Below are 139,216 nucleotides of genomic sequence, written 5' to 3'. Positions count from 1 at the left end.
TCTTTCTACTGATCTGTCTTTTCCAACAAGCATAACATGACGTGGGCATGAGGTGGGTGAGACTGGCGGAGGTGCTGAGGAGAGAATAAACACTGTGACAGTGCCACACACAACCAGGAGAGGAAGAGGGCGAGAGCCTTGCAGCGAGACTTGTGAAGGTGCCAGGAGAGCTGAGCGGGAGAGGTAGCAGCAGACGGGTGGCAGAAACGGAGCTGGGTCAGTCAGTCCATAATCAGAGAACACGCCGCATCTGACAAGGTGCTTGAGGAAAGAGCTGAGATGTGGTCAGGATCATGCCAAGGTCAAAACCGTAGCAGGGGTCGAAAGTAAGAATGCACACAAAGCATGAATCTGGGGGCAAGAGTTGCTTCCAGCGGTGGATGGCACTCCCCGCACGCTGCCCAGCAGCAACAGGCCAGCCCTGAGGCCCAAGGTTAGAACAGGAGGCTCCAGATCACAGAAAACACATCAACGGCAGGCTTCTTCTAGGGGGACAAGCCAAAACAAGCCACGTCCAAAGGTCTTTGCCTCTGGATACGAGAAACCAGTAGGTCTGCCTAGGATTGGGCCCAGGCTTTGTGGTAGGATCTGGGGATGCCAATCCAGGGGTGCGATGGAAGGGTCCCGGACCACCAGCCAAACCTGGGACAACCTGGACATGCCACAGCTCAAAAGGCTGATGCACCTGAGAGCCGCACAAGGTATCATGTGTCTGCGTCAATTTGGCTGAACCTGAGTCCTGGGTCCAGTTCTGGACACCCCGAAGCTGGAACAGGTTTGTCCTCACCCTAACCTTGTCACTCCGCAGCCCCTTTTGGGCCACTTTCTGACCCTCGGTCCCTGCAGCCAGTTCAGCCACAGCACCCTCACCTGGAGCCATGGCGGGTCCCTGAGGGTCCCCACCTGCCTCCACCTGCCCCCAACCCAGGTGGACGATGGAAGCCTGCAGCAGCCGAGTCTGTTCCTCAGCATCCCAGAAGGATGAAGTGGTCTCTGGGAGGCCAGCAACAGCCACACTGGACCCTTCCTGTTCAACGGCTCACCCCCAGCTGCTCCTTGTCCTCCAGATTTTGGAGGCAGTATGGCGTGGCCTTCGCCTCTGTCCAGGGGTCTCCCTCCGGCCGAGGTCTGATGCCCAGAAAGAATGCCTGGGAACCAGAACTGCCTCCCCGGTCACGGAGGGTTTACAGACTTTGCTGTCTGGAGAAGTGATCCAGGACTGGACACCCTCAGCATAGGGCGCTCCATCTTGCAGCTTGTAATCTGGAGATTTGGAGACTCTGAGAAAAGTGTTCAGTTTTGTGTTTGGTTTTGCATGGACTTTTGTGAGGGCCGTATGGGGAGGGACAAGGAGTGGGTTAGGCTACATTTTGTAGGTGGTCTCTGTGTTTTTTACTAGCGTGCCTGTCTCCACTTTTTAGGCAGTGGATGGTGCACATGGAGAAGGGTTTTCATTTGCGCTCAGAACATAGAATCCTAGAGTTGGAAGGGACCTTTGAGGTCTTTAATCCAACTCAGGGCAGAAGGCCTTGTACAATCTTGGTCTAAAGGTTGTCCACTCTGTTTTCTTGAAAACCTCCAGCGGTGGAGCACCCACAACTCCAGGAGCTGAGCTGTCCCATTGATAAGTAGTTCTCGCTGTCAGAAAATTTCTTCTTCTAGGTTGGATTTCTCTTGAGCAAGCTTCCACCCATGGCTTCTTGTCTTGCCCTCTGGTGCTTTGGAGAATAGATCAACTCCCTCTTCTTGACGAGAGCCTCTCACGTTACCGCGGGACAGTTCTCCTGTGTTCCCCCCTCCATTCTTCTATTGATAGGTTAGACAGACCTTGTTCCCTCAACTGTTCTATTGAGCCCCCAGACCCCTTATTATCTCCGTTCCTCTCCTCTGCACACTTTTTAGGGTCTCATATTTTTTTTGTATCATGGTGACCAAAACGGGACACAGCTTTTCAAGTGTGGTCTTACTACTGCAGTATAAAGGAGTACTAATTCTTTGGGTGATCTGGATGCTATCCCTCTCTTAATGCAGCCTGGGATTGCATTGGCCTTTTTGGTAGCTGCAACACACTGCTGGCTCATATTTAAGTGAGTGTCTGTCAGTCAGTGCTCCATTCAAAATCCAAGAAAGAAATACTTAGACTCCATAAATTAGAGAAAAGAATTCTTTTACTGAAAAATGAAGTGATAGCATCGGTAGGATTCTGAATCTAAGAAATTAGGCACACAGATCGCATATACAAAGTGCTGGAATTGTTCCCACCCCCCATAGTTCAAAAGATTCTTCCAATTAAAAGTTCTGAATGTGATCATGTGGACATCTTCAGGTGGTGATGAGGCCTCTGTTCGTTGACCTTGGCATAATTTGATAAAGGTTTGCAGCTGCACAGAGAAAAGAAAGCTAAGCGAGAAATAGAAACCTAAAAGCAGGAATTTATGCTCCCCCCCACTCCTCATTTACACAATACAAGAATGTAACACCTCCAGCTCTCTTCCCAGACAATATCCCCCCTCCTCCCCCCCGTTACTTATGGCAGCCGAAAGATGCAAAGCAGTAGTAGAAGATCTTGAAGGCTGACAGTGTCACTAGGATACCTAAATCCCTCTCAAAGTTACTGGAGTTAAACCAGGTAAATAGATGTTTTCTAAGGAATGTCTTGTGCCCCAACCCTAATCTGCCATGTGGGTAGGGGGAAGAGAGGTATGGATTAAGGGGACGGGTACTTAATGAGGGTTTGGCACATCTGTCTCCAATTTTAGGGAGTGGGTATTTATTTTCCAATAAAAATGTGTAATTTCCTCCTAACAGTACCAGGATAATAGAAGCACACCAGCTTGCTTCGGGATTATAAACCCCCTAGAACATATATAAAAGAAAAAAAAAAGGAATGATATGGCCATTGGTGTATACTACAGGCCACCCAACCAAGCAGAAAAAATAGGTGTCCTTTTTGCTAACCAACTAACAAATATATGTAGGAAACACACTACAATAGCAATGGGGGACTTCAATTACCCTGATATCAATTGGAAGACTAATTCTTCACCAAGTGAGAAATCAAATAGGTTCTTAACCAACCTAGCTGATAACTTTGTTGTCCAAAAGGTAGAGGAGGAAACTAGAGGGACAGCCATACTGGACTTCATTCTCACAAACAGAGAAGAAGTGATAGGGGGAGTTGAAACTTCAGGAACCTTGCGTGAGAGTGACCATGTCCTACTAGAATTCAACATAACACAAACACAACCAATAGAACACAATGATACCAGAGTCCTAGATTTTAAAAGAGCTGATTTTAACAATCTCAGAGAGAACTTGGGAAAAATTCTGTGGATGAAAATCCTTAAGGTGAAAACAACTCAAGAAGCTTGGGAAACTGAAAAGTATGATCATAAAAGCCGAGACCAGCATATTACCACTGAGAAAGAAAAACAAGAAATTCAAAAAGAAACCAGCATGGCTGCACAAAGATCTCTGTGACAAACTGAAAGACAAAAAGGACAAGTACAAAAAAATGAAAAGAAGGATATATAAATAAAGCAGAATATCAGCAGATTATATCAACCCTAACCTTAACCCTAACCCTGCAAAGACCAAGTCAGGAAAGCAAAAGCTCAGAATGTCAAAAGTCAACATAGTGACTAAATCAGTAGACCAGCGAAATACTGTGGACATAATATACTTAGACTTCAGCAAGGCATTCGACAAAGTAGACCACAACCTACTTCTTGGTAAACTAGAGAAAACCATCACCATCAGATGGATTCGTAACTGGCTGAGAAATAAGAGAATAAGTTACAAGAATATAAAGACATTGAAGATATAGTAACAATATGTACTATGAACCAAATAGATAATTTTTTTAAGAGCGTACAATAGAGCAGGCAGAAAAAAGAAAGATCTCCCCAAAACAATGAAAGGATTATAGATGGGTATTAAAATGACTCAGCAGAAGGAGATAAGGGGTAAGACAGAGAGAATATTCAGTTTGTAAAAGTGTTAGAAAGAGATAAAAGATCCCAAGAGATAAATATGAGTTACCAAAAAAAACAATAAATGAAATTTTTAAAAAGACCAAGAGATGATAGATAGAGATAAAATACTTTTCAAAATGGTTGTGCTGTCCAGACAGTTTAGAGTTAATGGGATTTGGGATAGTTAGTTAGGAATTGTGAGCTGTCCCATTAAGGGAATGCATCATGGTAAATGTAGTTAAGGTATCCTGGGAAATGTAGTCCATGTCATGTGGTCACATCTGTAAACCTGATTGGTCACTGAATTGACCCTTGGGTTGGGGGAGGTTTCTTCACTCTTGCTCGGACCCTAGCATCGTGCTAGCGTCTCTCCTTTGTCTCTACTACTATGGGATGAAATGGGGAAAGATTACTATCATTTTACACTACGATTTCAACTATGCGAAGAATTGGACATTAGATGCATCTCGACATAACTGAGTTACCTTGAGGATACCTAATATAATCCAATAAAAGAAACTTTGTATGAAAGAATTTGTAGAGTTATCTATCTGTCTTTATATTCAACAATCGAATCAAAGGCGAATAGCAGTTGTTTTTGAAGTGCTAAAGCACCCACAACTTCTTTCAACACACACACTTCTTCAAAAGATGCTCCCAGCATTTATCTATCAGGTTTATAAGGCTGCCAAATTCCATGTCAAATCTGAGCAAGACACACACTAAGGAGACCTGCCCAGCCAACCGTAGAAGAAAGAACAGGGATGCCAGAGCCGTATACCTGCCACCTAAGGTTACACTTGTAAGGGGTCCATGCCTCCTCCTGGTCAAAACTGGGGAGGAAAACTTGTTTAAGGACTCCTTGAAGAAGGGCAGGCGAGGGGCTGTATGTATCGGGGGGGGGGGCGACAGCTGTGCCAGAGGGCCAGAGTTGGTGGGCGCCTGGCTTCTTCTGCAGAGTCAGTAGGCCAAGTAAGTAAACCCTCCTTTCGGGGGCGGGGGGCGGGGGGAGGAATCTCCGGTCCACCTCCAGTTTCTCCCTCCTTGGAATTGGTGGCAAGGGCCGCCTTCTCCCCTCTCCCCACCCCTGCTGGCAAATTAAGGAAACACCATTCAGAATCCCTTGGGGATGTGGGGGGTGTATGTGAAGCCTGGTCAGGCCTTGGGGCAAACTGTGCATTATCACAAGTTTTGTGCAAATGCCACAATTGACCCATGTTCTTTAGGTGTGTACCCACGCCTGCGCACACGCCACCTCCCCCACAGCAGACCCGTGTTGGTGCAAACACCTTCAATTCATGGGCAGCTTTCCCGCCTCTGCATTCTCTTAACTGTGCCCTGCCTGGTTTCCCCTCTTGACCAGCGGCCAAGAAGCCCCTCCCCCTCCAGGATCTTTAAAAGACCCAGGGAAGAAGTTGGAGGCATTATGTTATGGAGCCCTTGGTGCAGCCCTGAGGCCCTTTTCTAATAAAAAAAAAATCAATAAAAATAAATAATATATTAATTTATAATAGACAGTAATAAAGATGGGATAAAAATCTAATCAATAAGGTAGCAGTGGGTTGATACTTGGGTAGCCAACCAGCCTCCTAACGTCTGGGTGTTCCAATGTCCTGTATTGGCCGCTCATTTCCAGCCCCTCGTGTTGAGTGGCCTTTTCCTTGCACTTTGCTCAGCCCTTCAGAGGGAGGGACGGGCATCACGTCCTCCAAGCGCCTCGGAGTTGGGGGCAGCTGAAGCCTTGGAGAAAAGAGGAACATTGGACGGCCTGCGGGTCTGATCCCCACGAGGGCCGCTTTGGGGCTCAGGATGAAAGGGTCGGGCCTGAAGATGGAGCTGTGGGGGGAAGAGAAGCCTTCCCCACCTCCTCCCCGCCATCATCGGGGTGATGCCCTGCCTGCCGGAGGGGGCAGCTTCCCAGGAAGAAAAGGAAGGCCAGCCGGGTGGCGCCTCGATGAGTTTTTCCCTGCAATGAGGAGTCAAGACATTTTAGGCACAGGGAGAAAACGCGTTTATTCTTCGGTGGATGCTATTCAGGCAAAACGGCGCTTTGTTGCACCAGAAGGCTCTCCCTTGGCCCCACAGCCGCCTCCGCCTCCTCCTTCCCGCTCACAGGTCAGTTGGGGGCCACTGTGACGGTCTCAAAGGCCTTGACGTCCTGGAACTTGTTGCAGGAGAAGTTGATGAGCAGCTGCTTCATCCCGCTCTTGCTGGGAATGACCTCAAAGTACATCTGGGAGCTCTGCTTGGCCTTCAAGGGGGGCACCCTGCAGAGGAGGAGAAAGAGGAGGAGGAGGAGCAAGGGGACCCGTCACTTCTGGCCTGGGCCGAGCGCTGGACTCGAGGCGCATCCAAGGGCTGGGAGGACCCGGCGGGGCTGCGCTGGCCCTGCCTGCAAGGGGACTCCCCCCTCCGCTGGGCAACCCGCGGCCCCCCTGGGAGCTGGTTACCCTCCGGATCACAAGTGCCACTGCTTGAGGAAGGGCCAGGAGGCCCCACAGAAGGGGGCAGGGGTGGCCGAGGGTCGGGCGTGGGCTGAGCAGCCTGGATCCACACACAGATGCGAGGAGGATGGAGGGGAGGGGGAGAGCCACCTGAAGGCCAGGCCCAGGTCTTCACGAGCCTCAACCCTGCAGCCACAGCGGTGGGTCTTGGCTGGGAGGCTCCCTCTTGGGGGCCTCCTGAAGGAAGGGCTCCAAGGAACCCCTGTTAAGGCACCTCCAGCAAAGAAGAGGCCCCTCCCAGTGGTCTGTTCCACACGAGGAGGAGGGGAAGCCTCAGACTGGGGAAGGGAGACCGGGAAGGGAGGGGGGCACATCGATGGGTGCCACACAGAAGCTGCCCAGGGACTCCTGCTCATCGCCATCTGAACCAGCGCCAGAAACAGTGGGCGAGCGAAGCCAAACCTCTAAAGCCCTGGGCCCAGCTTGGGCGCTCTGGAACGTTCCCCTGGACGAGTCGGACCCCCTTCCATGCGTGTGGGTCAGAGAAGCCCTCGACCCAAAGGCAGGCCTCGAGCAGCAAAGGTCAATCCCCTTGCAGATGTAGCCCCCCCCCCGGGGTGGGTGGGTGGGTGGAAGTGTCAGCTCCTCTTTGGCAGGGCAGAGCAGCCACCCCTCCCCTCCCCTCCCGGCACTTACTCTAGCCTGAGCTTCTCTGCCAGCAGGTCGCTGCCCTCCACCTGCAGCAGGCATTCCTTCAGCTCCTCATCCAGGGGGTTGGTGAAGTTGGCTTCCACTTTCGTTGCCTGCCCCACCTTGGCCTCGCCCAGCACCTGCCCCAGAGCAGAGACCCCGGTGAGCCCAGGCTTCCTGAAGGCCTGGCAGGAGCCACAGAGGCGCTGCCAGCCCAGCCCCCAGCCCCCAACCCCACCCCCGGCCGAGGCCTGCTTTGGCCCTCGCCCAGCCAGCCCACCTTTATGGCAATGGAGGGGTTGTCCAAAGTAATGTCTCTCTCCACCACGGTGTCCTGCCCCTCTTCCATCTGGCACAAGGCAGTGGCCCGGAGCATGTTGTCTGTGGTGAGGTGCTCCTGGTACTCGGTGTAGGAAATCTTGATGGGAAAGGATTTCTCTGAAAGGAAAAGTCCAGCTGCGTCTGATTCTGGGCTGGACCGGCTCCCCCCCTCCGCCCCCCTCCACCAGAGTACCCCTCTGCCAGTGACTGAGCCCAGGTGCAGGGAGCCCCAGAGCTGCCTTGGAAAGGACCGCAGGGGGGGTGGGGGGGGCTGGGCTCTGTGTGTGTGCGTGCGCCTGTGTGCCGCCTCTGCTGATTAAAGCCGCCACCAGGTGGCTGCTGGGATCCGTGAAGCCCCCCTCGGAGGGTTTAGCCATTCAGGGATAAGGTCCTTTTCCTCTTCTGGCTGCCATTCTTGAAGCCCCAGAGGTCACACAAGGTTTCCTTCTGGGTCAGGCCTGGTGCCTTTCTCCTTCAGGGCAGAAGGGGATGCTTGGCTGCCCACCTACAGCAAAGGGGCCTCGCCCGCAAAGGAGCACCGAGGGCAGCCCTGAATCTCAAGCCCAGCAGCCACCAACCTCCCAGACGATGCGGCCTAAGATCCTGCCCGCCCCCGGGCAGTCTTGGAGCCTTGGTGTGCCAAGGGCAGCCACTTGTTGAGAGGAGGACTGCCGGGCCCAGCAAGGTTCACGCTGACCCGTGCAGCTCTAAAGCAGGCGGTGGACAAGCGCTCGCAGCCGAGAGACAAAGGAAGAGGCAAAGAGCACCATGCCTGCCCCAGTCCCGCCTGGATGCTGCTTCCCTTCTGGTCGTGGGCTGGATGCCAGCCAAGCCACCTGCTGCCACCCGGGCACAAGTGCCGGCCCTTGAAGGCCTTGGCAGAGGATTGGATGCCTCTGGCCACCTTCCTCACCAACATAGTTTGGGCCCCTCTCTTTGCTCCGTGCACTATGGGGGGTGTGTGTGTGAGGGGGAGGGAAGGGGTCAGGTAGGGCTCAGCCCGGCTGCTCTCCCTGGGGCGGGCAAGGCTCACCTTCTTTGGGGCCAAGGTCCACCTTGAGGCTGTTCTTCCAGACCTCGTGGATGGGCTTCCCGGTGTAGATGATGGACCAGGCGGTCAAGTTGGCGGTCAGCTTCCTCTTCTCCGGAGCCAGGTTGGTCAGCTGCAAGACCAAGCTGACGTCCTTGCCGACCTCTGGCAGGCCCTCCAGCTTGAACTTCCCCGAGATGGGCTTCTCTGCTTCGGGCAGCTTGGCGGAGGTGGCCGAGAGGATGTCGAGGTTCAGCTTGCCACGGGCCTTCCTGAAGACCTCTCGCTCCTTGGCCGAGCCTGCGAGGGAACCACAGTGGGGGCTCTGTGTGTGAGTGTGTGCGTGCCAGGGGAGGCCGCCTTGTGCCAAGAGGCCTCTGTTTCTGGGGGACACGGGGGGAGAGCGGGGGGCGAAGATCACTTGTTCCTGGGTGAGACAAGGTGGATCTGGCTTCTGCAGCTGCCCAAGGAGGCCCTCCTGCCCTGGCAGCTCTGGGCAGCTTCTCGGGAGCAGGAGCCAGCGTGACTGGGGAGGGTTTTGCTCTGCGGTTGCTTCTGCCACCGCTGGCTGGGGTTTGGCTTGGCCATCGGCCCTTCATCAGCTTCAGGGGCAAAATCCACAATGCAAAGATTTGGTGATTCACCAAGAACATTAATCACTCTTTTAATTACTCACTCTTCATTAATTCCTCCGTGTAAGCCACCTGGAGTGGCCTTGTCAATGAAGGGTGCAGCATATAAGTGTAACAAGTGAATGAATAGGCTGTAGCAGGTGTGAGGTCAATGGCCAGCATTAATCGGGAAGCGTTCAGTCCCCCAGATTCATCGAAGCTGGGAGGGTCGCGCCCACTTCACCGGCCTTACCTTCTGGGTACTTGTAGTTGCCCGTGACATCCTGGCGGGAGTAGCTACCCATAGCCTTCGTGCTGGTGTTCTGGCCGATGGATTTGGTCTCTGAGTAAATCAACTTTTTTTCTCCGGTCCTGGTGTCGTAGAGCCAGGTGATACGGTCAGCATTGACCTCTCCAAAGACGAACGGGCTGTCGTACACCAGGTCCACGTCTCCCTCCTTGATGGCCGTCAAGGAAGCTGGGCCGCACTGGAAGATGCCTGGGGAAGGGGGCGGTCAGGATTAGGGGGGGGGAGGGACGCCCAAGGGGCAGCCGGGCAGCAGAGAACCCCATGGCAGCTCCGGGAGGGGGGGGGTGCTGCTGGCTACCCCTTAGGCGGCTTGGAGTAGCCTCTCCTTACAGGAATGGGAAGGAGCGACTCCCTGCGGCCGCTCAGCTCCTAGCCCTGCATGAAAGCCTGAAGGCACCCCAGTCCTGGCTTTGCAGGAAGCCCTGGGTCAGCAGCGGAGGTTCCCTTGGCTTTGGCTGCTGCAATGGGTACCCAGAGGCTACGGTGCCTGAACTGGAGGGTTTTAAAAGTTGTTCGCTGTGCAGCGTCACCAGGGGGAGCTAAGCAGGCGCCTAAGCAGAACCGAGGAATCATCGTCTAAAAGTTGCTCTGTGTGTGGCACCGGAGAAGACAGGGCCGCCACCAAAGGAAGCCTTCTGCAGCTTTACAGAGTCAGAAAGTACCAAAGGGTTACAGAAAAGGGGGCTTAGGGGACCCCCACCAACTGAGGAGAACTTGTGCCATGGCATGTGGGCTGGTTATTTGGGGAGACTAGGAAACCAGTGGGGAGGGGTGTCCCTCAGACTGACCTGTTGGCCCATCCCGCCTTGGCCAGACCAGCTGCCCCAGGCCCTCTTCTAGGACATTACGAAGTCTTGCGGGGGGGGGCAGTGGGTCCTGCTCCCACCTAGGCCTCCCCTCGGCTAACCTGCCGCTCTCTCCCCTTGCTGCCACCTTGAGCGAGGGGTTGGACTAGAAGACCTCCAAAGTCCCCTCCTGCCCTCGGGATCCTTGCTGGTGACCATTCCCCCCGCAAGGACAAGCCAGGTGGGGGCAATTCTCCCACCCCCCTCATACCTGAGCTCCTCTCCTGGGGAGTGGCGTCCAGGATTTGCCAGCCATTGTAGGAGGCCCCGAGGTCAGAGCGGGCAAACCAGCCTTCGTTCCACACGTGGAAGTTCCTGCCGGCAGAGAGGAGGGAGAGGGGAGGTGAGCGCAGGCGCCCCCTCCCCTCCAGCCCCCTTTTCCCGGGGGGCAGGATGGGCTTCCTGAGAGGGTCACTCTGGGCTGCCTCCCCCGATAAGAGACTGCCAGCCCGCAACAGGAACCTTCTTTGCCAGGCGCCCACCAGGTGCAGAAAACAGGAAAACAAGTTTGTAAGGGGCAGTACCTGTGGGGGGAGAAGTGAGGAAAGGGGGGGGCATGCCCAGGCTGTTTCCACACAGACTGAAGACCCCTGGGCAAAGCACGGGGGGGGGTGAGGTCTCCTTCTCTCTCCCTCCCTGTCTCCTTTTCCTGCCCCCTAGTGGTCATTCTTTTTGAAGTGGGTGCCTTGCCTCTTTCCCACGGTTGTCGGAGGAGGACGAGGGGGAGGGGGAGGGGGGAGGGGAGGTGCTCTCTGGGGATACAGTGATGGTGGGGGGGAGGCCTCAGCCTGCTTTTGATCAGGGAGGAAGTCTCAGGAGGAACCGCAGCGAGTGAGACTTGCCAGGAGGGGGGGAGGCCCTTGAAAGACCCCAAGGCCCCAAGTCGCTCGGCTGGGTTTGTCCCCAATGCTGGCTGCAGGATACCCTGCCTTCACCCATCGCAGACCCCTGCCACATCACGGGACCACGGCTTACGGCCAGCAAATGTACCCTTGCTTTCTTTTGGGAAAGGGCTTGCTGCCACCCTGTGCCCACCACACTCCTGGGAAGCGGGGTGCCAACCTTCGCAGAGAGCACCAGGCGCCCCTCCTCCAGTGCTGCCCCGCAGGTGGGAAGGAAGCCGTGGGAGGAGGTGGGTGGCTGGCAGATGGGGCCGAGAGGGCGCCTCCCTTGCTGGCTGTGGGGAGGGGGAGGGGGGAAGCCCACAGGCGGGGCAGGGGCTCTTTACCAGACGCTGTCAGAGGCGATGTTGAGAGGGTTCCCCTGAGCATCGTAGTAGACGTCCACCGTCAGGGTCATATCCGTGTCATGGGCAGAGTTGAAATTGGAGATGGGTCGGCTGGGGATTCCCAGGCATCGGAGGACTGTGGACAGTGGGAGACAAGAGGGAGACTGTCTCCACGGCAGGCACATCTCTTGGGCAGCCTCTGCTCCCCTGGAGCCAAGGCCGGGCGGAGGACGTGCTCCTTGCTACGGCCTCTCAGCTTCCACCTTTGGGGGCTCCCGAGGTGGACCTGCCGATGGACTGGCAAGGGCTAAAGGGTTTGGCTCTGGAGGGGGTGGACCAAGAAGGAAGGAAGGCCCAGTATTCCCATCGTTCACCCATCGCCCTCACCCAGCTCCTGCCTGGGCATCAGAAGACGTGAACAGGGCACCCGCGTGGCTGGCTGGAGGCAGCCTTCCCCCAGTCCCTCCGCAGCTCCTCTTCATGCCCTCTCTGGACGTGGCTTCCTGCCTGTCTCCTTTGCCCCGCTTTGCCCGTCAGGCTAGGCCAAGCCAGGGGAGGCCCTGCCCTGCCCGCTTCCCTTTTGCGCCTTCTCTCCACGAGGGACGGGTTTTCCACAGCAGGGCCCACCAGCCGTACATCCCAAAGGGGGAACCACAGAGGCGGAACCCGCAGCTTTCTCCCCGAGCTCCCCCACAAGGACAGCTGGTGGGAAAAGGCTCTACTCCCCCCAAGGCAGACCAGCGGGGCCTGCAGGGTCATGGGGCTGATTCAGCCCTTCAGACCACCCCTGGGTCTGAGGGCAGCACACGTGGCTTTTCTGCCGCCCCAGATCCAGGCTCTGCCAGGAGAGACTCCCCGAGTCTCCCCACTTCTCAGGAGGCCTACCTGTGTTCAGCACCCCTGCAAAGACCCAGCACTGCCCATAGCGGACGGGCCTGAAGCCAGAGTTCTTCCACTTGCGCAAGATGTCCACGCTGCCCGTCCAGCTGCTGGGGTTCTCCCCACCACTGTAGTTTCCACTCCAATTTCCCTGCAAGACGCCGTTGTCATCATTGCTGTTCACCTGTGGGGGGGGGGGGAGGAAACCAAGAGAAGTTGCTGTGGGGAAGCCGCTCCGCCCCACCAGCCGCATCGGTGGTCCATCTGCCTCCGGGCGCAGCTCCGGGCTGCCCTTCGTGGACCTGAGCCGTTTGGGGGACTGCCTCTGCCCAGCTATGTCCGATCGCCTGCGCGATCCGGCAGAGGAGGCAAATCCTGGGTTCTGTCTGGCAGGGCCCTGGGTATTTATTTCACTTATTAATGACATCTACACGCTGCCATCTTGTTATCCAAAGCGAGGAGTCGTCCAAGGAGATTCACCCTGATCTTGCTTGTCCTCCGTCAGGCTTCCCAGCTCTGCTGGTCCTTTAAGGCCTGGTCACTGGGCCTGGCGGTCAGAGAGGGTGGTTGACCCCTTCCGTTGGCTACTCCATTGGGGGTTTTACCCAGCTGCTATTTTATGCGCAAGGCCTTTTGGGGGGAGGGAGGAGGGTTGGGGTTTCCTCCTTTCTGCTTTTCCTATATTTCTCAAACATTCCTTGCTACCCAAAGCCATTCCCTCCGGATGGGCAGCCGTACGAATGGCACAGACAGGGAAACGGGCTCTTTCCTGGCACTACCAGGCGGGAGTCACGCTGTGGAAACCTGACAGCTGATCCACCAGAACGACCTGAAGCTTGAAGCCCCACCGGACTCTTTCCAGCTTTCCTTGGCTGGCATTGGGGGTTGGAGGGGGGTCTCAAAGGAGCCCCCACCCCACCCCGAGGGAGTGTGAGAGACTGACTTCCTCCTCTCTGGGTTCCCTAGGGATGTCCCAGGGGGCAGATTCAGAAGTCGGCCCTTTGGTCCCAATGTGGACATCCAAACGGACTCAGAGGAAGCCCACGGCAAGCAGGGCCTCAATAGGGGGCTCCAAAGTGCTGGGTTGGCAGGCGGCCTGTTTTCAGGGGGGCAAATGGAGGGAGGAGGAGTTGCAGTTCAGCGCCAAGCAAGGCCGCCTGGATCTGAAAATGGGATCTGAGCCGAAAGGGATCTTGGCATCCAGCTGGCTCATCCCCAGTTCAGCATGTGGAGATGCCAGGAACGGCTTTGCACGCTACTGCCAGAGGCCCTGCGGGTCAGACGTTCCCCTCTTCGCTTTGGGGGGAAAGGGTATCTTAAGTCGGCCCGGCGTACCCACGGTATTCTGCTAAAATCCCAGCTGGAGAAATTGGGAGATGAGGAGGGAGAGAATGCCCCCCCCCAAGCATCCAGTTTGCCCCCCCCCTCTGCAAGGAGGCGTCGTTTTTGCCCTGTCCCCTGGGCTGCAGGGGAGGGGGGATGAAGGGGCTTCCTTACGATCCTACCATGGCGCTGAGCACCCGCCCAATGTATTTGGGGTCATTCCGGCGACGAAGATCAGCCGTGGGATCCTTGCGGTAGCTCAAGCTCCGGTCCAGCACCAAGAGGGAAATGTCCAGGATCTGATCTTGGAACTGTTGGCAGAGGAGGCGATCAGGCGGGCAACCCCCCCATCCCCCGTACACACAGACATGATTAGTGGCTGCAGTGGCTGCAGTGGCTCCGGTGCCACGGGCTGATTCCTGAGGTGGGGAAGGTCACCTGGAACCTCCTTCAGGTGCCACCAGGAAGGAAGGAGTTCCAGTCTCCTGAGGCTTTGATGGGCAGGGTCCTCATCGCAGCTTGGCCTTCCTTTTGGTGCCGGGGGGGGGCATCTTGTCAGAAATTCCTGTCACCCAAGCCTGCATCTCTCCCCCCCCGCCAGCTCCCTGAATGGAGACCTTAGGATGGTGTGGCTTGGGGTGGGGTTCCCCTTTTCCTAGTCCGTGGGGGAGGGGAGCAGGATGAGGCCTGTTTTTCCACAGTGCTTCTCAGCTGCTGTAAGATTCCCTCCAGCCTAGACTGGGGAGCTGGGGGGGGGGGCTATGGGGAGGGCAGCCAGTGCAGAAGAGCTGCTGATGACCAACCAAGCCAGGGGAAATAACCGAATGGCACCACTCAGGAAAGGATGCCAGGATCCCAGTTGAATTTACAGCCGAATGGCGCATCATTTCTCTTTACCTGGCCATAGTTCCACCCGAACTGAGAGATGCGATTTGCGCTGCCTGCAAAGAGAACCCCGAACTCCGAGAGGACGTATTCCTGACGATGCGCGTTGTCTGGCATGAACACTTCATCCTCTGAAAACAAAGCACCAGGCAGACACAGTGAGGGGGGGCTTTCTCCCCCAGGGAGCAGCTTCAGATAGCACCCCGACACCCGAGGTCAAACCCTCCCCCAAATGGCACAGAAGCATCGAGAGACACCCCACTGATGATAGAGAGGCAGGACTGGGGGCATTCGGGGGTGCCTGAGGGGACAGCCGCCCTTCTCTTCTAAAGGGGGAGGGTTTGAGAAAGGGCGCAGGGGGATTTTCCACCTTTGCTGTGCCCATTGGAAAAGAGGCGGCCCCCTGGCCAGGCCCCCAGGCTGCTAGCGCTTTGGGCTTGGCCCTCTCTGCCCCGCGCCAGGCTGCTCGGGTACCTGGCAGCCAAGGGTTGAACAGCAGCACAAAAGTGCCCAGGACGGAGACGCCGGAGCTGCTCTTGATGCCCAGCCGGTAGCGCCCGATGGCGGCATTCGCAGGGCTGGTGATGGAGAAGGAAGACGAGCCGGAGGTCTGCACCGCGCTCCACGAGCCTCTGTTGGGGGCGCCGGAGAGCGCGAAGTCCACGCGGGTCTTGGCCTGCAGGGCAGCGGTCGAGCCTGGGAGGGAAAGCGGCCACTGGTCAGGGGAGGCGGCCGCTGCTGGGGAGCGCGATCCCGCGGAAGGCGGCGGCGGCGGCAGTTGCTGGGGAGGGGCCGCCGCGGGCGTCTGGGGGCCCCGCAGAGCCCGAGAGGGAGTCGCCTGGCCGGGCAGGCATTCTCCGGGAGCCCCGTCGGGCTGGTGAGGGGGCGCCACGGAGGATGAAGCGCGTCTCTGGGCAGAGCCGGGGAAAGAGGAGGCTCCCTACCTCTGTCCACGGTGAAGGTGACGCCGGTGGCGCCTGGAGAGAAAGTCAGCGACAACGAGAAGCTCTGGCCCCGCCGCACCACCAGCTCGGTGCCAGAGTAGGAGTTGGTGCGATGCTCGCGGCCGTTCTCGCTCCGCCTCCAGTCGATGTTGCTTGGTGCTGCCAAGAAGGAGAGAGATGGCCGGGACTGCGGCTCCCCTGCGGCTCCTTGAGGGAGCAAGAGCGGCGGCGGCAGCGCCTCCTCCCCGAGGGACCACCGATGGGGCTGGGGCGGGGGGGGGGCAGTTGGGGGGTGAGCTGGCTCCTGCTCTGGTCCCGCCTGACGCTTCTGCACAGAAAGCTGCAGCTCCCCAGCCAGAGGACTTGATGTCAAGCGCCCCCCCCCCATCTCTCTGGAAGAATCGGAGCCTGGGTTGCTCAGGGGCTTGTGTGAACCCTGAGGATCCTGGCTGCCCGAGCCTTGGGGTGGGGTGGGGGTGGGGGGGTCACAGGAGCCCCATGGACCTTGCTCTGGGCACTGCTGGTTACCAGATCTGGGTCACCTCCAGAGTTGTGGTGATGCTCAGGATGGTTGTGAAGAAATCCTAGCTAGAGAAAGGCAGGCAGTGGCCCCAAACCAAACCTGGGGAAGGGGGTGGTGACCAGCATCGCAGGAGCCCGGAAGGGCCACCCAGGAGCCCAGGGACATTCCTGGGTCAGCCCTGGAAGAGAAACACCTTTCCAGGCAGGAGGGGGAGGAGGGGGAGGAGATCCACAGACAAACACCAGCACGCACACACACACACACACCTGGTGACGGGACTCGTCTGTCATTTCCCTCTGCACTGGCTGCTGCTGATGCCGGGAGCCAAACCTAGGAGCCCCCCCCGCCCCCCCCGCCCCCCCAGTCTCTCTCCAGCACCGTCAGTCACATATCCCCAGGCCTCATTAAGGCTCCGGAGAATCCTTAGGTCCTCGTTGAGCTTCCTCTGGACCCGCCCACTAAAAGCTGGAAATAAATCCAAGCGGGGGAGGGGGCGGCAGGGCCCCAGGGCCCCCAAGCGCTGCCGAGGCAGGAGGCTTCACCACCCCGTTGCAGGCTCCTTGAGGGCGTGTTCTGGGCCAGGAAGGCGCCTTCAAGGAGGGAGTCTTGAGAGCCAAGCCCAACCCATCCTGCAAGCGCTGGCTTGCTTGCGGGTGCTTTGCCCTGCTGCCACTGCCTCCCCTCCCAGTTGTGGGTCTTTCACAGGTGTCCCCTTCTTCCCAGCTCGGTGAGCATCTCCCTCTGCACCTGCACACAGGAGCAGCCCCGGGTCAAAGCCCTGCAGGAAGGGTGGCTCGGGGCTCCCTTCCTTCGGAGCTGACTTGCACTGCCTGTGAGCGCTTAGGCTGGCTGGCAGCCCTGGCACAGCAGGGCTCAGGGGATACTGGTAGATGCCGAAACCGCTCCTTCTGCCATGCTCTGCCACCTGCTGCCCTCCTTCCATGGTGGGCTGGGCTTCCCCAAAGGGCCCCCGCTGCCCCTTTGCCTTCTGCGCCGGCAGTGCAGAGGCAATAGGAAAGGGCCCCCAGGCCCCCGGGTGGGAAACGGCCGGGGGAGGGAGGTGCCAGGGATGGGGTGGATGACCCTGGCATCGGGTCTGCTGGGTGAGGGGCCCTCCAGTCCTCAGAGCTCCCCGGAAGGAGGCCTTGCCTCCCAGGAGCCCTGAGCCCGCCTGCTCCTCACCTGCCATGGTCTCTGCGCTCCCCCAGCTGCTCTCAGGACCTCTCTGGACACCGTTCTGGGCTCAGATAAAGCTCTAGGGACCTGAGAAGAAGCTTATATAGGGCCAACCGGCAGCTCCTCCCCCTCCCCCAGGGGGGTGAGGCTCCTGGGTCACCTCCGTGGTGCCGCAATGTTCCCCGGCTGTCTTGCCCTGATGCAAGAGGAGGGCAGGGGAGACACGGGCGGCTCTTCTCACTGATGAGTGAGAGGCTGAGAAAGGGTGCAAGCAGGGAGTCACTTGCCAAGGAGAAATGGGGAGGGTGACTCAGCCAGCTGCACTGATCGCCCTGGCCTGCCTCCCTGGAGGAGGCTCCGGGCAGCCTTACTGGCCCCTGAGGCAGAAGGGGCCACCCAGGCTCCCAGAGGGTGCTGCACGGCCAGCCTGACCCGGGGGAGTCCTGCTCTCCCCCTGGCAGCAGCTACTGCTGCTGCTGCTGCTGCGCAGGGCAGGCGAGGTGTCCACGAGGGGCCCCTTCCGAATCGGAGGTCCCAGCTTCTGGGAAAGGGCCCCTGCCTAGTTCCTGGCCCCATGACCCTTCCGGCCCCAGGGCGGTGCCTCTGCAGTCCCCCAGCAAGCCAGGCAAGCCAGCAGGGGCAGCAGCCGTTTGCAGGCCAAGCAACAGAGCCACCCAACAGTCTTGTGAGGTGGATCAGCCAGCGGCCAACCACGACCGTAGGCCCAGCTGGGAGAGGAATCCGCCCTCGGATTTGGCTGTATCACAACCCCCCACCCCAGTATCATTTGGTTTCCTCCGGGGGATGAAGAAATCCCTTTAATATTTCAGCCAGTTACGGGCGTGTGCTGTGTGTGTGTGTGTGTGTGTGTGTGTGTGTGTGTGTGTGTGTGTCAACTCCTGGTGACTGCCTGGACAAGTCTCCGCATCTTCTGGGCAAGGTTTTTCCAAAGTGGTTGGCCATTGCCCCCTGCCCAGGGCTGGGAGAGAGAGACTGGCCCACGGTCGCCCAGCTGGCTTAGTTCCTAAGTTGGACTAGAATGGATGGCCTGCCAGTTTCCATGCCAGCCCCTTGACCATGACGACACCCCACGGACTCCCAGTCCAAACTCTTCCCAAGAGCAGAAGCCGAACTGGGTGCAAGCGGGCGAGATTCAGCACAGCTTCACGTCTGCCAGGGAGGGTTCCTTGCGCTCCGTTGTGGCTTTTCTGCGGTCAGACGGACAGACGGAATCCCAGCTGCAATTCGGGGGTGGGGGGATCCCCTAAGGGAGACTTTCGGTTTCACTCGTGGCTCTCCATTTCCCTCCGCCAGAAGTCAAGCACTTTTCTAAGGTGGGGGGTGGGGGGGGGCTCAGGCGAAGAAATGCAAAAGGCGCGCAGGTGCCGTTCCCCACCATCACCCACCCAGGTGAGTGTCTCTCCTCCGTTTCCTTCCTTTCCACCTGCTTCGGCATTTGGGGAAGCGGCCTCTGTTTTCAGGCGGCCAGATTTCCCAGAGTGGGAGACATCACACACACACCTCCCACACACACACACATATTACCTGATCTGCCCAACCCTCTGCTGGTCTAACATCCCCCAGAACCGGGTTCGGTCCAGCGTGCCATTGGCCGCCAAGGGGGGGCCAAGGCCGCCTTTAGCCACTGAGTCAGGGAGCCCCTCCCGAGCCAGGAGGCCGAGGCTGAGCCTCGGGGGTCAGAGTGGGTGCTGGGGGAGGGGGCTTCTTTCCCTGCCTCCCCTCCCTCTGGCTATCCCCTCCTGCAAAGGTGTCCCCCAGATGCCTCCTGTGTCTCGTGTCTCTCGGCTTCTTGGCCACACGGTGAAACAGCCCGGAGCCACGGTGGCTTTTAGGTAGCCTAAGCTTGTGAGGAATTCAGGCAGGCAATTGCAACACCGCTTGCTGGGGCCCTGTGGGGCAGAGTTAGGTGGTGAGCTCCTTTGGATCACAATTTCCGCAAGCTCTTGCCAGCGGCATAACTTATTGGGCTGGTAGCTCTCGGAGGATGGCTCCTCTGGAAAGGTGCCCCAGTGGCATCGCTCCCAATTTGGGGGTGGTTCCCCCACCCCTCAGCCTGCAAGCCGTCCTTAATGCCATCTCTTTCTCATTCTCTCTCTCTCTCGTCCACTGGCTTCTGGGGGTGGGGGGGGGCTGAGTCTTCCTGGCAGGTCTCCCTCAGCCACGGAATGTGGGGGCTCAGCCGAAGGTCCCACCCTGGTCTGGTGGCTCTCTTGCCCAGGAGGGAACCACCGCCAGGCCCTGCATGTCCCCCAGCTGGTCAGGGCTGCCTGGGGAAGGGGATCACCCCCCCCACCCCCCTCAGTGTGGCTGAGGGGTGGGGAGGGCAAGGGCTCTCCTTGGACTGCCAGCCTCGCCCGCCATGCCTCTGGCACCTCGGAGGAAGCTGCTTTCCTGGGCCACCCGCCCGGCCTTGGCTTCCCACCTTGCAAGAGCGCCCCCACCCCCACCCCCACCCTGCCTGCCTGCCTGCTGAGTGGCTGGCCTGAACCGCCTCCACTGCCCTGGACTCGAAGCAGGAACCGGGGGAAGTCTCTTAGCTATTGCTTCCCTGATGGCTCCTCTCCTGATCCACCCCCCCTTCCCCAGCCAAGGAAGAGCAGCTTGGGGTCTGCCGGGAGACGAAGGACCCAGCCTTGCTGCACGTTGGGTGCCCTGTGACCGTGACACAAGAGTTGGGAAAGTCGGGGAAGTGCTGGAGCAATCCGGCCCACAAAGTGAGCAAGAGCCAGGCAGGAAGGGCTGGGTCAGCGGGGGTATTTGCCAACCTGCTGGTTCCTGGTTCAGCCAGCCAGCCGTATGCACACCCCCCTCAGGAGAGCCTCCTTGGCCCAGGATTCCCCCACCCAGTGATCTGTAGGAGCCTCTGCCGTAACCACCACCGCTGCTTTGATGCAATCTTCAACCACAAGGGAGCTTCAGTTGCAAAACAGCTGACGGAGCGCGTGCCTGGCTGGAGCCCCCCCAGGGGTGGGTCTCCCCAGAGCTGCTGCCCACCATGCACCTTCCTTGGTCTCTGGGGCACGTGGCCCTAAAAGAGGGAGACAGGGGAGGCTTGCCCTGTGTGTGTGTGTGTGTGTGTGTGTGTGTGTGTGTGTGTGTGTGTGTGTGTGTGTGAAGGGAGCGGATGCTTCCCTTCCTGCCTTACCTGGGGATTTCCAGGGCCCTCACCCTGGTTGGAGAGCCAGTTCTAACAGGCCAGGAGCCAGGAGGCGAGTTCTGCCTTGGGCATGAATGCCAGCTGGGTGTCCTTGGGGCAGCGCCTCTCTCTCAGCCCGAGGGAGAGGGAGGCAACTCGCCTCCAGAAACCCTGGACAAGAGAACGGCTGGGAATTGCCCAGGCACTCAACATAGTTTTTGTGGCTATTGCCCAGAAAGAGGGCTTATTGTACAAACTGCAGGCGATTTTCCCATGCCAAAAGGCCGTCCATCTTATTAATCTTACGCTGAATGGCAGGACCGGCCAAACAAGGTGAGAAGGTTAAATAATGGCCTGGCTCAGGGCTCTGTGCTGGCTCCCACATGGCCAATACCTGGCGTGCCAGATGCCAAAGGATGGAGGTTTGCCCAGGCTTAAGGCCACCTGGCCTGGCAGCCCCAGAGAGACGTAGGGAGGGTGCTGAGTGCTCCCCCCTCTGGCCAACGCTGACCAGAGGCTCATGTCAAGCAGGAGCAGAGCAGAGCAGAAGCCAGGCGCTGTTGGTCCTGCTGTCTTACAGCCCTTTTCCAAAAGGTCTCACTGGAAACACACTGGCAGAAACTCATAGGAGAAGCACAGAGAATCCATGAATGATATGGGGCCGTTGCTCCGCAGCTGAAGACTGGGCCCTGCCCGGGGAAGCAGCTGCCCCCCATAAAAGCCATGCAGGGCAGGGCATGAGCCCACCTGTCCGGGTCTGATTGTCCCACTGGGCTTACCACAACGAAGTGCGCTTCTCAGAGTGTACAAAATAATTGTCAACAATCTGCAGCTGCCGGTGCACTCCGGCATGCCATACCTATCAACTGGAAGTCCCCAAGGCTTTTCCAGGAGGCTTTCTGGCTTTTCTTTGAAGACGTTTCGCTTCTCATCCAAGAAGCTTCTTCAGCTCTGACTGGATGGAATCCTTTCCTTCCTCCCCATTCAATCAGAGCTGAAGAAGCTTCTTGGATGAGAAACGAAACGTCTTCAAAAAAAGAAAAACCAGAAAGTTCAGTTGCCTCTTGGAAAAAAGGCACCTTTGGGACAACCATGACCCGGAGGACGGAGAGTCTCCACAGACATCAACTGGAAGGGTTGAATCCAGGAAACACCCCCCCTCCCCACCCCCCGATGTCTGCACAGCAGCTGCATAACAGTAGAAATCCAGGGAAAGAAAACTGGATCATCGAACAACCAAACTCTGGGGAAAATATAACTGACTCGAAACCAGTGCTGGAAAACTTTGAATGGGGTTCACACCTTACATGGCATCTGCCAAGGCTCTCGGTAGAGATGGGGCAGAGGATCCCCCCCAAAGGACACTGGGGGGGGGAAGACACCGGATCACGTAGGGGCCGGCTGCCACTGAGAGTTCTTGGAGGAGGAAAAGCAGACAGCCCCCAGATAACAAATAAACCGTTTAAGATATTAACGTTTATTTTCATGAACCAACCTATTTTAAAATGTAATATAATTTAACATGGAACTTCTTGAATTTCTTATACCTGACAAACCTGACCACAGGTCTCCATCGTATGGGTATCCTATCACTCTGTGTTCTCCCCGTGTATATATCCTCACTGCTGCCATATGCGAAAGAAAGAAAGAAAGAAAGAAAGAAAGAAAGAAAGAAAGAAAGAAAGAAAGAAAGAAAGAAAGAAAGAAAATATGACTTGGAGGTGCATGGACATAGGCACCTGCCCACCCCGAGACAGAACTTCCCAGCCACTTGAAGACTCGGGAGCGGCTGCCCTCGGTTGCCTCCCTCCTGGCTGGACAGGAGGGAGCACGGGCCTCCTCGGGTTCAGCAAGGAAGGGGGCCGGGGGGCCCTCCAGTGGGGAGCCACTGCCTTCCGCTCCAGGGAGGCTCTTTGGCAGCACAACCCGAGCACTCTGGGCTGGGAGACCCCCGCGACGGTGGACTCCCTTCTCCAGAAGCAGGGAGAAGCCGGGGGGCTGCCCTTCACCACATCAGGTTCCAAGATTTGCTAGCACTCCAGGCTGAGGGAGCCCATCCTGGGGCCACCCCCCTCCCACGCTGGCAGCCCAGTCCCCCAGGCTCTGGTCTTGCTTCAGAGCAGACTATTTTGTGGCCGCAGTGGGAAGGGGGAGCCAAGGGCGCCTCCTGCAGGGGTGGGCTTTGAGTCTCGCTGCTGCTGCTGCTGCTGCTGCTGCTGGCTCTGCTGCCGCCCAGCCCCCCCCCCGACTTCCCCCTCGGGGCTCCTCCGTGGGGCTTTCCAGAACTGCTGCTGAGGGCTGGGAGCCGAGAGGCATTTGGGCAGCTGTTAAAGGCCCGCGTGGGTCACAGGCCTCTGTAGGACATCACACCAATGTAGAGAAACATAGACATCCATGTAGAGAAAAGTAAAGTCCTAGGCAAGAAAAACCCAAGGGACACCTATAGACTGGGTGAAACCAGGCTCAATAGCAGGAACTGGGAGAGGGATCTTGGAGTCTGAGTGGACAACCAGCTAAACAGGAGCCAGCATTGTGCAGCAGCCGCCAAAAAAGCCAATGCAATCCTAAATCCCTCCTAAACAGAGGGATACAATCAAGATCAAGGGAGGTACTAATACCACTCTACAAAGCCTTAGTAGGGCCACACCTAGAGTCCTGCATCCCGTTTTGTTCACCACATTACCAAAAAGATGTTGAGACTCTAGAAAAAGTGCAGAGAACAGCAACCAGGATGATGAGGGGACTGGAGACTAAAACATATGATGAACGGTTGCAGGAACTGGGCCTGGCTAGTTTACTGCAGAGAAGGACCAGGGGAGACAGGAGGGCATCTTCCAATATTTGAGGGGCTGCCCCGGAGAAGAGGAAGGGGTCAAGCTATTCTCCAAGGCACCCGAAGGCCAGAGAAGGAACAATGGATGGAAACTGAACAAGGAGAGATTCAACCTGGAAACAAGGAGAAACTTTCTGATGGGGAGAGCAATGGAACAAAAGTTGCCTTCAGAAGTTGTGGGAGCTTCATCATTGGAGGCTTTCAAGAAGAGACTGGACTGCCATTTGTCAGAAATGGTGCAGGGTCTCCCGCTTGGGCGGGGGGACGGGTTGGACAAGATGACCTACAAGGTCCCTTCCAATTCTGATTATCTGTTATCTGTTACACCCAGGCAGTGTAGTCGGCTGGATGGAGCCGAGCGAACTCTGCAGGGGGGAAGAAGAGAGCAAAGCCACAATCACAGGCCACTGACCTGTCCAGGAGGATTGATGGGCTGCCTCTTCGAGCCTCTTTCTGAAATGGCAACGCCAACAAACCAACTATGGGTGCCAACTATCTTGTAAACGCCAAACTTAAAGACTCAAAAACCATGCTACCCTAAAAGGGCCTAACGGGAAAGACTGTAATGATGAAGCCGTTAAGGCCAATATTTTCAACACCTTCTTCTCTTCAGTCTTTGTCAACAGCCATGGCTCATGCCCCACATTTCCTAATCGTACCACAACTAGTTGCAATGATCTACTACATATTGATTTTACAGAAGATAATGTTGAAAGGGCACTAGGCAAACTAAAACCACCTCCATCTATTGGCTCTGATGGATTATGTGCCTTCTTCTTAAAAAAGCTTTCCACTGCCATAGCTGAACCACTAAGTACAATCTACGAGATATCTTTTAGATCCAGCACTTTGCCTGACCTAGAAAAAGTGCAGAGAAGAGCAACCAGGATGATGAGGGGACTGGAGACTAAAACCTTAGTAGGGCCACACCTAGAGTACAGCATCCAGTTTTGGTCACCACAATTGCAAAAAAGACGTTGAGACTCTAGAAAGAGTGCAGAGAAGAGCAACCAGGATGATGAGGGGACTGGAGGCTAAAACATACAACAAACGGTTGCAGAAACTGGGCTTGGCTAGTCTAGTAAAGAGAAGGACCAGGGGAGACATGATAGCAGTCTTCCAATATCTGAGGGGCTGCCAGAGAGAGGAGGAAGGGGTCAGGCTATTTTCTAAAGCTCCTGTAGGCCAGACAAGGAATAATGGATGGAAACTGAACAGGTAGAAATTTAACCTGGAAATAAGGAGAAACTTTCTGACAGTGAGAACAATCAACCAATGGAACAGAAGTTGCCCTCGGAAGTTGTGGGAGCTCCTTCACTTGTCTCTTTCAAGAAGAGATCAGACTGCCATTTGTCAGAAATGGTGTAGGGTCTCCCGCTTGGGTGGGGGGGTTGGACTAGATGACCTACAAGGTCCCTTCCAACTCTGATTATCTGTTCTCTATTATCTATGTTATCTAGCCACGTTCATTTCTATCTTCAAAAAGGTAGACCCCAGCCTAGTTGAAAATTACAGACCAATCTCATTATGTTGTATCACCTGCAAAGTCTTGGAATCAATCATCAACCAATCCACTACCCTCCACTTAGAGACAAACAACCTACTCTCTAACGAACAGTTTGGTTTCAGAAAAAAAATTGTCCTGTAATCTACAACTCCTACACTGCAAAAACATTTGGACTATACAACTCGACCAGGATAAAGCAATAGATTCTATTTACATAGACTTCTGCAAAGCCTTTGATTCAGTGGTACACGACAAGCTACTGTTAAAACTATGCTCTTACGGCATTTCTGGATCACTGCACAAATGGAAAGCTGCATTCCTGTCAAACAGGCAACAAGTAGTCAAAATAAGGGGTGCCCTGCACTGGTTAACAACAGCGGTGTCCCCCAAGGCAGCGTTCTAGGACCCACTCTCTTTCTAATTTACATAAATGATCTTTGCAATCATGCTAATTTGCTGATGACATAAAACTCTTTAACACCACTGACAATACGGCTGTCAGCTTTGGAAGCCATGTTGAGATCCGATGTTCCCACACTGCCACAGTTGAGCCTGGGAAAGTGGGAGGGGGGAATTCATTGGAGTAGATCTAGTTAGACATAATAACATTCTTTTTCTGATTCAAGGTCAGGTGGTGTTCTGCATAGTGAAAGGAAGTCTTAACTTGGGACGGATAGTGATTGGGCCATGTGATGTGGTGATGGGTGCAGGGATGGATTTGTAGTTTTTACTTATTGTAAGGAAGCCCGGAACTTTCAGATTTGGGATTCCACAGTTGTGCCAGTTACTATCCAAATAAAAGGAACTTTTGAGAGACAACTGTCTTGGAGTTATTGGCTGGAATGGAGGTTTGCTGGAACGCTGACAACTGCTGCCCTACAAAGAGTGCTTGACTGTTTGTCAGAATGGTTGAACAATTGGCAACTTCAAATCTCAATCAACAAATGCTCTGTCTTACATATCGGCAAACAAAAATCAGGACACCAAATACAAACTGGGAGGATATGACCTTGTAGATGACCCTCACTCTGTCAAGGACTTAGGGGTACTCATTTCAAAGGATCTAAGCCCCAGAGCCCACTGTAACAGCATTGCCAAAAAGGCATTAAGAGTTGTTAACCTAATTTTGTTTCTTCTCCGGTAACATTGAACTGCGAACCAGGACAGACAAAACCTTCGCCAGACCAATTCTCGAATACAGCTCATCTACCTGGAATCTACACTGTATAATGGACATTAATACAATCAGATGAATCCAGAGGTATTTCACGAGAAGAGGACTCCACTCCTCTGCTCACAATAGAAGGCCGCCTTATGCCGCCAGATGTGAAATATTGGACCTAGACAACCTAGAACTACACCGCCTACGATTAGTACACAAAATTGTCTACTACAACATCCTACCTGTCAATGACCACTTCAGCTTCAACCACAATTACACATGGGCAAACAATAGATACAAACTCAAAGTAAACTGCTCCAAACTCTACTGCAGAAAATACAACTTCAGCAACAGAGCGGTCAATGCCTGGAACTCACTACCTGACTCTGTCGTTACATTCTCAAACCCCTAAAGCTTTAACCTTACGCTGTCTACCGTGGACCTCACTCTGTTCCTAAGAGGCCTGTAAGGGGACGTGCATAAGCGCAGCAGTGTGCCTACCGTCCCTGTCCTACTCTTCCCATTTATTCGTACTCAGTTATTATGTATATACTTATACCTGTTTATATGTTTATATGTTATTCCATACTTATTTTTGTCATACATGCTTTACAAACTAACTAACTAAACAAGCAAGCAAGCAAACAAACAAACAAGCTGTCTATTAACCTGGGGCTGAACCTCTCTGGGTAGATGCTGCCCATGTCTCCTTGGGGGCAAGTCCCCCTGACAGAAGGGCCACAGCACAGAGTGGGGGGAGTCAGCCTCTGAGGCCCCACTGACAGTGAGGGGTTCCCAGCTCCAAGGAACATCCCCGAGGGTGCTGCCCACCATGTCCCAGAGACAGGAAAGCCCGGCTGCTCACACAGCACTGCAGATGCCCAGCCTGGACATGGAAGACCCGGCATGAGGCTCCTGACCCAAAGCCCTTCTCTGCCCAACAGGGAGTGGTAGAGCTTGAAGGGGCCCATCGAGTGGAATCTCCTGCCACCCGCATTGGCCAAATAAAGGTGTTGCTGAGACACCCCACCTGGGCCGGCAGCCCCACTGCTGTCCTGCTCGAACTGCTGTTTGGGGTATCTCATGACCCTCAGCTCAAACCTGCCTTCTTCACAGATCTGGTGTCTTTGCTCTCATAGAGCAACCGAGAAAGCTGTCGGCAGGACAGCCCAGAGATTTTCCGGAAGGATGCTCGGCATAGCTCGCTGCCCAATAGATGCCTTGACAATTGCAATAGCCTTCCTGTGCTTTGAAAGGGATGCAGTTACTTTTTGAATAAGTATATCACATTTCGGTTCTTACTATGTTACAGAGCCCCTGATTATGACATCGCACATGTAAACAAGCTAAATACACTACTCACATGGGCAGCATCCTGCCCACACCCTTTTATCTTTCTTGGTGACTTCAATTTACCTCATATTAACTGGACCCTTAACAAATGCACAACTGAACCCACACATGCAACCTTCTACAATGCAGTAACAAATCTGGGACTGGAACAACTAGTAACCAACAACACTAGACTCAACAACTGCCTTGATCTCATCTTCTACAATAGTTTGAATTCAATTTACGGAATACAAATTAAAGAACCCTTTTCCAACAGTGACCACAACATGATAGACTTTTGTCTCAACATATGTCCACACAAAAATCATCACAACAACAAAGTCCTCAATTATAACTTCAAAAAAGGCAACTATGATCTTATAATCAACAATCTCTCTTCCCTTGATTGGAAATTTCTATTCACTGGATACAATACTGTTGAAGACCATTACAACATATTCTTACTAGAAATCAAAAGAGCCATCAAACTATACGTGCCAGTAACAACTCCCAAAACCAGGAAAAACAGATTACCCATAACAATGAGGAAGCTTCAATCCAAAAAGAGATCACTTTGGCGAAAAAACAAATCTGGTCACGTTGCCAACTTCAAAAGCTGATACAAAAATCTATGCCACCAGATAAAAACTGAATGTACTAATTATCACATTAAACAAGAGGAAAACCTTCTACGCACAAATTCCACCCGTACTTTCTACAATTTTGTAAACAACAAACTAAAAGCCTCAAGGTCCATCCTACCCCTGAAAGGACCTAATGGCAAAGACTGCAATGACCACACCATCAAAGCAAACCTCTTTAACACATTCTTTGGATCAGTATTTGTAAACAGCAATGGATCAAGCCCAGTACTTCCTAGTTGAACCACAGACAACTGCAACAATCAAATACATATCGATTTTACAGAATACATTGTTGAAAAAGCACTGCGCAATCTAAAACCATCCCTATCTATTGGATAGTATGGAATATGTGCCTACTTCTTTAAAAAGCTATCCACTGCCATAGCAGAACCTCTAAGCATAATCTTTGAAAAATCTTTCAGGACCAGTTCTTTTCCAAAACTATGGTCACAAGCCACGGTCATCCCCAGCTTCAAAAAGGGAGACCCCAGCCTAGTTGAAAATTACAGACCAATCTCCTTATGCTGCGTCACCTGTAAAGTCATGGAATCAATTATTAACCAATCCATCATCCTCCACTTAGAGACAAACAACCTACTCTCTAATAAACAATTTGGTTTCAGAGAAAAACTATCCTACAATCTGCAACTCTTACACTGCAAAAACATATGGACTGTACAACTCGATCAGGGCAAAGCAATAGATGCAATCTACATAGACTTCTGTAAAGCCTTTGATTGAGTGGTACATGACAAACTACTCCTAAAACTAAAATCTTATGGTATCTCTGGACACCTGCATAAATGGATAGAAGCATTCCTGTCAAACAGACAACAAATGTTCAAAATTGGGAGCATCCTATCAAATTCTGTACCTGTCAACAGTGGTGTCCCCCAAGGCAGTATTTTAGGACCAATTCTCTTCATACTCTACATAAATGACCTCTGATCATATCAAGAGCAACTGTGTTCTCTTCGCTGATGATGTAAAGCAATTCAACACCACAGACAATACTACTACCCTCCAAAAAGACCTCGACTATGTATCAGAATGGTCAAACAAATGGCAACTTCAAGTCTCAACAAATAAATGCTCTGTCCTACATATTGGCAAAAAAATATATATCAGAAAATAAAATACAGGCTGAATAGTCAAGACCTTGTTGATGATCCAAACTCTGTCATGGATCTTGGAGTACTCATCTCAAATGATCTAAGTGCTACAGCCCACTGCAACTACATCGCCAAAAAGGCATTAAGAGTTGTTAATCTAATCCTACGTAGTTTTTTTCTCTGGTAATATCACACAACTAACTAGAGCATACAAAACATTTGCTAGACCAATACTTGAATACAGCTCATCAGTCTGGAACCCACATTATGTATCTGATATTAACACAACTGAAAAAGTCCAGAAATATTTCACAAGAAGAGTTCTCCATATCTCTCCTCGTTGTAGAATACCTTATGCCACCAGACTTGAAACTCTAGACCTAGACAACCTAGAACTACGCCGCCTCTGGTCCGATCTAATTAGAGTATATAAAATCATATATTGCAATGTCCTACCTGTTAATGAATACTTCAGCTTAAATCATAACAATACAAGAGCACTCAATAGATACAAACTCAAGGTTAACCACACCAAACTTGATTTCAGGAAATACGACTTCAGCAACAGAGTGGTCAATGTCTGGAATTCTCTCTCCGATTCTGTGGTTTCTTCCCCAAACCCCCAAAACTTTAACCTTAGACTGTCTACTATTGACCTCCCCCCTTCCTAAGAGGCCTGTAGGGGGTGTGCATAAGTGCACCAATCGTGCCTACCGTCCCTGTCCTATTGTTTCTTTTCATTTTTCTTATAAGTATCTATCTCGTGTATTCAAAACTATGTTTATTTTTATACCTTGTAAGCGATTGACAAATCAAAATAAATACTAAAAAATAAAAATACTGAAATACCTTCTGTTACTCCGGAAGTGGCCGAGGCACATCCCATCTTGGTTATATCTGGGGGGAGGTTGAGCCTGCCGCCCTGAAGAAGAGGTGCTGTGAGCTGAGCCTCTGGGCCCAGGCTCCTCCTGCTCCATCAAGCCCCGCCCCCCACCCACCCCGCCCTGAGAAGTGGCCCAGGGTGGGGTGCAAGCAGGGGCTAATGCCTCTGGGTGGAAGGCGATGGTAACATGGGTCTCGAGGGAGGCAGCAGAGCAGCCCTGCTGAATCACTTGTCTCCAGTCTCCGGCCTTCCTCTTCTAAAGAAGGTTTCGGGGGAGACACAGGTTGGCAAGAACCAGCTTCAACTCAATCCTAGCAAGACAAGAGTGGCTCTGGGCTTTTGCCCCCCGCCTCCCCCCTCCGAGCCAGGAGAGTTGACATCTTTGACTCTGAATAGGGACTCTCAGAACCACCTGGAGGTCCTTGAGGCTCGCGGCTTCTTCTGGAAGAGTAGCTGGCACCTGTTTCCAGGGGTTCCCTTGCCCAAATTCATGCCTGGGCCAGGAGGCCCGAGGGCTGGTTACTCATCCTTAGTCTTTTCCTGTTTGGACTTCTGTGATGTGCTCTGCATGCGATTTCCTCCTGCGAGACACCCCCACCCCCACCCCCGGGAAGCTGCAGCTTGCACCTGTGCCGTTCACTGAGTTGTGCCACCACGGTGTGAGCTGCACTGAAGGTTCTGAGTGGCTTAGAATCGCTCTGTGAGGAAGGTAGCCACAAGAGCTCTGTCAATAAGCAAACAGTCTATCTATAGGGTGGGCAACAGTTAACCCCCAAAACAATGCTGTTTTTCCAACTTATTTTAGCTCCTGTGTTCAATACCGCATTGCCAAGCACATTCCCTTACGACTGGCATGGATAACCCCCTCTTGCCCTCTGTTCCTCCGTGGCTGGTTCTGCAAGCGGCTTCCATCAGGAACGCTCCCTTGTGGCTCACGGGCGCCAGGCCACCTGGTCGGTGCCAAAGGTTCGTTTCCTGGCCGCTCTTTTGAAATTGCCTGACGGACACACAAGCGCTGCTCTCTGTCGGAAACTGACGTTCCCCCATGCTTACACCTCCCAGTTCGCGCCCAGGGACCCAGCATAAGTTTTCATCCAGGCAGACTGTTTTCTAGGCGAGCCCCCGTGTCACAGCCACACGCACTCACAATTGCTCCCACAATTAGATTGTCCAGACTGGAACACCCGTCACATCATCAGGGGCCCTCCGGCTTTCAGGAATAGGCATGAGGGAAAAGGGGAGAAAATGGCGCCGGAAAGTCAGAAGGCAACACAAGAACCTGACTCGTCACCTGCAGCTCCCATCTCCCATCCCTGCAAGGACACCCTTCAGAAGTGGCCTCAGCCCCTGTCCTTCCCACCGGTCTCGGTCAGGAGCCCATCTCAGCCGACGTCCCTGAGGCAGGAAGAGGCCCAAAGTCAAGAACTGACCTGCCTTTGGTGACTTTACTCAGGCAACCTAACAACCACACATTTCCTCCTTCCCAAAGGGCAGGTTGTCATCAGCCACCAGCCCACTGCACTTCGCTTGGGTACACAAGCACAGAGCTAGCGAGTGTGCAATCTCTCAACCGAAACAGCCGTACCCAGAGGGGGTTCAGGAACGTTCCCTCTTCCGCCACAGGTCTGGGCTTGAAAGCTAGAAGGCCAGCCGCTGTGCCAATATTTAATTCGCGATTCGGAACTGATGATTTTTACTCCTTCCCCCATCACCTTTTACTTCTTTGCCCTTTTACAGCTCAACCTCAATACCTGGGAAATCCTAGAAAATTTGGCAAAGGGTGGGGGGGGTTAGAAAGGCGCAAGGGGTTTTCTGCAAAGCCACCCGGATGCGGAATTACAAAGAGGTCATGCGGCCAATTGCATTCCTTGACACAACGAGGTGATTGGCGGAGCAAGGGAATGGGGTGGAAGTAGGTCCTTTACTCTCCAGTAACAGTAGTCCTTGATTTATGACCATACCTGGGGCCAGCAGCTCTGTTGCTAAGCAGCATAGTTGCTAAACGAAAGATCCAAAGCCCGTGGCTCATGATCTGACTTGAGCATTTCCCATTCACTCTGCTTGCCAGAAGCCAGTTGTGAAGCCGCCTACGGCAACTTTGTGACCCTGGGACTCTGCATCGGTTGCAAACGCAGGAATTGGTCATAGAGCCTTTTTTTCACACTGCCGTAACTTTGAACGGTCACTAAAGAAGGTAGTTGGTAAATGAGAACCACCTGCAAGGCATTTGATAAAACAGATACACCCCGCCCCCTTCCTGATAAACTGGAGGAGTGTGGAATGGAAGGTCTCATTTCTCGATGCAGTGGCCATTGCTGAAGAAGAGCCGCCAGCCAACGCCTGGAGAGCCCGCAAGGGAGCTCTGCGGTGGGGTTCCTCAGAGTTCTGCCCTGGGCTCACCGCCCTTCCTCCAGCATCTTCACAAGGGACTCAGGGAATAGGAGGCATGCTTACACAATTCACGGGCAACACAAAGCTGGGAGGAACTGCCGGCGCCTCAGGAAATGGGCTCAAGGCTCGAAAGAATCTGGTCAGGTTAGGTCTCAGCCACCAAATTCTGTTTGTCATTGGGAAACGTAAGTTCTGCTCTTAATGGGGACGGGACAAGGAAATGCACCAGGTGGAAGACAACAACAACAAATGGTTTAGCGGCAGCACCTGTGAGAAGGATCTGGATGTCTGGATAGGCCACAAATTAAGCATGAGCCAGCCATCAGCTGCAACGGCCAAAAAGCCAGTGTCACCTTGGGTTGTGTCAAGGGACATCATAATGCCAGGTTCAGAGGAAGTGGTTGTTTTGCTCTCTGTTGCCGAAATACGGTGTCCAGGTCTGGTCTCCACAATCCAAAAAGGGGAATGAGAACCAGAAAGAGCCCAGAGAAGAGGATGGCCAGGAGTTCTGAGTTTTAATCCCACGAAGGACCGGGACACAGTTCCCAGTAACGATCCCAATCAATTCAGGACTTTAAGGCTGTAGCTTTTCTCAAAGGTCTCATTTATTGGGTACATCACGTCAGGACGTTCAGATGCGACACCAACTCTGAATAATTCCCACACTCTAGTATGATTAATGGGCCCCAGGCATCTTCCAACCCTTAGGGATTCCCCCCTCCCTCCCCAAGGTGCGTTTCCTAAAGAGGGCAGCCCGGGATTCCACTCTGGACAGCTGCCCCACAGACCGAAGGCTGCCCTGGGAAGAGGACACTGGTCTCCCCTTCCCTCTGTCAGGCCCCACTCCAGTCTTAATACAGGCAACGACTTTAGGGATTCGCTTGACAACTGTGGCGAAAAAAGGGCGTAAAATGGGGCAGAATTCACTTAACCCTGCCTTGCTTGGCCACGACAGTTCTGGGCCTCCGTTGGGGTCCTAACTAGCATCATGTGCTGGGGTGGTTTATACAGTGGCGTCAGAAGGATGGAGGCACCCTGTAAACATTGCCTTCCTCACAATGGAATATATATTGGCTTCCTTCCTTCGGTGTAATTGTATCTCCTATTCACTTCTTTCGTTTGTTGACTTTTATTGCAGCTGGACCCGGCGCGAGGCATTTTGCTCTGCTCCGTGGCTGACCTGATCTTGTCATCCTTGCTGTGACCCTTGCCGGCCAGGCCACTTCCCTGGCCCCCCTTCCCAGAGCGCTTTGCCGGTTGCCGCTGCCATCTTCCGGGGAGGCTTTGGCTTCCCATCAGGGAGAGAGGGAGAGAGGGAGAGAAGGAGAGTGTGTGGGTGGGAGAGGGAGAGGGAGGGGGGGTAGAGGGAGGCAGACGGATCCCAGTGACTCTCCTGGCCCAGCGCCTTTAACCATAGCCCTGAGCTGCCTCTTCCTTAGTGCCCCCACCTCCAGGTAGGTCTCCCACCTGGGGCGATGAGGAGCCCCCACCCCTCCCCTCCCCTCCCCTGCTGGTAGCAAGGTCCTTTCTTGGAGGCATTGAGGTTGGCAAAACAAAGGCCAGCCCTTCGGGACAGCCCTCCCCGCCCTCCCCTTTCTCCTCCCGCATGGCTTCCCCTCGCCTGTAGCAAGACCTCCGGTGAGGAAAGCAGTCAGCCGGTGAGGACGTGCCCCCTCCTCAGCCGCCCCTCCCTGCCTCGCTTTTCTTCCCTGCCCCAGGGCCACGGAGCAGCCACGCCGAGCGCCTGCCAGATGCTCCTGTGCTGCTGCTGCTGCTGCTGCTGCTGCTTGTGGCTTCCTGATGGGTTGTGCAAGGAGGCCTGACCCCTTCCCCTCCTTCGGCAGCTCACAAGACTTCTGGGAAGACCGGGCCTCTCCTTCAGCCTGGCCTTTCTGAAGAATCGGCAGGAAAGAAAGAAAGAAAGAAAGAAAGAAAGAAAGAAAGAAAGAAAGAAAGAAAGAAAGAAAGAAAGAAAGAAAGAAAGAAAGAAAGAGGAAGAGAGAAATAAAAGAAAGAAAGAAAGAAAGAAAGAAAGAAAGAAAAAAGAAAGAAAGAAAGAGAAAGAAAGAAAGAGGAAAGAAAGAAAGAGGGAAGAGAAAGAGAAAGAAAGAGGAAAGAAAGAGGAAGAAAAAAAGAAAGAAAGAAAGAAAGAAAGAGGGAAAGAAAGAAAGAAAGAAAGAAAGAAAGAGGAAAGAGAAAATAAAAGAAAGAAAGAAAGAAAGAAAGAAAGAAAGAAAGAAAGAAAGAAAGAAAGAAAGAAAGGAAAGAAAGAAAGAAAGAAAGAAAGAAAGAAGAAGGAAAAAAAGAAAGAGGGAAAGAGAAAGAGAAAGAAAGAGGGAAAGAAAGAGGGAAAGAGAAAGAAAAAGAAAGAAAGAAAGAAAGAAAGAGGGAAAGAAAGAAAGAAAAAGAAAGGAAGGAAGGGGGAAGGGGAAGCCCCAGGGGATATGTGTGGCCTTCCTTGACCCTCAGCCTGAGGGCCGCTGCAGAAACGCAAAAACCTGAACATCCAATAGCTACAAACCACATCTCTACTCAACAACCACAACCCAATCCACAACCCAATCCACAAAAAAACATAACCCAGACAAATATTGATATCCCAATCCTCATCAGAGAAGCTGTTGAGCGTGAACGGAAACGTCCAAACGCCATCTTATTTGGTCTAGAGGGCATCAATGATAATGATGACATCACAACTGTCCGAAACATCATCAGTGATTATCAAGCATCAACCATCTCCCCTGATGAAATACTTGACATTTCCCGCATTGGCCGAGAGCTCAAAAACAGTGACGGCTCTGTGACCCCACGCTTCTGCAGGGTCATTTGCAAAAATGAATCAAGCAAACGCAAATTCATTTACACTATAAATTCACTCGCCAAAACCAACACCAACCATAAGAACCTCCGTTGTCGCCCTGACCTAACCATACAGCAACGTGCCCGCTCCCGTGTACTCCGCACTGAACTCAAAAAACGTCTCGACAATGGAGAGAAGGACCTGTACATTGACTACCATGCTGACTGTATCAAAAGTAAGTCACACATCCCGCAACTCAGCTTTAACCTTCAACCACAACCCTACCTCAACCAATCCACCATCACCCAAGACTAGGCACGCATGCCCCTAACTACCTCAATTCCAACTACTGCTGGCCTTAAATGCAAGCTACTCAATGCAAGAAGCCTTGTAAATAAAATACCTGAATTTTTCCTCCTACTAAATATGGCTAAATTCGACATTATATTTGTCTGTGAAACATGGCTCAATGCATCTCTCCCCGACTCCATTACCACAGTAAGAGACTATAATGTTTACCGATCAGATCGTGAAATTCGTAGAGGAGGTGGTGTTGTTATCTTCTACAAAAAGTCCTTACATCTAAAAAATATCCAAGTTACCCAGGAGCTTGCTCTTCCTGAGACCATTATCTGTGAACTATCCTTAAATATCACAATTCGATTCTTACTATGTTACAGAGCACCTGATTATGACATCGAACATGTAAACAAGCTAAATACACTACTAACATGGGCAGCATCCTGCCCATACCCTTTTATCTTTCTTGGTGATTTCAATCTGCCTCATATTGACTGGACCCTAAATGAATGTACAACTGAAACCATACATGCAACCTTTTACAATGCTGTTACAAATCTGGGACTGGAACAACTAGTAACCAACAACACTAGACTAAACAACTGCCTCGATCTCATCTTGTGCAATAGTTTGAATTTAATTTACGGAATACAAACTAAAGAACCCTTCTCCAGCAGTAACCACAATATGATTGACTTTTGTCTCAACATACGTCCACACAAAAACCACCACAATGATGTGATCCCCAATTATAATTTCAAAAAAGGCAACTATGATCTTATAAACAACGATCTCTCATCCCTTGATTGGCAATCTCTATTCACTGGATGCAATACTGTTGAAGACCATTACAACATATTTTTACTTGAAGTCAAAAGAGTCATCAAACTATATGTACCAACAACTACTCCCAAAACAATCCAAAAAAAGATCACTCTGGCGGAAAAACAAATCTGGTCACGTTGCCAATTTCAAAAGCAGATACAAAAATTTATGCCACCAAATAAAGACCGAATGCACCAATTATCACATTAAACAAGAGGAAAACCTCCTAAGCACCAATTCCACCAATGCTTTTTACAATTTTGTAAACAACAAACTAAAAGATTCAAGGTCCATCCCACCCTGATAGGACCTAATGGTAAAGACTGCAACGACGACACCATTAAAGCCAACATCTTTAACACATTTTTGGCTCAGTATTTGTAAACAGCAATGGATCATGCCCAGTATTTCCTAGCCGAACCACAGATAACTACAGTGATCTAATACATATCGATTTTACAGAAGACAATGTTGAAAAAGCACTACGCAATCTAAAACCATCTCTATCTATTGGACCGGATGGAATATGTGCCTATTTCTTAAAAAAGTTATCCACTGCCATAGCCAAACCTCTAAGCATAATCTTTGAAAAATCTTTCAGGACCAGTTCCTTGCCTAACCTATGGTCACAAGCCACAGTCATCCCCATCTTCAAAAGGGAGACCCTTGCCTAGTTGAAAATTACAGACCAATCTCCTTATGCTGCGTCACCTGTAAAGTCATGGAATCAATTATTAACCAATCCATCATCCTCCACTTAGAGACAAACAACCTACTCTCCAATAAACAATTTGGTTTCAGAAAAAACTATCCTGTAATCTGCAACTCTTACACTGCAAAAACATATGGACTAAACAACTTGATCAGGGCAAAACAATAGATGCAATCTACATAGACTTCTGTAAAGCCTTTGATTCAGTGGTACATGACAAACTACTACTAAAAATAAAATCCTATGGTATCTCTGGACAACTGCATAACTGGATAGAAGCATTCCTGTCAAACAGACAACAAATGGTCAAAATTGGGAGTGTCCTATCAAATTCTGTACCTGTCAATAGTGGTGTCCCCCAAGGCAGTGTTCTAGGACCAACTCTCTTCATACTCTACACAAATGACCTCTGTGATCATATTAAGAGCAACTGCGTTCTTTTTGCTGATGATGTAAAGCTATTCAATACCACAGACAATACTGCTACCCTTCAAAAAGATCTTGACTGTGTATCAGAATGGTCAAACAAATGGCAACTTCAAATCTCAACAAATAAATGCTCTGTCTTACATATTGGCAAAAAAAATCCAAAAATAAAATACAAGCTGAATAGTCAAGATCTTGTTGATGATCCAAGCTCTGTAAAGGACCTTGGAATACTCACCTCTAATGATCTAAGTGCTAGAGCCCACTGCAACTACATAGCCAAAAAGGCATTAAGAGTTGTTAACCTAATCTTACGTAGCTTTTTCTCTGGTAATATCACACTACTAACTAGAGCATACAAAACATTTGCTAGACCAATACTCGAATACAGCTCATCAGTCTGGAACCCACATTACGTATCTGATATTAACACAACTGAAAAAGTCCAGAAATATTTCACAAGAAGAGTTCTCCACTCCTCTACTCGTTGTAGAATACCTTATGCCACCAGACTTGAAATTCTAGAACTAGAAAACCTTGAATTATGCCGACTTTGGTCTGATCTAAGTATGGTATATAAAATCATACATTGCAATGTCCTACCTGTCAATGAATACTTCAGCTTCAACCATAACAACACAAGAGCACACAACAGATACAAACTCAAAGTTAACCGCACCAAGCTTGATTGCAGGAAATACGACTTCAGCAACAGAGTGGTCAATGTCTGGAATACTCTACCCGACTTAGTAGTTTCTTCCCCAAACCCCAAAAACTTTAACCTCAGACTGTCTACTATTGACCTCACCCCTTTCCTAAGAGGTCTGTAGGGGGCGTGCATAAGCGCACCAACGTGCCTACCGTCCCTGTCCTATTGTTTCTTTTATTTTTCTTTTATTTTTCTTATATGTACCCATATCATGTATTCATAATTATGTATACACTTATACTTATTATCTTGTAAACAATTGACAAATAAAATAAATAAATAAATAAAATAAATAAAAAAAACCCTGGCTCAAGGGCTGCTCCAAGATGGGCTCAAGGCTTCAAGGCAAAGCTGGGGCTGCCTGGCTGGGGATGATGGAGGAGGACACTATGGGGGACCAGTGACCCACCTAGGCAGCCAGCCTGGGGAGCCGTAAGGGCCGCTGGCCCTGCTTTCCCCTCGGGGGAGCCGGAATTGCTCTGGCAGCCCCATCCCTGGATCACTGCAATGCCAGACACACCTCAACCAGCCCCTCCCCCCAAACAAAAACGGATCTTCTCCCTCTCTCCCCTTCCCCCAACCCCCATGTTGGACAAGGGGCGCTTGCCTCCTCTGGAGCAAGGGGGCCTTGGGGGGGGCTGGCTTTTCCCCTGGAATAGCCTTGCTGAAGCAGCAAGGCACGTGTCTGCCCCTCCCCACAATCAGGTCAGGCCTCAGCTCCTCCAGCCAGGCAGATTTTGAGGCCACCAAGGGGAAGGTGGGCAGGGAGGAAGGGCAGCGTCTGTGTGTGTGTGTGGGGGGCGCTCAGTCAAGGGGGCGGTGGGAGAGGCGTCAGCATCGCGGGCCAGGAGACTCCCCCCTCCCCTTCTCAGGCTGCCCTTTCGGACCATGCCCACTTCCCCCCAACCCCCCCCCACCTGGCTCAGCTGGCCGGCCATGGAGGCTGAGCTGGGGGTGGGGTGTGGGGTGGGGGCTGGGGAGGCCGTAGGAAAGGCCCTGCTCTCAGCCTCGACTCTTGGGTCTGGGCCTGGACCTGTGTGGGAAGCTGCTGGCCGGAGGGGCCCTCAACGCGTTGCTCTGAAACCTCCGCCAAGCTTTGGTCAGGCTGCAACTCTGTGCATGCTCAAGGGCCATGCAGGAAGTCTGGCGGAGGGTTCTTTTTGTGTGATTTTCAATCTTTTCTTTCTCGGGAAGGCTGCATGGTGGGATGACCTTTGGGGGGGCTGGTGACTGAAGGAGAGGAGGTGAACTGCCTCCTGGGGCCACTGAGGGAGGAGCCAAGGAAGGAGGGAACCCCCCCCACCCCCCCACCCCCGGTGGGAAAGTGCCTGGCGAGGGGCTGGGCTCGTCTTCCCTTCAAGGGAAGCTCTTCCCAGCCTCCTGGGCCAGGTTCTCCCCATGGAAGGTTCTGGCTTCAGGGGCTGTTCGGATTCCAGGGCCAGCCAGGCATGGAAGAGCAGCCCAGCCCCCAGCAGGAGTGGAGCGGAACCAGGAGAAACACCTGCGGGAAGGCCCAGTCCTCTCTCCAGGTGGGCATGAGGAGCGGCTGTCTCCCACCTGCCCCACAAAGGGGTTGCGGGGCTCACTAGGATTCTGAGATTCTCTCCTTGGTTAAGGGCCGCCAGCTAAAATCCACCGATAATATACGTGGATCTTGGGTGTTTTTGTGTGCCTGTGCATTTAACCCAACTCCGCCAGATGCCCCCTCAGCCAGCGGGGGAGCCCCCACCAAGCTCTGCAGAAGGAGGGGCCGCTCTCTGCGGGTGACCTGCTAAGCGCCTCTCCAGGACCTTTGCTCCCCTGCGTGTGGTGGCCCCAGGAGCGCCAGCCTTCTCTTTGTCCTTCGGGGGCTGAGCTGGCTCACCTGCCTCTGTGGAGGGAATTGAAGGTGCGCCCCGGCCTACTCCAATGGCCCCGTCCTACCCCCTAGGTTGCCATGACCCGTGAACGAAAGGCTAAGATGCGCTGCGGCCCCAGGGATGAAAGCCCCGGGGTTCTTGGGAGGCTCTCCTGGAGAGATGGCAGAGAGACCAGGTGGGGGTCACCCCAACCACAGCCTGGGTCTGGAGATCTGAGCCTGCCAGCCACGTCCCCCCTTCCCCGCCTTCTCCATCGAGGGACCCTTCTGGGCTGGCCATACTACGCCGGCCACCTCCTGTGGGGGGCATTACCCTCCTCCCCAGTCCTGCTCCGTGGAGCTTCCCAGGCCAGCGGGCTCAGGCAGCAGATGGGGAGGGGTGGGGTCGGGTGGGGGCACCAGGTGCTGCTTCAGCCAAGCTGACTCCGAGTAGGGCTGCGTTGCAGGCCGGGGGGGGGGGGGGGAGGCCTGCAGGGCTGCTGCTGGTTGGAATGCTGCCCAGCGATTGTGGCCGGTGGCCTCGGGTCACTCAGCTGACCTCTCTCCTGGCAGGCACATCACACATTCCTTCAGCTTGTCCAGGACTGGCACCTGGGGGGCCATGGGCCTCAGGCAGACTTTGCAGAGCTGACGCCCCACTGCCAGTGCTGGCAAGATTACCTGTAGGTCTTGGGTCAAGACAACCGGGGCCCAAGTGAACAACAACTTGCAAGAGGGAAGGAAGAGGCTCCCTTCCAGCTAGTGGCAATCATGTCGAAAACACCCCGGGCAAGAAGTTTGCAGGGAGGCCGACTGTCCCCATGCCTCGGAGCCTCCACACAAGTCATCATTAAGGAGAAGAACATGAAGGAAATGTGGTTTCACCTGAATATCTTGCAGGCAAAGCCTTGTGTTGCAGCAACCAAAAGGTTTTGCCAGCACCAGGGATTTCCTCTTTCCCAAGGACTTCTCAAAAGTGACCAGACCAGTGTGGCTACAGCTCTGCTCTGCCTGGCTCAACACAACTGCCTAACATTGGAGGGGGTGCCTCTGCCTGGCGCCCCCGCAACAAGCTCCCCTCCTTCCAGAGCTCTCTGGTGCCCTAGATGGAGGATGTTGTTTAGTCGGATCCCGCCTTGGGTTTGTTCCGATCCTCCGGCTTTGCTCACAGGGCCCCTGTGCGTTTTGGCAGCCTTCCCGGAAGTGCCGACTCTGCCGAACATTTAGCTGCTTATAAACTAGCTCTGGCTCTGCCAGAGAAAGAGCCGGCAAGGCATTGTGAAGAGAAGGGATGGCGGCTGGGGAGAGGTCCCAGGTCCTCCTCACGCTCCCTGCACCCTGGAGACTCACCCGTCTACCCATCCAACAAGACCGGGCATGGACAGAACGCTAATTAGACTAAAACGAGTTAGGCACCTCGCTTTATATTATGGCTTTCTGAAACACGGGCAAGCTGCCACAACAGAAAGCGGTTCTTAGTGGCTGCGGCAGAGACCTTGCGGACCGAGAGGCGGGGAGCTGACTTATAGCCAAGAGCAAACCCCGGACTCTCCAAAGAGGTAGAAGATCTGCTGAAGTCGTTTATTCTGCTACCCGTTGAGCATCCGGGGCAGGGAGTGATGACGGCCAAAAGAGACTTCTTGGTGCTTCAGCAGACCAAGCCAAGAACTCCGCCTAGAGGGAGCTGGCCCTGGGAGTCCCGTCCTCCTGCCCTCCCTCCCCCCCCCACAAAGCCTCCATAAGCCTCAGCTGTGCGCACGTGCCCCGCCCACTCGGGCCAGCTCTGCCCTCTTCCTCGGGCTCTGCCTAAGACTTCCCAGGGTGGGGAACCAGCCCTCTTCTCTGCCGGGGCAGTGGGATTATTCCTGCAGGAGGGTGCGGGCAGTTTAGACAGTCCGATTAGGTAATCCAGGGAAATCCAGCCCAGGTTTTTCTTGGGAAGGCTCTCCTCCCTCCTCAGCCCTCTTCCCCAGCCCCCACCCCTGCCCCTTCTTCAGAGCAGCCCTTATGCTTAGTAAGCGCTGAGTCTGCAGGTGCTAATCCTCCGGCTCTTACTCATAAGAAGTGCTGGTCTTCCAACCCTTCAAAACCAGTGGCTCATACAGAACAATAACACCTCACCCGTCCATCAAAACACATGGTTCCCAGGAGAGAAAGAGAAAAGGGGACCACGACCGGTGTGTGGTCCAGCGTGTTGTGCAAACCCAGCCTTTTGACAACCCAAGCTGAGGACGAAGGATTTTTTGTATTTGCAACTCACAGAGATTTAAAGCCAATAAGAAAAGCTGAGAAGTAGACTTCAGTCATGATAAAACCTTTGGTCGACATGTTATTAAAAAAAAAAAAAAAACCACTGGAAAAAGCACAGAGAAGAACAACAAAGATGACTAGGGGGCTGGAGACTAGAAGATATGAAGAACAGTTGCAAGAATTGGGTGTGTCTCATCTAGAGAAGGACTAGGGGTGACACGATAGCCGCCTTCCAATATTTGAGGGGCTGCCCCAAAGAAGACGGGGGGGGGGGTCCACCTACTCTCCAAAGCCCCTGAAGGCAGGACAGGAAGCAATGGATCGAAACCAGTCAAGGAGAGAAGCAACCTGGAACTACCGAAAAATTTCCTAACAGTTAGAACAATTAATCAGTGGAATGAATTGCCCCCAAATTGTGGGTGATCCATCACTGGAGGCTTTTAAGAACAGCCTGGACAACCTTTATTGAGATTGATATAGAGTCTCTTGCTGGAGCTGCGGGGTGGACTAGAACAGCGGTCGCCAACCGGTGGACTGCGGCCCACTGGTGGTCCATGAGAAAATTTTGGTGGTCTGCAGAGAAATGCCACCCCAAAGCATCCCCCCAAAGCAATTAATCCAGGCTGCGGGGGAAAACAAGGCTGTGCCGCCCACATGGGAACACAAGGCTGGCATCGCTTGTATTAGGAACAACACGAGGTAGTGAGGGGAGCGGGGAAAGGGACGAGGGGGGAACTTGCCTGGCCATCGGTTTGCTTCTTTCGTCTTCTGCTTTTGGCTGCACACCAGGAAAGCAGCAGAAGTCTTTCTTTCTCGCCCCCAAACTCTGCCAGAAATGAGTCTTTGCAGCCTCTTGGAGCAGGAGGCCTTGCAGGGTCCCAAAGACTCATTTCTGGCAGAGTTTGGGGGCGAGAAAGAAACACTTTGGCTGCTTTCCTTGCGTGCAGCCTGAGAACCAAACTCAAAGCAGGCTAGGAATGGGGCTGCCTGGGAGGGGGTGGCGGGGTGTGTGAAGGAGAGAGAGAAAGAAAATTACCAGCCTTCAGGTTAGATCAATCTCCCTCCCTCCTCCCTCTAGGAATGGAGCTCAAAGCAGGCTAGGGATGGGGCTGCCTTGGAGGGTGTGTGTGTGTGTGTGTGAGAGAGAGAGAGAGAGAGAGAGAGAGGGGTGTGTGTGTGTGTGTGTGAGAAGAGAGGGTGTGTGTGTGTGTGGAGAGAGAGAGAGAGAGAGAGAGAGAGAGAGATCCATTGCTGCTGGGGAATTAAATTCGGGGGAATTTGCATGGCTTGACTGCTACAGAGTGACCTATATCAGGAAAATGTCAGATAGTACTGTGCATTCAAATGTTTGTCCTGTAATGACTGGAATGAAAATGGAGTGGAAATGGGTATTTCGTGCTTGCTGACAAACTCTCGTAAGTGTGAAAGCATAGGGGGGAAAAATACTAGTTACACATTACTCTTAACAAAGACAAAACACCAGGACTTTGGAACCCCCCCAAACTCAAAGGATGAGAGAAGCCCTTCCTTTCCCTTTACTCTGCCCCACAATTCCCATTTATGTTTATGTTTAATATAAAAAATAAAATTTTTATATTAAATATATTATCTTTTTGTGAAAATTCATAGTAGTGGGTCTCAGGATTTAAAAGTATGAGTTTGGTGGTCCCCGAGGTCCAAAAGGGTGGCGACCCCTGGACTACAAGATCTTCAAGGTCCCTTCCAGCTGTTATTCTGTTAAACTAATTTTTTAAAAAAAACTGTGTACAAATGATGAACACCTTATGTGTAAAATATATAAACTCTTGTTAAAATTGAAAATGGAGACTAATTTGTTAAAAATTGTATAATAAGCTGGGCAATTTTAAAAAATATATAACACATCAATTGATCAAGAGGAAAATACCCCTCTACTAATGCAAAATTAAATATTAATGTATAATTAGAAGCTCTTTTTGTAAGAAGATGACAAAAAATCCAATTTTGACATATGGATTTGATTATTATTAAAATTTAAAAAGGGGAAAAAGAACTTTGTTTCCCCTGGGGGGGAGGGGAATGGACTTTTTATTATAGTCTTAAACAAATAGTTGAAATTAAGTATTCTTTGTACCCTTGGAAAAAGAAGTCTTGTCATTCTTTATATACATTTCTGTTTTCTTTTTTGTTACACCTTTTCATGCTTCTTTTACTATCTTCTTTTTACTCTTTGTGCTACGTTCCTTCCTGCTTCAAACGTTCTACCATCATCCCAGTGCCAAAGAAGCCCCCCATCAAGGAACTGAATGACTACAGACCAGTTGCTCTAACATCTGTAGTTATGAAAATCTTCGAAAGGCTTGTGCTGTCCCACCTGAAAACCATCACGGATCCGCTGTTAGATCCCATGCAGTTTGCATACCGAGCAAATAGATCGACAGATGATGCTGTTAACATGGCTCTGCATTACATCCTACAACACCTTGAATCTCCAAATACCTATGCAAGGATCCTCTTTGTAGACTTCAGTTCAACGTTCAATACCATCATTCCAGACATTCTTCTAAGTAAATTAAACCAACTAGCGGTACCTGAACACACTTGTAAGTGGATCATTAGCTTCCTAACAGACAGGAAGCAGCAGGTGAAGCTAGGCGGAATCACATCCGGCACCTGTACAATCAGCACGGCCCCCCCCAAGGCTGTGTGCTATCTCCACTTCTCTTCTCCCTATATACCAATGACTGCATCTCAAACGATCCATCCGTTAAAATACTGAAGTTTGCTGATGACACAACAGTGATTGGTCTCATTCGAGACAATGATGAACCTGCATTACAGACAGGAGGTTATACAACTTGCCTCGTGGTGTAACCAGAACAATCTGGAACTGAACACACTGAAAACTGTAGAAATGGTGGTAGACTTTAGAAGAAACCCTCCTATACTACCACCTCTTACAATACTAGACAACACAGTATCAACAGTAGAGACCTTCAAATTTCTAGGTTCTAATATATCACATGACCTAAAATGGACACCTAACATCAAAAACGTCATCAAAAAAGCACCACAAAGAATGTTCTTTCTGCGCCAACTCAGGAAGCTCAAACTGGCCAAGGAGCTGGTGATACAGTTCTACAGAGGAATGATTGAGTCTGTCATCCGCGCCTCTACAACTGTCTGGTTTGGTTCTGCAACCCAACAGGACAGACACAGACTTCAGAGGATAATTAGGACTGCAGAAAAAACAATTACTATCCACCTGCCTTCAGTCAAGGACTTGTCTACTGCATGAGTCAGAAAGAGGGCTGTGAAAATATTTACAGACCCCTCACATCCTGGACATAAACTGTTTCAACTCCTTCCCTCAAAACGATGCTACAGAGCATTGTGCACCAGAACAATGAGAAACAAGAACAGTTTTTTCCCGAAAACCATCACTGCTAAACAAATAATTCCCTCAACACTGTTCAACTATTTACAAAGTGTACACTACTATTACTGTTAATCTTCTCACCACTCCTAATTACCCATCCCCTCCCACTTGTGATTGTAGGAATATAAATTTGTTGCTTATATTCGTATGATTTATATTGACTGTTTCCTAGTATGATTTGATTGTTGATTGTACCCTATGACTATCATTAAGTGTTGTATGTTATGATCCTTGATTCTTAACTAATGTAGCTTTTCCTTATGTATACTGAGAGTATTTACACCAAGACAAATTCCTTGTGTGTAAAATCACACTTGGCCAATAAAGTATTCTATTCTATTCTATTCTATTCTATTCTATTCTATTGTTTCTCTTGTGTGCTGTCCAGCCAGTGGATGTGGTCACGTGACATGGACTACATTTCCCAGGATACCTTAACTACATTTACCATGATGCATTCCCTTAAGGGGACAGCTCACAATTGCTAACTATCCAATTCCCATTCACTGGCTGTACAGCACCTTGATTTATGTTTGTGTGTATGCTTCACAAAATGTAATAAAATAATTTGATGCAGCAACATGACGTCCCAGGGATTCCCAAATAAAATTCCCAAGTAATTATTTTCTCCCCAAACTCAGGAGTTCCCTAAGGAGTTTCCCTCACAAAATCTCAGGGAAAAAACAAAGCTTTTTTAAAAGACCGGAAGCTTTTTTAAAAAGTTTTTTTTATTAAAAGAAGAAATGACTCAATTGATGATTTAAGAATTTGGGGATTAAAAAGAATTAAAGGGGAAGGGGTAAATAAAATGGCAATTAGCTGGTGGAAAGAGGAGCGGAAGTCATAATTTTCTTTCTCTCTCCCCCCCCCCCCGCTTCTTTTCCTTTTCCCGGTCTTTTCATTTCTTATTTTTATGTTTCCCATCCGGTCAGAAGGAAGCCACCTGCTCGCACCCCGAAGGGGCTTTTTCAAAAGGCAGCTCCAGGCGCCTTTTATTCTTCACAAGGCAAAAAGCACCGCCCGCTCAGGAGCCGAACAAGCGGCTTCCTGCATGAGAGGCGAGGCACACACACACACGCCGCCTCCCAAGAGGAAAAAACGCACCCCTCCCCCCCCCCAAGGAAGCCCCCTTTTTCCGTCGGGAGGGCCGGGAGTCTCCGTGACCGTCTTGCCGGCCGGTTCCGGGGACGGCTGCGTCGTTCGCCTTTTGTTCCATGGATTTGCCGGGCCGGCTGCCCTCGCAGGGCTCCAGCCGAGCAGAGGCTTTCTCGGCAGGGAAGCCGCCCCTCTGGCGGCCGCTCCTTCAGAGCAGCCCCCCACCCCACCCCACCCCACCCAAGGAAAGAGGCGGCGGGGAGGGTGGAGGCGGCTTCCCTGTGGCGGGGCTGCCCTCCGAAGGAAGCCTCTCCCCTCGCCTTTGGAGCCCTTCCCACCTGGCGCATCCCCCCACCTCCCCACGCGCTCCTTCGCCGGCGCTCGAGGAAAGCCTCGTCCCGCCCCCTCCAGCCCCAGGCAGCGCATGCGCAAGTCGGGCGGGGCCCGCGTGCCGGGCAGGTGGCGCGGAGTCACGTGACGCGGCCGTCGGGTTGGCGCTTTCCTCAGGCGGTTTCCCGCCATGTCGCCGCCGTCGATGGTGCTGAGGCACCGGCAAGCCCCACCTCGCTCCCCGGCCGCCTCCTTGTCGTCCTCTGCTGGGAGCGCGGCGGAGGCTGCGGCGGAGTCGGGCGAGCCGGGGCGAGGCGCGGGCTGGGACTCGGGCAGCGACGTCGAGGCGGAGTCGGCGGTCGGACGGCGCGCCAAGCGGCCGGCCCGCCGCCGCGGCTCCCCGGTAGGCAGGCTGGTGGCAGGGCGAGGGCGGCGGTGACCACCCGGGGTGACTGACGGCGGCTCTGCTTCCTCTCGCTCGGCGCAGGTGCCGAAGCGGGCGAGGCCGCGAGCGTCGGGCGAGGCCGGATCTGCCGGCGGCCAGGGCCTCTTCGAGGCGGTGAAGGCGGGCAGGAGCGCCCTGGAGGTGAGACGAGGCCCCGCCCGCCCCCTCTCCCCCTTTCCCCCCACCCGGCGGGTGGCTGGGGCGGTGGTGGTTCCGCGACCCCCACCCCGGCCTCCCGTCGCCCCTTCCCCCGCAGCCCGTGGTGGACGAGTGGCTGGAAGGCTACCTGCAGGACCAGGCCGGGGGCTTCGTGGAGCTGATGAACTTCGTGGTGCGCGCCTGCGGCTGCAGAGGTAGGAGGGAACCGGGCCTGCGATGGGGGGTGGGGGTGTGTGGGGGGGCTGGATCGGCTTCCTCCTCCTCCTCTTCCCCCTCTGCTTTTGTCTGGGCAGGCACCGTGACTCTGGAGATGCTCGGCCGCCTGCAGAACTCGGAGATCATTGAAAGCCTGACCGAAGCCTTTGAGGAGGTGAGAGAGCGCCCCGGGGATCTGGGTGCGTGTGTGTGTGTGTAGGACATGAATGCGGGGCTCCCCGTGGCAGACACATACTCCAGTTGACTCTAATGGATCTTCCTCTCCTCCCCGCTAACCCCAGGATTCAGCTGAGTACCCGTTGATGCTGAACACTCCCACGTGGCTACGTTTCCGTACAGGATTCTGTGAGTTCATAGCGGTGCTTGTGCGCCGTGCCCAGCATAATGTTGTTTATGATGAATACTTGATGGACGGTCTCATTGCCTTCCTGACTGGCCTGTCTGATTCTCAAGTGCGTGCCTTCCGTCATACCAGCACTCTGGCAGGTAGGAGAGTAATTGGGGCAAAAGAGAGGCCACTTTGGCTTTCCTGGAGCTTGGGAGTAGTGCCTGTGATGTGTGGTCCTTTCTTCCATTCCAGCTATGAAGCTGATGACGGCCTTGGTGCACGTGGCACTGAGTGTAAGCTTGCAGAAAGACAATGCTCAGCGACAATATGAGACTGAGCGGGCCAAAGATCTGGGCTGCTGGGCCCCAGGGAAGCTGGAAGGGCTGTTGGAGAAACATAAGGAGGTGAGTATCTGACAGGGTGCCTGATAAAAAGGCAACTTTTTAGCTGTACCTTGTTTGGTCACAGAATCATAAAGTTAAGGAATGCCTCAAAGACCATCCAGTCTAACCCCTTTTCAGTACAGTATCCACTGTAGCCTTTCTGATAGATAAACATATAACCAATGCCCATGTTTGATGATTTTTGGCAAAGGAAAAATGCTGTCATGTGGCAGTCTGGTTAGTTATACCTAATGTTTAATTTGGAACCTGCAATTTTTAATTCCTGGGTTTTAATCCTACCCCCTCAGGAAAAAGTGTGTGTACTGCCTCTTTTGAATATCAACTTTTCATGTATTTGAAGACTGCTCTTATTTTTTCTTTTATGCAAGATAAAATGCCCAGTTCCTTTAACAATTTGTTAAATAACTTGTTCAGCTACATCTTGTTGCTTAGCCTCAAAAGATCCCTGGGGCCATTAATCCCTAATTTTTGTGCAGGATCCCCTAAATTCTCTCAGATAGATGACCATCCAGCATCTCATTGCTACATATGGCAGCCTGTTCTGATATTTAACTTATTCTTCATAGTGTTAACTCATTGGTCCTGGTCCTGCCTTCCAGGCCAGTAAAGAACATGTCAGTTCCATCATCTCTGAAACTTTTCAGGTGTTTGAAGACTGCTGTCAGATGGCTCTCTTCAATAAGCTATACATACCCTCAAAAGACTTGGCTCCTGGTTCATTCACAATCTTGGTAACTCTACTTTTTTAAACATTGGCGCCTAGAACTGGACACAGGCCTGCATACAGGGTGTGACTATTTGGGGCAAGATAGAGTAGAAGAGTTCTTCCCATTGTCTCAGCTTTGTGTACCTATTAACGTGTCCCAAGGTAGATTTACCTGTTTAGAAGTTACATTACACTGCCATCTCATGTTTGATATGCATTAGACAAGGACTCTAAATCCCTTTCCCATGTTCTACTGCCAAGCCACAATCCCCCCCACCTCCATTAAATAACTACACCTCCATTTTTCCTACTTAGATGCAGAATATTTCTCCATGTTCAGTGCTGTTGCTCAAGTCTGTGGTGCTTTTTTCAATCTTCCATCTAAATTAGCCATATTTCCCAGCTTTGTGTTGGCTACAGACTCCATAAATCAGATTCCTCCACCAAATTAATAATTAGTATTCAATACCACAGAGCCAAGGATAAAGGTTCTGCAAAAATGATCTTCATACATCAAGGGGACATTAAGAAGAGTTCATCTTATCAACATTATCACAAAAAGACCAAAAATGTATTACCAGCAATCAACACCCAGATGAGCAGAGATCAACACCGAGGTTAACATTAGACCAGAATCAAGAAGCAAACAATACTCCAAGCAAGTGAATAGTAAAGGTCCCAACCCAGGAACCACCAAGGCCACTCCCACTCCCACTGACTGAGCAAGCCACCAGGATACAAATTGAGAGCAAAACCCACTCTACTAGCACTGATGATGTTACATAGTTCAGTAATGAGACATTTGCAAGAAAACCACCAGATTCAGAGCACTAAGGAGTCCTCTTTTCAACCCTGAGCTATAAGTATTGTCCATCGGTACCATGTATTGGCGTCAGGTGCTTCAGAATGTACGCAGATGGGAGAAATCTGCAGGTAGGCGCTATGTACTTCACAAAGGAGCAACTGTTCTTCCTGCATGAATGTCAACAGCAGCATACTCTTCCCACCAGTGTCAAACACAAACCTCCAATAAGCTGCACAGCTGGATGGAAAATAGCCCAAGAGAAAGGGTGAAAAATGATGCGACTTATGATCAGAGATGCAAACCTTAAGACTAAACAAATACCAGCATACCATGGCAAACCTCAAGGAACAGCTGGAACAGACCTTCACATGGAAAGGCTGGCCGCCACCACCAAGACTATTTCTCAGAGGCATGCCGGAAAAAAGGAAAATGAAAATATAAATCAGACTACTCAAACCTTAGAATCAAAGAGGCAGCAAAAGCAGAACCCGAATGGTTGGTCATATCCACTGCAGTACACAATATCCCACAGAAAGCCTCAACTATAACATAGATCAGGGTATCAAACTCGAGGCCCGGGGCCTGGATCCAGCCTATGGGGTGCTTAGATCTGGCCGGGGGCCCACTCTGGAAACAGCAAAGGACCGGACTGCGGTGCCTCTGCCAGCAAAAAGGGAGGTTGTGGGGGGGCGTCTGCGACCTCCCCAAACTCTTGTTTTTGCTGGCAGAGGGCTGCAGGAGGTTGTTGTGGCCAAACTTGGAACCCGGGAGGGCTGATGTGGCCAAAAATAAAGCCTTGATGAGTGACATCGAGCTGGCCACTTTCACCCTGGCATCCTCCTACCCGCTCCCCCCAAAGTCAAACACAACCCTGATGCGGCCCTCAATGAAATCAAGTTTGACCCCCCTGACATAGATGATGCTATTCAGCTAGAATTCTTTGCATCCTTAGACGGAGCATTTAGAACCACAGGATTTCCCACAGAGACCCGAAAGCAGATGACAAACTATCATCCCAAAGGCCAGAAGAAGATAAGAACAAAAGCAGCAGAGGCAGAGCAGCCCTCAAAAACCTAAAAAAGGACCAGAGTATCATCCTACCAATCGACAAAGGCCAAATTATGGTTATGGACAGATCACAATATATGCAAAAATGAAAGAATTACCAGAAGATGCACTGAATACCCCAGTGAACACCAATCCAATACAGAAACAGGACAACCGAATCAAGAGAACTCTTAAGTGACCTCATCTTGAAAGGTCAAATTATCAAAGAGGAGCAGAGGCAGCTGAAAAGCAGCGGGCCCATCCTTCCACCCTTTCGTGGATGTCCCCAAACACACAAACTGGGCAGATCTCTCTGTTCAATTGTATCATTAATGGGGCTCTCAACAGTATCACAAAATAATTAACAACAAATGGCGGGGGGCACTGCACAGGGAAGTGTCCTACCACTGCACCATAGAGAGCATCTTAACTTACTGCACTTCTGTATGGTTTGCCAATTGCACAGGGGCAGATAGGACAGCGCTCCAGAGGGTTAACATCATTGCCCAGAGGATCCTGGGTTGCCCTCTCCCCTCTTTGGAAAAGCTTTATAGCTCCCGCTGCCTTAAGAAAGCTCAAAACATTCTCAAAGATCCATCTCATCCTGGGCACCCCCTTTTTTTGAACTACTACCATCTGGCAGATGGTACAGGATAATAAAAACAAGGATAAATAGGCTGGAAAACAGCTTCTATCCCAGAGCAGTAGCTCTGTTGAATTCCACTGTATAGTGCAGTGTTGTTGCAGTGTCGGGAGCTTTCAATTCAATGTGTGGAGTGTTTGTGTTTATTTTTATGGTCATGATGTGCACTGAAGGTGTTGTTTGATTTCGTTGTACAAGGTGCAGTGACAATAAAGTAAATAAACCATCTGAAGGGAAGCAAATACTCAGTCAGCTTCCCACTCAATGTCTCCAAAGAATCAAAGATGAGACAGTAGATGGGGATGAACTTGTGGTTTCATTTGATGTCACAGCCCTTTTAATATCCACCAACCCACAGTGAGCAAAGGAATCCATGAAAGTTCTGCTCCGCAGCACCCCCAGCCTAACGAAATGCACCAAGATTGAAGCACCCAGAATCATGAATCTTGCCAACCTCTGCTCAACCACTCACATTTTCGATGGGTAAATATCATCAAGTAAAAGGAACTCCTGTGGGATCCTCACTTTCAGGACTATACTATCAGGCAGTGGTACTTACTTGGGTGAAAGAATGGATTGTATTGAGAAACAAGACTATTGACTTTGGAGGGACATGATTTGCAACTTGGCTGCCACGCCTTCTTGTATGGGAAAAACAAGATATAGGTTACTTTCAAAGGCACTATATTAGGGATGTATTATTGTTAGTATGGAAGAAAATCAGAGAACATCACTATTTGAGGATACCAGTCTGGCTCTCGATAATGGAAGCACTGGTTCATCCAAATGTTAACATAGAAAATATTGTTAGATATAAAGATATATTAAATGAGAAGGGGGAACTTAAACATAAGCTGAGTGATCAAGGGATTGACAATAGAATAGAATAGAATAGAATAGAATAGAATAGAATAGAATAGAATAGAATAGAATAGACCTTGGAGGTCTTCTAGTCCAACCCTTTGGTTAGGCAGGAAACCCTACATCACTTCAGACAAATGGTTATCCAACGTCTTTTTAAAAACTTCCAGTGTTGGAGCATTCACAACTTCTGGAGGCAAGCTGTTCCACTGGTTAATTGCTCTGTCAGGAAATTTCTCCTTAGTTCTAAGTTGTTTTTGTCCTTGATTAGTTTCCACACATTGCTTCTTGTCCTGCCCCCAGGTGCTTTGGAGAATAGCTTGACTCTCTCTTCTTTATGGCAACCCCTGAGATATTGAAACACTGCTATCATGTCTCCCCTAGTCCTTCTTTTCATTAAACTAGACATACCCAGTTCCTGCAACCATTCTTCATATGTTTTAGCCTCCAGTCCCCTAATATTTGTTGCTCTTCTCTGCACTCTTTCTAGAATCTCAGCATCTTTTTTACATCATAGTGACCAAAACTGAATGCAGTATTCAAAGTGTGGCCTTACCAAGGCATTAAAACATCACGTGATCTTTTTTTTTTTTTAATAAATTTTTATTGGTTTTTAAAACAAACAAAACATAAAAACATCAAACCATTTTCCATATATGTACATACAGTGTGCCGGTTGGTTTACAAATTGTTTTGTGCTTCCATTTCAGTCTTCAATTATAATTACATTGTATATAATCTCGTATTTTCAATCAATATATTAAATACATTAATATCATTATTAATCATTTGACTATACTTTTATTCATTCATGTTTTCCAAAATGATCATATTTTACTTAGTAAGTTTTATGACAATTCGTATTATCCCAGATCTATTCTAGAATCATTTTGTAGATATAATAAAAGAATACATCTTTATAGATTTATTATTTTCTAAAAGTCTACATATTTCATTACTATATTTTATTGTCTAACCATTGATAGAATAGATCCCAAATTTTATAAAATGGTTTATCATCTTGTTCTCTAATTTCAAATGTCAATCTACTCATCTCAGCACATTCCAATATTTTCTTAATGATTTCCTCCTGTGATGGTATTTTCTCATTTTTCCAGTTTTAGCAAATACAATCCTAGTCGCTGTTAATACATTTACAATCAGGTATTTCAAGTCTTTACTATGTATTTCAGGTAAAATTCCCAATAAAAATATTTCTGGTTTCAAACCTATATGCTTTTTTGTCATTTTTTCCAACCACGTGTAGATTTTAGTCCAGTATTTTTTAGCATCCGCACAAGTCCACCACATATGGTAATATGAGCCAGGTATCTGATGACATTTCCAACATTTTTCAGATTTATTCTTGAACATTCTTGCTATTCTTGTCGGGGGAAAGTGCCACCTGTAAAACATCTTATACAAATTTTCTTTATATGCTGTTGACATTGTCATTTTATAATTTTGAGCCCACAATTTTTGCCATTTCTCTAGATCAATCCCATATCCAAAATTCTTCCCCCAAGCAATCATAGTTTCTTTAACTTGTTCTTCTAGTTTAATTTCTAATAAATATCCATACAATTTTTTAATCACCTTTTCATCAGTACCTGTCAAAATCTTATCTAAGTCCGTCAGTTTATCATAGAAACCTTCTGTTTTAGAATCTTTATCATACCTTGAATGTATTTGTGCATATGAAAACCAATTCATCTTTATACCTTGTTCCTCTAGTTTTTGTATAGATTTAAGTTCACCCTTTTCATTCAATATTTCACCATATCTAACTGTTTGTCCCTTTTTGTATATTATAGGATAAGAAAATGCTTCAATAGTCGATAGCCAGACTGGAATTTTCAAATAACATTGTCTTTTAGTCTTCTCCCAATTTAACCACAGAGACTCCCTTATATAATGTCTTCTAAAGTACCCCTGTGTTTTAGTTCCTTTATACCATAAAAAAGCACGCCACCCCAGCAACAGGTCATGTCCTTGTAATGTCAACAGTCTAGTATTTCTTAATGTTATCCATTCCTTAACCCACATCAAATTTGTAGCTTGGTAATACAACTCCCAATTAGGCAAACCAAATTCTCTTATTCTAGCATCTTGCAAAAGTTTTAACTTTATTCTCACTTTCTTACCTTGCCATATATATTTCAACACAATTTTATTTAAATCTTCAAAGTAGTCTTTTCCAAGCCTAATTGGAATTGTTTGAAACAAATATAAAATTCTGGGTAATATATTCATCTTGATTGTTGATGTTCTCCCTATTAATGACAGTTGTAAATTTTCCCATTTCACCAAATCTAGCGCTATCTGCTGTTTAAGTTTGATATAGTTATTCTCTTTTAGTGTACTGCATCTTGCTGTCAAGTATATCCCCAAGTACTTTTTTAAAAAAAAAGTTTTTTATTTTAACAACAAACAAAACCACATAGAACATACAACATAAAACATAAAAACATCATCCTTCTTCATAAATTTACAAACAGTGTATCACTCTTCTGGGCACTTGTTTTAAAACCACAATCTCTTTGTCTTTATATTTCAACGCCTTACCTTTTGCCACCTGTAGTATTTGTGTTTTAATAGTCTTTTTAGTAAATCTGACATGGACCTCTCTTGGTAGCTTATTTCTCATCGCATATCTTGTGAAGACACGGTATATTTCATCTACTCCATCATCTTTTCCTCTGTTATCCCCAAAGCTCCAGCCAAGATTTCTATCATTACAGCCACCAAATCTTGTCCTTTTTCTTCCTCTATATTTTGAAATCTGAGATAAAATTCTGACCTATCCATCTCCCACTTCAACATCCCAGTTTTGTCTTGTTCAACCATTGTTAATTTGCTAACGATATTTCCAATTGTCTCATCTCTTTGTTTGTCTTTCTCTTCAATTTTTTGGAGTCTCTTCTCATATTTCGCCATCATTTGTTGAAAATTTTCAATTTTTTCATCAGTCTTTGCAATTCTTTGTTCAATACTCTCTGTTCTTTGGTCAATACTCGTTTTAAGTTCTTGTATTCCTTGTATAATCGTCGCTAGGTCCATTTGTACTTTATCTTGCTTCACCATTATTGATAGTCGTCCTCCAGTTGATGGAGAAGCAGGAGCAGAAGTTGAACTGCCAGAAGGTAAAGTTTTCTTACTCATTTGAATAACTCAGGATCTTTAAGCTTCTTTAATCCAATTAATAAGATAGCCAATTATAATCCAATTGGGAAGAAGAAAAAATAGATATACAAATATTACAAGATACTGTGGGATTGAAGAGGAGGGATGGAACAGCTAAAAGAAGGTGAAAAAGAAAGCACACTGCATCTTATTTAGTTATCCAAGGCTCTTATTATGGCTTCTCCACAAATTCCAAAGCCAAGCTTCAAGTACTCAATTAATAATAGAAGTTCCAAAGAACACCTGTTAAAACATTCTCCAGTGTTCTTCCCTCTATCTTATCAAGTTCCAGTGTCCTTGAGAAAGGATTTTTTCACAGTCCTCTCAACTTCCAATAAAGTATTTTCAAGCCTCTAGTTGGCAGTGTTACAAAGTTTCTTTAATCCACTCCCCCTTCTTTCCCAGAAAAAGCCTAATAAAAAAAGAAAATATACATGTATATATATATATATATATATATTTAAGGAAAAAAAAATACTAAAGGGAGCCTCTGTCCTAAAAAAAAACTATTAACACTCAAAAGGGAGAAAAAAAGAAAAAAAAATTAGATAAATATAAGGGAAAAAACCAGTCTAGTTACAGTTATTAGATTGCAATAGAAGTTTAGTGAAAACAAAAGTAAAAGTAAAAAGCCAAGCCTCAGTTTGACATTCTCTTTAAAAAATCGCCGCTAAGTCAGTTTTATCAGTTTTTGTCAAAAGTCTTACAGGATTCTTCTCATTTTAGAGAGTCCTTAAGTCCCGAATAAAATAAAATAAAAAGAAAATTCTCACCAGCCGATACACTTTCTGTCTCTTCCTTCCGGAGCTGTCACAGCTTCATCAGCTTAATGGCTGCCTCTCCGCCGATGGTAAAAGGGCTTCTTCTGGATCAACCAGGGACTTTGCGATGTCCCTGGGATCAGCAGAACGCACCCCTTACTGTCACCGTCTCTACGGGACGGTTTAGGTCCGTTAGGACCGACCAGGGGCGAAGATATCAGCTGCAATCTCACCATTGCCCTTTACCATTTCAGTGGTTTCTCCTCTCAGATGGATTTGCACTCCGTGGCTTTCTTCTGATTTCCAACCTATCCAAAGAACCCCCTTTGGATTATTGCTTAGCATCTGCTGTAAGCCTTGTGTCTTTATGAGCTTCAATTTTTGTGACAAGAATTCCTGCACAGGTAGTTACTATGACAAAAGGGACCAGAATTGTCCTTGTTAAGCAACATGGTTTTACAGTGAATGCGATGGCAATTCTGGCAGTCTGCATTGCCATGGTTAAAAGCAAGGACCATGCAGGTCATTAAGTGAGGATCTCACATGACTAAATTCTGACTTAGCCAGCTTCCTCATTGACTTTGCTTTGAGGAAGTTGGCAGGGAATCTTGGAAGTCAGGACCATGTGATTGTGGCTCATTGCAACTTTGTAATTGTGAGCTAACCCCAACAACCTGGATCACAGCCATGGGACTGTGACAGCCAGAACTTTGGGGACCGATCGCAACTTCTATTTCAGTGGAGTCGCAAGTTTGAATGGTCCCTGAAGTGTTGTCACCTGAGGGCCGCCTGTAATCCCTAGAGGTTGTCTTGTATTCTTTGGTTACATTCCTCTCCTTCCATTTTCTGCACGTGATTTTTTTTTTCCTTTGGTATTTTAATCGACTCTGTAATATTTGTCGTCTCCCTGCCAAATTTTTGTTTCATCACTGAAGTCATTCTCTGGAAACTGGATTTTTAAAACTATCTTTGAGCTACCCACAAGTAGGCCAGCAAAAACAGTGCTCTGATCAGAGGTCCTGGGCAAACTGTCAGTGCAATTGCCAGTTGTAGGAATTAAAATGACTCACTTCTCCTGTCTGTTTTGAAAATCTCATGTGAGATTTGAAGGATAAGATGTTAGAAAAGTGTATTTCTTTTTGTGTGCATAGACTATTACTCCTTGGTGTCTAGCTCCCCAAATTATTGCCAGTTCCGGGTTCACAAGTTTCTTCCCAGTTGGGGCAGTTATGTGAATTTTTAAAAATAAAATCCTTGGGAGACAGGTAGCATAATATAGTCCTAATATGGGCAACATAGTCTCTAACGTCGGAATGGGGAAAGGATGTTCCCTTAAAGGTTGGTTTCTTTTCCCCTGGGAATCAGTGATGGCCAGGAAACTTGTTTTGGAAGGTGGGCAGTTTTAAATGAAGAGAAAGTAGAAACTGAAGCAGGGAAAAAAAGAGTTTCTGTGGAAATGAGTGGGCGTGAAAGAATACGAGAAAGGAAGGGAAATGCTGTAACTGAAGGAGAACGTTGGGGCAAAGAAAACGGAATAGAATGGTAGGATACAGTAGGGCTGGAGAAAGTAAGTCGTCAGGTGCAAAGAAGATTTGAGAGGATGGAGGAATAGGAGGAGATGGTTACTGAAGGTGTGGAGAGTATAAACTGCACAAGTGTGAAGGGAGGGAAATCCCCCGCATACTATGAATGTCAGGGAAGAAAGGGGTTTCGGAGAAGAAGGAAGCCTCAGTGGAGAAGCAGTTAATGGGACGGATTAGGAGCAGCAGGAGCAGCAGCAGCTCCTGCTATGCAGTGGCTGCTTGGGATCCGGACTCGCTGTTGGCAACTGATGGCTCCCTCAAATGGAGATGCCAAGTGGTGGCCTGTTGCCTCTGACCAGCCCTGACCTATCCCTTGGGGATCTGCACTCCAGATGCACAGGTGGCGAGGGGCCCTGGCCTCGGGGGTAGGGATCTTCCAGGGCAGTTCGACTGTCTGCAGTGGCTGCGGTGAAGGTGCCTGGATGTGTTTCTCCTAAGCTCCTCCTCAAATTACAGATTCTACTGTTGGGGCACCCATCCAGCTGCCTAGCAGCATCACCTATTAAGAGGGTTGGTGCTGGGGTCCTCCGGGCAATTAATGCTAGGGAGATTTCGTTCTCTGTGCCCTTGGGATGTGATTGGTTACTCAGAAGACTACAATCTGAGGTGTCAGGTTGTGGTGAAAGAGAAATAACTGTAAATAAGCACTTAAACTATCAGATTCCAGATGGATAAGCAGTGACCAATCTGGATGGTGTTGGAACAGATTATTCAGCAGTAGGTTTGCAAGCATGTAGAAAAGAACGAATTACTTGACAGGAACTTGTGTATGTTCGTAAACAGGTGCAAAAGCAATTTGATTTCCTCTTTTGAGGGAGAGAATATGAGTGACTATTTTAATTGAAGTGAATGAGTTCAACACTGTATCAAGAGCTTAGCAAAGCATTTGATAAAAGTTTTCCCTGAGATCCAAACAGAGAAGATTTGTCTTGGGAAAGAAAGTTATAATCTCTTTAATCAGAATTTTGTAGCTGGGAGCATAACCCTTCACTTTTTATTATATAATATTTTTAAAGGGGAGATAAAAAATACAATAATAAATAGAGAGGAAAAAATTAAAAAGAAAGCTAAAAATGCAAAAAAAAGGAAAAGGAAATAAAAAGAAACAAAGAGGTAGCTTCTAATATTCTTTACAGTAGCTTTAAATTGTATTTAAATACAATTCTAAATTTACTTCTTTCCGTAAAGTTACATGATTCCCTTTCACTAAACTACTTTGTCTAATCATCAAAAACATCATGAATCTGCTTTTTTCTCATAAAGCTCATAAAGAGTTTCCAGACAGCAATAAATACAGATATTGCCTTCTTCGATCAAAAAAAGTCAATTTTAGCTACCTTAGCAAATTCCATAGTTTTCACCCAATCATCATTCCTCCATTGTGGATTATGCCACATTGTTCCATATAATAATCTCGTTGCAGTTATGTACAGAAACAGTTCCGTGACTTTTTTGCATGTGTTTGTCCAATCTCCAGATAAAAACCTTTGGTCTCAATTGTATATAAATCTTTAACATCCTATAAATCAGTGTCTGCATTCGCAATAAAATTTTTCTAGTTTTTTTATACATCCAGCAAACAAAATGTCTCTTGTTCACATTTCCAACCTAAATTTGAAGTGCCTTGATACATTCTAGATAATTTATCTGGTGACATATATCAACAATACATCATTTTATAAAAATTATTTTTAAGATTATAGCGCAAATTTCAACTGAGCAGCGTGGTGACCTTGTGAAGACGCTCGCCCTCCCACTCGGAAGGTTGAAAGTTCAATCCTAGGTAGCGGCAGATGTTTCTCCTAGGGCTCAGAGGAAAAAAAAAATCTGTTAACTCTACATAGGCTACAGGAAGGGCATCCAGTCAGTAAACGCTCACTTCCATCCAGTTGACCCGACTCTACCCTGAATTAAAGGATTATAGGGTCATAAAAAGGGAGGTTTTAGTATAAATTTCAATTATTTTAGCCACATATTTCCCATTGTTTCATCTGTATATTAGAAGCAAAATGTTCAGTGCATTTTATCCTACATTTTTTCACTTGTTCCTTTTCTGTTTCAAATCCCAATATGTTTATGTTTTAGCAATTGTATGTTCAGCGTTGATACCCAATTCTATTTATTTATTTTGTCAAGCATGTATTAGATAACATATATCTAATTTTAACTTATACAAGTATAAACATGATTATGAATACATGAAATGGATACGAATAAAAAGGAACATTAGGACAGGGATGGTAGGTATGTTGGTGCTTATACACGCCCCTTACAGACCTCTTAGGAATGGGGTGAGGCCAACAGGAGACAGGCTAAGATTAAAGTTTGGGGGTTTGGGGAAGAAACCGGAGTCAGGTAGTGTATTCCAGACATTGACCGCGGTTGTTGAAATCATATTTTCTGCAATTGAGTCTCTCTTGAACTCAGTCTTACAGCGTTCATACGTTATTTTATCTGAATCTTTCTAATAATTATAAGCAAGACAACCGTTGATGGCTATTCTCTCTCTGCCAGCAGTTCACCTGTTTTTAGTTCCAGGAGAAGCAGGAAGAGCTGGAGACCTTGATGAACGCTCTCTTCAAGGGAGTCTTCGTTCACCGCTATCGGTGAGTGACATCAGGGCACGCGTGAAAAGAGCCAGCTCAAGGTCAGGAGACTCTGATCGCTGTCCCGGTTGTTTGCTTTCCAAGGGACCTTTTACCTGAAATCCGCGCTATTTGCATTGGAGAGATGGGTCAGTGGATACAACATTACACCACTTCCTTCCTAACGGATGGTTACCTCAAGTACATTGGCTGGACTCTGCATGACAAGGTGGGTTGCCAGGGCAGAAAACGTATTGGTAGGGCGTTCAGGAATTAAAAGTTTATGCGAGATATTTAAAGCACCCTTGTTACTTAATTCGTGTTTCCAGAATCATGAGCCCATCTGAATAAAACTATGCAAAACATTTGAACAAGATGCTTTGTAACATAAGAGCATGTCCATAGCAGTTTTTATTTATTTTGATTTGTCAATCGCTTACAAGATAATAGCTATAAGTATATACATAGTTATGAATACATGAAATGTGTACATATAAGAAAAATAAAAGAAACAATAGGACAATCAAGTTTGGTGCGGTTAACCTTGAGTTTGTATCTATTGTGTGCTCTTGTGTTATAATGGTTGAAGCTGAAGTATTCATTGACAGGTAGGACATTGCAATGTATGATTTTATATACCATACTTAGACCGAAGACGGCCTAATTCAAGGTTTTCTAGGTCTAGAATTTCAAGTCTGGTGGCATAAGGTATTCTGCAACGAGTAGAGGAGTGGAGAACTCTTCTTGTGAAATATTTCTGGACTTTCTCAACTGTGCTAATATCAGATACGTAATGTGGGTTCCAGACTGATCAGCTGTATTCGAGTATTGGTCTAGCAAATGTTTTGTATGCTCTAGTTAGTAGTGTGATATTACCAGAGAAAAAGCTACATTGGATTAGGTTAACAACTCTTAATGCCTTTTTGGCTATATAGTTACAGTGGGCTCTAGCACTTAGATCATTAGAGATGAGTATTCCAAGATCCTTGACAGAGCTTGGATCATCAACAAGATCTTGACTATTCAGCTTGTATTTTATTGTTGTGCTGCCCAACCAGTATATGGGAATTGGAATAGTTAATTAGGAATTGGGAGCTGTCCCCTTAAGGGAATGCATCATGGTAAATGTAGTTAAGATATCCTGGGAAATGTAGTCCATGTCATGTGGTCACACCTGTAATCCTGATTGGTCACTGAATTGACCCTTGGGTTGGGGGAGGTTTCTTCACTCTTGCTCGGACCCTAGCATCGTGCTAGCGTCTCTCCTTTGTCTCTACTGCTATGGGATGAAATGGGGAAAGATTATGCAAAGAATTGGACATTAGATGCATCTCGACATAACTGAGTTACCTTGAGGATACCTAATGTAATCCAATAAAAGAAACTTTGTATGAAAGAATTTGTAGAGTTATCTGTCTTTATATTCAACAATTGAATCAAAGGTGAATAGCAGTTGCTTTTGAAGTGTTAAAGCACCCACAACTTCTTTCAATACACACGCTTCTTCAAAAAAGCTGTCTCCCAGCTGATGCTCCCAGCTGTCTCTGCTTTGCAAAAGACATAGCTGCTTTAATCTTTTGAAAGGGTGTTGTGCATGTGCTCTTTGCACATCGTGAAGGGTCTTTTTCAGATGGTCTGCACAGCTACAGGGTCGCCATCCTATTTAAGATTGTTGGTGCTAATTCAATACAGCGGGATGTGTCATAGTGGCATTGATGCCAACTCCTTTTTACACCGACTGGAAGAAATTCTTGTAATTGGCAGCAGCAGTTATTCTTCCTTGCCCGTTTTCCCGGACACCCGTGCAGCTCTTCAACAGGAGCGGCTATGCCTTCTGCACATGGAGGGAAGTGATGCCACCAAGTATCCTAGTTGTATTAATAACTGATGTAGGAAGGATGAGTTAGCATTGTTGTTACCTTAACGGCCCATGTGGTCTTTAATGACCATGTGGGAGATCTGAGATTGCAGTCACTGAGCAAAGCGATTACATGACATCTCACTTTAATAACCACTTTGCTCAGCAACAGATTCTGGGCCTGATCATGGTCATAAGTGGAGGACTACCTGTACAGCACAATTCTGTTCTCTTTCTCATTCTGAAGCTGTTCGTGTCTTGGTCCTGGTGGCCTTAAAGCTGTCTTCCTCACCTTTGAGTCCGCAAGGAACGCTTTGTATCCCATTCCCCCCATCTAGAAGTGATACGGGTAGGGTCTTAGAAGTACATCTTTCCTGCTGCAGTCTCATTCTTAAGGAACGGTGTATCCCATAGATTAGAGTAAGGGTGACCTGCTTCCTATTCGTACTTAGAAGAAAACACAATTCTATTTACCAGGATTCTGGATCATAACATTATTGGGTGTGTTTGGGAAAAGGCCAGGTATCCAATTGTGTGAGGGGCTTTAATTTGAATCTCTGTACTAAGCAGAGGACCAGGCTTGATGGCCTATATAGGTTGTTCCAGTTCTGTGGGTCTTTTTACTGTATATTGATTTGTGTATTGGGCTTGTTATACAACAAAACCCTTCCACTAACGCACCCATTTTATCTATTGATTATGGTGATTAAGAGAAGAATGAAGTTCAAACAGATGAGGACTTTTCCTAAAATTAAAACCCCTGAGTTCCAATTTCCTTCAGGATTGAATGTAGGGATCCAAATTTCATTGCCCCTGGTGGAGAACTGTCTTATCGTCACCTGCCCGTTATTCTCCCTTTTCCTGGTCTTGCAGTAACAGGGCTGTTATTCTGTGTTGTGCATTGTATGGTAGTAAAGAACAACATGCCCATTTAGGTTATCATGTTGTCTCAATCTTTGCTGTTTAAGGGTCAAATGTCTCTCGATTGGTCTGTTCCCAATTTGTGACCATTTTTGTTGCCATTTTCTGAACCTGATACCGGTTGGGTTATTTGTCAGAGCTGACAAATGCAAATTCAGTACAAAGGAAAAGACTTGGGGTTACTCATCACTCTTTGCAGTTTTTAGACATTATTTGATTTTGGGCTTTGAGAAATCAAATAGCCTGATGATGGGCTTTGTCTTGCAGCAGTGGGAGGTCCGACTCAGGTGCCTACTTGTACTGCAAGGCTTGTATTGCAGCCCAGAAACTGCCTCGCAGATGGAGCTTTTCACCAGTCGCTTTAAGGTAAACAGCCGTAATATTTCCCACTGGCTTTGACCAGCAGATCCACCTTGAAAAGGTGGCAAGAGTTTTATTAATGGGATAGGTCACTCTGTCCTCGGTCTCTCTTGCATACTCTGGAAATGTCCAGTTTTCTCTTTGCTGCTATCTCATCCTGAGTTCATGAACGAAAATCCTCAAAAAGCTGCTGGGAGTTGGGCAACATGTATATGAAGTAACTAACAAAAGCTTTCAGAAATAAACCAGACAACCTATAACCTCCTGGGTCACCATTTCAGAGATATTTCCTTACTTAAACAGAATCAGAATGGCCACAGGTGGGGCTGAGGAGCTACTTCTGATCTTCCTTCCAGCTTCTTATTGGGTTTCCTTATGGGAAGCTGGCACAGAAGAACTTCAGAAAATTTTCTTTCTTTCCTCCCCACCCTCCTTCCTTCCTTCCTTCCTTGCCTTCTTCCTTCTCTCCCTCCATTCTGTCCTTATTTCCCCTCTCTCCCTCATCCTTCCTTCCCCATCCTCCCTTTCCTTCGCTCCTCAAATTCCTGCCAACATCCCTATTTACTTTGCTTGTGGGAAGCTTGCAGGGAGGGTCAGTGGGGAAGCTGGCCGGAAGTCCAAGACCAACAGGCAGGTAAGTGGCTGCAGCTGAGTGGGAGGGAGAGAAGGGCTGTGCTGCGGTTCAAGTCAGGAAAGATATTTGGAGGTGCACAAGGGATGCCGTGGGGGGAGAATGCCTTGGGAGGTGTGAGGGATGCTATGCAGGACAGGTTGGGGAGCAGCTGGGGGGCAGCATAGGGCAAGAAGAATGCACGGGGGAGGGACTGCGTAGGCTGTAAAAGGTCCCCCAAATGGGGTGCTTAGTAGGGTGCAAGAGGTGCCATGAAGAGGTGCCAGGGATGGTGTGGATTGGGAAGGGTGTGTGTGTGTGTGCGCGCGCACTCTGGAGGTGCTGCATGGGTCAGGAAAGGCATGGATTGGGGAGGGTGTGGTGTGGTGTGTGCAAGAGATGGATTGGGGAAGGCATGCAAGGGGAGAAGATATGTGGGGGAGCAGCACAGGTGGGGAGAGTGTGTGTGTGGGGGGATTGGCATGGGCTGGGAAGGGTATGGGGGGGTTCGTCCCGTCTCCCCCCCCTTTCTAGCAGACAGGCAAGTGACCATAGCTGAGTGAGAGAGAGAAAAAAAGAAGTTTTAATTGGGTTGGAGCCAACCTAATCTTGAATGAAACAGTTCTGTGATAGGCACACTCCCATTATCTACCACCCAGGTCTAAAGCGTGGATCGGGTTGCAAAAACTGTCAGACATACACAATTACAGGTGTAATTTAAGTATAGCACTTGGGCCAGTGAGGCATTTGACAAAATAAACCCCAATCTACTTCTGGGTAAGTTAGAGAAATGTGGGATAGACAGCATCAGCCACACCAGATAGATTCGTAACTGGCTGACCAGCTGCACTCTACATGTGAGGGACGGATAAAGTCATAGAGGAAACGATGACTTCGAGGTATGGCTGCTAAAGGCAGATCATAAGGCGAATCACCTCGTGAATCATAAGGTGTACTTAGTTTTCCTCACATGGCCTCTCGGTAACCCTCCTAGAATCACTGCAGGAGGTAGGTAGCCACACAGTTTTTGAAAGAAAAATAAGCCTGTATGTAGTGTAATCCCTCCTTCGTGTGCTTATTTTATTACAACTAACCGCTCCATATAAATAGCTTTCCTTGTAGGTGTATCTTTTAAAATAACACAGGTGTGCTCAGTCGGCTGCACCGTCATTTCAAAGCAGCCTTGTGGTTGGTCAGAGTGTCAGCACTTAGAGCCAGGCTTCTTAAGGCTTTTGAAAAAGTTGTAGCCAGAGATCGGGTTGAGGATCACTTCCACCGTACGTTAGTGTGGTCCTAAAACAAGTCACCACGTGGCAATCCGATTTTACGACGATTTTTACTGTAGTAAATGCAGCAAATCGGCACAATGGATCGCTCGGCTTACCCAATTGCGATTCGTTGTCGGAAACCAGTTGTCGGAAGGTCACAAATGCTCCTGTGGCCTCAAGAGGTTGCAACTGGTTGTGAAGTTGAGCAAGTTGCCAAATGCCCAAATTGCCATCATGTGATTGCAGGGTTGCTATGGTGGTTGTAACTGCAAGGACAGGCCGTCATAACTTTGAGCCATTGTTAAAAACAAACCAGCCCTGAGGACTGCCTGTATCTTGGAGGCGCCTGTAACCGTGGCATAGAGCACAGCCATGCGCAACAGGTAATGGTAAAACAGAGCACACTCTGATGCAAGCAGTCTGGAGTACAGGTAGTCCTTATTACAGTTCGTTTAGTGACTGTTCAACGTTACATCGGTACTGAAACAAGTGACTTTTGACTGTATTTCAGTTATGACCCTTGCAGCACCCCCAGAAACATGATCAAAATCCAGACGCAACTGGCTCATATTTATGACGGTTGCAGTGTCCGGGGGGGGGGGGTGTCATGTGATCCCCTTTTGCAACGTTCTGAGGAGCAGAGTCAATGGGGAAGCCAGATTCACTTAACCAGGTTACTAACTAATCAACTGCAGTGATTCACTTCACAATTGTGGCAAGAAAGAGTGTAAATCTCAACAAAAGTCTCATGTAACAACAGAAATGTTGGGCTCAATTGTGGTTCTAAGCCGAGGACTACTTGTATAGTATAAACATTGTGGTAATAGTAACTGAGTAGTACCATTATGGTAGCAAGCGTATAGGGATCGCATGGGAGGGGAACAATAAGACTTTGCATGGGTTGGCTTTTACAGCACAGAACTTCTCTCCCAGCTCTTCCAGGGTGCCGTCCTCTTAATGTGTCTCCGGGGTCGGTTCTCGTTTGGGTGCAGTTTTAAGAGGAGAAGCCTCACCTCGGCCGCCTGTCTCGGTCAGAGATAGGAATTGTTGGGGTGACAGGTTACACCTGCTGAACTTTTATGACCCTTATCTGGAAGTTTTCTAAGCTTCCTCTTTTTTCATTGCACAAGTGTCACTTAGCAACTTTAATTTTTGTAACTTGCATGTTGCGATCACCAAACACAATTACTGTATGCTGCTACAGCAATATAGAGTTAGTCGGGTTGTCTTTGAAGACAATGGGCACAGAGCACTGTGGCTAAATTATTTGTGGGGAAATCCATTCTTGTAGTTTAATTATTTTGAAGTTGGTATAGTGGCTGCAGAAGACTTCCAGAAATGCTCAGGAGAGCCCTGTTTTTGAGATACCAAAAGCAAGTACACTTTACACCCTCAAAGCTGCCAAAAAGTAATGCTCAAGCACAACTACGGTGGTCACTGGGCTCTTCCCCAGAAGAACACCAGAGCCTCAAAGCCCACAAAGTGGTTACAGGTCATGTCCCTTCTGAAATGGTACGCAAGAATTTCAGTTGAAATGTAGCATTTGAGAAAGAGCAAGACCTGACCTTACTACCAGCAGGCCTGGTGTGTCTCCGTTCTGTATTTCTGAAGAGGCTCCAAGCCTGCCTTTCCACCCGTATTAGCCTCTTTCAACAAAAGCATCCTTTTATTACACCTTCACACTGAGGAAAGGATAGCAACCCGATTCTTGTCCTCTAGCTCCTCCCCCTCCAGCAGTTTCAGGGTTGCCAGCTCTTTCAAGGCTCAGGGCCCCTGATAGCAATCAAATATGTACAAGTGAAAGAAGTTTATTCTGCAATCAAATACGTACAAGTGAAATGTATTATTTGTCGCCCTCCATGTCCTAGCAGAGGAGCGGAGAGGAGGCTTGACTCGGAGGCAGGTTCCCAGAGTCATATATGTACCTAGTGGAGGTTCAGTGCCCCTGTGGCAGCTTTCATAAATTACAAAATGTTAACCACAAAGACGTGGAATGATCATATAAAAGAATAAGCCAGGAAGCTGAAACATATTTGTCTGTTAAGTACTGAAAAATACATTGGATGCATTTTCAGGGAGATCGGGAACCCTTTCTAAAAAGTGGGTGGTCCCCGCTCCCTCCAGCACCTCCTGTTTTCCTGCAGGAACGGATTGTGGCCATGGTTCTGGATAAGGAGCCCCAGGTGGCAACGGAAGCTGTGAGGCTGCTTACTCTCATCCTTCAGTAAGTGATGCCGGAGTAATCCGAAGGCACTGCTAGCATTCGACTTGCTCGTCAAAGTCCATGTTCTCTGGCCAGGCTGCCAGAGGGTCTCCTGTGTTTTCAGTCTGTCCTATCTACCCCTCACTTAGGGGGGGTTGGGGGTTGGCATTTTTCACGTGCACTGAAGATTGGTCTCTGCAGGAATGCGGACGGCGCCCTCACGGGTGCTGACTGTGAAAGGGTCTTCCCACTGGTTTATGCTTCCAGTCGTCCTGTAGCTGCTGCTGCAGGTGGATTTTTATACAGAAAGTGAGTATGGTCCTCACGCCCCCCCGGCGCACCTCAGCATTCTGAGCAAGCACTCCGTTGTGCGTAGGAATGCAATATCCTGTTTCTTCCCAAAGATTTCTGACTTGGGCTCTGTTTCCTAATGTTGGTGGCTTGGCTTGTAGGTTGTTGGCACCCAGGGTAGATGCCGGTGGGAAATCAGGCGACCTCCATGAGGGCACTCGTGGCTTCCTCCAGTTGCTTTTGGTGTTCTTTATTGAAAGTGAGGTGAGTGAAACGTTTGAGCCACAAGGAGAAGGTGAGGAGTCCTGGCGGCCCTTAGCCAGGCTGGTTTTAGTGCAGTGCTTTGTTCTCCACCCACAGTTCCATGACCATGCCGCTTACTTGGTCGATAGCCTGTGGGACTGTGCATCTGCCCTGCTGAAGGACTGGCCGGTGCTGACAGGCCTCCTGCTGGAGGAATCCTCCATAGAAGGTGAGCGGAAGTGGGTGGGCTTTGGCTCATGTCAGCCTTTGGCTGCTAAACGGATGGGGGAGATGTGCCCTCCGACTTCCTTAAAACCCCTTCGGAATACTGTGGATCCCTCCCTGAGGATATCTGCCCATGGACGTAGCCGGAGGTCGACTGTGACGTGCACAAGTGGCTGTTCTGCTGCCGTGGGATGCCATGACGATTATAAACACCCAAATTTTGGTCACATTATTGTGGGGCTACTGTGACAGGTGTGACTATGAGGACTGGTTGTAAAGTCTTGTTGTAACTTTGAACAGTTGCTAAACGGGACAGTTATTAAGCAAGGACTACCTGTAATACCTCTCGAGGTAGTATTGGCCCTTCCTAGCAACTATACTACACTGGATTCATGTTGAATGTGATTGGCCGGGATACCCTGATCTGCCCATGTATTTGCCAAGAACTTTCCTCATGAAAGTAATCGCATGACTACTTAAAGCAGGCCTGCCGTCCTCCTCCTATTCCTTCTGTACTTTCCAGTTGAATCTGATCTTTTTTTTTTTTTTTTTGGCGGGGGGGGGAGTTCAAGTGATTTTTCTTAGAAGGATGACCAGCTACAGCTCCGTTTCCCTTCTGAGAGAAGACCGACACAAGGACGTTAAGACAGTGTTTCTTGTATCATTCTTGCACCACGACGGCTCTCTTTGGGCTGCATCTATACATGGCTTTCTGTTCATTTCTCACTTCCCAAAGAACTTGTGCTTCAGCGGAAGAGACTTATGTTGTAGCTCAGGATTGAACTGTGGAGTCCTTGGTGCTCTCAGAACTTGGTTGTTTACTTGCAGACATTTTGTGACCACCAACTAATATTAGTGCTGGTGAGTATTGAGTTTTGATCCAATTAAAGCCCTCCAAAACACCGTAACTAAACCAACGGTCCCAGTAGCCTTGCAACATGCAGTGTAAGGACTGCATAACGGCCACTATATAGGACAGGCTGGCAGAAGACGGGCAAAGCATATCCGTGAGCAAAAGCCAGCAATCGGAAGACATGATGAAAACTCCTTAATCCCACCATGCATCTGGACAGCCTCAGCCACATTATCACCCAGGAGAAGAAAGCATCCTAGGCCAAGCCAAATCCAATAATGCCAGGGAGTTCCTGGAAACTTGGCACTTAGACAAATCAGCCATCAATAACATAGAGATAAACCAGATTTATACATCAGAGATAATAGAAAATCTAAGAAAGAAACTAAGAAAGACATGCTTTGCAGCAGCCAGCAGCCCGATAAGCAAGGATTAACACCAGAAACAGAAAACAGTAATCAAGGAATCGCCAAGGAGAAAACTACACCCCCCCCCACACCCCGCCAACTGTGGCAGGGCAAGCTACTGTATATAAACTGGGAGAGAACCCCACACTCACTGATGGTATCACCTTTTGGGGTGATGAAATGTCTGCAAGCAAACCACTAGGCTCAGAAAGTACCAAGGGCTCCTTGATATTGTCTCTCATGCAAGCCTTCGTTCATTCTGAGCTCTAGCTTTTCTGACACAATTGCTGTAGCTACTGGAAGTACTTTACGTTCTTTAGTTATGTTCCTCTTCATGCAGGGGAGAAATTGTGCATGCTGCATGTTTGCTCTTCGGGTCATTGAGAAACATGATTGTAAGAAGTTTGTAATTTTAGCAAAAGCATATTGTGAAAGTAAACAGGAAACTGAATTATGGAATGTTTGATACAAATGTGGTGCAAACAGCAGTAAATCATGTGCGAGAATAAGCAGAGTGCTTGGCAACAAGTGGGTCCTCCCTGAAGGCAAGGATATGTGACGGTCCCTTATTTGTTAAACGTATTTAGGAGAAATACCTGAGGGAATTATCCAGGAAGGCTTGGCAATTAATATTTAAAAATTCTGCTTATTGCATTAGAAGTAAGTTAAATTGGTGATTCTTTGTGGATACTGCAGTATAATTCTGCAAATTTAGGGAACAGTAGCTACACATTTAGGACGAGAGATTGTGATAGTTGCGTAATGTGGGTTCATTTTCTGTGTGAGATGCTCCACAGCTCAAGTGCTGCGTCGCTCTGCAGGTTTGGGCGATCTCAGGGAGAGCAGCCTCATCTTGATCTTGGTGGCCAGCATGCGGCAAGCCACCGAAGGGCACCCACCCATCGGCAGGTTCTCTGGAAAGAAGGTAACGGCGGCCTTGGTTCTTCCTCTCCTCTCCCAAGGACCCCAACCCCCGCCACCTCCTCCTCCTCCTCCTCTTCTTTCCTTTCTGCCTTGTCAGGTGTTTTCTGCTCGGGAGCGCAAAGGGCAGTCTGAAGAGCGTTCGAGGCTCACGCAGCATTTTGCGCCTCTGCTGCCCCAGCTGTTGGCTAAGGTGAATGCCTTCGTCTCTTACTCCTGAGCGGGAGGAGAAGCCAAAGAAGAAGCATCCTGTTCTGGTTGGGATTTGGCCCTGCCTGTCGGTTCTGTGTGGTTGTTCCAAAATTGCTTTTCATCCTCTTCCCCCCCCCCCAAAAAAAACCGTTTCGCTTATCATCTGAGGGGTTTCTTCTGTTCTGACCGAATGTTGGGGCATGGAAGGATTTGTATTCTTTGCAGTCACCTGGTCGCTAGCACTCTCTGAAAGTCATTGAGGCCACTTGGGGGTGGGGGGGTTTACCTGTCCCCCTCAGAGTCCTGGGTGGTTGATGCACTTGGCTTTCCTTGCCAAGAGGAGCACACCTTCTGTTCGCGCCCTCATTCCTCCCTTCTCTGCTCCGCTCCATCCTGGCAGTTCTCTGCTGACGCTGAGAAAGTAGGACCCCTGCTGGAGGCTTTGCGTTATTTTGACCTAACTCATTACAGCTCAGGCCGCCTGGAGAAGGTAGGAGGCCCTTTTCATTACCCTGCCTCTCTCTCCTCGCCCCTTGTTTTTCCTCCTAAGCGGGCTCTTCCTCCTGCTTCCCCCAATATTCCAAATCCACACACACACACACACACCCCGAAAAAAATCTTGCCCTTGGACACTGCTGGGGTGACTCTCTGTCTCCTCTTCCTCCTCCCAGTACTTAGACTTGCTGCTGAGCCAGCTAAAGGAAGTGGTGGAAAAGCACACCAGCAGTGAAGTGCTGGAGCTGGCTTCCCAGACTCTCCAGCTGCTCTGCAGCACAGAATTTGCTTTCTACAACCGTGTGGATTTTGCTCGAAGCTGCATTGTGGACTATCTGGCGGATAAATTCCAGCACGAGGCTACTGAACTCCTCCAGGTAGAAGAACTTCACCCTGTGACAGGTGTTTAGGCATGGATGAATTTTCAGAGTGGGAGCAGTTTGATGATAGGATTCTGATCTGGTGTACATGAACTTGAAATGTGGACCTGGGGGGGGGTGGGGTGCCTATCTCAGACAGAAGGATTATGGTGCCTTCCAGAAGCTTTAAGCTCCCATTTATTCGTTGCAATTGACATGATCAAAGTAAAGGAGCAATTGGTTGTGGCCTTACTAATGCCTTACTAAACTCCCAAATATTTAATTGGTCCCACTGATTTAGTCCCTAGGCGGACTTGTACACTGGGACCTATCCAACAAAATGTAATTCATTGTCAAGAAAAACCCTGGTTTTACGCTTGACAACAGAAACTATAAGAGGGACCTTGGAGACCTAGTGAACAACCTCCTAAGCATGAACCAGCAAGTGTGCTGCAGCTGCCCAAAAGGCCAATGTGTGCTGCCTTAACAGAGGGGGACAGAATCAAGACACAAAGTGTTAGTGCCACTATATACTGCTTCAGTAGGATCACACCTGGAATACTGCGTCCGGTTGTGGTCACCACAATATACAAAAGATGCGGTGCCTCTACAAAGACTACAGAGAAGAGGAACAAAGATGGTTAGGGGACTGGGGGCTAAAACATACGATGAAAGGTTGTAAGAACTGGATACATCTAGCCTAACAGACAGAAGGACTAGAGGTGACCTGGCTGACAAGGACTATGTGGAGCACCAGGGGTGCAGGGGATGTTCTGTAGCAGGACCGGACGGTCGTGATGAAGCTGTGCTAGGGGTGCTTGGGAAAGTCGAGAAACGGCTGGTTTCTTCCCCTGCCTTTGCTACGTCCAGGTTGTTTAGAACACTGGCCCTTAGGCAGCAAGGTGTTCATGGGTGAGAAATAAAACATCAGATGCACAGAGAGACGATAGGGATCCTTGGCTCCACCCCGAGTACCTGTGAGAAGAATCTGGGTGTTGTGGTAGATCTCAGACTAAGCTCAGGCTGAGCCAGCAATGGGCCACAGCTGCCAAAAGAGCCAACACAACTTTGGGCTGTGGAACTGGAAAGAGTACAGAGAGTAGTGACGAGGATAGTAAACGGCTTGGAATCCTACCGAGAGCAATTGAACGTGGTGTGCTGAGCCTAAAGAAGGGACAGCCGAGCAGAGACGTAATGGCAGTCCTCCAGTCCATGAAGGGAGGTCATCGGGTGGACCCTGTGAATGTATTCCTTGTGATGCCTGAGGGCAAGATGAGAACCAGCAGGTAGCAGCCTCCCAGAGGAGATCCAGGCTTGAAATGAGGAGGAGGATTTGCCTGCCTGAGAGTCTGTTAAGCAGTAGGACAGGCTGCCTTCTGAAGCGGTGGGGGTGCTCAGTCAGTAGAGGCTTCCAAGGAAAGATTGAGCCGTTTTTGTCAGGGACAGTGTGAGGGTTCCTACTCTAAGCGTCGGGCTGGGCCTCCCTGTCCCTTCCACATCTGCGATTCTCTGTCTCTGGATAGTCCTCTCGGGTGGAGGAGAAGCACCGCGCATCGTGTCTGCTTCTTTCCTCTGCAGTCCTCATTTTCTGAGAAGGAGGAGGTGTACAGCTTGGCCGCCACTTTGAGACGCATTGCCACCTTTCACAGGTGAGTGGAAATTATATTCAGTCTGGCCGTTTCCTTGCTGTTTTGTCCCAAGATCTCTGCCTTTAAATGCCTTCCTCCTCTGCACCAGTCCTAAATAGAGGTATGGTGTCCCTGGTTGCTCCTTGTGCCCTTTTCATCTGCAGTGCCCACGACCTGACTCCCTGGAGGTTCTTTGAGCCCTGTGTCCATCTCCTGCGCCACCTGCTGAATACAGGCGAGGCCTGCGAGCAGGTACTGGGCCAACTGACCTGGGCCAGGAACAGTTGGGGACCTCTCCTCTTGGGCCACATTCTTGCTCAGCTGCTCTTCCACCCTCCGAGGGGGCATTTTTCTTGCACCCACAGGGGTCCCATGCCTGCCTGTTGCCTCCCTTTTCTCCTTGCAGGTGGTGATTCCTGCCATGACTTGTGCCCACTTCTCGCTGCTCTGGGAACTGTCCCGCTGCTCATCCGGGGACATCCCTGACCAGGTGAGCGGGTTTGGGGGATCTTTTGCCATGGCCCTCCCTGCCAGGCCTTCACGATTGCCTTTTCCTCTCTAGCAGCAGCTGCTCAGCCTCAGGGACAAAGTGGCTGCCTTTTGCTCCCTCTGCCAGAGCTGCCTCGTGGACATGGAGCCCTGTGTCCAGGAGCAGGTGAGGGGCGTCTGAGCCGTGGAGGGAATGAGGAGAGCCGCCCACTTGGGCAGGAGCAGGGGCTTGCTGGGCCGGTCTTTGGCATGTCCCATCTACCTCTACGGGGCAAGGGGTCAAGTGAATACAAGGTGGGAGAAGGGGGGGAGCGGGGGGGGCTTGTGAGGGGCAGTGTACCTCATCCTAGGCCTTAAACAGTAACTTTAAGAGGGCTCTGTGTGTGTGTGTGTGTGTGTGTGTGTGTGTGTGTGTGTGTGTGTGTGTGAGGTTTCCAAGTGATGAAACCAAGTATGTGTGTGTAAAAAGGAGGACGTGAGATAATTAGTGCTGGTGATCCTAAAGTGAGGACCCCTCATGCAGAGACAGTTCCAAATTACAGCATCATGGGGGGGCAGAGAGAACTTACGACCGATCCTCAGGAGTTGCGGCCATTGCACAATCCCACAGTCATCCTATCTGACCTGACCTGCCTGTTTCCCACAAGCAAAGTCAACGGGGAAGCCAGAAGGAGATCTCAGCTCGCTCCTACAGCCCTGCCGGGTTTTCTCCTGAGGGGCCCCACCAGCGTGGCTGTTGGTATCCTGTAGCGCCCGCCCACAGTGCCCTCCTGTGCTTTGCAATGCCTGCTGCGTAGCCCCCCTTTGGGGCAGTGGTCCTCCATGGTGCCTGCGTGCCCGGACCACGATTTCAGCGCTTCTTTCCGCTGAGGTCCTCTTGTGACCTCACTGAAGATGGCAAGGGGAATTGCTGGGATTGTTGTCGCTAAGCGATGTGATCACATGATGTCACACTTTACGATCGCCTTGCTTAGTGATGGAAATTCCAGCCCCAATCGCCACCCGAACTCGACTACCTGCAAGACTTGTACGAATGAACTGTGGGAGAGATTGTTTGCAGAAGACTAACGTAAAAGGACATTTATTAGCAGTAGTTAAATGAAATTAATTACTTTTTGAAATGAGCAGATGCTTTTTGAGTGTACTTCTACAAAACCGAATGCTTAAAAATATTGAGGACGCTTCTAAAGGTAACTCTTCCCTGTTCAGTACTTTTTGCTATGAAAATCAGCGGTGATGGTGCTAAAATATCCGTTATCGTTTATTGAAATAATTTGTGTAGCTGTCAGTCTCACAACAGGGACTAAACCAGAGCCACAGCATCCACCTATGACCCATATCGCCCAAAGTTAAAACAGACAAGCAAACCCCAATTGAAAAAAACCCACCAGTCTCAAAACTCACTTAACTGTCTGGCCAAAACTTTAGTATGTACTACTTGCTATTGAGTGATTAGCTGATTATGTGCCATTAAGTTGTTGCTGACTTTAAGAATTCTGGCATGAGGTTTATTTATTTTTATTTACTTATTGCGTTTATACTACAACCATTAACATGGCTGGCCCGTAAACATAGTCTCTAATCTCCCTCCCTTTGCCTCCAAATTGGGCATATTTAAATACTTCTTTCATTTCCAAGCTCAGCAGCACCCCTTTCTCCCTAGCCTGGAAGAACCTCCCTGTGGGAAAAGGAAGCCGTTTCCTCCCCTCCGTTTTCTGCTTAACCTGCTAGAGCTCCATCTCCTCCCCGTTGTTTGGAGGGCTGGGCATGCCACGAGTCCCGTCAGGGCTCGGGAGACCTGCCTCCTCAGCGATAGGCCCTGTGGGACCAGAGGCTAGGATGTCTGCAGCCCTGTTGCCCTTTGTGCCACGAAGACCTGGTTATGCGCCTGAGTCTACGAAGGGCCCTGGCCCTGTTTCTTGGTTATATTGATACCTATAATTATATTTTTTTCCCAGGAGTGTGTGTGTGTGTGTGTGTGATGTTTGTAGTTGTGTGCAGAATTGCTTGCTTGAGAAGGGAGAGAATAGAAATTGAATAAATAAAAGTATTTCTTTCCGAGTTGCCTTCATGCCTCTTTGGCAGATTCACCAAGATTCACAATCCCCTCACCCTAATTCCCCCCCCCCCAAGGTACCTGTTAAGACATTATGGCACTGATTCAAATAAAGATGCCCTTCCAAGCATTTGGATTCGTGGAATCCTAGAACTGAAGAGACCTTGGGAGTCCTGTAGTCCAGCCCCTTGCCCAAGGCAGGAGTCCTTAGGCCGTCACAGTGAAATGGCTGTCCAGCGTCTTCTCGAAAACCTCCAGTGATGGAGCCACTGCAGGAGGCATTAACGCCAGGAAGGGTTCATCGAGTTCAGACTGTTTCTTCATGTGTAAAGAACTCAAACATATGTGGGGGGCTTTCCTTGGTTAAATTCTCTGCCTCACTTTAAAAAGTACATTATTTCAGTTAAATAAGAAGCTGACTTTTTTGCAAAGCACCGTTTTCTCAGATCATCTTTGTTTCCAAGGTGGCCTCTTGGAAAATCAAAAGGGCAGCTCTTTATTTGAAGATCCCGAAAAGATAAGGATCATGCCCAACTCTGTTTCCACACTTGGTGGCCCAAGTGATGCTGCGGTTGTCCTCTTGCGATGCCTGGAGGCTGTGGGGGCCTGGATAGGGGACGCAGGCTTTGGCTGAACCCTGGCAAGACCGAATGGGTGCCCAGGACTTCGGGATTTGGGGTTTTGTTATCTTTGATTCGGGGTGGGGGTGGCCCTGCTTAGGAAAGACTACGGTCCCCAACTTGTGGCTTCTCCTGGACTCCTGCTCAACAAACAGGTGTTTGCAGTCGTTGCTAGGAGAGCCTTTGCGCTCTTATGCCCCAGTTGTGGCCTTTCCTGGAGCAGAATTCCCAGTCTTCAGTCATTCAGTCCCTGGTCATCTCACGATTGGACTGTTGCAATGAGCTCTTTGTGGGGCTTCCCTTGAAGAGCATTCAGAAGCTGCAGCTGGTGCAGAGTGCAGGCAGTTCGGGGGTGGGGGGGGCGGCTAGAATGGCCCCAGTAAAACCACTCTCCGTGAGCTGCGTTAGTTGCCAGGCTGCTTCCAGGTGCAATTCAAGGCGTTGGTGATCCCCATTAAATTCCTTCCTGGCACGGGTCCAGGTTACTTAGGAGACTGTCTCACCCCACTGGGATTGGCCCATCCCACCCCGTGGAGCTTCTCTGTCATCCAGCTTACGGTTGTCCCAAAGGTGCTTTTTCCAGAAGGCAACTCGACTTTCTTGTTTTTCTTTGAAGACATTTCGCTTCTCCTCCAAGAAGCTTCTTCAGTTCTGACTGGATGGTGTGGAAGGATTTATGCTCCTTGCAGGCAGCTGGTCATTTGCATTCTTTTAGAGAGTCGCTTAGGCCACTTGGAGGTTTATCTGTGTCGTTGGGGTCACCTAAGTAGTATCCCTCCCCCTCTGTTGAGAGAGACGGGGGAGGGGGACTGTTCAGTTTGCACACAGAGGGCCTCTTTGGCCCCTCTTTCAAACCAGCGGCCCTCTCTGTCCACACCATGGATTTTGTTGTCTTCAAAAGAATGGCCTTGTCTTCTAAATGCAGGTGGATTGCTGAGTCTAGTCCTGACGGGTTTGTTTCCACAGAGGAGGCCTGCCGTGGGTCCCTTCAGCCCGATTATCCTGGCTGGCAGGGTCCCAGAGGAGGAGGGCCTTTTCTGCTGTGGCTCCTGCCCTTTGAAACATCCCCCCCGCCCACCCCCCTGATGTGAAGTTGGCCCCAAACTTCCTGTCCTTTCACAAGGGCCTAAAAACCTGGACCTGCCAGTTGGCCCGGGGCCCCAATGGGGGGAACCATGGGGGATGCTGATCGAGTACTGATCCCTCCTTCCCTCCATTTCGGTCCCCACCATCACCACATGTCCTTGATTTTAATCTTTGGTTTTAATTTATTCAGGTTTGAATGTAGATGTATTTTTATGTCTGTAAGCAGCCCAGAGCTACCTTAAGGTAATAAAGGCGGCCAATACAATTTATTTAATAAATAAATAAATAAATAAATAAATAACCTGGAACAAAGATTTTAAGGAGCATCTTCCTCAACTTGCTTTTTGGAAAATGGGTATTTAGAAGAGATAGTTGCCTGGTTTCCATTTTATGTTTCTCCAAAGTGTGTACATCATGATGAAAATGCCTTAACTTCGTAGCACAAGGGCAGATTCAGCTATACTTTCAACTGGGAAACAGTCTCCCTCCTAGACCAAGCCAAGTCCAAAAACGCCAGAGAATTCCTGGCACTCTGACAGATTGGCCCTCAAGAGGCACACAGACAATACCTAGCACTGATGATGATACATAGTTCAGTAATGAGACATCTGCAAGAAAACCACCAAGCTCAGAGAGCGCCCAGGACCCTGCCCGCACTTGGTTATGCCCACCTTGTGTGCGTGTGTGTGTGGAGTTGCCGTCTTCAGTGTGTGATTCTCTTTTGTCCCCTTTTCTTCTTTGCAGGCCTTTGTGCTGTTGAGTGATTTGCTCCTGATCTTCGGTCCACACCTGGCTGACAGAGGGCAGGAGGAATTGGTGTATCAGCCGGAGTCTGCTCTGCAGTCGCAGATGGCTGGCTTTCTAATGGACCATGTCTTCAACCACAACCAAGCCCAGGATGATGGTGTGCTTAATCCTTGAAGTTGGAATTTGAGAGGTTTGGAGCGGGAGCACAATTCTTAAGCAACTGCACTAATACCCACCCCGCCCCCCGTTCTTTTCAATTGGCTGCTGAACTCAAGATAGTGAAAACGGGGAGCTTCAGGTTGAGCAGCTGTACCAGCGGCGTAATTTGCTGTCTGGATTCTGCAAACTGGTCGTCTACGGAGTGCTGGAACTGAGCGCTGCTTCAGATGTCTTCAAGTATTACTCCAAGGTATGCGAGGATGGCTGGGACGGAGGAGCGGGAAATTTGCCCTGGACATATCCGACGCCCATCGTCCTTCCAGTTTAGCTGTTCCCTGCCTTGCCTCAAGAGTGGCCGTGGCCATTTCTAGAGCTTCTCGGACAACCCCCAAAGAGGAGGAGGAGGAGGAGGAGGAGGAGAAAGGGCTTGTTTTCCGTGGCTGCACAGGATTTGAGTTCCCAGGAAAGGATGGGTGGAATTTCAGGGGCTGAACTGAAACGCTGGCACTATCCTGGAGCTTAAGGGAAGCACCAGGAGATTGAAGAAGAGCTGCTGGTGTTCCTAACTGCAAAGGAAAAACATGGACTTGGGCAGGTGGCGATCAGCACCTCGGGAGTCCCTAGGCCAAAAAAAAAGCAAGCGGTGGTGGGTGGTGGTGGTCTGCGGGCACTTAGAAAGGAAGAGGGCGATTACCAGAGACAGGCATACGATGGGCGGTAGGTATCCTGAACCCCAGTAACTTCCTTCACTGTAGGCTATTTTCTGTTGACCCAGAAAACATGATGCAAGTATAAAAGTCAAACCTTTAAATAAGAAAACTTACTTTTAAAGTTAAATTTTAACTTCAAAGTCTGTATCAGATGTATCGTCCTCACATTTACGACCGTCACAGCATCACCAGAATGTTGTGACCAAAATGTGGGTGCTTGGCAGCTGGCATGTATTTACGGCCGTTGCGGGGGCCCTGGGCCACTCGGCCATGTGCGACCTTCCCAACCGACATGCGAAGTCAGTGGGGGGGGGAGGGGGGAAGCTGGGTTTGTGGACTGGTTGCAGGATCCTAACTGAACCAGTTGCCGGGACAGAGCTGGAAAGAACCTTGGAGGTCTTGCAGGCCAGCCCTGCTCTGCTCAGGCAGGAAACCCTGCACCACCACGTCACTGTGTGCATAACAACTCTGGCAAAAAAGCGGTCACAAAATCGAGCATGACTCCCTTAACAACTGCCTTGCTTAGCAACAGCAACTCTGATCCCACTTGGGGGTCTGAAGCCGAGAACCACCCCCGCCAGACCAGGAAGGTTAGCGTCTGGCAGCCTTGTGTGGAAAGCACAGCTGTTGCCTAGAGGAAGCACAGAGTGCAAACCGCCCCTTCGGCTGCGCGGGGAAATCATTTTGTTTTTAGTATAAAACTTATTATGTACTGTACATAAATACATTCCTTTCCCTACTCTGGTTTTGCTGTTTTATGAAACTAATTTTAAAAAGCTATAAACAAAGGAGAATCCAGTGCTCCATTTTTCCTGCCAGTTCTACGATGACTATGGGGACATTATCAAGGAAACTCTGAACCAGACCCGCCAAATTGACCGAATTGAGTGGGCTCGCACGCTGCTACTCAGCCTGCAGCAGGTAAGCGGGGGGTGGGGGGAGCATCGCGAGGGTGGCGGCGGCGGCGGCGGCTGGAGAATGGGGCGCCTGCCCAGCCGGTCTCTCTCTCCTTGCTCCCAGTTGATGACCCAGCTCTTCTTGGAAGCGGGACCAGGGGCCACAGACTCCCCCGCCTTCCTGGAGATCCGGGACTTGGCACGGCGGTTCTCCCTGCTGTTTGGGCTGCACCAGCTACAGAACCGCTCAGCCCTGGTGGCTCTGCACAAGTGAGGACGCTCCGGAGGCGGCCAGGGGGAGCAGGGCCTGGGTCCGGTGGGAAGGCCGGTTCGGAGTGTGGGGGGAAGAGAAGGGGAGGTAGCTGGGCCATCCTCATGGCGTCTTCATTCCAGGGATGGCATAAAGTTTGCCTTTGAGGAGCCGGCATCCCCCAGCCCTGGCCTGGGCCTCATCAACCTGCCCTTCCTGGAGCTGCTGAGTGAATTCTCCCCGAGGCTGCTGGCCCCAGATAAGGCTCTGCTGTGAGTGCGATGTGGCTGGGGAGCCTCCGGAAAAGCCTCCCTGCCTGCTGAAAGCACCTTTTCTCCTCCCACCCACAGCCTGGCCCACCTGAAGACGATGGGGCAGGCTCCCTTCTCCCGGAGCGGAGAGGAGCCCCGCTGGCCCTCCCTCCTGCTCTATCAGCACTCCCTGAGCCCTCAGCAGGAGGCGGCCCTCCAGCCGCACGCGGCGGCCTCCAAGAGGAGACATTTGCATGGTGGGTGTGGGGCCCTGAGCTGGCGGGGAGCGGGAGAGGCTCCGTTCTGCCTTCTGTGCAGAAGCAGATAGATAAACTCAACAAGACGCCCACAACCAAGTCCATTTAGTGGTCCATCAGGTATCCTCATAACTCACATTTGTGACAGAGTTCTTTAATGACCAATCCTTTGGATATCTGTCTTGTAGGTAAAAAGATGGTTATCTTCTATCCTTTTTCTCTCATCTTGTAAGGATAGAAGTAGAACAGCTACCACAAGTCTGTGGGTTCAGCCAAGAGCGAGAAAAACTCTCCCAACCCACTGAGGGTCAATTTAGTGACCAGTTAGGATTACAGATGTGGCCACATGACATGGACTGCATTTCCCAGGATACCTTGTCTACGTTCTATCCAATTCCCATACACTGGCTGGAGGGCGAAGGCTCTGTAGGGAAGAGAACCCACTGCACCCCTGGAGAGCTGAGGGCGGAAACCAGTCGGTCTCTCGTCCTGCTTTGCCAGGATCCTCCGAGCACAGCAGCAGCAGCAGCAGCCTTGCCTCCGGAAGCCGCCTGCAGACCCCCCTGCTGACGTCCACCACCCTGAGGGCCAAGCGCCAGCCGATGGGGCCTCCCCTGGGAGAGGAGAGCTCAGGCAGTGAAGCGGAGTTTGCCCAGAGGTGAGATGCCAGCGGCTGAGAGGGACTCCTGGAGCTCAAGCTGCCCCGGTGACCTCGCCCAGGCAGGATGTTCGCACCCCGACCTAGGGCTGGGCAAGTCAGAAGGGCCCCTGTGGCAGAACCACGTTTGGACCTCTCTGTGAAAGGTCCAGAGATTGGAGGGGCTGCCCTAGGGGCTCCCTCCCCTCAAGGGGCAGCGGTAGAGATCGGCCTCCACCAGTCAAAATTCTTGTGAGGACAGAGGCGGAGGCTTTGCTATGTGCTGCTGCAGGCTGATTTTGCCCTTCCTGCCCACATCAGCCCCGCTAAGCAGCTTAGTACCTGGCTGGTTGGCTGAGCAAGGGCAGGTGGGAGGAGGAGGGAGGTGGCCGGTAGTGGTCCGATTCCTGTCACAGCATGTGTGGTTGTGGAGGGAGCTCCTCCTGGACTCCCAATTCCTGCTTGAACAGCAGCCTTTGTTGTTGTTGTCGCCCCCGCCCCAAGCCTCTCCCCTCGTTGGACACCCCCCACCTCCCAGAGCAGAGGAAGGTGGGCTCCCAGCCCCTCCCCCTCCCAGCCCCAGGCCCTGCAGTCCTCCAGACCCCCTTCCTTCCTTCCTTCCTTCCTTCGGGGGGGGAAGATGCTAAGCGGGGCGGCCGTGTACAGTGCATGCAGAAAGTATTCAGCCCCCCCTCGTCAATGTGGTTACGCTCCAGCAGCCTCATTCTGCAGTTGTTGAAATTCCTTTTTCTCGTTACTCTGCACTCTGTACCCCACAATGACAAAAGGGGAAAAAAACTTAGAAACGCCTGTAAATTAAAAAGAACTGCTGCTGAGAGGTCAGAGGGGCACCCTGTGTGTCTGGCCCCCCCGCCCCCATTGTTGAGGTGGATTTGGGCTCCCAGCCGCAGGGGACCATGCATGATGAGGGGGATTATCTGGACCCTTTCAGTCTGGGAGGCAGAACTGAGGCGGCCCTGGTGACTCTCATGGATGACCTCTAGCAGGCCTGGGGGGTCCATCCTGGCGTTTTTTCATGCCCGACCACGGCTGCCTTGCTGGAGCCGGTGCGGGGTATTGGGAGTCGCTGCTTTGCTCCCTTCTGTGTGGCCAGTACCAGCCAGTGCTGAGGGGGGGGCGGGGGACCCTGGCCTAGCTGGCTCCCACCCCCCACCCCCTTTAACTTGTGCATGGAGCTTGCAGGCTGACTGCAAGGAAACAGCCGGCATGGGGGCAGCCCTGAGCAGATGAGCAGTTTGTACCAAAAGAAGAGAGCGTTTTAGAGAGAGGTTTGTAGGTGAGCCCATTGAGAGCACATTCTCCCCCACCCCCCACAAAAAAACCCAAAACCCCTAACACCCTCAGTAACTACTTTTGGAAAGAAAGGAACCGCTGGTTGATTTTTAGAGCTTCTGCCTTCTGGCTTGCTGAAACTCCAGAGAACGTTTAAAACACTGAAAATGCTGGGAGGTGCTTGGCCCAGTTTTCTGGGTGGGCTCTTGATGAAAGGGGGTGGCGGGTTTTGGCAGTCAGAACCGGGAACTGTGGCTGCTCCTCCTTGGGTAAAGAGGGCAGGCGCACAGCTGCACTTCCAGCCCCCTTTTCCCGTTCAGGCTTAGGAAGTGGCGCCCTGATCTCTCCCAGGTGCTAGTGATGCCTTTTCTCCCAGCAGCCCCCCCCTCCCTCCCTCCCCCCCATAAAACAAGGCTAATTTTGCCCTCAGAGGGAGTGCCTGCGCACAGTCCTAGCCCCTCCCCCTCGCCCCTCCCACCCCCCAAAAACAAAAGAGGTTGGGCCTGTGGCCATGGAGCTGGAGAGCAGGATGCTTCGGTGGGAAAGAGCCCAGCTGCAGAGGCTGTGGCCCCCAAAGCCCGGGGGGTGCTTTTTGTGCTGCCAAGCCAGCCAGTGGGGTTGGGGCCACCGCCAGGGGCAAAATTTGGCCTGGGAGGGCCTGGTCCTCCAGCGGCCATTGGAGGCCTGGTCCGAAAGCCTGCCTTGGATTTTTGTCTTCACAGGCTGCAGCTGATCGTAGAGCCAGAGAACAGCCAGGAGGGGGAGTTTGTTCTTCCGTGAGAAAAGGTTACAATAGGAGCCCCCTGGCTGAGCGGGAAAAAAAGCAGCGTGAAGGTGCATAAGCGGCATGCCGAGCAGCTGTGGGGAAAGGATTTTAAAACTGGCAGAAAAACAGCAATCCTTTCAATACGTCACGATTAACCTGTGGAACTCATCGTCTGCAGGATATCGTGATGGCCACCAGTGTGGGTGACTACAGAACAGATACGAAGTGTGCCTAAATCTGATATAAAGTGGGTGATGGGACCCTTTCCCAGGGGTACCTTGGCTAGGTCAAGGCAGCGTTTCTTGTCTATTTGTAATACAAGGCCGGCACTGGTGGTCAAGGGGGAGTTTGGGTGCTGCCCAGAGCGTCCTTGAGGCCTTCTCGGAGCCTCGAAATTTAGTGGCATGGAAAGGCTCTTACTGGTCTTCCTCTTTTTTCCCTGCAGGTTTCCTGAAGCTCTTCTTTCCCAGAGGTCTCCCTCCCGCCCACCCCTGGGAGAGCGTAGGGTGCGCTGTACGTTCCCAGAGAAGAAGGTTTGGGGCAGGTTCCGTACTTTGTCTCGCTCCTGCTGTACGGAGTTTGCTTCCTTCCTTGGTTTGTACTCTGTTTAGTGGGGGCCACGCCGGATGCTCCCTGGTTTTTGTGACTTTGACTGTTAAAACTTGCTAGTTAAAAAATAAAGCTGTTTAATTTGGAGTAACAAGGAGGTAGCCTATTCTGCACTGAGTCGGATCACATAGGACTCACTGTGAGTCACGTACCTCACCCACCGGTGAGGAAGAGTGGGCTCTGGTCCCGTGAAGCGCAGGAAGCGGATCTGCAGCCCAGAGCAGGTGTGGGCTGGCACCTCAAAAGACAGGTTGACAGGGCCGAGCTCACGTAGCGCTGCCTGGGTGAGCCCTGGGACCTCCAGCTGCCGAAGGAGAGATTGGACGGCCTCAGAAACCATCTCCCACCAAGGAAGCCTCGGAACCATGGTTGCAGCCCCTCCTCCCCCCCATGGGACAGGCTTGTGCTGCTCTTTACCTTAAACAGGGCAGAAAGTTGGGAGCCCCCTTGCATTCGGGGGACAGTCCACTCAATAGACTTGGTGGCGGGCTGCAAGAGGGCCGTCTGCTCAGGACTGCTCAACTCTTGAGAAAAGCTGTAAAGGAAGACCAGAAGATCCAGCAGAGTCTCCCCTCTCCCCCACCAAACCCCCCCCCCCCTGCAGAACAGCAGGCCGGTGGCTGACTCACCTTAGCGTGGTTTTGGGCACAGGCAGGTGGATACGAAGGTTGACCGCGTGGCTATAAAAATTGAGAAGGTTAAGCTGAGAGGAAGAGGCTTAAGTCTGCTCCCCACTCAGAAGAGACCATAAAGGGCTTCTCACCTTTTGGGAAATAAGTCACAGCGAAGTTTGAGATAAATTTGCACCCTGCCAAGGGAAAAAAAGGATGAGTGGGTGTGGTGAGCCCACCCTGGCGTGGCATTTTGACAAGAAGCCTTGCAGACAAGAGCATGCTGCCACTCACCGGCCACAGGAGCCGTGCTGAATGGTGGGAAACAGGTGGAAGGGCAGGGCTGCAGGGATGTCATCAGCCAGCTGGTATTGCATCAGAGTCAGCTGCTCGAAAAATTTTAAGATTTTAAGGACCCAAGGTAATTTAAAACAGATCCCAAGGAAGGAAAAAGCAAGCCTGATAATGGTCTGAGGAGCTTCTCTGTCCTCCAGGTGACGGTTGTCCCAAAGGTGCATTTTTTTTTTCAAGAGGCAACTGGACTTTCTGGTTTTTCTTTGAAGACGTTTCGCTTCTCCTCCAAGAAGCTTCTTTCTTCAAAGAAAAACCAGGAAGTTCGGTTGCCTCTTGGAAAAACACCTTGGGACAAGCGTGGCTGCTACTTGAATTTTACCAGCCACCCAGTTCATGCGGTATTTCAACACTAAAACTGCAACTAGTAAGCCTTGAGAAAGGCTGAACACAAGTTAAACGGTGGGAGACGCCCGCCAGGAGAGTTAACCCAGCCCTGGATTGCATGGGAAGTAAGACTGTATAAAGACATCCACGAAACCCCAATTTCTGCATGACGGAATACAGGTGGGTTTTAACATTTGTGAATTTAGGCTTCATGGGGGGTGGTTGCAAAAATGACATTAAGACTTTTGCTGCTGTTCCTGCATTCGCTGTGGGAGACGGTAGAGCGCTTGTGTTTGGCCTTGGCAGTCTCATCCCAGCAGGATGGCCGAGGCACCTTGGGAGCACAGAAAACCTCTGGGCCCAGCTGCACAACGGGACAGGTTTTTGTGGAATTCCACATTTTTGCGGGAGATGTTGACCCCAGTGGATATGTAGCAGGTACATACGATTCTGAGCACCCCCTTTCCAAAAGCCTGTTGCCGGGGGAGCTCAGAGGACAGCAGCCTTGGGCCTTGGAGGCCACCTGAAGGAGCCTGGGACATGCAGTCTAGGAAGAAAGGCAGGGGAGGAGCCACGGTGCAGGTCAAGAACTATCTTCTGGAGATTAGAGCCAGAAAAACACTAGACAAGCTGGCTACTTAACATTCAAACAAAATAGTTAAGTAGTAGATTTTTTGCCAGCCATCAAGCCTGAAAGAGGGGTCAAAGAGGCCACCTATGTTAAGACTGAGCAGCCCCCTCTCAACAGAGGGGGAGGGATATGGCCGTCCCTGCATCTCCTGTCTACAGCACTGTCCTGTCGGCAGCCCCAGGAAAGCTCCATGCCCATTGGCACTTTGGTTCAGGTGCCCTGAGGGCTCCGATAAATCCCCAAGTGGCCTCACTGAAGAAGCTTCTTGGGTGAGAAGCAAAACGTCTTCAAGGAAAAACCAAGAATGTCCAGTTGGGGGCTAGGAGGGTCTTCAGTGCTCTCTGTGCTTGGCTGTGTTCTAGCAGGTGTTTCATTTCCCAGACTAGGTAGCATCCTCAGCGCTGACGGCTTTACCTAGTTTGGGTAATGAAACACCTGCAAGAAAACCGCCCAGCACTGGGAGCACCGGGGGCCTCTCATTTCAACTCTGAGCTACGAACGCTCTCCTTCGTAAGTCCAGTTGCCTTTGGAAAAGCACTTTTGGGACTGCAGCGGGTGGCCCAGACTGGATCTCCCCCACAATGCCATATCCACGGTGGTGTCTTGTGACACGGTTGACCAGGCTCGTTCTGGTTCTGGTGGCTTTTGCCTCACCGCCAGCCAGTCCCTGGTGCAGGCCTATTGCTAACAGCCCAGCCTTCACCTCCTGTACTGATCTCAACAGTGGCCTTGAATGAGAATAATCCTATTCCTTTCCCAGGAGCACTTCCTTAGCTCTTTTAACTAATTTTAACAGTGTTTAAAGCATCCTTGCTTCCTTCTCAATTTTAATTCTTATATATTTTTATATTTTAGCATTGTACACAGCCCGGAGTCTCTCTCTGAGGGAGATGGGCAGTTCAAAAATGTGATAATTTTTTTAAAATCACTTGTTGGTTTTTGTTTTCCAGATCAAACCTTTTAGGCAGTGCAAGACAACACACAACTAGAAGATCAGAACTCAAGTCCTGGCTTACCTCCCAAGCGCCAAAGCAGCCAGGATGGGTGACTGGTGGATGATCGGCTGAGAAAACCGACCAGACTGTTACAGGGTTGCAATGAAGGTGCCCACAGCTGCACAACTGCTCCAGCCAGCAAGGCTAAAGATGAGGGGCCCCTGGAAAGGTATGGGTGTCCCCATCTGGAGTTGGCCCCTGAGACATAACCCAACAAAACGCCCAGTAGGTAGATACTTTCACTCAGGATTAACTCATGATACTATCTACTCTTTCAGCCGTGCAGACCTGTCCCTACCCTGCCTTTATCTCCCCTTGAAATGCATTTCAATATCAGTCCACCGCTAATTTATATCACATAGAAGGTACTTAAAACCAGACCATGCCTCCTCAGTAACAACAGCCAGCCAATCAAACAGTCCGAAGTCAGACCCTTGAGTCAGAAGTAGCAAACAACATCCACACTAATTTACATCACATAAAAAGGTACTTAAAGACAGAGTGCTCTGACTGACAGACTAGCACAAACGCACTGAGGAGGATGTCTCCTGAAATGGTGATGAAACAACGTTTGCAACAAACTGCCAAGCTCGGAGCTCAGACCAACGGCCCAATTACCTCCCCTTGGCTGGGGCTGACACGGAGGATGCGGCTGCCCTCAAATTCATCCAGTTTCACGGAACTGTGGAAGGAACACTCATCCACGCGGACAGCCGTGCCATAACCTGGAAGTGAGAGACCAGTCAAGGTGGGTGGGCGCAAGGCCCCTTTGGGTAAGATGGCTGACAGCCAGCCGTCCAGTCACCTGGGGGAGGCACCTCAGCAGCAGCAGCAGCAGCGTTATGCCTCAACTGGAGAGCAAGAGCGGCTGGCTGACCACAACTGCAGCAGGTTGCCTGAGTGGCTTGGGGGAGGGCGGGGGGTGGGACGCTACCACCACAGCTCAGGCAAGAGGGAGGAAGAATGGGCAACGGCTCCCAGGAGGAGAGCCTCCTCTTGCAGCCCATTGCAAAGTTGCATCTCACAGAGGTGCTGCTGCTGCTGCCGCCGCCACCTTGGGAAGATTAGTTTCGCCCCAAATAGCCAGGACCCTTCAGGGCAAAGATTCACCCTGATGCTGATGAGGGAATAACTCGTGTCATTGCAATTTGGCCACAACGAAGGGGGTACACACCTCGAAGCTCCGTCTTGCCCACGCAGAACTCCTCCGGCAGGCCAATCCGCATCTCTGGAAAGGGAAAGCGTGGCCCAATGAACTCTGCCACCCTTCCGACTCCCTCCTCATCCCAGGCACCTTCCTCCAAGCCTCCTTCCTGGCCAGGCAGCATCTCTAGAGACCTCTTGTGCAATGTCCTAAGCTGCCGGGGGTGGAGTGGGGTGGGGTGGGGGGCTTGAGTGGGAGTGCTGGCTACTTGTGTTCCTCCAGGAGGCTCCCCATCTTTCTCAAGAATGCCCCCAAAGATTAGGAAGGGGGTCTATTAGCTGTATAGACAAACGGGGTTTTTTTTTTTCTATTTACCATCACAAGCTACGAGGTAACAAACTCCCTGCTTTAAGCCCGATTTCCCTCTTTTCTCTTAGTCCCAGTATTGGAAGCACTGGATTTTCATTAATAAATTCCAAATGTAATTATCCTGGCATCTTTCCCGTGTACGCCCTCTTCAATTATCTGATCCAGAAATTCTAAACCAGGTGCCAATGCCCTGGAATCCGGTGCTTCCTTCAGCGCTTACTGAGGCACCACCCGGGACCAAAAGCAACGATTTCCCTGTTTGGGGCTGGGCCTCCAGAAGGCAGTTCATACATACGAGCAGCCTCCACCCACCAGAGCATCCAGGAAAGAAGCTCTTGAGCCGTATTTCCCCTTGGACGTCCGTTTTCATGGGAGTGCCCTAGAAAAGGGAAAGAAATGAGCACCTCAACCTCTCTGTCCTGAGCGGGACCTCAAATGTTAAAGGAAACCAGGTACTCTCTGGCACTTTGACTCACATTGGCAGCGATGATGACCGTGAGTCGTTCCACCACATCCAGGAAAACTTCAGGCTGTGAAACCTGGGGGCAGAGAAAGGCACTCTTCCAATAATTCTCCAAACCAGAGCAGCAACCCTTTCGCATTTAGGGGCCCAAGGCCAGGAGGTCAGCACCACCATTTCCAGGGGACTCGTTGCTCTGCCCACGTGAGGCAAACGATGAAGCTGCCATCACCAAAATTGCTGCTCAAGGATGCATTGATCCAACAGAGTGGGTGAATCCATTTCTGGTGATTTGGGGTTTGGTCTCTAAACCGATCGCATAGATCACCGTCTCTCATCAGGAGATCTGATGATGGAGTCATTCTTTCCTGAAGAACTTCTGATTCTTTGAAGCACTTACAGGACAAGGGCCACATTTGGCATCGTTGAGACATCTGAGATGAGGCAAAGATGCCTCCAAATTAGTTTAAAAATAAATGAGTTCATCTTTCCACCCTTTTTGTGGGCCTTTGGAGACTTGGATTCAACTTTTTCTCTTCCACCCTAACCCACCACACAGATTGGCTAGGGCCTCCTTCAATCAACCCCTTTGGGGGCTTCCTGGAGCTGACCGCAGACTGGGAACTGGAAGATCAAGGGTGCAGTAATCTTACCTGCTCTCCCCGCAGTGACAGGATTGGACGAGCAGCTGCACAACTGGGTGCCACTCTGCTCTGTTGCGTATCTGCCCCAAACTGCAACCATATAAAACAATAGAAATGTGGTCATGAGACAGAAAAAATATTAAGAATGGGGGGCAGTACACAAATAATATCTAAAGTTGATAGGGCCAAGCGTATTGAATTTATGATGAGACTTCCCTGGATCCTAGAATGAAAAACAAACCTGTTTCCTTAAACGGTACTATGAATGAACTGGAAAAACTGCACCGTATACTCTATAATCAGCATCTCAGAGATGGGCTTTGGGAGGAAAAAGAATTGCAGGTAGTCCTTGACATACAACAGTTCATTTAATGACCAGTCAAAGTTATAACTGCACTGAAAAAAGTGACTTATGGCCACAATGTTGCAGCATCCCCACCCCCACGGTCACATGATCAACATTCAGGGGCTTGGTAATTGACCCCTTTATGAAGGTTGCCGAGTCCTGGGGGTTACGCGATTACCTCTTGCAACCTTCTGACGAGCAAAGCTAGGGTCAACAACCGTGTAACTAACTGAACAACCACAGTGATTCACTTAATACTGTGGCAAGAAGGTTGTAAAATGGAGCAGAACTCAGTTAACAAATGACTCACTTGGCAGCAGAAATTTTGGGCTTAATTGTGGTTGTAAGTTGAAGACTACCTGTAACAGGAAGCCCGAGAAGACAACTTAAGTAGCCACCCCTTTCTTCTACCTACCAAAACAGCTGCCAATCTAAAACTATAAATCACTCACAATAGAAGGAACATAGTTAATCAGAATGCCTCCAGTGGCTTGATTGAAGAAACTGCTGGCTTCCTTACTGGGAGCAGGAAAACATGGCTCTACGTAACTACTAGGGAAGCGCATTTCCACAGCTTGGGATCAATGAGCAAGAGCACGAGGTAAGACCAGGTCCAACCTCTGCCTTCCATGGGACAGTCTGAAAACAACGCAGGTGCCTTAAGCAGCATGTTTGCTGACAGTCTGAAGAACCCGAGAAGGTTGTCTGACGAAGTGGGACCCTCTTCACACCTAGTCACGTGAAAAAGAAAGCACACTTGTCCCTCTCCCCCCTTTTGACTACTATGGTTTTATGTATTGGGGCAGAGAAAAAATTGTCTGGCATAGGAGTTTTTAGAAGTAGGTAAATACAACTTCAAATGAAGAACACATATTACAACATGTCACGATTTATTTTACAAAAAGAAAGCCAAAATGCAGAAGCCATGTGTGGAAAAACTAAGTGCATCTTATGATTCAATAGTTTGTAGATCCACCTTTATCAGCAATACTTTAAAGTAATAGTTTTCGGTATGATTTTATCAACCTCCCACATCATCTTGGGAGAATTTTGGCCTCCTCTTTACAACATGGCTTCAGTTCAGAGGTTTGTGGGCATTGGTTCATACACAGCTCTCTCGAGGCCCACCACAGCATTTCAATCGCGATACATCCGGACTTTGACGGGGCCATTGCAACACTTTGATTCTTTTTCAGTCCTACTGTTGTAGATTTGCTGGTGTGCTTGGAATCATCGTCTTTTGGCATGACCCAATGTCAGCCAAGCTTTAGCTGTCGGACAAACAGCCTCCCATTTTGACTCTGCAATACTCAACGACTGCAAGATGCCCAGGTCCTGTGGCTGCAAAACAAGGCCAAATCAGCAGTCCTCTGCACGAGATGTTTGTGCTGATATGCTGTGTGGCAATGTGCATTATGGCCAAATATTTCCAGTTTGATCTCGTCTGTCCAAAGGACAGTTCCAGAAGTCTTGTGATGTGTTCAGATGCAACTTTGCAAATCTAAGCCGTGCTGCCATGTTCTTTCCAGAAAGAGGCGGCTTTCTCCTGGCAAGGCTTCCTTCCAAACAAACCATATTTGCTCAGGCTTGTTCTAATTGTACTATCATCAACTTCAACATTTAACATGCGAATTGCAGTCCGTAGAGTAACTCTAGGATTTTTTTGCAATTTCTCTGATTGCACGGTCTGACCTTGGGGTGAACTTGCTGGGACATACACTCCAGGGAAGACTGGCAACGATCTTGAATGTTTTCCACTTGAGAATAATCTTCCTCGCTGTAAAATGTGTCATGTTGTTCACCCGAGGTTCTTTTTGCATACTTTTAAGAATGGTTAAGGACCAGGTGATTTTGGCTAGTATGTCTTGGATACTAAAACCATAAAACTCAAAGCAGGCGTGCTTTCTTTTTTCACATGACTGTACCTCCAAGTTTGCGTGTGCATAAATGGAGGTGGGTCACTCCAGACAAAACAAGGTCACACCGGCCAAAAGCCAAGGCTGGACTTGCACCCCCAATTTGCTTCCTCACAGGGAAAATCAGTAGTTTGAGCAGGAAGCCTCCTGTCAACTCATAAAAATATTTCTATGGTCTTTTTAGAGTTGCCAACAGAAAGGGAGGGGGGAGCGGTGTGGCAGCTTGCAAACCAAAACTGCATTCCATAAATGTTTTCAAAGATACTAACTAGGTGACTGAAGTTTCTGCCATGCAAAATTCTAACTAGAGGGCATGATTGATGACTCTGGGCTATGGATGTGTCCCATTGGGGAATATGAATTATGAAACATCCAGAGGGGCGGGGGAAAACCAAGGTCAAGGGTGATGATGAATTATGTGTCTCGGAGTCAGCTACACCCAGGCAGTGCCGGGCATTTTAACTCCCAATAAATCCTTTTGAAGTTTTGGAAGCTTGGCTCGAGAGGCATGATTTAAGTGGGGGGTAACTGCCGGAGCCCTGACATCTAGCGCTCTAGTTTCCACAGAGAAGAGTTTCCACAGAGCCTTCTGAAGTGAGAAGCAGGCAAGATCAGAGCCCTCCTTCTCAACCCAGCAGAAGAAAAAAGAGCCCACAGCAGCAACCAGTGTGTGGTAATATATTCATCATATTCTGTAAGTCTTTCGTACAGCTAATGCATAGATCTAAGGATTTAAAAATGCCCCTAGTGAGGGCAGCATTGCCTTTGCTATGGGTGGTTTGTCCTGTTTGGGTCTGCAAAGCTTAGAGAGACCAGGAATGTAGGTAAGAGTTCACAGTACCCAGCCGAGCCATTCCCGTGGGACTTTCTGTGTTTAAATATTCTCATGGGACTTTCCGCAGTATATTATCACCCTGCTGAGGCCCTGCTGAGGTAATGCTGCTGAGGTTGAGGTCATTGTTTTGATTTTGTACTTGCATTTTCTTAAATAAATACTGCTACCCGAGTTCTCTCGGGGCTGGCATTTGCTCAGACGGTTCCCTGCGTCTCATTTCAAGTGCCAGACCACCACAAGTGGTGACCCCGGCGTGATAGTTTGAAAGGCTATACGTTCCGGCGTGATAGTTTGAAAGGCTATACGTTCCGCGTGATAGTTTGAAAGCTATACGTTTCCTGCATCCTATACTCATCGTCGCGGACGTCGACTGGGCCCTCATCTTCTTCGCTGGATGGAGATAGATTCTTTTCGCGAGTATGGGGGGAGATCTCTCGAAGGCTCAGACAAGGCACATTAGGGAATTGAGAGAGATCACTTGGAATAGGTTTAAGTTTGGAGTTCATAGTAGAGGACATGAAGTAGGAAAGAAAGAAATTGAGGACTTATTACAGTATGTTTGGAAACATATTCAGTCATATCCAGAGGGAGGTAGTATTAAAGTAGAGTCCTGGAAAAAAATAGGGATATTTTTGCACGAGGAACCTCGTGCCCCTTCTTCAATTTTGTTAACCTGGAGGGTGGTTATGGAGGCATTAGCTACTCATGAACAACCGCTCCTAGCACCCCCCGAAGGTTTGCCGCCTTACCATGCGGTACGTTTATTGCCACCGACAGCACCTCCAGATAAATCCAGAGGACTGTCAGGCACTGAAAATACTTTGTCAGAAGATAAGAGTTTGCCTTTAAGAGTTCAAGTAGATGCAGTTACTGCAGCTATTCAAGAAGCAACAAACAGAGGGGAATTATCAGGAGATGATTTGGTAGAATTTGGAGTGGAGATTCAACTTAATCCAGTAGAAATTGGTGTGGATGCTGCTTTAAATCCGCAGAGAGTATGGAAGCCTCTAGCTCTCAGGATTTTAAAGGAAATTAAGCAAGCAGCAAAAGAATATGGTGTTAGATCGCCATATACTCAGGCATTGTTAGAAGCAGTTGGTTATGGAAATAAAATGATTCCAGCTGACTGGAAAGCTCTGTTAAAAATGATTCTAACCCCAGCTCAATATTTGGTGTTAGATCAGAAATGGAGACAGCTGGCAGTTCAAAGGGGAACAGCAAATGTTACTCCAGATCAGCTTTATGGAGCTGTAATTTTACAACAGTGGAACTACAGAGAGATGGAATGCCTGAGGAGGGGTTTGTTCTTCTCCCACAGTTAATTTTACAAGCCGTAGGGGCTCTCCCTGACGGCGAAGGTGGTGAGAAGACCTTTACTAACATTAAACAAGGAAACAATGAACCCTATGAAAATTTCATTAGCAGATTGAAAGTGGCTATTGAAAGGCAAATTGACAATCAATTCGCCCGGAATGAATTGCTTTTGAAGTTAGCAGTAGAACAGGCTAACGCAGATTGCAAAAAGATCCTGAATCCACTTATCGCGAGTGGAGAGCGAGAGATCGCTGATTTGATAAACGCATGTAGAAAGGTAGGGAGTCAGACTTTTAACATGGAGACTTTAGCTCTGGCTCTCCAGGCAGGAAATGCTAATAAAGGCACTTGTTTCAATTGTGGGAAGCCTGGACATTTTAAAGTGCAATGTCGGGCTCCTGGAGGGGGTCAAAGTCAGCAAAAAAAGAGATTATTGGGACAGGGTGTGACCTAAATCAGTACTCAGCCTATATCAGATGCTCCTACAGTTTTTACTGATGGAGGAAAAAAATTTTTTTTTTGGTGCTTGTGTTTGGAAAGATAAATTTGGAATTTGGCATACAAAAGTGACATCAGAGCAGAAGTCTGCCCAGCAGGCAGAACTTGCTGCTGTAGTTTTGGCTTTTCAAAATTTTCAAAATCAGGATTTTAATCTAATAGTGGATTCTTTGTATGTATATAATTTGTTACCCTTTGTAGCAGGTTCTTATTTGTCTCCTGGAATATCACCCAATATTCGACGTTTGCTTTTGTTGTTGCAAGGATGTTTGGAGCAGCGTGTGAATGTGTGTTTTGTTGCCCATATTCGTAGCCATAGTAATTTGCCTGGAATTTTATCACAAGGCAATGCCAAAGCTGACAGTGCTGTAACTTCAGTTCTCACTGTCCAGCCATGGGACAGCCATAGTTATTTTCATCAAAATGCTAAAGCGTTGGCACATCAATTCAAGCTTATTGCTGCAGAAGCTGCTGCCATAATTCAACAATGTCCAACTTGTTCAAAACAGGGCACGGCTATTCCTATGGGAGTCAACCCCAGGGGGTTGAAACCTTCAATGATTTGGCAAATGGATGTTACTCAGTATCCATCATTTGCACCTTGGAAGTATATACATGTGACTGTGGATACTTACTCAGGATTTCTAATGGCTACTCCTCAAAGAGGTGAAGCGGTTAAACATGTCATCAATCATTGCATTAAGACATTTTCAGTTGCTGGTACGCCTCAAACTTTAAAAACAGACAATGGTGCGGCTTATCGGAGCACAGTCTTTGATCAGTTTTGCAAACAGTGGTCCGTGGAACATAAATTTGGGATTCCATACAATTCCACAGGACAGGCTATTGTGGAGCGTCATAATGGCACGCTCAAGAACATGTTAGCTAAATTAAATAAAAAAGGAGGGAAGCTCCTGGGGCTTCCGGCAATTCAAGATCATTTAAATCTTGCTTTGTATACTTTAAATTTTTTAAATTTGTCTGGTAACCCCCCTGCGAGTGCGGCCAGCAGGCATTTTTCTTCCCCTTCTACAGATGCAGTGAGGCCTCGAGTGTTGGTGCGATTCCTTCCGGATCCGGCATGGGTTCCCGCTGAGCTGATTACGTGGGGACGTGGTTATGCAGCAGTAGAACATCTTGGTCAAATTCGTTGGGTTCCTGGTCGATGTGTTCGGCCTGATCATTCACAGGCGCCTTCGCAGGTGCCAGTGAAGGAGGTTTCGGAGGAGCAGGATGGCGTTCCTGATTCCGTACCTGTGGTTCCTGATTCTCTTGATGCCGGCAATCCAGGCGCGGCGCTGTGAAGGCTGGGAAAAGATGACTGCTTATCTGAGATTGCCAACTTGTATGCAGCAGGTTCCTCTGGGGAATCGGACTAAATTGATCTGCAAACAGCGGCATCCTTTGATTTTTCCAGCATATTGGTCCTGGCATAAGGGTCAAGACATTCTTTACTCGGGACCTGACAAGGATATTATATCTTCAGCCTGTGCTACAACTCTGATCCTGTTTAATGTTTCTGTTTCAGACTATGGACAATATTGGTGTCAATTGGAGTTGCCTAAGTTACCTTATACAGATTCTCTATCCCACCTTTGGGAATAGCTATGAACTATAGAGATATTCATATTTTAAATAATTTTACTGTTGCTATGTTCAATGATACTGTTAAGAATATTAAGATGTTAAATGAAGAAGCGTCTGAAATTCGCCAAGTTACTTTACAAAATCGTTATGCTTTAGACATAATGTTAGCTGCTAAAGGAGGAGTTTGTGCTTTAATTCATTCACATTGTTGTGTTTTTATACATAATTATGAGCCTAACATTACAAGAACTGTTCATGATATGGAAGACCGCATAGCTGAACACGAAGCAGGAAAAGATGGCTTCAATAAGTCACTTTGGGCTTTGCTATGGGATTGGCTTCCTGACAGCTCATGGTTACGTTTATTGCTTCAATTAGTTGTAATAATTGTTATTATACTTATGTTATGTTGCTGTATTCAATGTATTCCTAATCTATTTCAAATGTGTACCTCAGCTTTTCAACGTACGAAACCAAGCCGCGAGGGAACTGTGTATTATGCCACTAAAACACCCCCTATCTTTGAATAAATAAAAAAGGAGGGAATGTGGTAATATATCATATTCATCATATTCTGTAAGTCTTTCGTACAGCTAATGCATAGATCTAGGGATTTAAAAATGCCCCTAGTGAGGGCAGCATTGCCTTTGCTATGGGTGGTTTGTCCTGTTTGGGTCTGCAAAGCTTAGAGAGACCAGGAATGTAGGTAAGAGTTCACAGTACCCAGCCGAGCCATTCCCGTGGGACTTTCTGTGTTTAGATATTCTCATGGGACTTTCCGCAGTATATTATCACCCTGCTGAGGCCCTGCTGAGGTAATGCTGCTGAGGTTGAGGTCATTGTTTTGATTTTGTACTTGCATTTTCTTAAATAAATACTGCTACCCGAGTTCTCTCGGGGCTGGCATTTGCTCAGACGGTTCCCTGCGTCTCATTTCAAGTGCCAGACCACCACACCAGTGCCTCTCGCACACAGCAGGCAGCCCCCTCCTCCTGTGGGAACTAGAGCTGGGAGGAAGGTCAACCCCCTCAAGCACAGGTTTACAGAGGGCAACCAGACCAGGGGCCACCAAGCTGATGACACAACACAGCACCACGATCTGCCCCAAAACCAATCCTCCCCTGAAGCCCATTAAATGCTACTGGTGTGGGGGGCAGGGCACATGGCAGCAGTGTGCGCAACCCCAGATTCAAAACCAAGGCCAAAACCACCACCCAGGGCAGTTCCTGAACGAGGCCCCAGACGTGCCACCAACGCATCCCAGAAGGTCCTTCAGGCTGCAGAGGTCCCTCTCCATCCAGCTGAAGGGGGAGGAACCCTGGACAATGATGACCAGTTGCCGGATTCTTATGACAGCGAGGACGAGGGCGAAAACGACACAGTGGTGAGTGGACTGATTCCCCCTTTTGTCTTCCCAATATGGCTTACAGCCCCAAAAACAGGAAACAATGGAACTTTCCAAGCCCTAATAGATCCCAGCTGCACCAGGTACCTGATCAACCTAACCACGGTCCTAAAACTGAGGATCAGAGCAAAAAAGCTAGTGCACCGGATCTGGTTCAAACAAGCAGGTGTTCCCTGCTGGGAGGAGCCTATGCCACTCACTTAACCGAACCAGTGAGCCTAGAGCTGGCGGATCACAGACTGAGTGTGACCCATCCCTGGATTCCCACTCACCAAGCCCACCGTGCTGAGGTCAAAGAGGCTGAAGGGCTGGCTGAGCACTGGGTCCATCTGGATGAAGCTCTTCAGGACGTCCGGGGCGGTGGTCTGGATGTAACCGTAATCCTAGAGGGGGCGGCGGGGAGGGTCAGCCGCGTGGGGGTGGGGGTGTGTGACGCAGAGCCCAATCCCCCCCCCACCGCCGCCCTGGCGACCCACCAGCAGCTCGTCCAGCACTTCGGAGATGAGGGCGAAGTTGAGGCCGACGGTCTTCTCGTCCAGGCGGCCGCAGTAGTCCCGCAGGAGCGCCACCAGCCTGCAAGGGCCGCAGAAGGACTCAGCCTCCGTCCGCCCCCGCCCGCCCGCCCGCCCACCTGGCGCGCCTACCTGGCGAGGAACTCCACGGCCACGAAGGGGGAGGCGTCGGGCCGGAGGGTGCCCACGAAGTACAGCCCCGCGTGGCGGACGTGGGCGAAGTGGAGCCCCGGGCAGGCCTCCTGCGGGGCGAGACGCGGGCGGTGAGCGGGGAGGCGCGGGGCGTGTGTGGCGGAGGGGCCCCCAGCCTCGCCCAGCCCCGTACCATGAAGACCGGCGCTTGGTCGGCTGGCAGCGCCGCGATCCTCCGCGCGAAGGTCTCCACCAGGTCGGCGCTCCCATCGCCGCGGACTGCGGGGAGTCGGTTAAGGGCCACCGGGTGCAGCCGACCCCAGCCCTCCCCCCCCGCCGCTCCCTCCTCCCACTCCGTCGGATACGGTCCTTGTAGAGGAGCCGGTCGCCCTTGGACGAAAGCACGAACAGCTGCCGCAGCATCTCCCCGGGACGCCGCCTCGGCACTGCGCACGCGCCCCCTTCTCTTCTTCCCTCCCCCCCGCATCCGGACATCCGGGAGGGCGGGGGCAGCGGGAGCGGGGATTGGGCGGGCCGGCTCGGGGGGCGGGGCGAGCCGCTTTGGCGCCCTTTCTGAGGCGGCGGGAAGTCGAGCGGGAAGCGCCATGGCGGGCAAAGGCCGGGACTACGCCGAGGAGCTCGGTGAGGGACGGAGGGAAGTGGAGCGGGCGACGGGGGCGGCCTCCCTCCCTCCCTCCCCCGCTCCCTCCGCCGGCGTGGCTGACCGCTCTCCCCTTTCCCCGCAGCGAGGGCGCAGGCGTTCCTGGAGGGCTTCCGGCGGCAGGGCCCGGGCAAGGTCTTCCCCTACCGGGAGCAGCTGGTGAGCGGCGGGGAGGCGGGCGGCCGCCGGGGGGAGCGGGGGCGGCGGCGGCGGCCCCCGTAGCTTCCTCCCTCACGGGCTGGGTCCCCGCAGGAGCGGCTGGCGCACCGCGAGCAGGTGGCCCTCTACGTGGAGCTGGACGACGTGGCCGAGGAGGATCCGGCGCTGCTGGACGCCGCCTGCGAGAACGCCAAGCGCTACGAGCGCCTCTTCGCCGATGCCGTCTGGGAGCTCCTGCCGCGCTTCCGCCGGCGCCAGGTCGGGAGAGGGACGGGACGGGGGGGGGAGGTCCGGCCCCGACGGCCCCTCCCCCCGCTAACCCTGTCCCCCCCCTCCCGCTTCTGGCAGGTGGCGCCGCGGGACGCGCTGGACGTCTACCTGGAGCACCGGCTGCTGATGGAGGGGCGGGCGCGGGAGGAGCCCGGGCAGCCGCACGACCCGCAGAACCGCTTCCCGGCGGAGCTTCTGCGCCGATTGTGAGTGGCCGCCTGCCGGGGAGGGGGGGGGGCGGCCCGGGGGACTCCGGGTGGGGAGGGGGCTCCCAGGGGACTCCGGGTGGGGAGGGGGCAGAAGGAGGGCGCGAGACTCCCCGCCGTCCGCTTGGTCTGGCAGCGAGCTGTACTTCAAAGCACCGTCGGCCGCCAAGCCCCGCGTGATCCGGGAGGTGAAGGCGGATTCCATCGGGAAGCTGGTGACAGTCCGGGGCATTGTCACCCGAGTCTCCGAAGTGAAGCCTCGCATGGTGGTGGCCACCTACAGCTGCGACCAGTGCGGTGCCGAGACCTACCAGCCGGTGAGTGGGAGGCCTGGCCTTTGCCTTGGGGGATCCCGGGGGTTTCCCTCCGCCTGCTCCCCCTCCTCCTCTACTTTGCTCTCCCCCCAGATCCAGTCCTCCAGCTTCATGCCCCTGCTGATGTGCCCCAGCCGGGAGTGCCAGACCAACCGAGCCGGCGGCCGCCTCTACCTGCAGAGCAGAGGGTCCAAGTTCATCAGATATCAGGAGCTGAAAATCCAGGAGCATGTGAGTTGGGAGAGGATGGATGGCCAGACTAATAGGGTGGTTTTTTTTCTGGGTTGCTCCTTTCTTTGCTTTTCATTTACCAACAGACATCGATGGGAGATTGGAGGGGCGGGGGGAATAAATTTCAGGGATGGGGACCTTATGCTTTTTTGCGGGGTTTATTGCTTACAGAGTGACCAAGTGCCAGTGGGGAACTTGCCACGCTCCATCAGTGTTAGTGCACAAGGCGAGAACACACGCCTTGTGCAGCCAGGGGACCACGTTAGCGTCACCGGCATCTTTCTTCCTGTGCGGCAGACTGGCTTCCGGCAGCTCTTGCAGGTGGGAGTTCAGTTGGGACTGGGGGGGGACGGGGGGGGACGGCGGGACAGGGGTCCAGGCTCCAAGCTAAGCCTGTCACTTGCTGGGTGCCCCAGGGCCTTCTCTCCGACACGTACTTGGAGGCCCACCACATAATTTGCATGAGCAAGAGCGAGCAGGAGGAGCTGGGAGAAGCAGAACTCACCGAAGAAGAATTGCGGCAGATTACAGGTAGGTTGTTTTGTTATTTCTTCCTCCCCGAGAAGAAAAAGAAACAAAAACCTTTTTTCTCCCAAAGAAGAAGAGGTGCGTGGCTCTCACTTCTTCTGTAGTTCAAGCTGATGCTTTTTATACACGCTTGCTAGTTGCATATTCTTCCTCTTAGGAAGAACACATTTCAGTATGCATACACACAATTTTCTGCCGCAATAAAAACTAACCTTGTGAGATTGGTTGGGCTGACAGAGGCTGGCTGGCTTCGGGGGCTGGCTGTGGTCTTCCCGGGTCATAGCCTGACATCTTGGCTAGCGTAGCCCAATATCTAGCCCCGCCGTGTAGCACCCGAGGGAACCTCGTTTCTGCTTCTGATCCCGACTGAATCAACTGTTGAAGTATATCCACATTTTGTCTCCTGAGCTCTTCAATTGTCTGCTTGGCCATACAGGCAGTCCTCAGTTTATGACCACAGTTGAGCCCAATATTTCTGTTACTAAGCGACATGGCTGTTAAGTGCATTTACAACCTTTCTTGCCATGGTTGTTGAGTGAATCACTGTCATTAAGTTAGTAAAACATGTTAAATAAATCTGGCTTCTCCATTGACTTTGCTGGTCAGAAGCTGGCAAAGTGGGACCACGCAACCACAGGGACCTGTGAAAAACGGTCGTAAGTTCATTTTTGCAGTGATGGTGTAACTTTGAACAGTCTCTAACCAAATAGTTGTAAATTGAGCACTGCTTGCACTGTGAAAGCTGGACTTTAAAAGCCACCCAAAGGAGAAGCGGTGCCTTTGGTGGCCTGCGGTCTGCCTATTGTTCTTGAGCGAGTCGCACTGCTAGGAATAGTCTTCGTTGCATCCTGAAGACTTCCAGCCCCAGCTGGGAGCTGTGCGCTTGTAACGGCTGCTTTGGGAACGTCTGGAGTGTTTGCCTTCCCCGGAGGTCGGACCCTCGTTGCTTCATCACCTGCTGAGCTGCTTTTGCAAGGCCGATCCTCCGGAAGAGTAATTTCTCCCTCTTGTGTCGGTGGCTGCGTGCACCTCCTCCACACACGACCATCTGCTTCTTACAGAGGAGGATTTTTACGACAAGCTGGCAGGCTCCATCGCCCCTGAGATCTATGGCCACGAGGACGTGAAAAAGGCCCTGCTCCTGCTGCTGGTGGGCGGCGTGGACCAGAATCCACGGGGCATGAAGATCCGGGGTAGGTTCTGTGCCCAGGGAGCCCACCCTGCTTCACTGCCCTCCCTCCAGCACCTTTCTTGTCTTTTCCCTCCCCTGATGACCTTTAGCTTTGTCATCAGGGTTAGCGTTCCTAAAACGTGACGGAGGCTTGGGTCCAATGACGGGGTCCCTCTGTGCTTTACCTAGGGAACATCAACATTTGCCTCATGGGAGATCCTGGCGTGGCCAAATCTCAGCTGCTGTCTTATATCACCCGCCTAGCCCCACGCAGTGAGTCTGATGGGGGATCTGCTGGCTGATTGCCTTCTGTGGCAGAGCTGGCCCGCTGGCGACTGCGGCCCCTGGGTGGCAACCCACTAGGGTTATCCGGAGCCAGCCGCTTCGCTTCGGTCAGGGAGGAAGGGCCACTGGGGGAATTTTGAAGGAAAATGAACCCGAATCATCAAGTGCGCATGCGTATCCAGGACCCAGATGCCTCAAGTGGCCAGCCAGGTCCTTTGGAGGTCCCTGCGGGGAGAAGGGCTAAAAAGAAAGCAACTTTGCTCAGCATCATGGCTGCAGCAGGAGTGGGAGGAACTGGGGTGATTCCCTCCCTGGACAGGGCTGTTGTGAAAATCTCTCTGCCCCATTGCTGCAGGTCAATATACCACAGGCCGAGGGTCCTCCGGGGTGGGACTGACTGCTGCTGTCCTGCGTGACCCGCTGACGGGGGAGTTGACCCTGGAAGGTGGAGCCTTGGTGTTGGCTGACCAGGGGGTCTGTTGCATCGATGAGTTCGATAAGATGCTGGAATCAGACCGCACAGCTATCCACGAAGTAATGGAGCAGCAAACCCTTTCCATCGCCAAGGCAGGCATCCTGACCACACTGAATGCCCGTTGTGCCATCTTGGCAGCTGCTAACCCTGCCTATGGGCGGTATAACCCCAAGCGCAGCTTGGAGCAGAATATCCAGCTGCCTGCAGCGCTGCTCTCCCGCTTTGACCTACTTTGGCTGATCCAGGATAGGCCTGACAGGGACAACGACCTACGGTGAGAGAAAGGGGCGAGTTGCTAGCCACTCTAGCAACCCTTGCCTCTTGGTGGGGGTCCCTCTCCCCCCATCCCTCTGCTTTGCTAAGGGGTGTGTTTCCCACAGCCTGGCCCAGCACATCACTTATGTACACCAGCACAGCCGGCAGCCACCTTGCCAATTCCAGCTCGACATGGGCCTGATGAGGTGAGCAGGGGAAGCCTTGCTTTCCCAGAAGTTCTTGTGGCCAGATGACTTTGGGGGTGGGGGGCATAATGGTGAACTGTGCCTGCCTGGCATTTCCCCAGGCAGGTGAGTTTCGTTCCCCTTGCTCCCTCCACAGGCGATACATTGCCACCTGCAAGCGAAAGCAGCCGGCGGTGCCCGAAGCCCTGGCCGATTATATCACGGCGGCCTATGTGGAGATGCGGAAGGAGGCCCGAGCCAACAAGGATACCACCTACACTTCAGCCCGCACCTTACTGGGGATCCTCCGCCTGGCCACTGCCCTGGTGAGCAAAGGGGAGGAAAGGAAGGGGCGGGGGGCCTCTCCGCTTCAGAAAAGAGCTTGTGGGGAGATGTGGACAGACTGGATCTCAAGGAGCACCCATGGTGGGCTGAAACGGTGGGGGTGCAGCAGCCCTGGGGAATAATGCCTAGTGGTGAGCTGAAATGACCTGGTGCCCTAGTGGGACAATGATGAGGTGTTTATCTGAACCATTGGTGCCGTCTTGGTGAAACTGGACTCTGATGGACAGTGCTCCAATTCCTTCCCGCACTTAGGCCCGCCTGAGGCGCGTGGACATGGTTGAGAAGGAAGATGTCAACGAAGCAATGCGCCTGATGGAGATGTCCAAAGATTCCCTGCTGGTAGACAGGGGGCAGCCCAATAGGTGAGGGGCAGGGGCTTTGCTCTCTCAAATTCCTGCTCATCTGCTGCTTGGAGAGGACGGGGATTCAAGAGCACCTTTTTCTTCCACCCCCACAGGATGCAGCGCCCCTCCGAACTGATTTTTGCAGCCATCCGAGAACTGGTTCCCCCTGGAGGGGCTCACTCGGTCCAGCTGATGGAGGCCGAACAGCACTGTGTGTCGAAGGGCTTCACCCCTGCCCAGTTCCAGGCCGCTCTCAGCGAATACGAGGAACTCAACATCTGGCAGGTGAACCAGAAAAAGACCCGCCTGACTTTTATTTGATCAGTGGTGGCGACAGCTGTGGCTCCTCTTATATTGAAGCTATTATCCTCAATAAACACTTTATGGAATGTTGTTTTCAATAAATTGACTGTGTTTTGGGGGGTATCTTTTCTTTAGTGGTGGCTTAGGGAAGATAGCTGTTGCATACGCTCAGGGTGACAAGTGATAAAACTGGTAACTGGTGTTGTAAGTACTGTGGAGTCTGATGTCAGCGACCTGCAAAAAAACCTCCGAAGGTGGGTGGGTGGATGAGGGGAGAACGCAAAGCAAAAGCTGTGAGTGGGTGACCCAGGTGAAATGGATCCCTTGGGAAATTGTGCACCAAGCGAGGTATGCTTAGCCCAGCAACAACCACCAAGGTGTTGGGAAATAGGATTGCTACAAAAGAGACTGCTGGCTGTGCAGTGCAAAGAATACTAAACTCGAGCAAGCTGGGTGGTGCAGGGGTTAGAATGCAGTATTGCAGGCTAATCCTGCCCACTGTCCAGAGTTTGCTCCTGGCTGGCTCAAGGATGGCCTCCCATCCTTCCGAGGTCGGTAAAATGAGGACCCAGGTTGTTTTGCGCAGGGGCAAGATACTAAGCTGCTTAGAGGGGCTGTAAAGCACGATGAAGCAGTATATAAGTTTTAAGTGCTGTTGCTATAGAAGTACATCTGGTACCCACAGAGGTAGATTTGGTACCAAATCTAGTCATGCAAGTTTATATATTTTATACACGAGCTTTATAAATTATTTTTTGCAACAGAAGTCAATGAGTTTCCCTCCCCAAGTCTTTCTGAAGGGAGAATATGCTTTCAAGTTAAATACAATTAAATTGTCAAATTTGGAAAGGGCTGAGTTAATCCTGCCTCAGTACACGTTATCCTTGCCAGACAGCTATACAGATTCCACCTAGTGCATCCAATGAAAGAAATGAACACGCACGCATACACATGCTCTTACTTGAACAACTCGGTTCACTCTTGCATACAGGAAGATTTTCCTAATATTTAATTGGGAAAGAGCACAACTCCTTCAACCTTTACACCGTTTTTAATCCTTTGCTTGTTGCTGCTTCCTCTGGAGTCCTTCCAGCTTCTGATTCTTGCTGTTTAGTGTCCAGAACCGAGTGGATCCTAGCAGACTAACAATTATTACCTGCGATTTGGAAGCCACACTCAATTTTATGAAACCTAAACTTGTTTACAACCCTTTCCTACTGCTGTCTTATTCAGCTTGCGAATGAATTATCCAAAGTTCTCTCCCCCCACCGCCCCCCAAGTACCACTTCCAGAGTACATTCTCTCTCATCTGGTTCTTGTGCATTTGGCTTCTTCCTCGCTGTGAAACTACACAAGGCGCAGAAAAGGGATACAAAAAGCAAAAGTCAGCATTCTGCTGAAAACTATCCCCGATTGAGCTTCAGGGGGACCTGTTGACTTGATGGGCCTTTTAATGGGAAGAAATAACACTTGTGATTCTGGAGCACTCCTACGCACATCTTCTCATTCAGCACAATCACTTTATTAGGGAGCACCAAATCTTAGAAGAAAAGTCCTCGCATGCGGCGCCCAATGCTCTGGCGGTCATAGAGGATGTTAAACTTGTTCACAAACTGGTTCATGGTGTTGCAGGTCTTGGTGATGGTGCCCAGATAGGTCATGAGGCCCACATCGTTGCATTGCTAGACGGGAGACAAAATAGGCATCAGAAAGTGGGGAGAGGTCAGGGTGGGTACTACCCTCAGCCCTGAAACCACTGTGGGAAATTCTGGCGCCATCTGCTTTAGGAAAACTTGGGAATCCTTTTTGCTGCCTCTGTTTCACTTGGTTGGCTGCTCCATGTACCGTGTGTGCCTGCCTTGAGCATGGCAGCTTTTCTGTGTGGAGAACAGTCCCCTTTCCTCCCCCGCAACAACTCCATTCCGCATTTATTCGGCTGCAAGCTGTAGCTCTTCCCCTCCTGAGAACTCACATCATAAAAATCTGTCTTGAATTTGTCAGTGCTCAGCACAGGTAGGCAGTGGCAAAGAGCATAGGCTTCTCGCAGAATCTCATGGTTGAATGGTATCTCACCTGCACAGGAATGAAATGCATTGGGAGATAAACACTAGCCAGGTCAGATCTGGGGTTAACAGTTAGGCTTGCCCGTCACATTTCTACAGCTCCATCTCACCTGCTTCGGAAGCTTTAACATATTCCAAAATAAGTTTGACACGGCTGTGAAGCATTTTTATGGCACTGTGCTGTGCGATGAGGTGCTCAGCAACTATCAAGGAGAAACAAGTAGAAAAACTCAGAGCTCTGCTCCTAACAGAGACCCGGAAACCTGAAATGTCCAAAGAACTTAAATGCAGTAGAGAAAGACAGCCCATGTCTATGCCGTGATATTGGTGGTAAATTATACCCAACTCTCCCAGCCAAACCTTATCCATATCCAGCAACAGCTACAGGAAGCTTATTCCCACACGCCAATCCTCAGCACCCTACATCACCTGTGGAGTTTTCCCCGCTGCCTGTTGCCGTCATCCGTGCCACGTGATCGACTCCGATGCGCTCGGCCTCCTCTGTGGCCAGCGTGTATGTCAGCTCAGCAAATAACATGGTGGCCTTGAAACAGAGAGAAGAATTAAGAAGGGTTTCCAGATGATGACACAAAAGCCGACTTATGGTCGGGCTGTACAAGGATGCCCTCGGGATCCCTCAGCTTGAAAGCAGCTCACGGAACACAATGTGTGGCTTCCCAGAACTCCGAAGCTCCAGGAACACCAAAAGGGACAGGCGGTAGAAGTTGCAGCGAATATTACCTCTCCGTTGATGATGTCAATCACAGACTCAAAGACACTGACAGGCAGCTAAGGGAAGAGAGAGTGCACACAGCTCACCACTGAGCTCAGCACGGAGACGCAGTCGCTGAAGGATTCCGATGGGCAGGACAGAGAAGTAAGTACTCACGTCCGTGTGCTTGGTCATGGGGTTCAGCTTGAGGAACAGGGGGCTTTCAATGATCTCACAAACCTGGGTAGAGAATGGCATGTGTGAGGGTCCTGCCCGACATGGAGGGCCACCCCTCCTGTCTCTCTCTCACACACACACACACACACGCTCCCTCCGACTGACTCGCCTGTTTGTGGACGTGGATGTCAGACTGATCCGGGGGGCCTCCGGTGGTGTACCAGCCCAGGAACTCCAGATCCTTGAACACTTGCTTAACTGCGGGGGAGAGGAAGGCAGGTCAGACGGGCCTCCAACGCCACCGGCAGCTGCCCCGTCCCCTCACCCGCCCGGCTTACACTGCTCCTCCTTGGTGTAGTAGTACTCCTTGTCGATCACCACATTCTCCTCCACGGAGTGGGACAGCAGCTCAAAGGAGTTCATCACCTCGATGTTGCGGCCCTCCTGGCAGCCGATCAGCGCCCCGATCACTGGCGAAAGCGGGGCCGGGGGGCGTCAGGGGGGGTCTCCGCCCGCCGGGCTTCCCTCCGCCCCGACCACTCCCAGCCCCGCTCACCTTGGACTGGGCGGCCCTCCTGCGAGCGCATCCGGATCCAGTGGTCGCTGATGTTAAGGATGACCAGCGGGTGCAACGCCACCGACACGCTGCCCGTCACGCCGGAGGCCATCACCGCCGGCGCCGCTGCGGGGGGGGGGGAGGAAAGAGGGCGCGCAGTCAAGAGGGGTGATCGCGCCCCCCCGCCCCCGCCGGGGCCCGGCCTCTCCTTACCCGCCGCGTCCACCTCCATGCCAGCCCCGTTGCTGCCGCTGCCGCCGCCCGTCCCGGCCAAAGAGGAGCCGCCGCCGGCGGGAGTCATAGCAGCAGCCGGGGCCGCCATCTTGACCGCGAAGGTCCCGCCGAGGCTCCGTAGAGACGCGCGCGCGAGGGGCGGGGCCGAGCGGAAGCGGAAGGGGCGGGACCTGCGGAGGAGGGAGATTTGGGCCCTCCGGCGTTAGGCGGGTGCTCCTGCCCCTCCGCCCCGCCCCCATAGCAGAGCCGCCGGGTGTCGTTCCTCCTGCTCCTGCCCCCCCTCCCCCTTCCCGCCGAGAGGCTCGTTTCCCGCGGTGCCTTGTCCGGCGCGCGCCCATCGCCCTTTTCCCGGCTCAACGTAGCGCGCGCAGGTCCAGGGAGGGCCGCCTGCGAAGCCCCATCCAGGTTTTCCTTCATGTTCCCCGTCGCCCGGTTTGCCTCGCTGGCTGAGGACACTCGGCCGTCACGGTCTACCCGAGGCGCCCGAAAGGAAGGCCTTTTCCTCTGCCCCTTGGGTGCAGCTTATCTCTAATCAAGAGACCCGTTTCGGGGGTTTCTTCTCTAGTCGCCGGCAGGTCCCAGCTAAAAGCAGTTCGGAGCCTGCCAGGGGCCCCTTTGTTCCTACGTTGAGCTCAAGCAGCGTTTATGACCCTGGATAGAAGTGCCTTGTTTTCAAGGAATAGGGGTAACGCTATAGGGAACCTGCGGAAAGGTTGGAATAGGCCCGAAAAAGAGCGGGCTGGACCCCGGATGGCTGGGCACAGGAGCTCAATAGCAGAAACTGCGAGAGTAACAATGAAAAGGGCATAAAAGCCTCCACCACCACCACCCCAAAAAATCAAAAGTGGCAGAAAGTAGCAGCCTGGCGCCTTCATTCCCCGCATCCAAAACTATGAAGCGGGAAAGGAAGGCTGGACAGCCCCCCCAGGCCTGCCACCCCCAGGCAGGGTGGAGGAAGCGGGAAGGGGAAATGTGTGCCGGTAGTTAACTGACCAGTTGCTAGACAATGAAAGTCAACAGAGATTAAAGTTGGGGCTAATCACTAGCCTGTCCCACCCCCTTTATACACCCGATGTGCCCTGCCCCAATTATCTGCCACAACCAATTAGCCCAGCACGCCCCAATCGGCAGGCACAAGCACAGTTAGTCTTCTCGAGAGGAACTCGCTCCCAGCTGTCAGTCCGTGTTCAACTCCTACCCTCAGAATGACGCTATAGAGCCCTGCACACCAGAACAACTGGACATAAGGACAGTTTTTCCCCGAAGGCCATCACTCTGCTAAACAACTAATTCCCACAACACTGTCAACTTATTTACTAAGATTGTATTACTATTATTCCTTTCATCCTTCCTAGTACCTATCTCTTCCCACTTATGACGGTATAACCTTGTTGCTTATCTTTACAATTTATATTGTTTTATTTGTTTCCTAGTATGCTTTGATTGCTTATTAGTAACCTATGGCAATCACTAAGTGTTGCATCATGATTCTTGATGAATATAATTTATATTTTCTTTATGTACACTGAGAGCATATGCACAAGACAAATTCCTTGTGTGTCCAATCACATTTGGCCAACAAAGAATTCTACTCTATTCTACAAAAAAAAAAAGAATGACTTAGGGAGAAAGTGACCATGGCATATTCAACATAATTCAGGCACAAGTAATTCAACAAAATCAAACTAGTGCCTTAGACTTAAGAGAGCTGACTTCTAACAAAGTAATAGAGTTTAGAAAGGATTCCATGAATGAAAATCCTAAGGGGGGGAAAAAAACGGAAGATGCCTGGGGAACACTGCAAGATCAGATTATAAAAGCCCAGATTTAACACAGTACCACGGAGAGAGAAAGGAGACCCCATATGAAAACAGCAGTTGCATAAAGAAATGTTTTATAAACTGGGAGACAAAAAGGATAAGTATAAAAAAAAAAGGAAAGTGGGGCACAACTAAAACCAGCAATTAGCCTGAATCAGAAAGGATGGGGTCAGGAATGCTAAGGCTCAGAATGACCTTGCAAAACTTGCCAGGAATAACAACAGAATAACAGAATTGGAGATCGTCTAGTCCATGGGTGTCAAACTCCCAGCATCACGTTGCCGTCATGTGAGGTTTCATGACGTTTTCCCCATTCGTGGAGCTAGGGTGGGCGTGGCCTGCACGTGACGCATCCGGCTCACAGGCCGCCAGCTTGACACCCCTGGTCTAGTCCAACTCCAGGAGGAGGCCCTATGTCCAATTGTCCAATCTCTTCTCAAAAACTTCAAAAAAAATAGTGAGTGTTGGAGCACCACAATTTCTGGAGGCAAGCCGTTTCACTGATAAATTGATCTCACTGTCAGGAAATTTCTCCTTATTTCTCAGTCATGTAGGGGATGGTTTCAAGTTATTATCAAAATAGAAGCATAAAGAGGTAACTAAATTTGACCCAATAAGGTAATAAATAAACACAATATAGTAAGTTGTGATTTGCCATAATGTAGACTAGCAAATAGCTTGTATATTATATTTTTTTCTCACTTGCCTAGAGTTAGTATTTTAAAGTATAGCCACACTATTATGGCCACACTAGTAATCTTTTAACATTAACTTGTAGGTCATCTAGTCCAACGCCCCCCACCCAAGCAGGAGACCCTCCAAACCATTTCTGACAAATGGCAGTCCAATCTTCTTGAAAGCCTCCAGGGATGAAGCTCCCACAACTTCTGAAGGCAATTTCTATACCATGGGTTGATTGTTCTCTGTCAGAAAGTTTCTTCTTATTTCTGGGTTGAATCTCTCCTTGATCAGTTTCCATCCATTAGTCCTTGTCTGGCCTTCAGGTGCTTTAGAAAATAGATAATCAGAGTTGGAAGGAACCTTGTAGGTCATCTAGTAGTCCAACACCACCACCCCCTGTATAAGCAGGAGACCCTACACCATTTCTGACAAATGGCAGTCCAATCTCTTCTTGAAAGTCTCAATTGATGGCACTCCCACAACTTCTGAGGGCAAACTCTTCCATGATTGTTCTCACTTTCAGAAAGTTTCTCCTTGTTTCTAGGTTGAATCTCTCCTTGTTCAGTTTCCATCCATTATTCCTTGTCTGGCCTACAGGCGCTTTGGAGAATAGCTTGACACCCCCACCCACCCCCCGTGGCAGCCCCTCCAAAATTGGAAGACTGCTATCATGTCTCCCCTGGTCCTTCTCTTCACTAGACTAGCCATGCCCAGTTTTATTTATTTAATTATTTATTTGTCAATTGTTTACAACATTGTTAAGTCGGCCAATCGGTCCCAAGAAAAGACGCGAGGCAGTGACTGGTCGAGCTGGCTTGGCTGCTTCTTCCAGGCGAGGCTTCGAGCGGATCATCTCCTGGTGCTTCGGTTGGTGAGTATTCCTGGTTTCTTTTTTGATGGGGTTGTCTGTTTTGTTTTTCGGGGTTTCTCCCCCCACCACCTCTTGGTTGGTGTTTTGGTGTTCCCCCTCTGCTCCTGGTTCTCTATTTCTGTGTGATTGCGTGTCGGTTGTATTTCCCGCGGTGGTTCTCGATCTTAGCTGATCGATGTGTTGTTTCCATGCTCGCCCATCGTTTGTTAGTAACCGATACGAGCGGGGACCCGTTACCTGGGTTATCGTTGCCGGTATCCACAGTGGGTCCCCTGTGAAGTTCTTTGCGTATACCGCGTCTCCTGGTGCGAACGTTCGGTGCTTGCTGGAGGAGCCGGAGGGTTTTTCTGGGCTGTATGTGGGGTGCAGCCGGTCAAGTGGTGATCGTAGCTTTCTCCCCATAAGCAGCTCTGCCGGGCTCTTGTTCGTTGTCGTGTTCGGGGTTATGTGTTGTATGAATAGCATCCTGTTGATTTTGTCCTGTATTTCCCCGGTTTCGATTTTTTGAATTGTCTTTTTCGTAAATTGGACCATTCGTTCCGCCCTCCCATTCACCGCTGGATGAGCCGGCGCTGTCAGTGCGTGCCATATCCCCCGTTCCGCTAGGAATCTTTCGAAGGGTAGCACAGTGAACTGGGGCCCGTTGTCAGATACAATTACATCTGGGAGGCCATGGGTTGAGAATAGCTTGTTGAGTTCCTTGATGACGGCTTCGGTGGTGGTTGTTCTCATGTTGCTTACCTCCAGCCAGTTGGAGTAAGCGTCTACCATCACCAGGAACGTGTGTCCTTTGGTGGGTCCAGCGAAATCTATATGAATTCTGGACCATGGCCCTCTGGGGGTTTCCCATTCCAGGATTGGGGCGGCGGGAGGGCTCGGCCTGGATTCTTGGCATTGCTTGCATGATGCCACCCAGGCTTCGATCTCCTTGTCCATCCCTGGCCACCAGGCGTGACTTCTGGCCAGGGCTTTTGTTCTGACGATGCCTGGGTGCCCTTCGTGCAGCATGTCCAAAACTCTTTTCTGTAGTTTTTCTGGGATTATGACCCTGTCTACCCACAGTACGCAGCCTTTTTGTGTAAAGAGTTCTGTTTGGCGGCTCCGGAAAGTTCTGAACTGTTCATCATCGTCCTTTTCCGGCCACCCTTTCTCCACCCAGTTTAAGACCCGTGCCAGACGTTTGTCTTTATTGGTTTCCTGGGCAATGTCTGACGCGGTTAGGGGGAGATTGGGTAAGGTCTCTATGCTCAGGGTGGACATGGCGGGTGCTGGGTCAGCGTCCAGATCGGGTAACGGGGTATGGCTCAATGCATCTGCGTGTGAGATTGACTTACCGGGGCAAAGTTCTAGCTGGTAATTGTAGGTGGCGAGGAATTCGGACCACCTTGTCATTCTCGGAGATAGGATGTTCGGGGTGGCTCTGTCCCCTGCCAGGATCCCGAGCAGCGGTTTGTGGTCTGTGATGATGGAGAAGGTCCTGCCATAAAGGTACCCGTGGAACTTCTTTACGGCCGTGACGATTGCCAGGGCCTCCTTGTCCAGCTGGCTGTAATTTCTTTCCGGTTTTGAGAGGGTTCTTGAAAAGAATGCGATGGGTGCTTCCTTTCCGTCGGCGAGTGTGTGGCTGAGGATGGCCCCGACGCCGAAAGGTGATGCATCGCATGTCACTGTTAGTGGTAGTGTCTCGCTGTATTGGATGAGAACAGCGTCCGATGTGAGTAGGTCTTTTGTTCGGTTGAATGCGTTTTCCTCTCGCCTTCCCCAGCTCCAGGTGGCTGTCTTGTCGAGCAGCCTATGCAACGGTTCTGCCGCGGTTGCCTTTTGGGGCAGGAAGACATTATAGAAGTTAATCAATCCCAGAAACGCCTTCAATTCGGTTTTATTTCTTGGTCTAGGGGCTTCCTTGATGACCCTGATTTTTTTTTCTGTTGGGTGGATCCCGTGCTGGTCTAGGAGGTACCCTAGGAACTCGACTCTTTCTGTGCGCAGCTGGCATTTCTCTTTCTTGACTTTTAGCCCTGCGTCTTTGAACCTTTGAAGCACCTCCCTCAGGTGGCTTTCCAGTTGTTTTTGGTCAGCCGCTGACACCAACACGTCGTCAAAATAGGGCACTACCCCCTTGATGCCTTGGAGTAGCCTCTCCATTAAACTTTGGAAGACCCCCGGGGCTACGCTGACTCCGAACTGGAGCCTCTTGCAGCAGAAAGCCCCGTGGTGGGTGACTATGATTTGTGCCTCTGCGGTTTCCTTGTCGACCGGCAGTTGCTGATAAGCTTGTGCCAGGTCGAGTTTGGCGAAAATCTTGCCTCCCCCCAGTGAGTGCAGAAGGTGCTGTACCACTGGGACGGGGTAAGCGCTTTGTTGCAGCGCGTGGTTGAGGGTGGCCTTATAGTCACCACAAATTCTCACTGACCCGTCTGGTTTTACCGGGGTGACTATAGGGGTCTCCCACCTGGCATGGTCCGTTGGCTCGAGTACTCCTTGTTCAACGAGCTTATTTAGTTGCTCATCGATCTTGGGCCTGAGTGCAAAGGGTACTCGCCGGGGTTTGAGGCGGATTGGGGTAATGCTAGGATCTAGGTTGAAGGTTATTGGGGCCCCTCGGTACTTGCCTAGGCTGCTGTCAAAAACCTCCTGGAAGTCCTTTGCGAGCTGCTCCTCCCAGTCTGTCTCGGTGACGTGGTTGGTGCACGTCACCTCATTCCCAGTGGCGCAAACCATTGTAGTCCCAAGAGGCTAGGGCGGTCCTTCTCCATGATGGTTAAGGGAAGTATCTCGGTGCATCCCTTGAATGTAATTTTTAAATGTCCGATTCCTACCACAGGGATGCGGTTCCCCTGGTAGTCCTTGAGGATGAGTTTCTGGCTTTCAAGTTCGCGCCGATGGATGGTTGGCACCAAGTGCTTGATTTCCCACCATGCGACCATGGAGAGGTAGGATCTGGAACCCACCTCCATTTTGCATGGTCGGTCTTCAATGCCCACCTCCACATGGACCTTCCGGCCATCCCAGTTTGAAGAATGGCCGATGACGACCGTCTGGTGGGTTTCTTCTCGTTGTTGGGCCTCGTTGAAACGCCTCTTTCTTCCCTCCCGGCTCCATCGGCTCTCGGTGTTTCAGTCTCTGTTCCTCGGGGGGGTGCCGTCTCGTCTCTGCGGGCTGCTGTCTCGACACCGGGGGCTGTGGTTCCGTTTGAACCAGCACACTTTGGCGATGTGGCCCCGTTTGTCGCAGTGCCGGCATATTGCGTCAAGGAACCAGCATTCCGACCGTGGATGATCGCCGCCGCACCCGGCACACTGGAATCTCGACTTACGACTTCGCCGCTCTCATCGGTCTCGTTCCGTCTGGAGCTGGTGGATGTCTTCCTCTTTGTCCTCGGAGTCGGTGAGGGAGTCGAGACCGCCATGATGTGTGGAGGTGGTTGCTCGGCGGTTGGTCTCGGTCTGCCTCTCGGGGGTCGAGGTCGTCTCGGCTGTTGCGGGGCGATCCGTGGTGCTCGTTTGTCGCATGCGGGCCGCCGATTTCCTGGTTGCCTCTGCTGCAGTTGCCTCGGCGAGGGTGTTGGTAAGGGATATGTCGCCCCTCGCCATGAGCTGGCTTTGCAGGACGGGGTCTTTGAGGCCGAGGATGACACGGTCTCACAGGGCTTCGTCCAGGTCGGTGAACCCGCACAGGCCCCCGAGGTCCCGTAGATCAGCCATGAAGTCTCTGATGCTCTCACCCTCCTTCTGATCCCGCCGGTAGAAGTCGTGCCAGTGGATGAGGGTTGGCACAGCGGGTGCGTAGTGGCTTCGCAGCAAAGGCTCGAGGTCGGCCCAGTCCATCGCCTTTACATCAAGCGGTTTGGCGAGGGCCTTCGCCATCTTGAATACTGCGAGCTCGCAGTGGGTCAGGAACACGGCCCTTTTCTTCTGCCCATTTGCGTCTTTCAAGTTGCTGCTTTCTAAGAACATGAGGAATCTATCGATGTAGGATTCCCAGTCCTCGGCAGCTTGGTTGAAGGGTGCGGGTGGCGTGGTGCTGCTGACCATGTTGCCGGTTGCTTTTCCATGTGCCACGTGCAATGTGGGTCTTGCTTCAGGATCCCATCCTCGTTGCCAGTGTTAGGTCGGCCCATCGGTCCCAAGAAAAGACGCGAGGCAGTGACTGGTTTAAAGCTCTTTTTATTTAAGTTGGATCTGCTGCTGGCTTGGAGCGCAGCAGCTTATATTGAACTGGTGCCAGGCGCCGCGGCCAATGACAGCCGTTCAAATCACCCGTGATCGGCTCGGCCAATCGCAGTTGCTTCGTAACGGCCAATCAGTGCCGCGCACTCGACCAATCCAAGTGCTGTGCGTTTAGCCAATCAGAAGTGCAGGTTTACAAGAAGGCAAATATATATACAGAACAAACATAATAGGTATAAGTAAAAACATAGTTATGAATACATTGATACATATAAGAAAAATAAAAAATAAACGATAGGACAGGGATGGTAGGCACGTTGGTGCGCTTATGCACGACCCCTACAGACCTCTTAGGAAAGGGGTGAGGTCAATAGTCGACAGTCTGAGGTTAAAGTTTTTGGGGTTTGGGGAAGCAACCACAGAGTCAGGTAGAGCAGCAGTCGCCAACTGGTGGGCCATGGGCCATTGGTGGGCCTTGAGAAAATTTTGGTGGGCCACAGAGAAATCTTACCCCCCGAGCCCCCCCACCAAAGCAATTAATTCAGGCTGTGCAGAAACACAAGGCTGCGCTGCCCACATGGCCCGCAGGAACCCTCCCCGCCCACTCACTCCTTACCTGGTAAACTTGTCTGCTAAATTTATATCTTTCCTTTTTCCGACCATCATCTGTTCTGCTGTGCCAGGAGATTTAGATTAGCTAGGAAGCAAGAAATGGTTGGATTTCTTGCTTTCTAGCTAGTCTTTAGATCTTCGGCTCTGCTTCCCTTAGGACTGAAGGTTTGCTTGCAAGCAAATTCATTGCAGATTCACAGCAAGCAAATCTGAGAGACTGAGCTAGCCGATGGCAGATAGATAGATCACTGAATGAGTCTGAGCAACTCAATCTGCCTGCTTTGCCTGATTTTGGGTAAAAGTTGCTCTTATAAAAAATTCAATATTTATATAAATATTTATAATATTTTCATACAAGTCATGCCCAGCCAGTCACATGACCACCAAGCCATACCCACAAATTAGGCCATGCCCACAGAACCAGTTACTGATTCCTGGGATCTAAAATTATGAGTTTGGTGGTCCCTGAGGTCCAAAAGGTTGGCGACCCCTGAGGTAGAGTATTCCAGACATTGACCACTCTGTTGCTGAAGACGTATTTCCTGCAATGAAGTTTGGTGCGATTAACCTTGGGTTTGTATCTATTGTTTGCTCTTGTGTTGTTATGGTTGAAGCTGAAGTATTCATTGACAGGTAGGACATTGCAATGTATGATTTTATACACTATGCTTAGACTGGACCGAAGGCAGCATAGTTCTAGGTTGTCTAGGTTTAGAGTTTCAAGTCTGGTAGCATAAGGTATTCTGTAATGAGCAGAGGAGTAGAGAACTCTTCTTGGGAATATTTGTGGACTTTCTCAACTGTGTTAATATCAGATACGTAATGTGGGTTCCAGACTGATGAACTGTATTCGAGTATTGGTCTAGCAAATGTTTTGTATGCTCTAGTTAGTAGTGTGATATTACCAGAGAAAAAGCTACGTAGGATTAGATTAACAACTCTTTATGCCTTTTTGGCTATGTAGTTACAGTGGGCTCTAGCACATAGATCATTAGAGATGAGTACTCCAAGATCCTTGACAGAGTTTGGATCCTCAACAAGGTCTTGACTATTCAGCCTGTATTTTATTTTCTGATATTTTGCCAATATGTAGGACAGAGCATTTATTTGTTGAGACTTGAAGTTGTCATTTGTTTGTCCATTCTGATACATAGTCAAGGTCTTTTTGGAAGGTAGTAGTATTGTCTGTGGTGTTGAATTGCTTTACATCATCAGCGAAGAGAACACAGTTGCTCTTGATATGATCACAGAGGTCATTTATGTAGAGTATGAAAAGAGTTGGTCCTAGAACACTGCATAGGGGGACACCACTGTTGACAGGTACAGAATTTGATAGGACACTCCCAATTTTGACCATTTGTTGTCTGACAGGAATGCTCCTATCCAGTTATGCAGGTGTCCCAGCTTCAGCAGCTTTAATGGCTGCCTCTCCCCTGTGGGAAAAAAGGGTTTCTCCTGAATCGACAGGATGTGCCCTCCTCTGTCACTGTCTCTACGGGATGGTTTAGGTCCATTGGGACCGTCCTGCAATGGAGATATCAGCAGCCATCTTAGAACTTAAAGATCGCATGCTGTACCGCTGCGACGCAAGCTCCACCCTCTAGACTGATGAGCTGTATTCAAGTATTAGTCTTGTGGTGGTTTCTCATGGAAAAGATGAGACACAAGTGAGTGTTCTCGGGATGAGAGCCCAGAGCAAATTCCAGTGCTCCCTTTTATTGAGATTTTAGCATAGCAAGTATAGTCACATTGTGGATTACAATAATTAGATATAGTACAGACTTGTTTACAGTTGTCTGAGCTGCTTGATTGTTTCTAGTGTTTGTTTTTAATTTCCTTGCACTATCTCAGTGACCTTTAAGCAAGCATGTATGCATAAGGTCTTAGACTAATCATTACCCAATACCCAAGTCAAAGTTTATTCCCACAAGTCTAGCAAATGTTTTGTATGCTCTAGTTATTAGTGTAATATTACCAGAGAAAAAGCTACATAAGATTAGGTTAACAACTCTTAACATCTTTTTGGCTATGTAGTTACAGTCGGCTCTAGGACCCCCACATGCTCCTGGATTAAGAACTTTTTGACAAACAGACCACAGTCTGTTGGACTTGGCCCCCCAGCTTTCTTCCACTATTACACTCAGTACTGGTTCCCCCCAGGGTTGTGTCTTGAGCCCCCTGCTATATGCCTTGTACACCTTTGACTGCTCACCAAGCCACGCAACAAACACCATCATAAAGTTTGCGGACAACACGACCATGATTGGTCTCATCTCCAGAGAGGATGAGACTGCATATAGGTCAGAAGTAGAGAACCTGTCTATCTGGTGTTCACAAAACAATCTGTCACTGAATGTCCATAAAATCAAAGAACTGATTATGTACTTCAGGAAACATGGACAGGACCACACCCCACTCATCATCAACGGAGAACGAGTGGAAACTGTCCCAACGATCAGATTCCTTGGCATCCATTTTTCAGCTGATATCTCCTGGTCCCCTAACACCAAGGCCATAGTGAAGAAGGCTCAGCAGCAGCTGCATTTCCTGCAGGTTCTCAGGAAGAACAATCTGGATAAGAAGCTGTTGCTGGCTTTCTATAAAACCTCTGTGGAGAGCACTCTGACATACTGTCTGGGTGTGTGGTATGCAGGCTCCACAGTTGAGGACAGGAAAACTGTACAGAGGGTGATAAACACAGCTCAAAAGATCATTGGTTGCCCTCTGCCCTCCCTGGAAGACTTAGCCAGGTCCCGCTGCCAAAGCAGAATCAAGGCCATTATAGAAGACCCCTAAAAAACATCCTGGCAATTATCTTTTTGACCTGCTGCCGTCTGGATGGCGTTTTAGGTCAATAAAATCCCACACCACTAGACTAACAAATAGTTTCTTTCCCTGGGCCATCCAAACCACAAATAAACACAAAGTCACTACCTCATTAAGATGTGAAATCTCAATACCCCATTCAGATGTATAATAACATATTACAGTACAATCCATCTCTTGTGTATTATACTCGGCTAAGCATTACAGTCAGTGTTGGATGTATATTTTGTGTATATTCGTAGATATTGTACTCTCAAATTGCAAATGGAGATATGGGTACTCGATCTTTCTTATCTTCATTTTTAAGTGCTTTGGTTTTATTGTATTGCAAACAGTTGCTGGGCTGCATCCACAGTTTCGATGTACTTGCACAATGACATAAAAGTTATAATTCTAATTCTAGCAGTTAGGTCATTTGAGATGAGTACTCCAAGATCCTTGACAGAGTTTGGATCATCAACAAGGTCTTGGCTATTCAGCCTGTATTTTATTTTCTGATTTTTTTCTGCCAGTATGTAAGACAGAGCATTTATTTGTTGAGATTTGAAGTTGCCATTTGCTTGACCATTCTGATACGTAGTCGAAGTCTTTTTGAAGGGTAGCAGTATTGTCTGTGGTGTTGAATAGCTTTACATCATCAGCGAAGAGAAGATAGGAGGCCGGGTGTTCCACAGAGCAGGGGCAGCAGCAGAGGAGACTCTCTCTGCAGATCTCCCGACAAAGTTCTTTGAACCCACAGGGTCCACAACACACTTTCCTTATTTGACCTGAGGGGATAGGTTGATGAGATAGAGATAAGATTCCAGGTCATTTGGTTCCATGAAATTAAGGTTTTTAGAGGTAATAACTGACACCTTGAATGGCAACCTGGAAGCGCACTGACACCCAATGCTGCTTGCATCGCAGAGGTTATATATGCAGCTCGCCACTCTGAGGATGCCTAAAACGGCTCCTCCTGCTGCATCCTACACCGGCTGCAGGTTCTGGATGCTCTTCAAGGGCAGCAACATTGCAGTAGCCTATGGAGGAGAGGACCAGGGCATGAGTGATGGAAAGGAGAGCCTCTCAATCCAGGAAGGGGAATAACTGACCCACAACATCAAGTTAGGCAAAGGGCCTTCTAGCCACAACTGCCCTCCCCCTCCTCAAGCAGGAGTTGTGACTCCCCCAGGAAGTCCCCCATTTTACACACCGGATCCGTCTAGAACCAGAGAAGGTGAATCTTCAGAAACAGAAGATTCCACCTTAACAGGAGGCCTGTCCCACATCCAGCCCCCATAGCCTCCAAGCACATCTCTGGATTCGCCAGAGACGTCTTCTGCATCCTGATGATACATCGTCCCAGTGTGATGGATGATCTCACCCAGAGGTTTCATGAAGATGTTCAAAAGGGGTGGAGAGACCAGTGAGCCCTGCAGTACCTCTCGTTCCCCACCAGTTGAGACCAGCCTCAAAGGAAGAACAGGAACCAGCACAAAACTGTGGCGCCTACCCCCAGCTCCCAAAGCCCCCACCCCACCTGCAAACTCCTCCCTTCCTTGCTCCTGAAATCACTATTTCCAGAGTCAAAACAGCACCTGCATTCTCCTGGTTTCTCCTGGTCACCTGGTCAGCTTTTGCCATCTACAATCAGCAATAGACCCATCGCCTCCATTGACCTTTTCTTGCGACTGACACATTTGTGAAGGAATTGGTCTTCCTAAATTTTGCCTCTCTTGCCAACCTTTGCTCATTTTCTACCTTCGCCTTCCTGGCCTCATCCAGACTTTTCTGGAGAGGTCGCTGTTTGTATGGGACACCACCACCACCACCACCCCATTTTCTATAAGCATCTTTTCTTAGTCACGCTTTCCTTCTTGTGAGCTGCTTGTCCAACCACATCAGCTTCTTTAGATGATTTCCTTCTTCACTGACATCACCTGATGGGATGCCATCCGTGATTCCCATTTCGGAAAGTCCCAACTGCTGCAAAACCTTCGCTCTTAAGGTTTCCTTCCCAGAATACCTTATTTACCCTTTCTCTTGGTTTAGTCAAATTTGCCTTCCTACAATCCCCAGTTTCAGTTTTGTTTTTTAAAAAATCAGGTGATCTAAGAATACGTTGTACACATGAGAAAGGGAGGCAAAGGAACACAAAGGAGTTGTGTTGTGGGGGGCGGGGGGTAGGTGGGGAGGAGAAAGGCGGGGTGGTGGGGGTGCTGATGGGGCTGGTGTGTCTTCCTCCCTTCCTCCCTCCCTCCCTGCTGCTTGTTCTGGACTTCCCTCTTTTAGCCCAGAAAGAAAACTTGTGATTGCACACAGACCTCTTGCGCAATTCTGGGCATTTCTGGCTTACCAAAGAGAACAGGGCAGGGATGTATGGGGAGAGTGAATGAAAACGGGGTGCTGCCACTGAGTTGGTGTCGCCCCCCCCCCCGACGCTGGCATTTGGATGGGAGAATCTGAAGGGTCCAGGCTCACCTTTTGCCCTCCTCCAGACAGCAGGCAGACAAGGAACAGGGAAGGGGCCAGCCAGGGGGCTCTTTGGGCTTTCCCCCTCCTGGAGCTGGAAGGGGGCAGGCCGAAAATGAGTCTTCCTGGAATGTGCGGTGGAGGAAACTGAGCTGGGGGGAGCTTACAGCACGCCAGGGGAACAGCAGGCAGTCCTGGCACAGCCACCCACAGCAGAAGCAGCCGCCTCCATGGAGCTCCCAGAGGTATGGGCAAGTGGGAAGGAAGGGGGATGGCAACGGTGGGGGTCACCTGCCAGGACCCCACACTTTCTGGAGAAGAAGAGAGGGTAGAATGGGGGGGGGGGTTTCTGGCCCAGCTTCCAACCACTTTTGATGCCAACCCCCCCTCCCCCATCCCCCCCTCTGTTCTTTGGACGGGAAAGTTCTCAGCACTCTGGACAGCTGGGAAGAAAAGCCACTCCTCCGACTGCCACTTTGTCACCGTGGAGGAAAAGGAAGGCCAACAATGCCCCCCGCCCCCCGCCAGCCTCAGGGTCTTGGGGGTGGGCAAGTAAGAGCTGCTTCTGATCCAGCTCTGATCCTGACCCTTTTCCGTTCTCTGGGACTTCATTTGAAAAGTTCATGGCTGTTGCCATGTTGCAGCTGCCAGAACAAGCCTACGGATTCCTGCTTTTCTGTACCTGGGGTGTGTGTGGGGGGGGGGGAAACCGTCAGCAGCCATGGTTTCCTCAGGAAGGTTTAGGAGAAGCTTCAAAAGGTGAATATCGCTTATCGTTTTCCTGGTGGCCTCTGGCCCGTTTGTCAGGTGAAGCCCAAAGCACTTGTGTTTTTCCCCAAACACCCGGACTTCATCAAAGCTCTTGGCATCATTGCTAAGTCCACAGATTTAATTCACCACGCTGAATGACAGTGTCATACTTGCAGAAATTCGATCTCTTCCTTATAGAAGACCCCCCCTGCGTTCTTTGCCTCCTTCCTCCAGGCTGCTCTCATTACAAAGCCTGTGTGTTGCCAAACAACTGCATTTTGTGGTAACGGAGGGCGAAGGACACTTCTTTAATTTGCTTTTTTCAGACTTCCTTGGCCAAAAGCTGCGTAGGCACAGATGGCTTGGATAGGAGGCAGAGCGGCTGACAGGGCCTTCCTTTCCATTATGGAGACCTACCTTTTGTAAGCGTCTTTCTTCTAGTCTGAGTAAAACGAAGTGGGGCATTGATCAGAGGGATAATGTAATAACTCCCCAGTTGCTTAAAGACATGCCACAATAGATGAGAGCACAGCTGGGCAAGGAGTGGAGGAGGAGGGCCAATTCCTATCACAAATGGTTGAGAGATCTGCATGTGGACAGATGGCCCTGAACGGGTCCAGGATCCGAATGACTGCAAGGAACCACAGTGGCTCCTGGCATTGGAGTAGAGGTCCTTCCAGATCGTTGAGTCACTCCTGAGGCTTAAACTCATTTATGGCAGCTTTGTGCCACTTGGAGGAATGTGTGCAACACCTGACAAAAGTGCTCAGATTTGCTCTTGTTTAGAGACCAAGCATCAGATAATAACCATTAGAGATGCCCGGGGAATAGAGTTGCACTTTTATCTGGGAGCAATGTGATCCTGTTGGACCTGAGGGAATGGACCTGAGGAAGTGTCAGAGCAGCCTCTTGCTTGTTAGACTCCTGTCCCTCCTGGTTAGTGGAAGTTTGTAGGAGGGAAGCAACTGAGCTGGAAGGCGGGATTAAATGTGTCATCAGTTTGGAATCATTGTGTGGCCACAAGAGACCCAGGTCCAGCCTCCCCCGCCCCTGAAATTCTGTTGTCCGTATCTTGAGCCAGTTTAGCTTTGTCCATTGGTTGACTAGATTATTTTGTATAAATAGCAGTAATAAACTCTTCTATGCTTTGAACTCAACAAATGCTCTCAGTTACCTGCTTCCAGGATGGTGACTTCTGCATGGGTGCAGGCAATGATTAATGTAGTAATGTGATTAATACAACACATCAGGAGGAGTTGCTGGTGGCAGCCATCATTAGACCCTCACTCTGGAGGACAACTTTAGTCCAATTTTGTCCCAAGAGTGGTTGCACGACAGCTCCAGTGTCAATTCGCAAAGCATCCCTGAATGTCAAGTTGTCATGGGCAAGGGGGATGGGTGTGCGAACTTCACTGCTGCATCAAGGAGCTGGTATCTCAGCCAAAACAAGGCACATTCCATCTGATATGCCAAGGTCGTCTCCACAGGAACCCACAGTGGCCAGAGGGCGGGACTTTTACAATCCCAAAATTGCTTTGTTAGGGAATGTGACTGATGACACATATTGAGGGGAGGGGGAAACAGGGTCAGAAGTAAAGCGTGAATTAACTGAGGTCAGAGTTGGCTCCACCAACTCGCTCTCCTTGACCTCTCAGCGGTTTTTGATACCATCAAGCATTTGGGGCTGGCTGCAGTCTTTGGGATTGGGCAATGCAGTGTGGCACTGGTTTGATTCTTCTCTTCGTGGCTGGTTCCAGTTGGTGCTGACAGGGGGTGAGAGATCCAGCTCAAACTGCTGCTCTGTGTAGCACCAGGGGGCTCAGTGCGCTCTCTGCGGTCTTTGGTCACGAAACCCACTGGCTGAGATCATGTGACACCAGGGGTTGAGATAGGCTGCTCAGCGCTGTGTCTCTATCCTTGCTGACCCAAGTGATGCTGTAGCTGCCCTTTCATGGTGCTTGGAGGCCATGGGCCTCTCTGGGGGAAAACAGCCTTCGACTGAACCCTGGTACAACAGCTGTGAATATGTGGAGTCTTGGGATCCAGAGATAGGATAGGATAGGATAGGATAGGATAGATGTCAGATCCATGTATCTGTCATTTCTTCAGTGGAAGAAGAAAAGGGGGGTGGGGGAGAGACTGATAAAGAAATCCTTTCTTGATGTAACCTGAATATATTTAATCTTATATCAAATTTGTATAACCCAAGCATGATACAATGGAGAGGAAAAAGCCAGATGGCTGGAACCTGTCACCTCTTAGAGGCACAGCCAGGAGATGAGAAGATCATACAAATTCCACAGTGAGTTGTGTCCTAGGAATCTCTGGAAAAGTTTGTTCTAAAAAGGGGGTGGGGGGGAATTAGGTATGCCCTGAGAAACTGTGAAAAATATTGTTTCTACAGAAGGGGTGGAGGGGGGAATTAACATACTGGCTTTTGTTTCACCAAATACACATCAAGATAAGGGGAGGGGTTTCTGAACTCCCTTATCTATCCCTGTATGCCTGAGGGACCTCAGATGCTGCTTTGAATTCCTACATGAATTGTCTCATCTCAATAAAGGATTCCTTTTGATACATTTGGTGTTCAGAAGTTCATTCTGGTTAATTGAATGGGAAAATAGAATAGAATAGAATAGAATAGAATAGAATAGAATAGAATAGAATAGAATAGAATAGAATAGAATTCTTTATTGGCCAAATGTGATTGGACACACAAGGAATTTGTCTTGGTGCAAATGCTATCAGTGTACATAAAAGAAAAGATACATTCGCCAAGAGTCAAGAATCATAAGGTACATTACTTAGTGATAGTCATAGGATACAATAAGCAATCAAATCATACTAAGAAACAGTCAATAAAGATCATAAAGATACAAGCAATAAGTTTATAGTCATACAGTCATATGGGAGGAGATGGGTGAAAGGAAGGAAGATTAATAGTAATAGTAATGCAGATTTAGTAAATAGTTTGACAGTGTTGAGGGAATTATTTGTTTAGCAGAGTGATGGCATTCGGGGGAAAAACTGTTCTTGAGGGTAGGAGTTGAAACTGTTTTTGTCCAGGAAGTGAGGGGCCTGTAAATATTTATCATCCTTAATCCTGGATGTCTGCCCCAGACGGACCCATTACAAAATGTACTTAGAAACATAGAAAACTGGGCTGGACTCCCTCACCGATGGACCAAAATCTGCGATCATCCGTGGTTTCGGTTCGTGCTCTCCAATCGGAGGGCCCCTATCTACTCGATTTGGGGCTGGAGCCATCCCGTAGAGGTGGTGCGGAAGGGGGGAGACTACCAGCTGGGTGAGGGGAGCCGCATCTCTCCTCCTTGCCTTGGCAATATTTCCCTCCGAAGACAGCGGTAGCCGTGGCCAACATGGCCACCCTGAAGAGGTGAACTGATTGGGATAAGATCGTTCAGGAGCAGAAAAGAAAAGGACAGCACAGAAACCAGGAGAATTGAGTGCAATCTCTAAATAAAAGGTACCCCGGAATTAAATCAAAAAACATTTTTGAGTTAATTGAAGTGGGGTACAATGAAGTGAAGAAAGAAATTCTGACAGCTTAAAGTGGCTTTGAACCTTAAAAAGGAACAAGCTAGAAAGAGATTTATGCTTATATGGGTTAAACATATGGCTCTGACACTAAAAATGCATAATTAAAGCCATATCTGAATGTGTCAAGGGAAAAAAAAAGAGTAATTGATACTTGGACTTATTGGAACTTTTGAAATCTAAAAGCCCGAAATGGGTCGGGGGGGGGAGCGGGAGAAAAAAAAGTTGATTTTAGACATAACGGAGAATGCTATCTAGTGGCCAAAGGAAATGTTTGTTTCCCTTTACTCCTTTTTCCTTTTAAAAATCTGGTACCTTCAAGGACTTATTTGAAACAAATTAACGGATTAGGACACAATAAAATAGAGACCCTGGGAAATGAAAGTGGATTATTGAATACTAAGACAAAGAAAAAAGCAGGAAGAAACCATTTCGGGATTGTTTGGTAACTTTGGCGCAAATTTTAATTTATGGACACTGAACTATGAGATGAACTTGGAAAACCTAAAAGAGGAATTAATAAAAACTGATAGTTGGAAATAAATTTTACAGACTTTGGTCAAATTAAACTACTGGATAAAAGTGAAAAGTGGCAGATCTTATCTTGGAACTAAAACTGGAACTTAGAAATATGAAAGAAATGTTACAAGAAGAAGGCAAAGTGTTTTACCTGACTTTGCAACTTTTACAAATGGCGATCTTAGAGCACGAAGAACAAAGAGAAATGTCAGAAGAAGAGGAGCTGAGTAAAGAAGAGGCCATCTTTAATGAACATTTAAAACAACAAAAGTTAAGGCGAAGGGGGAAAAGAAGGGGAACTATGATGGACATAGATAAAAGAATGTCTCTGAATTTTTAACCATATCAGCGAGGCTTTTGTTTGCATTTAAGCAGGCAGGGTGGGCTAGATTATCGCATAGGCGGCATTTGATGTAAATTTGATGTAAATTTGATGTAAATAGGTGGATTTCGTGGCGAGGAAACCGTTTGTGCAACTTCGTGTTTTGCACCAATTGTCCCCTCTTTTGGATCACGAGGCCCAGTGCACAATCAATAACGCCCTGGTCATCTCGTGCCTGGATTATTGCAACACTGACTACATGGGCAACCCAGAGCTATTATTGGCCCAGAATGCAGCAGCAACCTGAGCAAACCCCATCGGCCAAGGGAGAAGGGAAAAGAACTTTTTCTCCCCCCACCCTCCCCCACCCCCATTTTTTGGAACCTCTTGCTCCTCCTGGCTCTGCAGTTGGCTTGGTGCCCTGATGGGGAAGCCGTAGGCTGGAGATGGTTGATGCAGTGATTGAGAAGCCATTTTCCCTACTCCGCCCTAAATTCATCTTTTACTCTGCATTTAATCTTTTGTAACCTTAATTGGCTAGTGGTTTCTATATTTTTATTTTGTATTATAAGTTGTCTAGACCCTAAACCTTTCTTTGATTTTCTTTTGCTACAGGAATTGGGGTAAATGTTATTTCTAGCTTTTCTTGCAATCTTTAATTTTCCTAACTCTGCAGATATTAGGGACTATCTGCTGGTATGCCTTCTTGGAAATTGCACCCATCTTCCACTTCCTGTTAATCTTTCTTTGAACTGTTGAGCAACTTGTAACTTCCTCTTGACTTGTAACTTAATTAAATGCTCCTTATGCATCCAGAACATGTCTCTAGCCTGAGTCGCATCTTTGTTCTCACCGGAAGGATGTTTGATTGATTGCACCTTTGTTGCTTTATGCTTGAGAAATTGACATCTCTCCCGATTGTTTTGTCCATGGGGTCTCATCCAGGACTTCTTTAAGCTTGCTGAAACTGGCTGCCCCGAAGCCCAGTGCATACTGGTGCTTCCATGTCCCTTTCTTGGTCACTTTCTCCTAGGCTCCCCTCTGCTTTTCCCACTCCAGGCAGCAGGAACAGAGCTAGGAGTCCCAGCCCACCCGCTCGCTCTTTCTTCATCCTTCTGGAGAGTGAAACTGGCCGCAGGACCACTGAGGGAGATGAGCTAGTTTTCCAGCAAGGGTCCCGAGAACTTAACTTTCCCATTTGGGTTAAGTCTCCCTGTGTTGGAAATGAATCCAAATGACAAAAAACTTGGATTGGTGAAAACACAGAGATTTTATTTCGTTAAGCTGTTTGCAAAGAGTGGTAGGATCCCAGCTGACCTCAACATGAAGTCTGAGCCAAGAACCACACTTAAGATTTCAATATATTACATTTTATAGTTCTTCTATCCTGACGCCCCCATGCCTCTCCTACATCGACCCAGTGACCGAGCACAGCTAATCCGAAATGTCCTACGGAGACCGCATCATCTCCTTCAGTACCTCCCAATGACCTCCCATCACATCTTATCTTACTTGGCATTCAGGAATGTCCCTTCAACAGGGCCTCTTTCTGAGGATAAAGAAATATCTATTCCTAACCCCACACTTGTTACATATTAATGTTACATACTTCTTCGTAGAACAACATAATGATTATATGCATCTCTAACATATTCACCTATGCAAAGTAAAAGTCTGGTAAACTTAAGCTGATGCTTTGAAAAACAAAATCTAACTTCAATTGATTAAAGAAAGGGCAATGGTTTATCTCTTCTCCTATTGTCCTCCTAATTGATCACTCTAGTCTTTTGTGATGTCAAATGTGTATGTGAATTGCCTTGACAGTTTGAGATAAGTACCAATTCCTGGAGGAGATAGGGGTGGCATTACTTGATACAGAAGGATGTAATTGATTGCAGGTACATGTTTAAATACATTTGAAAATATATTTACAGAAGGATTACATCAAGATAGCAAATGTCTATAGAGCAACTATCTTCTTAATGCTCTATTCTATTATTCTCTTCACCTACATTTTATTTTTGAATTTTCTTATTTTATAACAACTGTGAGTTTTGTAATCAGGTCCTGTAGCACCATAGCCCACTTATTTCCTGCCTCCTCTCTGTTCTGTCTTGAATGTTCTTGTGCTCAGATTCACAAATGTCAATACACAAGTGGGCTTCCTTTGCAGAGAACACCGTTCTTCTTCCTCCTCCTCGTCCTCCTCCTCTCTAGTCCATCTTGTTCCACTTCATTCCTTGCTTTCCACTGGTGGGTTTCATCTCAGTGGGTCCACAAAGGCCTACAAAGTCCCATTTGCCTGCTGCATAGCTTTGGTGAAAGAGGCTTTCTCATCACTCTTATCAGAAACAGAAGATATAAACTGGATTACCAGCCCTCGTCAAGCTGTCGCCATTTATCTAAGTTGGGGGGGGGGGTTATTTCCTAGGGAGAGAACAAAATAGATTGTTTCAATTGTAAACCCAATCAATCGGAATATTCACTCTGTACAATTACTTATTTATCTGGTTATTTCTTTGTTGATTCAATCTTGCTTAGGTATGGTAGGATTGTAGGGTAGGATCATTTGTCCAGAGTGGTGTAAGGTCTCCTGCTTGATCCAGGTGGGTATGGACTAGAAGCCTTCCAAGGTCCTGTAAGGTCCCAGAAGTTTCCCTGAGCCGCAGAGATGCCAAAGAGAGTGAGACTCGAGATGAGGCTTGCAAAAATAACAGCTTTTTTATTCCTTGGCCAAAACAAAAGGGTTGGGTGACAAAACTATGCCCAAAACATATAGACAAAATGCATGTAAGGATAGCCACACCGTGCGAGAGTGGCTCAGAGTATTATATACATTTTACGCTGATAAAAATAAAGTTTATCCAATCAGAGACAAAGGTTCATTATCCATGTCTTGCCCGTGCCCTCCCCTTCTTTATCCACAGAGCATTCTTTGTCCGTGCTCTGTCCATACTTTGTGATTTTACACAGTATCCCTTGTCCTTGTGTGTTCGTGCTCCTAGGCAGCCCCCCCACCCCCTTATCTATGGAGCAGGATGTTCCTGGGAATTGTCTCCAAGGATGTGTCTAGCTCTGAAGCAAATTGCAGAGGCGAGAAACCAGACAGAAAAGGATACAGTTCTCTTACTGAATGGATTCCTAACAAACGATTCCCATACTTAGCAAAATAGTACAAGCTTCTTTAACAGAAGCAAAGAGCAAAGATTAGATTGATTCATGTCAATGTGTCCTTTCAATCCCTTCCAGCTGTTTATTTTGTATAAATCTCTGGGTGTCGTCATCTCTCAGCATGGATTTAAGTACTTCTGATGTGCTGATATTACTCAGTTACAGACCTCTGTGCTTGCTGCCCAAAGTAAGGCAGGTGGTCGTGGGAATGTGTTAATTAAACAAATATTGGCCATCGCTCTGTGCTTCTGAGTTGCTTGAGGCATCCAAGGTCTGGCTTCTGTGGTCAGCCAGGTCTTCAAACCTAACATAAAGGCACAGGAGCCTGGGAAAGGGTCCTGAGTTGGAGGAAATAGAAGGAACACTAAAGGGACACTAAATGATACAATGCTTTTGTTTCTGTCCCAGTTGCTGCCATGGAACCACTCCGGAGGGCCTTCCAATAACACGCCTCCCTGCTCGGAGAGTGCAGACTTCCAGTACATCCTGTTCCCCGTGGTTTATACTTTGGTCTTCCTCCTCGGCCTGGTGGGGAATCTCTTTGTGCTGGGCTACTTCCTTTGGACCAAGTCGGCCACTGCCCCGGCCAATGTCTTCCTGGTGAACCTGGCCATCCTTGACTTGCTCTTTGTGCTCACCTTGCCCTTCCGCATCACTTACCACGCCCACCAGAACGACTGGACCTTTGGTGAAGCTCTCTGCAAAATCACCGGCTGCCTCTTCTTCGCCAACCTCTATGGCAGCTCCCTCTTCCTGGCCTGCATCTGCCTCGAGCGCTACGTAGCTGTGGTCCATCCACTGAAGCACCTCCAGTTCCGGCAGCTGCGCTACCGCCTGGTGGCTGCTCTGGGAGTATGGCTGGTCCTCATTGCGGCCATCCTGTTCCTGGCCCTCCGTGGGCCGCTGACCAGCCGTTTCACCAATGGCCGCACGGCCTGCCTTGAAAATTTCTCTTCCAGTTCCTGGAAGGGGCGCATCTCAGGCATCAGTATCTTCGCTGCCGTGGTTGGCTTCCTGCTGCCTCTTCTTTTGATTGGTGTCTGCTACCCACTGATTGCCTGGCGCCTCCTGGCTTCCCCTGGATTGCAGGCAAGCTCCCGCGCAGCAAAACGCAAAGCCCTGCGGACGGTGTTGGTGGTCCTTGGCGTTTTCCTGGTCTGCTTTGCACCTTATCACATTGTGCAGCTGGTTCACACACTGGGCCGGGTGGGTGTCCTGGGTGGCTGCACCCTCGTCCGCACCACCTACGTGGCTCGCCGCATCACTATGGCACTGACCAGCCTCAATGCCTGCCTGGACCCACTGGTTTATTACTTTGCTGCCGAGCGATTTGCCCGGCAATCCGGCTGGTGGAAGTGTGGCTGTTGTCAGCCAGGGAGCCCCCAACGGCCTCTGGGGCTCCCCAGGTGGATTGCTAGCAAGGCCTCTTCTTCTGGAGAAGCCACCAGTGCCGTCACAGAGCAGTGAGCAGTGAGAAAATCCATCCCTCAACTTGACAGCCTGCTCTGTTCACACTGTGTGAACAGAGGAACAGAGGCACATCACAGTTACACGGATGTGAAGTTAGCACTTGTACGAGGAACGGACTGGAAACGAATAAGCAAAGGAGACTCAAGATGGTGCTCATCTGCCTTTCCCCTGCTTCCAGGATGGGCCCCTCCAAACATGAGCTGCTACCACCCAAGGACACGATGGGGAGGGGGTGCTCTTTCCCACCCACCCGGCCCCTCCTTCATTGTGAGGGTCTCCTTGTGGGGTTGCTCTTCTGAGTCTGATGGAAATGATCAGGGTGGGGAATAGCTGTGGTTCAAATTATTTTTCTTATTCAAAACCATTTTAAACAGAGGAGGGCAGGGCAGGTATATGAGGCTTTTAATTTTGGAGTCTACCTTTCCACACTATCTGAATCGGATTGTGATCTGTCCATTCGTTTGGTAAGATTTCAATCTCTTTTAATTCATTTACTAGACTCTTGTTTGATGGGAGGAAAAATAAGGTCCTTGGGTAGCAGAATGACTGAAACCCCCACCCCCCGTTACTCTTTTTGGCTGCCTTCTAAGATAAATATTTCACACAGGTACTTTTGTGAGAAAATGTTTGTAAGGGCAAAGAAATCCGAAGTAATATCATGAGCTGCAATTTGCTAATTAACAGGAAAAAGCTACAATGTAATGTAGCTAGAATTTATGTGGTGACAATCAAATTTTTCAAACCAATAATGTAGCCTGCTGAGATACAGGCAAAAGCACTGAAAAAAGGGGTTGAGGGTTAAGGGTTGGGTTGGGTTTAAGGGTTAGAATTAGGGTCAGAATTAGGATTAGGGTGGGGATTATCGTTCAGGGCTAGGGGTTAGGGTTAGGGCCCCAGCTGCCGCCATCTTCTCTCCCCTGTTTCTTCGCAGTCTCCTTGTGAGAAAGGGGATCCCAAAGGAGCCTGAGCGAGAACAGCCAGAGAGAAGCCTGAGGGTCCCAGCATCAACTCTGTACTTTCCACAGGCCACCATGCTCCTGGCTGGGCCTTCCTGAGCTGGGAAGAGGCACCAGCCAGATCGAGGAGGCCCTCAACTGGCATGGTCGCCTTGTGAAAGACTGGCTCTGGCAAGGAGACCGATTCACCTCACGGAGACGGAGGCCGTGCCATTTGGTTCTCCTGCCTGCTTTTAGATAGACAACTCAAGGCGGGGAACAGACTACCTGCTCCTGCCTTCTCCTATTTTCCTCACAACAACAACCCTGTGAGGTAGGCTGGGCTGAGAAAGGCTTTCTGGATTTTAGACCAGCACCTTTAACCATTACCCCAAATAGCCTGGAGCACTTGGAATGGCCTGTCGTGCCTCAGTCTTAGGGCTGGAGTTTTGTCCTTTTGGACTGACCGCAGGAGAAGATCAGGAAATACACCTTCAAATAAACCCACCTGGACTTATAACCATTCATTTGACATCTTAACATTAGAAATGGTGGAAAATATGTGTAGCTCAAAAGTGGGGTTGTTTCTTTGCTGGTGCCCAAATACCCGCTGCCTTTTCTGCCGATGGAAGGGTCTTGGGAGGAAGGCTTCTCCTGGCCCAGAGTGGATTTGCTCCATTTCACAGGGGTGGGGTGGGGAACAGAGCCTGGCCTTGCCCCTAAGAGGCAACGCCATCATTTCCCAAGTGTTCTTCCTCTTCCTCCCCAAGGACTGGCAGGGGCTTTCCCTGCCTGTTCTTCGTTTCTTGTCAGACTTGATCGTTTGGCCTTCCTGTGCCTGCTACCTCGACACGCTGCTGCTGCTTTTGCTCGCTGCCAACATTCCTGCTGGCTCCTCCACGGGCATTGCCTCCCCATCGTGCCTTTCCAGTGCTGCTCACCCTCACCCTCACTTCTGGCGCTGTCCCTCCAGGGGGCTGAACGTCTGGTCTCCGCACTCTTTGTCCCTTAAGTAGACCTCCTGTCTTATGTTTTTCTTCCCTCTCTTGTCTTTGGTGCTGCCATTGTTTTTCCATGCTGCCAGCTTACCCACTGGATCTTGTCGGGGTCTGATCACAGTTGACCAGTTTGGGGTTTAAGGGTGTAAGAAATAAGTAAATTCAAAAATAAAATGGTATAGAAGATGCTTAAAGGTTTCACAAATGGGGTTGGACTAGATGACCTTGCAGGGTCCCTTCCAATTCTGTTAATCTGTTATCAAATGAAATATATCTCCCTGTATATACATGCTTTGTTTTACACTGTTGACATGCTCCATTAAGCCTTTTTATATTATTATGTTTGGGGGGGGCATTGTTATAATCTCTTTGGAAAAATGGTAGGATATGATGAGCTTTTAAGAACTGTATCTTCAGAAGTTAGAAAGAGGCCCTGATGAGGGGATGCTACATTCCTTAACGCTGGGGAAAAAATGCCACGTGGGCAGCCAAACTAAGAGGTACAGAGGGTGAGAACATAGCGGAAGGAGACAATTCACCCTGGAGACATCCTAGGATCAGCTGCAACACCTGAGGGCAAATCCAATGAGTTTGAAGTTGGGAGGGAATGAGTCTCAAGAAGGAGGGAACTTGGGTGATGAAACGAAACTGTATATAAAGAATGGTTTGAGGTTTTAAAGGTGTGGCTTTTGATTTTGAACCTGCTTGGTGAGGTTCTAAAGACCACCGGCACTTTGCAAACCATCTTGTTATTTCTTTTTAATAAATCCTCTTTGCTTTCAACGATCCAAGGTTTTTTTTTGTTGGCTTATTTTCAACAAGGGGTGAGGTTAGGGTTATCATTTGTTGAAATAGGCCTAGTAATAAAGGCAGCAATGGGCGTGTAAATTCTGACTCAAGTTCAATAAAACCCAGGTCTATCCCTGCTTGTAAAAGGCGGGTGGTATCAGGTTTCTTGTCTTTAAGTTGGGTTGGGACAAGGCCAGAGCAACAGGGCTGCAAATTTAGTCAATATGGAATTCTAGTTAAGCCTGATACGAGACTTCTTTGGGGAACTGAGGGGATTCCAACAGGCACACAACACTTCTGCATGATTTTTGCCATCAGGACCAAAAACTTCAACAACCACAATGCGGTGGAAGAGTTTTATTGCTTTGGAGTATTCCAGAGCAGTTTTCCTATTCCAGGTGATTTTACAAACTTAATACACAGTTGTTATTGATTCATGAAGGAATCCTTGGTGTTCCATGCAATGTTTCTATCCCAACTCTTCTCCAAGCAATGTAACATTTTCTCCTTTGCTAGTGATATAGGAAGGGAGGTCACTTTTTTTGGTAAGCAGTCCTAGAGCAAGAGTCTGAATCCTGTGGTCAAAGAAGGAATCACAGCCACTAAAGGGAATAAACCCTTTTAATGGGATCTTAAGTTTATTATTATTATGTATCTTTATTATTAAACACCTTATTATTAACATTAATAGGACAACAGGAAGCCCAGGGGCCACAACACAGGCATAGAAGAAGGAATCCTGCTTCAAAGAGTGGTGTAGGGTTTCCTGCCTAAGCAGGGATTGGACTAGAAGACCTCCAAGGGCCCTTCCAACTCTATTATTCTATTCTAAAAGCCTTAAACTGAGTTAAAAAGCTCTATGATGGCCTCAGCACTATTGGTAAGGGGCAGAAAACAGTCCTATCCTGTGTAGTCAAAGCAGGTGAGGAAGCCACCAAAAGAAAGCTCATGGCATTTGAAGGTTATTATTCTTATTAAAACCTTATTAATATTAATAAGCCTTCCTAGGCCTTCTTAAGTCTTTTGAAGGAGGATTTCTTTTTCTGTTCCTGTGTTGCAGCAAATGGGCCTCCTATTGCCCTATCAATAGGTGTTAATAATAAGGATACAGGATAATAACCTTCAAATCCCATTAAAAGGTTTTCTTTTTGTGGCTGCAATACCTGCTTTGACCACAGGTCAGCACAATTTTCTGTCCCATAGCATTAACAGGGAGGCAGTCCTTGGCCTTTTTGATGTCCTCAATGCTATTGCTAAGGGACAGAAAACGGTGCCACCCTGTGGTAAAAGAATAGCAGACACAAAAAGGAATCTTTTTGATGGCATTTTAAGATTATTCTGTATCTATTGAAGCTATCATCGGCCTTTTTAATTCTTTCTAAGGCTTTTGAAACAGGATTCTTCTGTGCTTGTTCTGCAGCCACTGGGGAATGGAAAGCAGTGCCATCCCGTGGCCCAAGCAGGTATAGGAGACACAAAAAGAAATAGATCTTTTTAAAGGCATATCAAGTTGATTATTCTGTATTTTTATTATCAAAACCTTATTATTAACATTCATAGGGCAATAGGAGGCCCAGGGGCTGCAACACAGGCACAGAAGAAGGAATCCTGCTTCAAAAGACTTTAAACCTAGTTAAAAAGACAGCAATGGCTTCAGTGCTATTGCTAAGGGACAGAAACTCTGCCATTGTGTGGTCCAAGCAGGTATAGCAGCCACAAAAAGAAAAACAGGTAGTCCTCAACTTACAACAGTTCTCTTAGTGACCATTTGAAGTTACAACCTCACTGAAATAAATGACTTATGATTGATTCTCACGCTTACAGCCATTGCAAAATCCTCACGATCACACAATTAAAATTTGAATGCCGGGAAACTGGTTCATATTTATAACAGTTGCAGTGTCGCGACATCATGTGATCCAGTGGTGGGATTAAAATAATTGAACAACCGCTTCTCTGCCCTGATGATTTCTTGCAACAACCAGTTCACCAAACTGCTCAGAAAGTTGACAACCGGTTCTCCCAAAGTGGTGGAAACTGGCTGAATCCCACCACGGATGAGATCACCTTTTGTGGTCTTTTGACAGGCAGAGTCCATTGGAAAGTCAGGTTCCCTTAACAACCCTATTTCTAGTTTAATAACTGCAGTGATACACTTAACAGCTATCATAAAATGGGGCAAATTCACTTAACTGTCTCACTTAGCAACATAACTTTTGTGCTAAATTGTGGCCGTAAGTTGAGGACTAACCATTTCCATACAGTGTATCTACGCAATCTTGAGCTGAGACAAACGCATTGTGGCTCTAACCTATTCACTCGCCCACTCTTGACCCAGGGCTGCCTGCCACCCTCTGTGTTCCCCCGCTTGGCTGCTGCTCCTTCCGGAGAGCTTGAGTAGCTGCAGCAAAGAGGGCAGCAGGAACCCAGAACTCGATTAGGTCCCTGTCCTGAAATGAGGCTCTAAAATTGGCCCTGAAGTCCGGGGAGACAAAACAATCGAGTCTCTTTAGAACCAGAGGAGGCACCCAGAGAACCAGTGTTCCAGGGCAGGTCTAGAATATATCCAAAGAGAAGCAGTCACATGCCATGAGCAGCCTCTACCGGTTCCCAACCGCTTGCTGTAACAACAGTCTTCAGAAGTTGAGATGATGGGAACAAAGGAGGCAGCCGCAATAGGGGCTGTGAACGAATGGCACTGGTGAGGGGAAAGGAATAGGGTAGCGTAGTAACATTTTGACCCGCATAGACTTCCAGTGTTGCTTTCGAAGCTTGAAACATCAGGGTTATGTCTCATACTCTGCTGAAGCCGCCGTTGCGCTTTTGCCACACAGGTCCAGCATCACTGGGCACCTCAGAAGCAGGCAGCACTCTGGAAGGAGCAGAAATGGGACAACTGAAGAAATAGACAATATGAAGGGTCAGCTGTGAGGGTACTAATAGTGGAGTGGAGGACTGCCATGGAGACAGGACAGGAAGAATTGGGAAGCCATGTTAGGGGGTCTTAAGTGGAAGCAGGCACAGCAAAATGGCTTGGGTGGCAGTCTCTGCAGAGTCTGGCTTGCAATATGCTAATTGCCCCCAGTCACAGCTGCATTCACTGATCTAGCAGTTGTGGGCCAAGCAGAAAGTGTGAAAATCAGAGCAACATTATGCGATTGAAATTAGTTACAATTAAGAGTCAGGAGAAGTCGAAGCTCTGTTAAAGAGATGCACCATCACTCTAAAATCCTCCCAGAGTTGGGCAAAGAGCCGCTCTCCAGGGTCCTGATGCACAGTCTACTAGCTGTGCAGAGAAGGCCCTTCCCTATGGGCCAGACGCTTTAAAGCAGGGGTCCCCAACCACCGGGCCGTGGACTGGTCCCGGTCTGTGGAACATTTCCTACCGGGCCGCCGGTTTGCTGGGCGCCGCCATCTTGTTTTATGAGAAAGTGCTTCTGGGTGAGCTTTTCCGGTTGCAAAGCGGCGTTTAGGTCCTGAAGGAATCCTCGCGCCTTAGTTTCATCGAAGGGGGGGGGGGGCTTCGAACAAAACTAAGGCACGAGGATTCTTTCAGCACCCAAGGCAAGGTGAGCCGAGCGACCGTCCCAAAGCCGTCCCAAAGCCCATCGAAAAAGGTACAAAGGAGGAGTTGAAGGTGGCGGAGAGAAGCGTGGGACAGCTGGCTGGCTGGTCTCTCGGCTCGCCTTGCCTTGTCATGCGTGCTGATGCCGGTACCGGGCTGCGGATCATTTTGTGATGCCGGTCCCGGGCCGTGGCACAAAAAAGGTTGGGGGCCACAGCTTTAAAGTACAGATAATCAGAGTTGGAAGGGACCTTGTAGGTCATTTAGTCCAGTGGTTCCCAAACTTTTTCAGTCCACTGCCCCCTTGGTGCTACAAACTCATCCTCGATGCCCCTCACCCAGGGGTGGGGCGTGGCTTGCTGGTCACGTGACTGGGTGGACGTAGCTTGCTGGTCACATGACCGTGTAGGTGTGGTTTGGTGGTCATGTAGCTGGGTGGGCATGGCCAGGTAACTGGCAAACCAAATACAAGTGGTCATTTAATGGCTGGTTGTTTAGCAAGTGTTCTAATTTATGACTTGCCTCCCCAGAGTTACTTGACCTGTTTTTGGAGTTTTGACAGCCATGCGCGCACACACACACACACACACACACACACTCCCTTCGAGTTGGAGCAGGTCATTGCACTAGAATCGGCAAAGCATCTCTGATTAGATTCTAGTAGTGAATAGAATCTCATCAGAGATGCTTTGCCAATTCTTGTTGATTTGTTTTATTTGTATTTCTTTATTTTATGTCACTGAATTGCATCGACATGTGTGTCCCTTCTTGTGCACAGCCCAGAAGCTTTTGTGATCCTTTGCAGCAAAAATTACCGACCTCTGGCTTTGCTCTACTTTTCAAACGTGCTGGCACTGCCGCGTTCTAGGTGCTGGCCCCGCAGGTCCATCCCATCGAGCCCACTGCATTGGAGGGACCTGCCCAAGCAAGTCTCAACAAAGCAGTGCACCAAGTCAATGGGGTGAGCTTGAGAGAGGGAAAGAGAGAGAGAGAAAAGAAAGAGAGAGAAAAAGAGAGAAGGAAGAAAAGAAAGAGAAAAGGGAAAGAATGATAAAGGGACAGACAAAGAAAGTGAGGGGATGGAAGAAAGGGACAGAAAGAAAAAGAAATAAAGGAGGGAGGGAGGAGAAAGATAATGAGATATCTATTCTAGTCCAATCACCTGCTCCAGCAGGGTTAGAAGGGAGTGTGTGTGTGTGTTCTCCTTGTAATTTATCAGTACATTTTGGTTTTGCCTTCTTCAGAATTGACACTGCAATACATTGGGGAAAAGTAATTTTTTAGAGTGGAGATCTGGTCCAATGGACCCTGTTTAAAGCCTCAACAAAATGTGAGAGCTTCCTGATAGTCTTGACCATGTTTTGTCCACAAAACCTTTAATAGAAGCCGAAGATGTTTCAATGTGGAAAAGGACCTCAGTCTAAACTAGGCATCATTTCAATCTGATGCATCAGGTTTCTCTCTCTCTCTTTCTCTCTCTCCCTCCTTCCCTCCCTCCCTCCCAGACTGTTTTTGCTCTACTTTCCTGATGGGTCTGCGGGGCCAACGCTTCGAACATGAATGGATGGATAGAAAGCTAGAGAGAGAGAGAGAGAGAGAGAGAGAGAGAGAGAGAGAGAGATACAGGTAGGTAGGCAGGCAGGCAGGAAGACCTTTCAGATGAATATATGGATAGCTAAGTAGGTAGGCAAGCAGACCTTTTGGATGGATGGATGGATAGGTAGGTAGGTAAATATATTGGTAGATAAGTAGGTAGGTAGATATATTGGTAGATAGATAGCTATACAGGTAGGTAGGTAGGTAGGTAGGTAGGCAGGCAGGCAGGCAAGCAGGCAGGAGGACAGACAGACAGAGACCTTTTGGATG

General features: G+C 49.7%; 6 protein-coding genes across 7 annotated transcripts; 3 read left to right on the top strand and 3 right to left on the bottom strand.

Annotated features, from left to right (window-relative positions):
• Window positions 1-5,961: 5,961 nt before the first annotated feature.
• Window positions 5,962-17,285, bottom strand: LOC113450550 (protein-glutamine gamma-glutamyltransferase E-like). The gene is made up of 13 exons (XM_026721777.2): window positions 17,190-17,285; window positions 15,485-15,643; window positions 15,015-15,236; window positions 14,553-14,671; window positions 13,838-13,966; window positions 12,339-12,516; window positions 11,454-11,589; window positions 10,437-10,540; window positions 9,324-9,569; window positions 8,463-8,759; window positions 7,389-7,546; window positions 7,115-7,248; window positions 5,962-6,241 (listed from the first exon to the last, which is right to left on the bottom strand). Exons 1-13 carry the CDS (start codon window positions 17,194-17,196, stop codon window positions 6,091-6,093), a joined length of 2,040 nt encoding a protein of 679 aa, XP_026577562.1. The 5' UTR covers window positions 17,197-17,285; the 3' UTR covers window positions 5,962-6,090.
• Window positions 17,286-47,096: 29,811 nt separating this feature from the next.
• On the top strand, window positions 47,097-84,294 carry STAG3 (STAG3 cohesin complex component). The gene is made up of 29 exons (XM_087928728.1): window positions 47,097-47,309; window positions 47,394-47,492; window positions 47,608-47,704; window positions 47,804-47,880; window positions 48,008-48,212; window positions 48,307-48,458; window positions 60,580-60,653; window positions 60,738-60,861; window positions 63,679-63,777; window positions 67,794-67,873; window positions 68,054-68,161; window positions 68,305-68,407; window positions 68,504-68,615; window positions 70,693-70,796; window positions 70,893-70,985; window positions 71,385-71,474; window positions 71,656-71,856; window positions 73,417-73,487; window positions 73,631-73,718; window positions 73,873-73,956; window positions 74,029-74,121; window positions 78,462-78,621; window positions 78,740-78,873; window positions 80,153-80,254; window positions 80,354-80,499; window positions 80,623-80,751; window positions 80,830-80,987; window positions 81,489-81,645; window positions 84,129-84,294. The coding sequence occupies exons 1-29, from the start codon at window positions 47,097-47,099 to the stop codon at window positions 84,292-84,294; spliced, it is 3,519 nt and encodes a 1,172-aa protein (XP_087784854.1).
• A 58-nt stretch (window positions 84,295-84,352) lies between these two features.
• Window positions 84,353-98,817, bottom strand: AP4M1 (adaptor related protein complex 4 subunit mu 1). The gene is made up of 15 exons (XM_026721774.2): window positions 98,735-98,817; window positions 98,563-98,648; window positions 98,370-98,479; window positions 98,202-98,298; window positions 97,998-98,108; window positions 89,834-89,914; window positions 89,197-89,259; window positions 89,033-89,099; window positions 88,382-88,435; window positions 87,826-87,932; window positions 85,198-85,289; window positions 85,056-85,100; window positions 84,922-84,972; window positions 84,710-84,827; window positions 84,353-84,596 (listed from the first exon to the last, which is right to left on the bottom strand). Exons 1-15 carry the CDS (start codon window positions 98,790-98,792, stop codon window positions 84,396-84,398), a joined length of 1,341 nt encoding a protein of 446 aa, XP_026577559.1. The 5' UTR covers window positions 98,793-98,817; the 3' UTR covers window positions 84,353-84,395.
• A 71-nt stretch (window positions 98,818-98,888) lies between these two features.
• MCM7 (minichromosome maintenance complex component 7) lies at window positions 98,889-104,187 on the top strand. The gene is made up of 15 exons (XM_026721773.2): window positions 98,889-99,011; window positions 99,116-99,189; window positions 99,283-99,447; window positions 99,538-99,665; window positions 99,802-99,982; window positions 100,073-100,210; window positions 100,382-100,531; window positions 100,627-100,741; window positions 101,800-101,931; window positions 102,099-102,182; window positions 102,550-102,943; window positions 103,050-103,130; window positions 103,267-103,435; window positions 103,707-103,816; window positions 103,912-104,187. Exons 1-15 carry the CDS (start codon window positions 98,975-98,977, stop codon window positions 104,117-104,119), a joined length of 2,166 nt encoding a protein of 721 aa, XP_026577558.1. The 5' UTR covers window positions 98,889-98,974; the 3' UTR covers window positions 104,120-104,187.
• A 1,414-nt stretch (window positions 104,188-105,601) lies between these two features.
• Window positions 105,602-107,960, bottom strand: COPS6 (COP9 signalosome subunit 6). Its single transcript, XM_026721775.2, has 10 exons — window positions 107,823-107,960; window positions 107,610-107,735; window positions 107,392-107,523; window positions 107,223-107,311; window positions 107,054-107,116; window positions 106,906-106,953; window positions 106,594-106,708; window positions 106,275-106,367; window positions 106,074-106,174; window positions 105,602-105,783 (listed from the first exon to the last, which is right to left on the bottom strand). Exons 1-10 carry the CDS (start codon window positions 107,929-107,931, stop codon window positions 105,643-105,645), a joined length of 1,017 nt encoding a protein of 338 aa, XP_026577560.1. The 5' UTR covers window positions 107,932-107,960; the 3' UTR covers window positions 105,602-105,642.
• Window positions 107,961-107,999: 39 nt separating this feature from the next.
• On the top strand, window positions 108,000-133,782 carry LOC113450542 (lysophosphatidic acid receptor 6-like). 2 transcript variants are annotated; one of them, XM_087928759.1, is made up of 2 exons: window positions 108,000-111,215; window positions 130,002-133,782. In XM_087928759.1, exons 1-2 carry the CDS (start codon window positions 111,015-111,017, stop codon window positions 131,058-131,060), a joined length of 1,260 nt encoding a protein of 419 aa, XP_087784885.1. In that variant the 5' UTR covers window positions 108,000-111,014; the 3' UTR covers window positions 131,061-133,782. The 2 variants fall into 2 exon arrangements, with proteins under 2 accessions (XP_087784885.1, XP_026577552.1); XM_026721767.2 differs by lacking the exon at window positions 108,000-111,215 and adding an exon at window positions 121,400-121,518.
• The last annotated feature ends 5,434 nt before the right edge of the window (window positions 133,783-139,216 follow it).

Source organism: Pseudonaja textilis, chromosome 3, assembly GCF_049901715.1.
Source record: "Pseudonaja textilis isolate UNSWEBS1 chromosome 3, rPseTex1.2, whole genome shotgun sequence".
Classification (NCBI taxonomy): Eukaryota; Metazoa; Chordata; class Lepidosauria; order Squamata; family Elapidae; genus Pseudonaja; species Pseudonaja textilis.
This window is presented reverse-complemented; position numbering and strand designations above follow the sequence as displayed.

What these genes read in the sequence shown, in the direction of transcription:
- STAG3 (XM_087928728.1), top strand. Translation starts at nt 47,097, where the DNA reads ATGTCGCCGCCGTCGATGGTGCTGAGGCACCGGCAAGCCCCACCTCGC. An exon ending in GCCCCAGATAAGGCTCTGCT is followed by an intron (nt 80,752 to 80,829) that starts GTGAGTGCGATG and finishes TCCCACCCACAG; the next exon opens with CCTGGCCCACCTGAAGACGA. An exon ending in GAAGCGGAGTTTGCCCAGAG is followed by an intron (nt 81,646 to 84,128) that starts GTGAGATGCCAG and finishes TTTTCCCTGCAG; the next exon opens with GTTTCCTGAAGCTCTTCTTT.
- LOC113450542 (XM_087928759.1), top strand. Translation starts at nt 111,015, where the DNA reads ATGTCTCCCCTGGTCCTTCTCTTCACTAGACTAGCCATGCCCAGTTTT. An exon ending in ATCTCCTGGTGCTTCGGTTG is followed by an intron (nt 111,216 to 130,001) that starts GTGAGTATTCCT and finishes TTTCTGTCCCAG; the next exon opens with TTGCTGCCATGGAACCACTC.
- MCM7 (XM_026721773.2), top strand. Translation starts at nt 98,975, where the DNA reads ATGGCGGGCAAAGGCCGGGACTACGCCGAGGAGCTCG. An exon ending in CACCCGCCTAGCCCCACGCA is followed by an intron (nt 102,183 to 102,549) that starts GTGAGTCTGATG and finishes CCATTGCTGCAG; the next exon opens with GTCAATATACCACAGGCCGA. An exon ending in CTCGACATGGGCCTGATGAG is followed by an intron (nt 103,131 to 103,266) that starts GTGAGCAGGGGA and finishes CTCCCTCCACAG; the next exon opens with GCGATACATTGCCACCTGCA.
- COPS6 (XM_026721775.2), bottom strand. Translation starts at nt 107,931, where the DNA reads ATGGCGGCCCCGGCTGCTGCTATGACTCCCGCCGGCGGCGGCTCCTCT. An exon ending in CATGGAGGTGGACGCGGCGG is followed by an intron (nt 107,736 to 107,822) that starts GTAAGGAGAGGC and finishes CCCCCCCCGCAG; the next exon opens with CGGCGCCGGCGGTGATGGCC. An exon ending in ACATCCACGTCCACAAACAG is followed by an intron (nt 107,117 to 107,222) that starts GCGAGTCAGTCG and finishes TTCTCTACCCAG; the next exon opens with GTTTGTGAGATCATTGAAAG.
- AP4M1 (XM_026721774.2), bottom strand. Translation starts at nt 98,792, where the DNA reads ATGCTGCGGCAGCTGTTCGTGCTTTCGTCCAAGGGCGACCGGCTCCTC. An exon ending in CCGGCTCCTCTACAAGGACC is followed by an intron (nt 98,649 to 98,734) that starts GTATCCGACGGA and finishes GACTCCCCGCAG; the next exon opens with TCCGCGGCGATGGGAGCGCC. An exon ending in CTTCTTTCCTGGATGCTCTG is followed by an intron (nt 88,436 to 89,032) that starts GTGGGTGGAGGC and finishes TTCCCTTTCCAG; the next exon opens with AGATGCGGATTGGCCTGCCG.
- LOC113450550 (XM_026721777.2), bottom strand. An exon ending in GGCGGGTGCTCAGCGCCATG is followed by an intron (nt 12,517 to 13,837) that starts GTAGGATCGTAA and finishes CCCCCCCCACAG; the next exon opens with GTGAACAGCAATGATGACAA. An exon ending in CAACTACAAGTACCCAGAAG is followed by an intron (nt 8,760 to 9,323) that starts GTAAGGCCGGTG and finishes GTTCCCTCGCAG; the next exon opens with GCTCGGCCAAGGAGCGAGAG.